The sequence below is a fragment of the Hoplias malabaricus genome, chromosome 11 (assembly GCF_029633855.1).
Source record: "Hoplias malabaricus isolate fHopMal1 chromosome 11, fHopMal1.hap1, whole genome shotgun sequence".
NCBI lineage: Eukaryota > Metazoa > Chordata > Actinopteri > Characiformes > Erythrinidae > Hoplias > Hoplias malabaricus.
The window spans coordinates 28,664,828-28,809,006 of NC_089810.1; the positions used below are offsets into that span (position 1 = coordinate 28,664,828).

Below are 144,179 nucleotides of genomic sequence, written 5' to 3' on the forward strand. Positions count from 1 at the left end.
CGTTCCCATTTAAGCCAGCACCATCATAAGTTAACTGGCAAAAAGAAGAAGCGCCATTAGTCGACAAAAGTTTAAACGTATCTAGGTCTTTCGTTGTTTTTTTTCCCTGTACATTCCGTCATACAGCTGTAAATTTTATTTGTAGATTTAGAAGTTCTTTCCCACATTTATATAACACGTATAATCAAGTAGTAGTGTTGTGAAAAATAATTTTATTACTTTGTGTTAGTGGACAAATATCCTTAAATGATGATTAGTTAAATTAGTATCTATAACTACATATTCATTGTGTGAAATCCTGTACCCTATATGCATTTATATGAATGACTAACCAGTATTTACATTATGAATTACTTACACATGTAGTTAAACATTTTTGCTTGATTCTGCACTACTAATTCATATGATAATTACTCCTAAAGACATATTATAAGCTAACTTCACTATATGGCATGATAACTTGATATTTACACACAGTTTTAATTCTTAACGTCTAACCTTGAACAGATGTGCACTCCAGAATTGTAACACACTGACATCATAGTGTTGGGCATGGAGGCGCTGATCTGTAGCTTCTGTTTGTGGCCTTGAAGTGTATTTCTAACTCCCTAAATTTTAGTCTCTAGGGAAAAAGTGCTGAGAAGAGAGGCCCATTGTCGGCCTGGCCAGATAATGAATGTCTTCAGGGTCACAACAGGCACCTGAATATTGCACGTGAAGAGCTGAGTACTAACACGTGAAATTATGCATATTAATATACGCTAATCAGCCAGAAACGCCTCACCACCAGGCTATACGTCATCATGGGTATAACTTTTTGAGTCAGATGATGGGAGGTCAGAGTTTCACTTGGGAGGGGTATCACACTGTTCTCAATGTGTAAATTCTCCTGGATCCAGTATTTTGGTAAATAAATACTTTGATTTGCTTTGAACTTCACTCGACTGGTGTCTGCGACTCTCTCGTAACGGACATGCCTCCCCTGAAGAGGGAGAGTGTATTTTGGACCTTTTTGTTATTTTCTCATGAGTTGGTAAATTTTAAATACTTTGAGAACGGTCCAAAGAAACATTTTTATCTTCAGTAGCTAATAAATATTAAAGCTAATATTACATATTCCTAGTTTAATTCAGATTCATATGTTTTTTCCTATGGTTTGCAAAACCACTCACTCTTAATGCTGGTTTGATTAAAAAGTGATTTCTCAAACATTTCATAATGTATTGGTGCTGTAAAATTTGCAGATTTAAAACGCAAAATAAAACAGTGCTCTTAAAGCATTATAGACTGCGACATTGGCATAGTAAACAGATTTTGCCCTGTATTTATTGGGAATGCTATCCACACATACTTATCGTGCACACACATACAGCACCCTATCTTAGCATACATGCACACTTGCATACAGAGCACACATTCACACACAGCAGCCTCTCAGACAATGTACACAGAGACTCACACCCCTATACCATAGCAACACCTTGGCAAAAACCTATCAACCAACACCTATGCCATTGCTACACATTAGCAAATTTACAGCTTATACTTGTTATGATAAATCATTGATGATAAATTCAATGATATTCAAATGAAATCTAAGGGTGAAAAAAAATTCTCTAAGGGTGTGGAAGATGACAGTGGAGATAATTCAAGGGAGGTGATGAAGATCATCGTCCACCAGGGTGCGGCCATTATATCTGATCCAGCCAGTGTGCTCATTGTGATCGAGGGGACAGAAGTCTTGAAGACATCAGATGTACCAAGGGCTTGTGTGTTGCTAATGAGTCTAATCTATACCCTAAATCTGAGCTATCCAAGAGAACTAAGGCATACCTTTGACGTTTTTCAAAAGTTACTCCTTGAACTGGATGGACTGAAAGCTAGCCCAAAAGTAATGTCTCTTAAACATAAGCTGCTGTCTTAAAAGATATGAAGAAGCGCACACAGTGCTCCCATACAGCACACACACACATTAAAACACAGCAGACACCCAGCGCGCACACAGAGCAGAGTCTCACACGGTCACACACTGAGACAGACACACACACACAGAGCACACACACACACACTCAAACACAGCATACATACACACTAAAACACAGCAGAGACACACTCGCAAAGCCCACACTTGCACACAGCACCAAACAAAAGCTACACTGTAAAAAATTTCCCCGTAATATTACAGTAAAATACTGGCAGCAGGGTTTCCAGCTATATACTGTAATTTTTACAGCTTCTGTACTGTATTTTAAATTACAGTTTCTTACTGTTGTATTAAAAAACATTAAAATACCGTGAATTTCAGTAAATACAGTAAAATACTGGCAGCAGGGTTTCCAGCTATATACTGTAATTTTTACAGCTTCTGTACTGTAATTTAAATTACAGTTTCTTACTGTTGTATTAAAGAACATTATAATACTGTTAACCTAAACAAATACAGTAAAATACTGGCAGCAGGGTTTCCAGCTCTTTACTGTAATTTTTACAGTTTTTATACTATACTCTGAATTACAGATTATTACCATTGTATTAAAAAATCTATTAAAATACCATGAAATTGACTGTCATATTAGTGTCTGTATACTGTATTCTGAATGATAGTTTTTTGCCAATGTAATAAAATACAATTTACACTGACATACAAATCAGATTTCTAAAAAATAGACTAAACTGAATAAAAACAAGTTCAGCATTAACAATGTTCAAATATACTATTTATTAAATAAAACAGCAACATAGTCACAACCTCAGAACAAAAACACTCAGTGAATTGTCTGAACAATCTGGCAATCAATCCCCTCTCATTTTCAAGCTAAAAAAAATCATATAGTATGATTAAAGGAGGACTTGTTTTTCTGGTAGAGGCCAGTAAAATTAAACTAAAATTTTCCAATAAAACCAAAATGCAAAAGCCTTTTAAACAGCCAAAACTGGTATAATTTCCATTATCTGCACACACTACCAGTGGGTGCATTAGTGAGAGTGTGTGGAAAACTGCTTGCCTAAATGAAGTCCCACTGAAAGTCCATGAGATTCTTTAGGAGTGTGGAGACACGCGGGTTGACTGTGAAAGATTTCTTGTTCACTATTCTACCAGTCTTCTTTGAGACCACCTTGCCCCGGCTAGTCTTTGTACCCCTCTCTGGGTTTATCCCAGTGAAGCGCCTGGAGACACAACAGAATAAAATTAACAATTGGTTGGTGACTTTCAGAGTGATTTGGGAAATGAAGCATGCACAAGAGCAAAAGGACAGATATAGGACACAAAACGTCTTACCTCTGAATGAACTCCAAAGTACAAGAGGCCTCCTCCTGGTACTGCAATTTGAACACGTAGTAAATTGCAAACATAGTTGCAAGCCCAGTCAAGAATGCAGGTAGGACGCCCTCACAAATGACATGACCCTCAAGACTAATCATCCAGCCTTGAATGACCAGCTCCGTTCCTTGCATAAAAAAACATTGTTTTAACCAAAAAGGACACACCACATTATTAAAGCACTCCTTTTGGATTTTGACTGCTAAACAGTGTGTGTGTGTGAGAGAAAGAGAGAGAGAGAGAGAGAGAGAGAGAGAGAGAGAGAGAGTTACACCAAATAGTCAACTATTCAACTTTACTGCTTATTGATGATGCTTTAAGTCACTAGTCACTGGTCATGAGAATATGATACTAACACAGGTGCCTCAAAAAAGAAAAGTCTTGAGAAGCATGGTGATTTCAGGGTCCATACCTCTGGTTTCCTGAAGGTTAATATGATCCAGGGTTTATGCCATGCTCTACTGTGTAGTCTGGCTTCATTATGATATTTTTAAGTTGAAGTTTAGAAGTCAGTTAGGGTAAGTGTGAGTGAATGAGTGAGTGAGTGAAGGTGAGAGTTAGTTAAGTGGATGAGTATGACTGCATGAGATTGAATGTGAGTGAGAATAAGTGTGTGTGTGTGAATGTAAGTAAGAGTTTATGACTGAGTGAGTCAGAATGTTCAAAAGTGACTTTTGCATTCCAAAAGATTATATTTTCTCTCCAATCACTTAATTTTATTGAAGTATTGATAACATTAATTTGTTGAATAAAAATAATACAGTAATATGCAAAAGTCTTCGGGAGTCAAGATACACAGATATATACATACCAAGAAGTATCAGACGAGGACTTGCAGGGAGTGTTAGAGTCCTCTCAACATCTGCTGCAGTGGCACTGGTCTGAAGAAAATGAAAAGATTCATATAAATTATATTAATAAATATTATTCAAGTATAACACAGAGATTAAACACAAATTGTAACAAAAGAAAACAAAAAGTAAACTCACATCTGCATGAAAAATGAGTCAATTTGTATTCTCTCGAAAGTGTGCCATAATTAGCTGTACAACACGGAATGGTTCCTCGACATCTTCAGTTTTAGAGAGGACAGCTTTTACATTTGCATCTTTAGATTTGGATTTAAAGTATTCTGTAATGGGTCCTCCACATTCTGCCATGGAAATCTCCAAAGCTCGCAACACATTAATGTCAGTGAGCAGCTGAAAGTGGCAGAAGAGGGACTTCTGATTAAAGAGGTAAGGCCACTGGCTCCTCAAGTCTTGGACTGAAGGTGGTGGTGCTGTATTTAGATGCTGACGCAGAAGACAGAATGTAGTCTCCATTAGATTTTTTACTTCAGATCTCTCTACTCCACCCATTCCCTCCTGACTATAAATCTCCTGTAATCTTTGACGTTTGGCCTCCACTGTTTCCTCTGTTTCTTCAGGCGGGAGTTGAGGCTGAAATCTCACACAACCATAAGTGTCAGTTGGCCCCATCTTCCGTCCAGTGTTTGATGCTGAGGCTCTATGGCGTGTGTAGTTACTCTCACGGTTCAGATTCTCAATACGTGTCTTGACTTGTATAAGCAGTGATGTATAACCTCCAGCCATTACTGAACCATCAGGAAACATGTCTGCAAAACTATTAGGATACTGCCTAATAATGTTTCTACAGACAGTGAGACACTGTGCTCGTGTAGGGCACAACTCAAACTTGCGCATCTCACTTCTCACATCTCACAAGTATTCTGACCATCTGACGGCTTTCTGGAGGTTTAGGTCTCTTACCAGAAGAAATTGCTGTTTGTATTTCTGGAGGCATTTTCTCCCATGGGACTTGAAATCTTTCGGGCCATGTCTTTGAAATATGTAATGGGCCAGTGTTTGGGCCACTGCTGTCTGTTTCTGAAGACAGAGATGTGGAGGGTGAGCTTGACTGTTCATATCCATGGGAAAGAAAATAATCTGAATGCAGTGATGGATTAGATGGAGGACATGCTGTTGGGCTGGAGGGTGGTGAAAGGCTTGATATCACTTCCATATTCAAAGTGAGGGTTTCTGTCTCTAAAAGGCAACAGAATGAATAAGAGAAGAGAAGGTAGTCCCAAGATTAATTTACATTTAATTTAAATGTTCTTTACTACAAATATATGTCATATTAGAATAGACAAATAGACATTGTTCATAAATGAAATGGTTGTCAAACCTGGCCCAGAAGTAGTTTTTATAGTATTTAATAAGTAAAGTATTTTTTGCTTTAACATACCCATTTAAACTCAAACAGCTTGTTAATGTGGTAATTAGTTAAATAATTTGTGGTTCAAGCAAGGGAATCTCTAAGATGTTCAAACCAGTGCTTACTCTTTGAATGGTGAAATGGTTATTTGCATTGAGGGAGAATGTGTTATATGTGGTTCTCTCTAGGACCGTTTTGAAAAAGGTTCTATATAGCACCAAAAAAAAAACGGTTCTTCTGCTGTTATACGTTTGACATAGAAACAATAGATGATAACTATTTGGTGCTATATAGAGACATTTTCAAAAGGTTCTATATGAAACCACATACAACACATTCCCCATCAACATGAAGAACCACTTTGTAATGCAAAGAACAATTTGAGCAAGAAATATTTCTATGTAGTTCTACGTAGTTCTATGTAGTATGTATGTGGTTCTACATAGAGCCATTCCCTTTATTAAAGAACAATTGAGGATTTATTTTAATTGAGCATCTTTTAAAGTGTAGTCCAGCACTGAAAACCACTGATCCACTCTTATGATATATTTCATGTCTACATTACCCAATTTGAAGGCCTCTAGTAGTTTTCTGAGTTGAATTACTGGCAAGAATTCACAAATATCTTCTTGTTGTACATATCGTAGGTCATCTTTATTTTCTACTCCACAATTCTGAAGTATAGAGATCAGCTGTCCACAAGTCTCCTCAGAAACATTGGGCAAAGTCTTGAGAATTATGGCCTTTATGTCTTCAATCAAGAGGGGCATCTTTGTACAAAGACAGAAAGGAATGGTGAAGAATTAGTAATGGCATGCCCCATACCATATACTCAGGCAAGGGGTAGTAATCTAGCAGATTCTTGTGATTAACACAGCACATTTTCCCTAGTGGTTTAAGACTGTAAGCACCCATGTCAGGAAGACAGACAGCCTGATGCTCCTCTGTAATAAAATGTATTTCTAAACCCTCATGAATGAGAATTACTTTAATTTTTCCCACTACAAGGCCTTCTTGTTCACCAATCAAGATGTACATGTTCTTTTTGTATTTTGTGCCCTTCACTGTAACTTCATGACCAATCTCTGTGTTGAGAGACTCAAAGTTGAGATGTGAAACTGCTTGTCTAATCTCATCATTATAGTCCCCTAAAAAAAACTCTGCACTTTTGACCACAGCAACATCTGCTGGAAAAAAATTTCCAGCATAAAGAAATGCCTGCAACAGCTGATGTCTCTCTGCTAGGGTTCCACAAAGATTCTTAAAGTTGTGCAATTTTCTGGCACATTGCTTAAAATACATATGTTTGCTCTCAAATCGTAGAGTCCATAGACGTATGAGAGGCCCAAAGTGAATGATCAGCTCAGGATAATGACTAAGGTAATGATGTTTGGGTTTGAGTGGTTGAGTAGGAAAGGCTTGCCATCGAGAATACAGATATTCCTCTATTAGAACTCCTAAATAGGCTACTTGACCAGTAAAAATAGTTGGTGCACATATGAGCTCAACAATCTCTCTTAGCTGAAAAACCAGCCTCCATATTTCACTATCACTTGGATTACTGATTTTGTCTCCGATTAAGACTGGCAGCATCCTGAGCAAACACCAGTTTTGTACAGCATGGCCAGATAGCTTTTCTCCCCCTGCACTAACCTCACTGGGTTTGTTGTTACCATCATTAACCAAGTATTTGAATTGATTTATTCGTTGATTCAATTCCCTATATGTGAATTGCTTGTCCACTGTTACAAGATAACGAATGTATAATGCCAAATCAGAAGATACAACCCCTTCAAAAAGGTCGTGACCAAGACATGGAGGTAACCCTGGCTGACAGACATGAAAATAGCTTAGTTGATTAAACACAGAATCAAATTTGACACCACCTAAAAGCTTAAAGCTAAAGGATCTTAAAGCTGCATCAGCACTCAGAGACTGGAGGTGATCTCTATGTAACTGCACTGTTCGCTTATTGCCTTTGAAAAGAGGATCTGCTTGAAAAGCTGCTCTGTCAATGGTACAATACCTACAGAAGTACTCACTCTTACTAAAATTTTCTATGAATCCTCCTATATTATGTGCACCTAGATTGTCCCCAACAATGGAACACAATATTCCCTTGCAAATCTGTCCATCAGGAAAAGTAACGCCACTCACCTCTAGATCTTTAAGATCTTCTATCAGGGGACCCAGGACTTTCTCTTGGCCAAAATGCTTGAAATCCTGCTCTCTGCAAAGTAGAACAAGCTGCAGTTGGTCAATGCTTGATCTATGATGTGGTACAATATCTGCAAGAGTAGCATACACACAAAGTATTTTGTGTTTCTTCTTCCCAGATCCCAGAGGGTTGGCTACTTCTAAGGCATCCTGATATAGGATCAATCCAAATGAAGCCTCTGCCTGAAAGATCACATTTTCTGACAAGTGTTTTCCATCCCAAACATCCTGAAGGATATCTTTAGCTTGGGATGATGTGTACACTTGTTTATGATGTTCCCTAACTGAGTCAATCTGAAATAGAGACTTGATAGTTTCTTTAATTGGGACATACTGTGCAAAACATTCTTTGCCTGCTTCATTCTGCCCCAGACAAATTGGAACTGGCTCAATGTAATTGAAATTATTTTTGAAAACTGTTTTCCTTCTCTGGTCAGTTTTCAGTGAGTGAGAATTGCAACTTCGAAAGAGATCTTCATTTTTTAATACATCAATTACGGCACTTATGTCTGTTTCATGAACCCCAAGTGTAGCCAGCTTGTCTTTCAGTTTGAAAAGTAAATGTGACTGGCTTATGTCATGTATTTCTTGCAGATGTTCAACAATTGTTTGTATAGTGGTAGATGGAAGCAGACATTTGGCCTGCAGTTTTAGATAAAACTGGGCTAGACATCTCAAGAATAGAGCTTCATCAATGATTTCGAGGCAGACCTCTTCAGCACTTTCCTCAACACGAGAAGGAGCACCTATCTGCATATCAGACTGATCTGCAACAAAGGAGCAGTCAGGGTTTACAATGCAGTTAACAAGGTTTTGTTCCCTATAATCTTTGTGCTTCCTAGATATGTGAGAAGTAAAGGTAGACACAACTGCAAACTTTCTGTCACACTGTTGAAATGGACAAGACACTTCTTTTCCCTCCCTAATGTGTGTTTTCAAATGAGCAAAAAAGCTCTTAAATTTTTCACACCTGATTTCACATAAATCAACATGACAAGTCAAGTCTAATATGGCAAATGGCCTAGATGTAATTCCAGACTTTTGTTTATGTCGATATGTGTGAGTTTTAAATGCCGAAAAATTTTGGAAGGTTCTTTTACAATCTGAAAAACCACACTTAAAGGCAACATTGGCAACATGCCTGTGAATTCGCATGTGCCGAACATGTGCAGCAACCGTGCTAGCTTCATGTCCACAAACCTGGCAAATCATTCTAAAATGCGGATATCATGCATCCAAATGAAAATTCCAATAATGCTTTATAAGTAGAAGACATAAACAATTATTACATTAAGATTAGTTTGGGTCACTATTAGCAGCATTTAATTATGTGGGTTAACATTTAAGACTAACTTATTCTACTTGTGCAATTAAAAAAAAATACTTCTTCTCTCAATGATTAATGACTCCCATACAGGGCCAAACAAAAGCAATTTATCAAAGTGAGCAACCCTTCTGGTTATGGTAAAATAAATGGTAAACAGGGGCTTTCAAAATAATGAGACATACTAGAGTGATCCTAAAAATGGCTTTGAGAAAATACTGTATTGTACTGTAATTTTAAAATCTGCCAACTCAGTTACAAAATCAGGAGTAGCATTAGCTTGCAAACTAGCCATCTAGTCAACTTGCACTATCAAGCTGCTAACAATGGCCAGGTTAAAACTATATGTAATTCCTTTACTAATATTTGGGACTTTTATGTTTATCAATGATAATTTTACCAGGCAGCAAAACAAAAATTCTCGTTATGGTTTACATATTACCTTCTTAATGATGAACCACAGGCGAATAAATACAGAGAAGCAGCTTTAAATGACAGTTGAGCAATTATTGAAAAAGAAATATTGTTCTAAGTTAACATATAACACGTGTTGATTTAGGTTACTAAACAAATATTAGCATTAGCAAACCAGCCAGCTCTCACATTCAAAGCTAGCTAAAACTTAATGGTGTAGTACTGGTTTTCTGAGTGAGACATCTAATCTATCAAGTAATGTGAAAGTCCACATACAACAACACAACAATTTAGCTGTTTGACTGAGGCAGCTTACCTTGTTACTGATAGCAGGGAAGAGTATCCTCAGGGCTTTTTACAACGGCAGAATTTGAGTGTGGGCGGAGCTGAAGGCGGCTTTGGGAAAATACTGTTCTGTACCATAAAATGATGTACTTGTTCTCAACATACGGTAATACTGTAAATAACAGCTTCCTTTTCACAGTATTACCGTATTTTACAAAAAACAGCATCTTACTGTTGTAATTTGCCTGTTTTTTTACAGGAATTTTTTACAGTGTAGATCCAGCATATTATTTTTTAGAGTGCAGAACATGATAGATGTCTTTGAAAACATCATTAATGTCTGCCACTCAAAGTGCCAAATATGAACATAACAACATTGCGCCAAATTGGTCTATGTAATGTAAATGTGACTAATATTATATGACGATAGAAAAAGTTAGCGAATTTCTAGCGCCTTAACATTAACGTTGATAGAGAAACGCTGAGTCTTGACAACGATTTCAAGAGTACACCTAACCTTAAGAATTCAAATTCAAAATGAGGTCGAGACTGAATTCGAGTACTACACCATTACTAGCTATGTAAATAGTCAATAACGATAGGAAAAGTTACGCACTGACCGATTTAATGCTTTTAAAAAGTTTAGATATTCATGTTTTTATTGTTTACATCTTATAAAATGAAACACGATGTGATTTTTTTTTAAATTGGGCTAACTTCATAAATTTGATAAATTTGTAACCAAAATTGCAAAAAATTTTTATGTAAAAGTACACATGAACATAAAATTAATAAGATTTTCAGTAAAATTACAACGAAAAAAGTTATGAACATAAAGCTTTAAATAACTAAAGGAATGTTTAATTACAGAAAGTTGTTGTAAGTTTACATTAATTTGTTTATCATTTACGAAAGCAGAAAAACTGTATAAATAATATTGTATATTTTCTGTATAAAAAGAGAAATACATGTAATGTGTAATTATCAACATATGTAAAATAACAGTTCTATTATTAATTTACAGATAATGTCTGTAATTTACAGAGTTATGTAAACAATCAGAAAAAAAAGAAAGCTACTTTAAAACATTACAGTTATTTTCTATAAAATTAAGACTTTTTTTATCTTAAACAATTTTTGGCTGCCTGGACAGCATTTTAAGGAGCTTATTAAATTAATTAATGTCCTGTATATATCATGGAATTTTGAGGAGACAAAGATGAGAATCAACAATTATATACCAAAATTAATTGCGTTTATTTTTGGTCAAAATGCTTATTTAACAAAAGTTATTCATTTTTCTCAGTAAGTGGAAAAAGAAAAATATTTTATTTTGTGGGAAAAAATAGAGGGCCAGGACTGTTTTACATCTTCATATAGCATACATGATACAGTATATTATATTATATTATATTGTATAATTTTCATAAGGGACAATAAATAAAGGTATACAATTTATGAGGTTCTAAATATGCTGCTAACATTTACAATATATGAGAATGAGGATCTCAAAGAGACTTGGAGGGTACTTTACCCATGAGGTGTTTCTTGGTATTCAGTTCTGGCTTAAACATAATTATGAAACACTTGGGAGCAAAAATACAAATAATCAAACCAAAGCTTGAGGCTAAAATCGCAAATATCTCTACAGCCACAGTGTACTTTCCAGGAGAGCTGACATAAGCTGGGATGAACGTGACCCAAACTGCGCAGAATATGAGCATACTGAATGTGATGAACTTGGCTTCATTGAAGTTATCAGGCAGCTTTCGAGCCAGAAAAGCCAGAACAAAACATAACAAAGCCAGGAGTCCTATATAACCCAGTACAGCCCAGAATCCTATAGTTGAACCTAATCCACATTCCAGAATGATCTTTTCTTTATAGTGCTTTAGGTTTTTGAAGGGAAAAGGAGGAGATATTGTTAACCAAAGCACACAAATAATGACCTGTATGAGAGTAAATGCAAGGACACTGTGTCTCTGCTGTGGAGGCCCAAACCACTTCATGACATTATTGCCTGGAAGTGTAGCTCTGAAGGCCATTAACACTACTATTGTTTTCCCCAGAACACAGGAGATGCAGAGGACGAAGGTGATGCCGAATGCTGTGTGACGAAGCATGCAGGACCACTCAGAGGGCTGACCAATGAAAGTAAGTGAACAGAGGAAACACAGAGCCAGTGAGAAGAGCAGCAGGAAGCTGAGTTCTGAGTTGTTGGCTCTGACCAGAGGAGAAGTCCTTTGTCTGTATAAAACTGCAGCTACACACACAGCTATGAATATCCCAGCCACAGAAAATGCTGTCAGAATCATGCTCAGTGTGTCACTCCAGGACAGGAACTCGACAGGTTTGGGGAGGCAGCTGTCTCGCTTGGCATTTGGCCAGAACTCAGGGGGGCACCTCATACAATTTAAAGCGTCTAAGATAGGAAAAAATATGTAAAACTGTACATTATTCAGAGCCTCAAAAATGAAGAAACATCACAATGTCTATCAATACCACTGCATAAAATAAGTGTAAGGAAGGATTATTTCAATATTTCCCCACAATAATAGGTTGGGCTAGTAAAATTTTCATTAAGCATTACGTGTTGTTATATCCAACCTGTCCTGTTACTAATCTCTCCTTCTGCACATGGTATACAGTCATAGCAGCAGGCTGGCCTTCCTTTCTGTACAGCCTTTCTAGTCCCAGGAGGACAACTCTCACTGCACACAGACACTGGCACCTGTGAAAAACAGCATACAAATGCAAACCATAGTCATAGAATGTGATAAACCTTTGAAGATCACAATAATATTCACAGATTAATGTTTTTCTAGCTGTAGTCAGTGAGTACAGTACCTCTGTCTGTCCTCCCACCCAGCTGATAGCTTTGTTAATACGGAACTCCTGTCCCATTGGTTTGGATGAGTCATAGTGGCCCACTGTCACAAAATCCATGGCCCCATCTTTTTGAACTTGCCAGTTTATGAGCTCGTAGACAGCCACAGGATCACCGTTGGAATCAAACATCACACGATTACCATTCGTTGTAGTGAAGTTCACTTTCTTGAGTTTGTCAAGTATCTGCAGAGACATCATTTTGATATTTGTATGTATTATCAAAGTATATATATATATATATATATATATATATATATATATATATATATATATATATATATATTATCTATAAAATTATATTATATATACTATGTACTATATTATCTAGAACAGTTGAATCAAATGTAATTAATTGCATTGTGTCATTATTGTAAAAAGATTACATATATTTAAAACAAAATTAAAAAGTCAGGGTAAATTAGGTAAATTATAAATTTAGCAGTTATACCTGCCATGGTGCGAAATGAATGCTCTTGCTACACAGTGTGTTATTACAGATAAGACCATGGATGGCATGTGCTATGGCGTATGTAGCTTTGTACACCATGTTAGTGATGCGTAGCTACGATGCGTCTGTGTACGTGTTCTGCAGCGCGCGGATGTCCTCGCTGCCGTTACATTCACGCACGACCTCCGAGGAACCCGTCAGACTACAGCTAAACGAGGTCTCCCAGAATTCCTTTAACAGCGGTGATTTGAGAGCTTGTGCTGGAGAAAGGTCTAGAAGAAACTCGCGGAGCCCTGGGATCACTGATCTGGGGATGCCAAACCCTATTGCCCCCGCGCACATGTTATAGCGCAGAAACTTCGTATTTATGATCCACGTCTCACTGCCAATCCACTGAAGAGGAGGCGGCGGATTTCTCACCAGTTCTTCTAATAAAACTTGCATTTCTCCTGAAGCAAGAAACGCTACTATTACTCGGGCTGTTGACCTGCGGATGACGTTCGCCACTCTCTCCACTTTACTGCGCGGCTGTGTTCTGTGAAAGGCCTCCGAGTACTCCACACAGATCCCCTCCTCCTGCGCAGCCTTTAGAAACGAGGACATTCCGTTATTCCCATAATCCGAGTCACTGCGCACTGCTCCAATCCATGTCCAGCCAAAAATTTTCACCATTTTCGCCAGCGCTGCCGCTTGGTGGTGATCGCTAGGCACGGTCCTGAGGAAAGTAGGGTACTGACTCTTATCGCTTAGACACGCACAGGTTGCGAAATGGCTGACCTGTCATTCAGTGTGAAAGCAGAAATACCTATTATTGTTAATAAAAGAAATAAATTGAAGAATGGCAGTTTGATATAACCGTCGATATTCACCTGTGGAATACAAAGGAGACCCAGTATTCTAGCCATGCTAACTGAGGGGGTGGAATTAGATTCCCCAACGACAGCAGTTACAGCAGATGCTGCAGAGTTTGGACACACATTTGTATCAGTGAAATATGGTTCCATGCCATTAGCAAACTGAAACGTAACTTTGATCGCCATGGGTACTGCCGCGCACGAGTCATATATCTGATAACCCAGCGTGATTCCCGGAAGCAGATCTGTCCTCTTGTTGATCTCGTGGACGGTGAACTCCATGGCACGAGCGTGGAGTACCTCTCTGAAGTCTATACTGTGTAGGACAGGAAATACATGACAAGATATTATTGAATTCTCAGGTGTCATAATATTCAATATCAGTTTACTGTATTACTTTAAATATATTCACTCCGCACTCACAGACAGACCTCCCAGAGCACTGTGGTTGTAGAGGCAGCCTGGTGTAAGTGTTCTGCTCTGATATCATGTAGGAATGGAGTGCGAAAATCCCTCCAACCACAAAGTCTCCATTCATACAAAGAGCTGGTAACTGAGGCTCAGTCCACAGTCTGCAGGTAACTGGGTTAGCTTTACATGCTGCAGGAATGAGCACAGTTATCCACAGAATTGATACCAACATAATCAGACTAAAAGAGAGCTGCTTGACATATTCAGAAATCCCCAGCTTACTCTCAAGGCCGTGGTGACTGTGTCAAAGTGCTTTAAATATACCTTGCTATGATATTAAGTCACATGGGTGTGAGCTGGGCATAGGAGGTGTAGCAGGTAGTGCCACAGTCACACAGCTCCAGGGACCCTGAGATTGTGGGTTTAGTCCCACTCCTGGTGACTGTCTGTGAGGATTTTGGTGTGTTCACCCTATGTCTGCGTGGGTTTCCTTCCACAGTCCAAAAGCATAAGTTGGTAGGTGGATTGGCAACTCAAAATTGTTTGTAGATGTCAATGTGTGTGTGTGTGTGTGTGTTGGCCTGTGAAGGACTGGCGCCCCCTCCAGGGTGTATTACTGCCTTGCGCCCAATGATTCCGGACCCACCACGACCCTGAACTGGATAAGCGGTTACAGATAATGGATGGATGGATGTTTTGTGTCCGCATACTGCATCTGTAGGGCTTAACTGCAGTTTTAAATGTTCATAAATATCAGAACACAAAGTATATTTATATTCATTTTAATCTCATTACAAATTTACATGTAGTTTGATATAAAAACCCAATTTCCATGAAAGTTGGAATGCAAAATTAAAATAGATTGCAACGCAGGGCAACTTCTTTAAACCATATATATAAATTGCTATTTTTACAGTGTTGAAACTCATTCATTCATCCATTGTCTGTAACTGCTTATCCGGTTCAGAGTCACAGAACCAGAACCTACTTGGAATTCAACAAGGCCTGAACTCACCATGGATGTGGAGGAAGTCCACACATATTCATATCTATGCACACTTTTTTATGTATAGTTAATCCAGCTACTAACGTGTTTTATGACTATGTGAAAAACATTGGAGTAACAGAAAAACACACAGCCATATTACCAAGAAGCTACTGTGGCAGCAATACTACTTTTGCGCCATGCTGCGCCAATATTGAAGCAGAAATGTTATTGTCTTTTGAAAAATACAATACTGTTCAAGTCTTATGCACCTAAGGTTATTATTATTTAAAATAATTAGTCTTCCCAATACATGTGCTGTTTGCATACAATTATTTACAGTTACAGTTAATACTAAAACATAAATTCTGTAAAATGTGCTTCCCTGCACAGCAAAATCGGTAGAGTTAAATATCTGGTGTTGGTGAAATATTTGAGTGTAGAGAGTCAATCTGACTAATGCCAGAGTCAATCCAGCACTGCACAGAGTCTCATCTGTTTGTTTCACCCCCAGTTTAAAAAAAGGCAGTGTCAAAATAGAGTGTTAAACTTGCTCTGTTTAAACTAACTCCGAGAGTGTTGACACAAATATTATTAAGATTTTGATTTACTCCCAGAGTGTTGACCACACCCTACAGCACATTTAATCCTACAGGAGGTGCGTCTCATTTCTTTTGCGTGTATCGTTAAGTTTATGTTTAAATATATGAATTTATGAATGCTTATGTGTTAATTGATTAAAATGTACTTTATTATGTAAGCTGTGTAGCGTATTATGAAATGAACAACAAAAAAAGCCCAGTTGGATAAAGGTTAGCAGAAGGCCATTTGCTGAACAGACGCGGCAAATGAAATTACCGGTCATATTTTGGAGCACGTAATTTAATAGAGATGTGTACGTAGAAGGAACGTAGAATGTAAGCGTGAAGGCAAGCTACGAAAAAAAAAACATTTATACGTAAGGTGCTTTATATGGCACGATTTTATTTTGCAGGGGGGAAGAAGCCATTAGCTATTTATCGTTACAAACAAGTGGACGAGGGAAGGTGGAGATCACCATTTTGTTCTTTTCAACTCGACAGCTAATTAACCCGTGGCTCAGGCTAATCTCATCAGTAAGTGCTGCATTCTGTTAAATTTCTGTAGAACTGCTTGGCGTATTTATGATTTACACATGTTTAAAATGAATTATTGTTGTGTGGTCTTGGAGTCGAATAACGGATGGGCGACTCATGAGATTATTTGACGAGTTTATGAACTTAAACATGCTATAGAGCTAAATAGGTTTTTTGTCTGAGTCTGTTTCACAATGTTCTACAATTAAGACCGAAATCTTTTAGAATAATTCGCCTGGTGGGTAAATATATTTAATATGACATACAATTATGGACCAAACCTTTTAGAATATTAAATGTGGCATAAAATTAAGTACAAAAACATTTAAAATAGTTTGTATAGATGGTATTTATATTAGATATTAGATATACAGGGACAATGCATTTTAGAGTAGTTAGATTAAAGAGTAAAAATTAAATATGGCACAACATTAAGGCCAAAAACCTAAAATAGCTCACTTAAAAAGGGTAAAACATTAAAATAGCATATAATTAAGGCCAAAATCTTTTAGAATAGTTTGCCTGGACACACATACATTACATCTGCACTGATAGCTAATTACTATTTTACCCAGCAAAAATGAATGCATATTTATGACTTGGAAACTTTTACAGCCAATTATTGACTATATCTGCAGGTCAATAAGTTTGTGTCTAGGTGAACAATTCTGGGAAATTTTCAACCCAATTTTATGTAATATCTCAAAATATGTAGTAAATGATGTTTTTTGATGATAAGGCAATGCGATTAATCTTTGGGAAATAATCATACTCATCCAGTCATTTATTGTCTGTAACTGCTTATCCAGTTCAGGCTCACAGTGTGGAGTCTACCCGGAATCACTGGGCACAAGGGAACCTTAATTTTACTACTTCTACTAATTAATACTTTTTTGTTTCTTAGATCTGGATGTCCAAATTGTCCGGCATGAATCCGCTTCTTCTGTAGTATCAGACACTCCACTTTCCCCACTGTCATCCAGTTCATCCGATTCGACTGTCATCCTTGAATCAACAAAGAGGAGGAGGGCAACAGAATTTATGGATTGGGATCAAGCAAGACAAGTATAATTCAGTATAATATGATTTTAATATTAAGTTTTAGTAAAAATGAATTAGAAGATCTAATATGGCATTGAATTATGTTTTGGAAGATGGTGGAAACTGTCCTTAAGGCTAATCCAAAGGGCGAAGAAATCTTCATGGAGTATGACAAGACTAAAACACTTACAGATGCAAAATGTAAACAGATGGTGAACATCCTGGTTTCAGATATGATTGAAACACATGGGTAAGACATTCAAGTGAATTTGAATTAGGGTCCACATACACTGAAAATGTTTAAAATATTTATTTTCCCTTTAAAGGAGGATTCCACCATCAAGTGCTCGAATTAATTATGCACTGGGAATTGTGACCCTGTTTCCGTGCCTCCAAGATCCATACTCTGATAATGGATATGTAAGTTAATGTTATTATTTTGCTGAATACCCAAACTGCTGTGTCACTAATTGGCATTTGTGTTTCTTAATAAAAAAAAATTGGTAGTGATTGGTTTGTGTCCAAAACAGGAACACTACTACGATCCTGTGGGTAACACGGGCTACCTAGCATGGAGGATTAAGACAGTTCAGCGCAACACCTCTGTTGCCTCTCAAAGGCAATCAAGGCCTACTTATCAGGACAGTCCAAAAAGCAGACGAGAAGCTCTGCCAAGTGGTGAACAACTCTTTGGTGACGAGTGCAGGGAGGCTTTATCTACAATGAGGCACACAACAGATGAGTCTGTGGTCAAAGAGAGAATGAGAGCAACTTTCCAGTATAGGCAGAAGATGGTTCATGATAAGGATTCATCAGTTTCAGTCCTGGATGTCTTCCCTCGTTTCCTTGACATTCCTGGATTGGTAAGAAATGTCATCTTAAATATTAGACAGGTCTCTACTCTTTAACTAACCTGTATATTTAACCATGTATGGAAATTGTATGTCTCCTCCTTCGAAGATTGACCAGGACTTTGCGATGATGTTTGGAGATGGGGTGTCCAGTAGGTTTTTTGCGAAGTGGCCTACATTTTTCAAGCCCAGAGTCATTAGTGACTGCAAGACCCTCAGCCCAAATCAGTATGTTGAGGGACTGCTGTTAGCAAGTGAACCCCGTCCTGAGGAAATATATGGTGAATGGGACTTTATTCCCCATATATTTCTAAAGATTTTTAAAAAGCATTTGTTAATTTAACACTGTTTGTTCTCTAGGATGGGACAGTGATATGTCAGCGATTCTCTTGCTTCTGCATCTACTGCCCCCAACCTCAAAAGGCCAGAAAAAAAACAGCTATGATTAGTTCAGCCCAGGCAGCCAACCATCTTGTGTGATACCTTCAAGTATGTAGTGTTTGACTTTTGTACATATTCATTGTTGTCTTTTGTGTCTTGTCATTTAGAAATCTTTGATTTATATTAAGAGTGGCACGGTGGTGCTGCAGATGGTTTCACTCTCACGGGTTCTCAAGGGTTCTGGAGGAGTGGGTCAAACCCTGCATCAGGTCACTTTGTGATGTGGTGTGTTCCTTGTGTCCTCCAGAGGCTATGGTTTCCCCCACAGTCTAAAAACACATGCTGATTAGTTGATGTATTGGCTATTGAACAGTATTCAAAAGGTGTGTGTGTGCTGCCCTGTGAATGGCTAGTGCCCTGTCCAGGGTGCATTCTTACTTTGTGCCCATTGATTCAAGATAGACTCTAGACCCATCATGACCTTGAGCTGGATGAACTGATAGATTAATGAAGGAATGATTCCAAGTATATTTAGGAGCAGTGGTTCTCAGTCCTGGTCCTGATGGGCCTTTGCCCTGCATGTTGTAATTTTCTCCTCACTCAATCACACCCACTTCAACCCTAGGGTTAGCTCTTTTGTTGCATCATGTGTTTGGAGCAGAGGAAACTCTAAAATGTTCAGGGTGGCCCAACAAACCAGAATTGAAAACCACTGCTTTAGAGGTTAGAACAGGAGATATAACTTCATTTTTACTTTTCTAATGCCATTTAGATTGCAATAGGTGGTCTAATGATGTAATGGTACTACGAGAAATGATCCTCAAAGATAGAATTTCTGTGTCATCTATTTTCACTGACTTTTAACATGTCCTCCATTTCTAACCTATAGGAAGGGGCCAGTCTTACTACCTTCCTTGGGAGAGCTGAAACAAAACAACCCTTCCTCCTCTGCATTGGTGAGCAAAAGAACAAAATCTTAAAGTTCTACATCATCATCGATCAGAAGGCTGTCCCATGCAAGGCTCAGACATCGGTGGCTGCTTTTGATGAGCTATTTAAAGCTCACTTCGTCTTCAGTCTGTCCTATGATGAAGCTCTGAGCAATTTCTATACATTTGTGCAAACCACAGTGTATAATATTGATGTTGGAAGTGCAAAGGAGAGCCCCCGTGTTAAGGAACTTAGAGCAAGATTTCTGCAGCACAATGTCTGAACTAAGTTTTTTATTATTTTTTTTATTTATTTATATATTTAAAAAATGTTCACGTGTTTTGTTTGTAAAGTGCACCACAAAAGTTGTTCACTTCTTTGTCAGCATTTAAAATTTCACCATGGCTTATATCCTGGCAGAAGTTTACGTTTGAAATGTGGCGAGCAAGGATGTTCTTTATCTTTTTGTACTTACAATGGCTTCAGAAAACACCTCAACAATATACATAGGTATGCCACAGTTCCCCATGTGGAACCTTGCCAGAATGTCACTATTCAAAATGAAGATGCAGTGCAAATAGCTTCAGCTTCTGTTGCCACTTTGGAAGAGTTTCCTGTTACTTCAGAGAGCTCTGGTATGTCCCAGCTGTCTTCTATGTGTGGTTCAATTGTTGCACATTTGCTAGCGTCTCTCTGAAAACACTGTCCAAACAATTGTTAGCTCAATGAAAGAAGTTGTTAGTGATGTTCACAGCCATGCACGAGAGGCAGTTTTTAAAACATGTTCTCCTGAAGAAAAGGATTCAGATATTTATAAAAAAAAAAAAAAAATCAGAGCACTGTTTTGATCAACTAGACAATCCTTTTTCAGCATTAAACACAGAGGCAAAGAGACAGAAACATTTTGATGAAAGGTGGGAATTAGTTAAACCTGAAAACATGTCCTTGGCATGAGAATGGATGTACGTAGAAATAAAACTACAGGTATATACAGCCAGTTCCCTGTAACAGACAAGTATATGTATGTGCCCATTCTCAAATCCATTTTCAAAAACAGTGAAATAAGAGAAAGTTTCTTGTAGGACATACTGAGTGAAAAGGGCATCTCACAAGAGGCACATGCTCTACAGCTTTTGCTTTATTATGATGATTTTGAAACAGCCAACCCTTTAGGTTTCAAGAAGGGTGTACACAAAATTGGTGTTGTCTATTTTACTTTGAAAAATTTTCCACCTAAATGTAACTCTGTGCTAATGAATGTACATCTTGCAGCTCTTTTCTACACTAACGATCTGAAGACATATGGTTTTGATGAAATATTGAAGCCTCTTATTGATGATCTAAAAATTTTGGAAACAAAAGGAATCCAACTTCCTTTTTTTGAAAAACCTTTGTTTGGCTCAGTAATTCAAATAACAGGAGATAACCTTGCTTTAAATGGCTTGTTAGGTTTTGTTGAATCCTTCAGTGGAACACATTTCTGTAGGTTTTGTTTGACATGCAAGGAAGAAGTACAGTCTGTATTTACTGAGGGTAATCCTGGTCTAATTTTTCGTTCAAAAGAACTTCACACTGAACATTGTATGGTACTAAATGAAAATCCTACTCTACATTCAGTATTTGGTGTTAAAAAGTGTTGGGCATTCAATTCTTTACAGTATTTTCATAGCTCTGACAACTATGCTGTTGACATTATGCATGATTTGTTAGAGGGTGTTGTACAGTATGAACTCAAGCTGCTTTTTCTATACTTTATTAAACAGGTTTATGTTTCTGTGAACACTCTGTCTGACAGATTACAGAGCTTTAATTATGGTTACACGGAACGCAAAAACAAACCAAGTTGCTTACAATTGGATGACAAGAGCAAACACCTCGGGTTGAATGCTGTCCAGTCATGGTGTGTTCTGCGCAATACTCCACTTATATTTGGAGATGTCATTGAAAGGGGTAACAGTCACTGGAATCTACTTCTCCTTTTGAAACAGATAGTCAACATAGTGTTCTCCCCAATTGTAACTGATGGAGTGATATGTTACTTGAAATGTTTGATCCATAATCACCATAATATGTTTAAATTACTGTATCCTGACAGGAAATTGATTCCAAAACACCACCTGATGATACACTATCCACGGTGTATTAAAAAACTTGGCCCTCTTATACATATATGGTGTATGCGTTTCGAGGCTAAACACTGTGTTTTCAAAAGGTCTGTAAAAAATTTCAAAAATCTCATAAAATCTTTAGTAAAGCAGCATCAACGTCAATTGGCATTTCAATTTGAGAACTACTGATTCAAGAGGTTTGAATTTGGTCCTACAAGAATGCAAACAGTCTCTAGCTTAGAGGGTGGCGAAGTACTTGGACAGACATTACATTTGGAGACATTTTCTGATGTTTCAACTACTAACTGGATCAGAAATCACGGTACTGAGTATGAAGTTGGTTTGTTTATTTGTACTGGATCCTATGATCTTCCAGAGTTAAAAAAAATCTGTAGTATAATAATACATGAAGAACATGCTTTCATACTAGCTGGTAGTGTTGACACACTGTACTTTGATGAGCACTTTAATGGATACTGTATTGAGGAGAGAGATGATGGCAGTTCTGTTATCTGTATAGACCAGCTTACTTATTTCAGACCCTTTGATAAGCAGTACTCAAATGAGAATGGTAACAGACCTTACATAGTGCCATATTGTTTTATTTTGAAAACGTGACTGACTGTGTTTTGAACATTTTATTTAAAGTGGTGCACATGTTCAGGAATAAATAAAAGAGAAAAACGTGACTGTAGTGTACAGTAGTATTTCATTCTATTTTTCAATTAGTTTTAATTTTTAAACTAAATTAATTGCACACTCTTAAAGCTTCAGTAGGCAAATCCCTGTGAATATGTAGGTAACTCCTGTAGAGTAAATAGTGACACCCTAAAAGAGTCAGTTTATTACATTGCACTCTGGTGTTGAGAAAATTTAACACTGAGTAGTGTTGAATATTATTACATTTTAATTCTCCAGAGAGTCAGAATTAACTATATTACAGTGTTAAAATGCCAACACTTTGAAATAGTGTTAAAATAACACCCCTGAGAGTGGACCCATATAGACACTTTTAAAGTGTTGAAATTAACTCTCATGGAGTTATTTTGTGTCTGTGGATTTTGCTGTGTGTTTTTATTATTTCTATGTTTTTGTACATGTTGTCTTGTTTAGTTTGTTTGGTGCAAAACCACACTGCACATCACCAACAGAACACTATACATGCAGTGAAGCATGGTGGTAGCAGCATTATGCTTGTGGGCTGTATTTTTTCAGAACTGGGGCTGTAACCAAGGTGGAGGAAGTTCTCCACAGTTTAAAAAACAATTTTGGCTCAGAATATTTAGGCCTCTGCTCAAAAAACTGAAGAGAAAGAGGAATTTTAACTTTCAGCATGACAATGACCTGAAGAATTTACATTTACATTTATGCATTTGGCAGACGCTTTTATCCAAAGTGACTTACAAAAGAGGATCTGACATTTGAACTACAGCACAAATTATACAAAATACCTTACATTAAGTGCAATATGCCAGGAAGTAATAAGTGCATTAAAGAAAGACATTCAGTGCAAAAGATACTCTCGGAAGAGCTGGGTTTTCAATGATTTCTTGAATGCAGAGAGGGTTTCTGTTGCTCTGATAGTGCTTGGAAGCTCGTTCCACCAGCGTGGTACCAGAGATGAGAATAGCCTCAACTGACCTGTACGGGGGGTTGGTCGTGTTAGTTGGCGCTCCTTTGAGGAACGGAGAGGGCGGGCGCTAACGTATGGTTTTAAGAGTCTATTGAGGTAGATGGGAGCAGAACCAGTGAATACTCTGAAGGCCATCATTAGTGATTTGAATTTGCAGCTAAGGGTAGCCAATGCAGCTCAATTAATAGGGGCGTGACAAGTGCTCTTTTTGGTTGGTTGAAGACCAGGCGTGCTGCCGCATTCTGGATCATCTGTAGCGGTCTCACAGCACAGGCCGGAAGACCTGTCAGGAGGGCGTTGCAATAGTCCAGACGGGAGATTACTAACGTCTGAACGAGGAGCTGTTTTGTATGTTGAGTTAGGTATGGCTTAATCTTCCTTATGTTGAATAGGGAGAAGCGGCACGATCGAGCTACAGCGGTAACGTGATCTGCGAAGGTCAGCTGGTCATCAACCATGACACCTAGGTTTCTTACAACCTTGGTGGGAGCCACTGATAGGGACTCTAGCTTGATGCTGATGTTGTGGAGAATAGCTTGCTTGGCTGGGAGGACCAGTAGTTCAGTTTTGGATAAATTCAATTGGAGGTGATGTTCCTTCATCCATGTAGATATGTCAGAGAGACAGTCAGAGATTCGAGTTGCCACTGAAGTGTCTCCTGGAGGAAAGGATAAATAGAGCTGTGTGTCATCTACATAGCAGTGATAGGAGAAGCCGTGCGAATGAATGATTGGGCCTAGAGAGGTTGTGTACAAGGCAAAGAGGAGGGGTCCCAGCACTGAGCCTTGGGGCACACCTGTGGTGAGGTTGTGTCGCGCTGATGTAAAAGAATACCACCACATCAACAAAACAATGGCATTTCGAAAGGCTTAATCAGAACCCAGATCTGAATCCAATTGGGGTGAACTGAAGATGGCTGTGCATAGAATAAGCCCTCGCCATCTGACAGATCTGGAGTTCTATTGCAAGTAAGAGTGGGCAAAGATTGCCATGTCAACATGTGCTATGCTGATAGATTCCTATCCAAATAGACTGAATGCTGTCATAAAATCAAAAGTTAATTTAACAAAAGGTTTTAATTTTAATTTTATCCCTAAATTATTTGTTTGTTTTCCTTTGAATTGTACAAATTATTGATCACCCTGAAGGTGGACAATGTCTTGAAATGATTCTTTTGTTCTTTTTTTTCAATGACTCATTAAGATGTTTGTTTATAAAAATATGGTTATGAATGGCCATTTTGGAACAGTTTGTCATTTAAAGAAATTGAATATATAACTTGATTGTGTAATGTTGTGGGAAAGAATAGAAATCCCCAGTTATTATTATTTATTTAATATTTAATGAAAGAAACAATAGGTTATCTGAAAAACATAATAAGGGTTAATAAACAACACATTATATATGTTCCCAAAATATGCTGCTAACTTTTACAATATGTATCACAATCTCAAAGAGATTTGGAAAGTACCTTACCCATGAGGTGTTTCTTGGTGTTCTGCTCTGGCCTAAACATGATTATGAAACACTTGGGAGCAAAAATACAAATAATCAAACCAAAGCTTGAGGCCAAAATCGCAAATATCTCTATAGCTACAGTAAACTTTCCAGGGGAGCTGACATAAGCTGGAATGAATGTGACCCAAACTGTGCAGAATATGAGCATACTGAATGTGATGAACTTGGCTTCATTGAAGTTATCAGGCAATGTTCGAGCCAGAAAAGCCAAAACAAAACACAAAACCGCCAGGAGTCCTATATAACCCAGCACAGCCCAGAATCCTATAGCTGAACCTAATCCACATTCCAGAATGATCCTCTCCTTGTAGTGTTTTAGATTTTTGAGTGGGAAAGGAGGGGATATTGTTAACCAAAGCACACAAATTATGACCTGTATGAGAGTAAAAGCAAGGACACTGAGTCTCTGCTGTGGAGGACCAAACCACTTCATGACATTATTGCCTGGAAGTGTAGCCCTGAAGGCCATTAACACCACTATAGTTTTCCCCAGAACACAGGAGATGCAGAGGACGAAGGTAATGCCGAATGCTGTGTGACGAAGCATGCAGGACCACTCAGAGGGCTGACCAATGAAAGTAAGTGAACAGAGGAAACACAGAGCCAGTGAGAAGAGAAGCAGGAAGCTCAGCTCTGAGTTGTTGGCCCTGACAATGGGAGAAGTCCTATGTCTATAGAAAACTGCAGCAACACACACAGCTATGAAGGCCCCAGCCACAGAGAATACTGTCAAGATGATGCTCAGATTGTCGTCCCAGGACAGGAACTCCACAGGTTTGGGGAGGCAGCTGTCCCTCTTAGCACTTGGCCAGAACTCAGGGGTGCACTGCATACAGTTCAACGAATCTAAGAAATTGAAAAAGCACAATCAGTATGAAATATTAAACAGAATGTCCCTCTGCTGCAAAAATAGTGCAAAAATAGTATGTGAGGGTGGTAAAATTTTTATTCAGCATTATGTGCTGTTGTAATCAACCTGTTCTGTTACTGATCTGTCCTTCTGCACATGGTATACAGTCATAGCAGCAGACTGGCCTTCCTATCTCTACAGCCTTCCTAGTGCCAGGAGGACACCTCTCACTGCACACAGACACTGGCACCTGTGAAAAACAACAGACAAATGCAAATCATAATAATATTATGCAATAAATAATTGAAACTTGGAAGCTATTCACAGCTGAATGTACTTGTTGTTCTTGTCAGTGACTACAGTACCTTTGTCTGTCCGCCCACCCAGCTGATAGAGTTGCTTATACTGAGCTCTTGTTCCTTTGGTTTGGAGGAGTCATAACGGCCCACTGTCACAAAATCCAAAGCCCCATCTTTTTGAACTTGCCAGTTTATGAGCTCATAGACAGCCACAGGATCACCGTTGGAATCAAACGTGACCTTTTGGCCATTTTTCGTAGTGAAGTTCACTCTCCTGAGCTGGTTGAGTATCTGCAGTGGCAGTCATCATTGTGATCTATTGTGTCTATGCATTACCATCCATCCATCCATTATCTGTAACCACTTATCCAATTTAGGGGCGCGGGGGGTCCAGAGCCTACCTGGAATCATCGGGCGCAAGGCGGGAATACACCCTGGAGGGGAGCCAGTCCTTCACAGGGCAACACAGACACACACACATTCACTCACACACACGGACACTTTCGAGTCACCAATCCACCTGCAACGTGTGTTTTTGGACTGTGGGAGGAAACTCACGCGGACACGGGGAGAACACACCAACTCCTCACAGACAGTCACCCGGAGCGGGAATCGAACCCACAACCTCCAGGCCCCTGGAGCTGTGTGACTGCGACACTACCTGCTGCGCCACCGTGCCGCCCTGTATGCATTACCAAAACATACTAATTTATTTTTAATAAAGAGTATTGAATCAATTGTATTTCATAGATACATCTCTGTATATGATATAGATTATTTTACTGATTACTACAGAAGATTCTGGTCTTTAAAATTATTAAGTCATGTTAATGTTTTTTAATGCTTTGTAATACCTGCCATGGTGAGAACTGAATGCTCTTGTCGCACTTCGTGTCATTACAGATAACACCGTGGATGGCGTGCGCTATGGCGTATGTAGCTTTGTACACCTTTATAGTGTTTCGCAGCTGCGAGGTGTCTGTGTATGGGTTCAGAATGGCATGGAGGTCCTCGGTGCCGTCACATTCTCGTGTGTCCTCCGTGGAACCCCTCAGGCTACAGCTGAACGAGCTCTCCCACAATTCCGTAAACAGCGGCGATGTTAGAGCTTTTGCTGGAGTGAGGTCTAAAATAAATTCATGGAGACCTGGAATCACTGCGGGTGGACCGCTGAAACCTATTGCTCCAGTGCACATGGTATAGTTAAAAAATTTTGCATTTATAATCCATGTCTCGCATCCAATCCACTGAAGAGGAGGCGGTGGATTTCTCACAAGTTCTTCTAATAAAACTTGCATTTCGCCTGAAGCCAGAAACGCCACTATTACCCTAGATGTTGATGAGCGGATGACGTTCGCCACTCTTTCTATTTTGCTGCGCGGATCTGTCCTGTAAAAGGCCTCCGAATACTCCACACAGATCCCCTCCTCCTGCGCAGCCTTTAGAAACGAGGCCATTCCGTAATTCCCATAATCCGAGTCACTGCGCACTGCTCCAATCCATGTCCAGCCAAAATACTTCACCATTCTCGCTAGCGCAGCCGCTTGGTGCTGGTCACTTGGCACGGTCCTAAAGAAGGCAGGGTACTGACGCTTATCGCTCAAACACGCACAACTTGCGAAATGGCTGACCTGAAATTCAGTGTAGAAAATGAAACAACCTTTATCTGTGAACGTTTTGCGCAATCTTCAATTGTCGCTAATGTCATCCAAGTAAACAAGGAACGTCCCTGGACGTCCAAAATCCATCTTAATAAGTTAGTTAAGTGGTGACCATTCGATAACGTCAGTGGACGTCCAAAATGCGTTTTATATAAGTAATTTATTTCGGGACCAATTAATAACGTCAATGGACGTCCAAAATACGTCTAATAATCTTCTTTTCAATGTCTCTGTTTGGACGTCTTTTCAACTTTAATTTTCAACCTTAAGAGTACGTTGATTAGACGGCAGTCATTATGTTATTTCAACGGATAAATGTTTACTGGGATAAATCATGGACATTACATAGGACATGGAAATGAAAGCTACTGCTTGCGAGCATATTGCATTCATACATAAAATATAGCTTTAGAAGTTTATTTTTCTTCAATGTCGCATGGTATAGTATATTCACCTGTGGAATACCAAAGAGACTGAGTATTCTGGCCATGCTAATTGAGGGGGTGGAATCAGACTCTCCAACGAGCACCGGTACAGCAGAAACTGCAGATTTTGGACATACATTTGAATCATTGATAAATGGCTCCATGCCACTAGCAAACTGAAATGCAATTTTGATCGCCATTGGGACGGCCGCGCACGAGTCGTATATCTCGTAGCCCAAAGTGATTCCCGGCAGTAGATCCGTGCTGTTGTTGATCTCGCGGATGGTGAACTCCATGGCACGAGCGTAGCGGAGCTCCCTGAAATCCATTCTGTATAAGACAGCAATATACATTTAGACAATATTTTATCTGCAGGGGTCACAATAATAATTTCAATATAATTTGCCCCTAGGTCCATGTGTCTTGCCCTGTATTCATTCCGCACTCACAGACAGACCTCCCCGAGCACTGTGATGGTAGTGGGATCCTGGTGTAGGTGTTCTGTTCTGAGCTCATATAGGTATGAATGGAGAAAATCCCTCCAATGACAAAGTCTCCATTCATATAAAGGCCAGGCAAATGAGGCTCAGTCCACAGCCTGCAGGAGACCGTGTCAGCTTTACACACTACAGGACTGAGTCCAGTTATCCACAGCACTGATACAAACATCATCAGACTTAAAGTGAGCAGCATCTTATATTCACATATGTTCCCAGCTCTCTTTGAAAGCCATGAGGACTGTCTTACTGTTCTTTATATATCCACCTTACCATAATGTCCAAGTCACAGGGGTGTGAGCTGGGCAAAGGAGGCGTGATTTTTGTACTGAATATTAATCCCAGTGGCTTTGACTCATTATAGTGTCTGTCCCCATACTGCAACCTGTAGTAAAATGTATGGCAATATCAGAGCAGAACTCTACATATTTGCATTCATTTTCATTCATTTAGATTTTAAGCTTACTTTTAAACATCACCAAAAATTAGGTGTGTATATTACTAAAACAGCACTTCAGAAATGTATAACATTTTTTTCAGTTTGACTCATTATGTCTGAATTCATTTACATTCACTGAACGAGCTCACGTCCACTGGTGGCACGGTTTTGCTAAATATAGTGGTACACTGTTGTGTACAAGAAGAGCTACAAAACCTGCACTATCATCTGTCATTTTTGAGAGGATTACAAAAGAACAAAACTCTGGTTTAAAAATGTTGGCGCATACTTTTGCTTCAAGGTTATGTTAGTGTTATGATGAGGGCTGTCGTGGTTAAAGAATTTCCTGTGTTTTGTATTCATTGTTACACTGCGCTGTGTATGTGTATGTTTTCTCCCCCCCCCCCCTCCCCTCTGTAAAATTCTAGGTTCTGCAGTCTGTTCCAGTCCGTGTGTTTGTTCACCAGTCTAGAGTCCATTCCATATTCCAGTTAATGTATTTGTTCATTGTCCTGTGTCCAGTCCAACATCCAGTCTCTGAGTTCTGTCTGTCACCATTTTCTCTACGTCATCTCGGCAGGAATCATAAATATGTCAGTGTGTACGCTGCTATTCGGCTGTGTTTTGTGCTCTGTGTTTTGCGTTGTGTATATTGAATTCTGTGTGTTTGCCTGGTTTTGACTTTGTGACATTCTACTTTGACTACGAGTTTGTTTATGCCCCTTTTAGTTACTAACGTTAGATGTGTCATTTGTAAATATTCTAAACACTGTGTGTATATCTCATCAGAGTAGGGTTGGCTGCCGTTTGTTTTGGGAGTGGGTTTTGTGCATGTTTTTGTCTATACATAGGGAGTAAGGTAAGGTATTGTCTTTTGTTTCCTTTTGTTTTCACTTAGGTAAGTTAGAGCTGCTTGCGGGTCAGTTAGGAGGGGTGTTTGTTATTTTTGTCGGCATAAGGCCATCCTGAAGTTCACTGGTGTTTGTGTCATTGTAAATGTCATCTATACAATATATATTCTATTCATTATACATTCTGTTTTTCCATTTGTGTCTTTTTTGTCCACCTTCACATCTCAGTTAGTTATTCCTTTTCCATACACTAATCCCAACACACACCTCATTCTGTTACGGCTCAACCCTAGACTGGGTCGTAACATCATTCATTCATTATCTGTAACCCTTATCAATTTCAGGGTCACGGTCCAGAGCCTACCTGGAATCATTGGGCACAAGGCAGGAACACACCCTGGAGGGGGGCGCCAGTCCTTCACAGGGCAGATATGTGATTTTACTGTCCCAAATTGCTTAATTCATCCTGATAAGATTGCTTCGCTCCTTGCTATCACTGGAACTTCATGAATTAACAGTGCCAGTGGGGCTATATAGTCCTAGTCACCAGGGAGGCCAGTGTGGATTTATGGTTGTAGATGGTTATGAGTAAGGTAGGACTAAAGCTAACTTGGGGGTGAGTCTAGAATGACAGACTTCATTGTTTGAACCTTCTGGAGGTGTTGTGGGCTTAATTCAGTGAAACACTGAGGAGGGAACGTGCCTACCTAATGACCCTTGTGAAGAGCTAGTGATGCAGTGGGTGATTTAGATGTGATGGACTCAATGAGTAACCATAGTTGTTAAGAGTAGCTGGTTGCTGATCAGATCATAAAAGGCCACAGCAACTTTAGTGGGTAGGTATAGGAAATGTTGCTGATTGGATCATAAACAGCCACAGCAACCTTAGGGTCTAGCCGTAACAAAGATTCCTTGCGTACCGTAAGTATCTGTAATTTTCCTCAAGTACATGGTTTGTGTACTTTGTCCACCACTGATATCATATGTATGGGTGGCACAGCGACGCAGCAGGTAGTGTTACAGTCACATTACTCCATGGACCTGGAGGTTGTGGGTTCAAGTCTGGCTTCTGTGTGAGGAGTTTGGTGTGTTCTCCTCATGTCCGGGTGGTTTTGAATTTGAAATTAGAGGTATTTTCAATCAAGTATGAGTGGGCACACTGTTTTATCTAAAGAACAGGGAGCTATCCATGTCTGATCTTCAAAACAAAGTATTTTGGAAGAGATTTTAAAAACACAGAATCTTAAAAAACAGTTGCTGAGGCTGGAAAAGGTTACAAAACCATGTCTAAAACTTTTGGACTCTGACAAGTTGTGAACTAATGGAGTAAATTCAAGACATGGCACACATTCAGGTAGAAAGGCACTGCTCTTCAAAAGGATCATTGCTGCCCATCTGCAGCTTGCTGAAGATCACTTGGACTGGCCAGAAGGCTACAGGAACAATGTTTTGTGGATGGATCAGACCAAATTTTTGGTTTAAATGAGAAGTTTTATGTTTAGAGAAAGGAAAACACTGCATTCCAGCTAATCCTCACACCATGTGTAAAATATGGTGGTGGTATTGTCATGATTTAGGCATGTTGTGCTGCATCTGGTCCTGACGTCGTTGATGGAACAATACATTTTGTATTATACCAGCAAATTCTAAAGGAAATTATTAGGACATCTGTCTGTGAGCTGAATCTCAAGAGAATGTGCATCATGGAAGAGGACAACGACCCTGAGCATACAAGTCATTTTACCGAAGAATGGTTAAAGAACAATAATGTTAATACATAAACAATACGTAAAGTGAGGTCAAAAACCAGAAATATTCCAAAACCCAAATATCATGTACATGTAAAAAAAAAAGTACATGTTCAAAAGACAAAAACTGTAACCTGTTTAGAAAACAGATGACTCAGAATTACAGAAATAGCTTGAACTATACTCTGCAACTATGTAGACAAAACAGAGTTATAAGGAACACCAAGTAATATTTTTACATTAAAATTACTGCTTCAAAATCATTGTGATGCTTCACTGACCTGTAATATGGACAATAGAGCCTCTGTCATAACTCTTGGCTCAGCACTGCAGAAACTGCACTATGAAACTTTTGGAGAAGGAAACCACCCCCCCTCCCTACCAATTTCTGTACAGTGCTGTAAAAGTTAATTGCACTAGGGGGAGCCCCAGATCCCCCAAATCTTACCTAATGTTTGAGTAAAAACTGTTATTCACAAGTGTCCTGTTCCACTGTGGAAGTTTATACTTGTGCTCATGTCTGTGTCACTCTGCAAATACACCACCAGATCACTAGGGCTGAATTTCAAACATATTCTTTGTTAATATTTAGTTTTAATATTGAAGATTTCATACTTTTGGACTTTTGAACCATGTTTGTCCGTGCTCAGACCAATCAGTCTTTATAGTCTGTGTAGACGCAAGGAGTTATATTTCAGTAGATGTGTGCATCAGGCTGCGCACAGGGAGAACACACCAAATTCCTCACAGACCACACAGATCCAAAGTGGGACTTGAACCCACAAACTCCATGTCTCTGGAGCTGTGTGACTTATAGACTTATAGTAATTTGGAAAAGTAATTTTTGAGTTTAAATTTTAAATACTGAAGTTGATGTATATGTAATGGAAATAATGAATGGGCCAATTTTGAATCAGCAGATGGTTTATTGACCTTTTGGGGGGAAAAGCAGACAGCTTGTATTTGCACTGTACTATTGGCTAGTTAGAAATACAATACAGTTTTTGTGTGAAACAGCAGAGAGTCATATTATTTAATAATGAACATAATCAGCAATAAATTATCTCAGAAAGACATTCCGGAGTAAAACGCATTAACCTTCCTCCTGTGTTAGCTTTCTGTTACCATCCCTTATGTTTATGGGTCAGTTTTGACCTGTGTCTTAAATCAGCCATAAGACCTCCTAAAAACTATTAATTATCAACCAGTTTGTTTCTTACCTCTTGTTTACCTTGTTAGGCTTTCTAATCCATGAAAGGATTGGTTTTAATTTTTCATTGTTGCACACTGTAAACTGGAGATGTTTATTCTGCAAAACACAAACTAAACTGACTGGGCCTTACAGGTCTGGACATGTCTGTCTCGCCTTGTTTTGTGAAACAGACAAAGATAGAAGCCCCTAACTGAAGCTCAAGTGGTTGTAGGAAGAGCTAGCTGTTGGTGTATAGTGTGTTTATGATTCCAGATTTAGCACTTGTTTTTGTTTTCGGATTTAAAATTATACCTGGGTAAAAATTGACCTTAACAACAGAAAAGCCATAATTTTAATCAGAGAATTTTATAATTTAGTAGGAAAAGAAAATATTATTATTTTGTTGAAATAGAAGTTCCTGACAAAGTCAAAAAGTCTTGATGCAATAAACTAATTTAGGGAGTAACTGCATGCATTTAAAACCTAAAAAAACATGTCGGTCAAGACCCTAACACAAGAGGAAGGTTAAAGTCGCACTGTTATGAGAATAATTATAACTGGGGGAACAATTTTTTTCAAAATTTGATTTTGATACCTCAGAAAAAATAAATCCATTTTTAAATATATTTCAATGTAAGATATTATTATAATGCCAGTAAAGTACTAAAGTGTGCTATCAGGAAAGTAAAGTACTTAAAGATTAAATATTTAAATTTTACAGAATAAAAATTCACCTTGATTCAAAAACATAATGGGGAAGCTGATATATATATATATATATATATATATATACACATACTCTGCCAAAATCACCTTATGTTGAATAAGTTGCTAATGTATGCTACTCTTTGTGACAATATGCAAGAGGGTCTCAAACAGACTTGGAGGGTATTTTACCCATGAGGTGTTTCTTGGTGTTCTGCTCTGGCCTAAACATGATTATTAAACACTTGGGAGCAAAGATACAAATAATCAAACCAAAGCTTGAAGCCAATATAGCAAATATTTCTACAGCCACAGTGAACTTTCCAGGAGAGCTGACATAAGCTGGAATGAATGTAACCCATACTGCACAAAATATGAGCATACTGAATGTGATGAACTTAGCTTCATTGAAGTTATCAGGCAGCTTTCGAGCCAGAAAAGCCAAAACAAAACACAAAAAAGCCAAGAGTCCTATATAACCCAGCACAGCCCAGAATCCCATAGCTGATCCTAAGCCACATTCCATAATTATTCTCTCCTTGTACTGCTTTAGGTTTTTGAAAGGGAAAGGAGGAGACATTGTTAACCAAAACAAACAAATTATGACCTGTATGAGAGTGAAGAAAAGGACACTGAGCCTCTGCTGTGGAGGCCCAAACCACTTCATGACATTACTGCCTGGAAGTGTAGCCCTGAAGGCCATTAACACCACTATTGTTTTCCCCAGAACACAGGAGATGCAGAGGACGAGTGTAATGCCGAATGCTGTGTGGCGAAGCATGCAGGACCATTCAGAGGGCTGACCAATGAAAGTAAGTGAACAGAGGAAACACAGAGCAAGTGAGAAGAGCAGCAGGAAGCTGAGCTCTGAGTTGTTGGCTCTGACAATGGGGGATGTCCTATGTCTATAGAAGACTGCAGCCACAAAGAGAGATATGAAGGCCCCAGCCACAGAGAACACTGTCAGAATAATGCTCAGAGTGTCATCCCAGGACAGGAACTCCACAGGCTTGGGGAGGCAAATGATTTGCTTGGCATTTGGCCAAAATTCGGGAGGGCACTGTATACAGTTCAATGAGTCTAAGAGGTTGAAAAAGTATAATCACAACCAAGTATTAGAAAGAATCTTAATAGAAAAAAAAAGGTGAGGTTAATATATCCAACCTGTTCTGTTACTGATCTCTCCTTCTGCACATGGTATACAATTATAGCAGCAGACTGGCCTTCCTTTCTGTACAGCCTTCCTAGTCCCAGGAGGACAACTGTCACTGCAAACAGACATTGGCACCTGAAAAAGACAGTAGACAAATGCAGATCATCATAGTATGTGGAAAATGTTTTGAATATCATGATACTATAAGCAAATGATTATTTTTTTTGCTCTAGTCAATGAGTACAGTACCTCTGTCTGTCCCCCCACCCAGCTGATAGCTTTGTTAATACTGAACTCTTGTCCCTTTGGTTTGGAGGAGTCATAGTGGCCCACTGTCATAAAATCCAAGGCCCCATCATTTTTAACTTGCCAGTTTATGAGCTCATAGACAGCCACAGGGTCACCATTGGAATCAAAGGTGACATGATAACCATTTTTTGTGGTGAAGTTCACCTTCTTAAGCTGGTCAAGTATCTGCAGCGTAAGAAATAATATATATCATAATATTAATGTATTATTTCTTTTCATTGAGTAAGTGGAACATCACTGTTTCCTCTGTGTATGCTATATAGGCTGGGTGCTTATACACATTCATACATATCGTGGTGATTTTAATAAAACCAATCATGGTGGTGTTTTAAATCTAGCAGATTAACACCTGCCATGGTGCGAACTGAATGCTCTTGTCGCACTGCGTGTCATTACAGATAACACCGTGGATGGCATGTGCTATGGCGTATGTAGCTTTGTACACCATGTTATTGATACGCAGCTGTGACGTGTCTGTGTACGGGTTCTGCAGCGCGCGGATGTCCTCGCTGCCGTCACATTCCCGCATGCTTTCAGAGGTACCAGTCAGGCTACAGCTGAACGAGCTCTCCCAGAATTCCTTTAACAGCGTCGATTTAAGAGCTTGAGCTGGAGAGAGGTCGAGAAGAAACTCGCGGAGACCTGGGATCACTGACGTGGGGATGCCGAAGCCTATCGCCCCAGCGCACATTTTAAAGCGCAACAATTGTGTGTTTATGATCCATGTCTCGCTGCCAATCCACTGAAGAGGAGGCAACGGATTTCTAACCAATTCTTCCAATAAAGGTTGCAAATCACCCGAGGCCATAAACGCTACTATTACTCGGGCTGTTGATGAGCGGATGACGTTCGCCACTCTCTCCACTTTACTGTGCGGCTGGGTTCTGTAGTAGGCCTCCGAGTACTCCACACAGATCCCCTCTTCCTGCGCAGCCTTTAGAAACGAGGACATTCCGTTATTCCCATAATCCGAGTCACTACGCACTGCCCCAATCCATGTCCAGCCAAATTTTTTCACCATTTTCGCTAACGCGGCCGCTTGGTGGTGGTCACTTGGCACGGTCCGGAAAAAAGTAGGGTACTGACGCTTATCGCTCAAACACGCACAGGTTGCGAAATGACTGACCTAATATTCAGTGTAGAAAAAGAAACAATAATTATTTGTGAAAGCTTTATGAATTCTTCCGTTCTTACTAAACACAACAAAAAATAGGTGTAACGTTCCTTTCTGACGAGTAATATAACGTCACAGTTGAAATGTTAGATATTAAGTCATAGCGTACAATATTCACCTGTGGAATACCAATGAGACCGAGTATTCTGGCCATGCTAATTGAAGGGGTGGAATTAGACTCCCCTACGAGAGCAGGCACAGCAGCGACTGTAGATTTTGAACACACATTTGTATAATTGAAATATTCGTCCATGCCATTAGCAAACTGAAATGCAACCTTGACCGTCATGGGCACAGCCGCGCAGGAGTCGTATATCTGGTAGCCCAGCGTGATTCCCGGGAGCAGATCTGTTCTGTTGTTGATCTCGAGGATGCTGAACTCCATGGCACGAGCGTAGCTCAACTCTCTGAAATCCATGCTGTATTAAACAGACAGTAGACATTTAAACAATATATTATTTACATGTGCCAAAATTATGTGTCGCTTGTTTGTAAATCCATGTTTCTCGCTCTATATTCTCTACGAGCTCACAGACAGACCTCCCAGAGCACGGTGGTTGTAGTGGCAGCCTGATATACGTATTCTGCTCTGATTTCATGTAGGCATGAATGGCGAAAATGCCTCCAACCACAAAGTCTCCATTCGATTTAAGAACAGGTAACTGAGGCTCATTCCACAGCTTACAGGTGTCAGCGTTACCTTTACACACTGCAGGACTGAGCCAAGTTATCCACAGCATTGATACAAACATCATCAAACTTGAAGTGAGGTACATTGCATATTCACAAGTTCCCAGTTTTCTCTGAAGTTCGACTGTTTTACAGTGCTTTAAATATACACTTTACCATGATGTCCAAGTCTTAAGGGTGTGAGCTGGGCAAAGGAGGCGTAATGTTATACTGAATATCAATCCCAGTGGCTTTGACTGTTTGTTGCTCATCTCCTTATAGGAAAAGAGGTGTCAGACTGAAATTACTGTAGGCTTCTTCCTGCAAAGACATCATAACATAAAATATTATCAGTATGACTGAATTCCTGTTATTTTAGATGATCATTATATTAACTGATATATATATATATATATATATATATTTATTTGTGTTTCATGTTACATTTTGTTGTGTAATATACTTGTGTGGTTTACAGTGATAAAGAACAACAAATTTGTTCAGACAAAAAAAAAAAAAAAAAAAAAAAAAAAAAAAAAAAGATTTATTTATTACATAAGCCGGTTACAATTTAAGACACTTAAGTCCTTAGTATGGAGTACCAAACCTGCCAAAATGACAAAAGTGGAATTAAAGAAAGAAAAAAGAAAGGAGGAATGTAAAAAACCAAACAAACAAATAAATGAACTTATTTATAATTTAATGTCCAATTTGTATATTTCTGCATATTTTTGTAATTTTTTGCATATATTACTCAGTATTTTTTCTGTATTTACTATTTTTTTATTAATTTCTACATATTTTTCTCTGTATTTATATTTTTAATTTATTTAATTGTTTTAATATCTTTTTGTTGTTACTTCTTTTCGTTTTTATGTATTAATTTTACTAATTTTAAATATTATTTTAATGTATATAATTTTAAAATAAAAATATGCATAAATATACAAATTATAAATGATATTTTTTACATTCCTCATTCCTTTTTCTCTTTTAATTCCACTTTTATTTAGTTATTTTTCATTTTGGCAGGTTTGGTTCTCCACACTTAGCGTGTGAACACTATAACATCTCTATTTTTTGAGTGCACATCAGATCTATATGTGCACAAGTGTGTCTGCAACAACTGAACATCCATTATTAACAGCTCAATTAAAATGACACACAGCCTATTGATCACTGCTCTCAGAACACATGACCTTTCATACGTGGAAGTTTTATTCGGATAAGAGTCGGGACCAGTATAATCTTCACTATACTTTCTATCATTTTTAATAATGTGAAAGTTATTTTCAGACATGCCCTGGAAACATTAAATATCGGTATAAATATTGTTTTGAAGGGCACGATGGGAAGGGAAAAAAAAACACTCTTCTTCGGGCAACTCGAGTGATAAAAGAAGTCCATAAAGCAATATATTAATAAATTGTGTTTCATATTTCTGATGTAAATTAATTTAAATAAACGTAATTCTAATTATACTTCACTCTCCCAATCTTGGTTGCCAATATATTTCTCAACAAATAAAAATGTTATTATTATCGTAATAATGTGTATACATCATAATGAGTGTTTTTTATTTATTTATTCATCTTTTATCAAAATGTGGGCAGCTTGCATCGCAATTGTAAATCGCCATTTACTGTTAATGCAAAAGTGAATAAACCGGTGTTTTGCAAAATATATGAAATGTCTGTGAACTAAAACCGATAATTTAACGTGAAACAATTTACAGTGAAATTCTTTACCTTTATACCAAATACCAAAAATTAATATGAACAAATGTAAATTAAAACGAAGTGTTTATTTTTTATTCCTGCTTGTGGAAGTTTTTAACGCTACTAGCGCCATATTCTGCTGGTAGATTAAAGATGAGCATACTTGACCCATTTCAAGATTTAATTCAAGATATGGTCCAGGGGGCAACATATGCTGAGATTTCTATGCACGCTGGAGACATGGGTGTCTGGAGGTGGTGTTAAGGCTAATATATATGTAGGGACTCTCTTTGTTAGGAGTAACCGCTGCCACCACCTTTGATAAGCCAGGAAGGTCTGGACACAAAATTTGATTATAACCCCAACAATTACGCACAAACAGATGAGGTCCGATTAATATGAAACAATCTTTTATTTTGCACAACACCATAAAATACCTCCCTATATTTGACCTAATCCTCCTCTACAGCTACTCCAGGAAGTCATCAAAAGTGGACCAAAACTACACTCCGTCTAGTGATCACCACAACTGTAATCCACCCCAAAAGTGATATCAATCCACACACATCGTTGTAAACCCTTCTTTTCTATAAAAGAAAACTACACACAGCAAAGATAAATAATTTAGACCGCCCACTTCACTTGACTCCTTCCCCTTCAACAGCTTTAAAGAGTTAAGTCAAAATACTACTACTAGTTATATAAGGAAGTAACGAGTATTCAGGTTATAAAAAGGGAAATCCCACGCCAAACATTAAAGAACACTATAAAACTACACTCTTATGTAATAATTAAAAGTACGTAAGAAGTTGTGAAAATCTGAGAGTCAGTATTAATAATTAGTGCCCTAAATACACCACAAAACGGGCAACACACAGTTTATCATCATCAGCATGGACTCAATAAAAATAGTCTGACCAGGAACGGACTGACCTGGCTCAATTTGGAAGGTCCCCAGACAAAGCCTGCGTAGGTTCCACTCCTAGCAGCGATTCAAAGTTCTTCCCTTGATCTGTATGAATACTCTTAGGTGTACCCCATCTAAGGATAAACTGTTCAACCATAGCCCTAGCTACGGTATCAGCCTCTTGATTCTTCAAGGCAAATGCTTCACACCATTTACTAAAGTAATCTGCAATCACCAAAATGTACCTATTCTCCCGAGAAGTAGTAGGCAAAGGACCCACAATATCCATGCCTACCTTCTCGAAAGGATAGGTAGCTTGAATAAAATGAAGAGGGGCACGTGGCTCAGGCCCACTGGACTTGCACAGAGTTCACATTCCTTACACCACTCTGTGATGTCATGACTCCACCCTGGCCAAAAGAGCCTAGTTCTTATTTCTCCCTTAATTTATTAGGGCCCAAATGACCCCCCGTTTTCGTGTTATGCAGATATCTCAACAAATCCGGAACTAACACTCTTGGGACCACTACTCGTTCACATGGACCAACACCATGGAGACCCCGTTGGGAGCTCTTCAAAATGCCCCCCTTCACAATAAGGGTACTCCACATATTCCAATACCCTCACAACTGAGGATCTTGCTTCATCTCCAAAGGCGTCTTATTTTGCTCGATCAATACTTTCAGTCTTTGCAGGGTCTCGTCTTTGTCCTGTTCCACTTTCCAGTCCCAATTTGTAACCTCACATTCATCACTCTGGTGGACATAGTCCACTTCAATGGCTTGGTCCCCCTCTGCGACTAGCTCACTTCTCAGAACCCTGGAGAGAGCATCCGCATTACAGTGGGAAGTTCCAGGACGGTGGACAATATCATAATCGAAAGACGCCAGCTGCTCCAACCACCTTGCAATTTGACCCTCGGGACATTCAAAACTGTGGAGCCACCACAGGGAACTGTGATCTGTTCTCAAAACGAAGTTTTTCCCCATCAAATAGTGCCTGAACTGTTATAAAAAGTTACAACAGCAAGGAGCTCCTTCTTTGTAGTAGCATAATTCCTTTCCGTTCGGCTCAAAGAACAGATTGCATATGCTATGACACATTCCTTCCCCTCTAATTTCTGCGACAAGACTCCTCTGATGCCTACATCTGTATCCAGTATGAAAGTTTTCTCAGGATCTGGAAAAGCCAAAAAAGGTGCCGTTGTCAGCCGTCTCTTAAGCTCATCAAAAGCCTCTTGACATTCATCTGTCCACCTCATCTTGGCTCCTTTTTCAGTAAGTCTGTGTAAGGGCCTTGCCACTTTAGCAAAGTCCTTAACAAAGCGCCTGTAATAAGAAGCCAAACCCAAAAAGCTCCTAACCTCAGTCTGGCTCTGTGGAACTGCCCACTCTTGAACAGCAACCACTTTCTCTGGATCGGTCTGAACACCATCCTTAGAGATCAGATGTCCCAGGTACTTAACCTGCCTGTCAAACAACTGACACTTACTGGGTTTGACCTTAAGATTGGCTTGGTTCAACTTCCCCAAGACAACCTGTAGACGATGAAGGTGTTCCTCAAAAGACCTGCCAAAAACTATGATATCATCCAGATAAATAAGACAGGAAGTCCACTGTAAGTCAGCTAAAACAAGCTCCATGTACAAAGTACTGGGTGCATTTGTCAAAGGGAAGAACATTAAATTGGTATAGTCCTGTTCTCGTCACAAATGCAGCCTTTTCTTTATCCTTCTCCTCCACTTCCATCTGCCAATAGCCACTGGCCAGATCTAAAGTGGAAAACCACTGAGCAGAAGTAAGGGAGTCTAGAGCATCGTCTATCCATGGTAAAGCATAAGCATCTTTAACATTAACTTCATTCAACTTCCTGTAATCCACACAGAAGCGCAGGGACCCATCCTTCTTTTTCACCAGAACAACCGGTGCTGCCCAGGGACTATAAGAGGGACTAATGACACCACTTGCGAGCATATTTTGAACTTCTCTGCTCATCTCTTCTTGGAAGTGGATTGGCACTCTCCTGGGTGGCATCTTAATTGGTGGGGCCTCCCCGGTGCTGATCGGATGTGGACAAAGACGGGTTCTCCCAAGATCATGGGGACCCATACTAAAAACAGACAGATTTGCCCTTACAAGTGCTTTAACTGCCTCTAATTGCTCCCTGTTTAATCCTTTATTTAACAACCCCAACTGACCACATAGATCATCTAGTTGGTTATCTGGAAGCGCAACAGAATCATCAACTAACTGACAAAGCTCAACATCAGAGGTAAAAACCCCCAAGGACATAGCGGCTCTCAACTCAATCGGTTCTATAGATACATTCATTACTCGACTGGGACTTCCCCTTGAATAACCTGCCCCACAGAACGAGCAATGAGAAGATCATGTCTCTCTACAAGCACCGCACTGGGTTCCACCAACCCACAAACCTCACCCCTCGGAATCCCTGGGACCAAACCCGACACAACCACCTCAGAACGGGGGGGAAGGACTACATTTTCTTTCACTACCAACTTTCTAACACCTCCTTTTTCAAATACCCCGGTCATAGGTAAACACTTGCCTAAAAGTGAACAAGTATGATTTTTCAAATCAATAACAGCCCCAAATTTAGACAAGAAATCAGTGCCCAACAAAACAGCCTGACTAATGTCTCTACAAACCAAAAAAACATGTTTAACCCGCAAATCATCAAACCCACAGGAACTTTCCCAAGTCCCAAGAATGTCCAGCAATTCCCCCGTTTGCAGCCCGCACATTTCCCCGATAAACTTGGAATTCCACAGTGGCATTAACCCGTAAGTTGAACAAAAAAGCACTACTTATAAGAGATACTTGTGCTCCTGTGTCTATAAGGCATCTAGCCGGCTGTTCTAATATCCTCCCATGGATATAAAATCCCATACCAGCACTTTCTAAACATAACAGGGGCTGACTGGATAAGCCCAGGCGGGTGGATGAACAGCCCACAACACCCACCCGTTCTAGTTTTCCGACACCCTTGCTGTAACACAATCTCTGCTTATATGACCAAGCTCACCACAACGCCAACGAGAAGGATCTGGGTCACCTCTAGACCTAAATCCCCCACTCTCTCCTCAAAATCCAGATGAGTGTGCCCTATCTTTCTTTAACTTTTGAACTTCCTGAGTCAAGTGATCAATAGCTTGCAAAACCTTGTTAAGAACAGCTGCATCTTCCTTCTCACAAGCGGCTTGTATGCCTCGTACCTTAAGATATCTAGATGCGGAATCCTCCCTTTCCAAATCCCGTAACACTTCCAACTCGGTGGCCAAAGTGATAGCTCTTCAGTTTGGCTGCTCTCAGCTGCACCCTTATATCACCCTGGGCCACCTGATTAATAAAGTGGTCCTTAGCCAACATATCTACAACCTTTACTTCTACTCCAGGGTAAGCCTTCTGCGCTACCCTCCTTATTTTATTTCCACATTCGCAAGCTGACTCCTGACTCCCACACCTACAACTCTGAAAATGTAGCCTCTCAACCTCCTCATTAGCAGGGGGAGTCAAATATTACTCTAAATGCACCTTCAACTGTGTATACTCAGTTCTAGCCTCAGCTGGCAAGCCCGAAAAACTTCCCGAGCCTTTCCTGTCAATAACAAAGTCATAAATTTCACCCTTAAATTATCATCCCAAGGATTTAATTCAGAAGCCAATTCAAACTGTCCCAGCCACTTCTAAAAAGTCTCAAAAGATAGATCCCACCGCTGCCGCCAAAATGTAGGGACTCTCTTTGTTAGGAGTAGCCTCTGCCACCACCTTTGATAAGCCAGGAAGATCTGGACACAAAATTTGATTATAACCCCAACAATTACGCACAAACAGATGAGGTCCGATTAATATGAAACAATCTTTTATTTTGCACAACACCATAAAATACCTCCCTATATTTGACCTAATCCTCCTCTACAGCTACTCCAGGAAGTCATCAAAAGTGGACCAAAACTACACTCCGTCTAGTGATCACCACAACTGTAATCCACCCCAAAAGTGATATCAATCCACACACATCGTTGTAAACCCTTCTTTTCTATAAAAGAAAACTACACACAGCAAAGATAAATAGTTTAGACCGCCCACTTCACTTGACTCCTTCCCCTTCAACAGCTTTAAAGAGTTAAGTCAAAATACTACTACTAGTTATATAAGGAAGTAACGAGTCTTCAGGTTATAAAAAGGGAAATCCCACGCCAAACATTAAAGAACACTATAAAACTACACTCTTATGTAATAATTAAAAGTACGTAAGAAGTTGTGAAAATCTGAGAGTCAGTATTAATAATTAGTGCCCTAAATACACCACAAAACGGGCAACACACAGTTTATCATCATCAGCATGGACTCAATAAAAATAGTCTGACCAGGAACAGACTGACCCGGCTCAATTTGGAAGGTCCCCAGACAAAGCCTGCGTAGGTTCCATTCCTAGCAGCGCCCGATGAACTCCACCACGCCCGACGAACTCCTCCGCGCCCGATGCTCCTCTGCCCACCGGAAAATATCACAGTCCAGGGCCGTTCACCCTTTTACCTCCGCTCCCCACAATCAACAACGGCCGCAACAGGTCCCCAGTCCGACGCGCGCACACACACCAGGCCCCGACCTCCTCCTCTCTCCTGTCTCAACCTGGCAGCCTCTCAAAACGCAATCGCGACCCGGAAGTCCCCTCTCAGAGGTCGCTCCCCCCCTTAAAAGTGTCTAACCCCACCCCTTTTCTTCATCATTCTTACATATATAAGTAACCCAGCTAGCAAAATTGTATCGGCCCACACTCGGGCCGAATCACGCACGCCGGAACAAAACCACTCGGCCCGATGCCGGCACGCGGAGTCGGCATTGTCTCGGCCGTAGCGTGGGCCGATAGTTCTGGCCCCAGTCTGGGAAACTCTCGGCCGAGTGTTGTGGCTGAGGCGCGGCTTAAATGACTCGGCCCTAGTCCGGCAAGTCATAACTAAATCGCGATAACCGGACCACGGTCGAGTCAGAAGCACGCCATTAGTGCCAGACTCTGCCCAAATCTGGCTCATTATCGGTTTTAATAGTTTATTTCTATACGCCACACACACACACACCTCCCTTCCCTTCCCTCAGAAAAGGGTACAATCAGGTTTATGGTGAAATTATTGCTTTATTAAATAATTTACACTCTCAGAAAAAAAAGAAAAAGGTACATTATTGGTCACTAAAAGGTACAAGTGTTTAAAAGTCCAGTTTTGTTACTTAAAGGTACATTGTATTCTCTTCTCAGGTGGGAGACACGTTTGTAGTATTTCATTATGGAAATGTCATATAACAAAAAACATAAAAGTCCTGGAGATGAAACAGGGTGTATGAAATCAACACATTTTAAAATCTACAATTATAATATAATAATGTTCCCTCATTAAATGTACAAATATGTACAATTGAGGGTACCACCACAATGACAACATATGAAAACCTTTAAACAATGGAAACATACAGCAATTGCAATGTATACAAATAGTACATAAAATCAATACATAGAAAATATATTTGTAACTGGCATTGAAATTTGAATTTGGCAGTGTCATGATTTCCTAAATCCAATTAACATTCAAATACTGTTTTTTAAAAAAACAATTGGTTTTACACCCTACACTGTAAACCCAAATTTGGTTTAAATTAACTTTTTGAGTAGTCTTTAATTATTATTTCAAGTTTTGCTCAAAACATTTGCCATTACTAAATCAAATTAGTTGTTTGAATTATTTAGTTGAAATAATGCAGTGCAATGATCAAGATAAGTAGAGATTACTTAGTATGTTAAGTTTTGTGAGCAAGGGGCGGGGCTTGTTCCATTTTTTTTTCTCCAGGCAACAGAAAGTTCTGTGAAGAGCCGTTACTGTCTTTTCTTTAAAAAGAGCCTGCTCATTGCTGTGACTGAAAGCTGTGGGCTTGTGAAAGCAACATTACTTCAATTGAAAAGGTTTGTATGCAAATATATTGTCTGATAAAATTCATTGCCCCTAAGACCACAAGAAGTCACAACAAGTTAGCTAAGATTTGAAGTTATCTAGCGATAGCTAGCTTTGTTTCAACAAGCTAAGGTTAAGATCCTGTTTTGTTTGTATTCTCTCGGTTAACAATTTAGCAATAATCTAGCTAGCATTCATTTTACTTTATTTTTACGCATTAACTAGGTATAACGTTAGTTAGCTAATATACAAAGGTTGTTTTTTTCGGCTCAAAATTTTAGCATATGTGTCTGCATGTGCTGGCTAATGCCTACCGTTCTGATTAAAAATTGGGATTGAGTTTACACACGAGTGATATGTTTAATTAAATCAGTAAATTCGCGATTTTCTTTTCAAATGTATGCTTAATTAGACAGTCATTAATTGTGCTGTCACGGTAAGAGAAATTTATCCCCGCATTTTATCGCGAAAGCCCCCACCGCTGCTCTTGGCCGTGTCTCGGGGCTGACGCGACGCGCCGCGTTCCCGCCCGAGCCTCGTGTTTCGGAGCCGCTGAGCCTCATGTTTTGGCCGGCCACATTATAACTTTAATGCTTTTATCTTTACAGTTGTAATCATTAGCGGAGTTTGGTTAATTTTATGCAATGGGTTTAGTATAATTGTAATTGTTTAAGTGTTCTCATTCTGTTTTTGAGGTTCATTTGAAGATGCAGTGGAAGTGTAAGTATTGTGAATTTATATGTGAGAAAAGGGGTTACCTTTTAAAGCATTATAGATTAAAACATGGGGCCTACAGTAGAACTGTGCCTTTTCCTTGCTTACACCAAGAATGTTTGTGTACATTTAATTCCATCAATGCACTTAAGGTCCACTTGTCTAAAATTCACAAGAAAGGACCGGATGCACAACTGTGTGAAACAGCTCAAGTAGCTCACTGTCAGTTATGTGATTTTTCTTCACCCTGCACAGAAGCAGATTTTTTCAGTCACTTGCGCAGCACACATTTAAAAGTTAATCACAAAGTCCCATGTCCATATAAAGGATGTAACTTTAATACTACTGTGTACTCCACATTTAATGCACATATAAGTAAAGAGCACAGAACAGACAACTGGAGGATGTTCAAACCGGAAATAGTCATTGCTAATTTAACTAAGGAAACAGCCCAAGATGAACATATGGTTTCAAATGACACCCCTGATTTAGTGGACAGTGAGGATTCCAGCAGTGAAGAGCCTCATGATCTAAAGAAACAGCTGGAGCACAACCTAGCAGCTCTTTTTTTAAAGATGCAAACGATCCTTCATATTCCAGAAAGGTCTGTACAAGAAATCGTACAACAGCTTTTACAGATATGTGAACTCTCCCAGCCATTGCTGCATAATTCAGTCAAGGACATTCTGAAACATCACACAAGTGTAGATGATTCAACTCTAAGACAGTTAGTTCGAGTTGTCTCGGAGAACAATGTCATAACAAGATTTTGTGGCAAGGATGGCTCTTTATCAACTATTAAAAGGAGAGCAGCATATGTGAGCAGAAATTTTACAGTGGTTACACCGGTGGAGTATGTTATAGATAGAGGAAAAAAATGTACAGCTGTATACGTTCCTCTAAATGCAATGCTACAGAGCATGTTAAACAGGGCAGACATTTTGGACAAAGCTCTTCCAGTACAAAACCATGTGCCGCATGAGTACAATACATATAGAGATGGTTCATACTGTAAAGAAAATTCCCTCCTTAAAGGGGAGGAGTTCAAAATCTCTATTGGACTTTACACAGATGACTTTGAAGTGTCCAACCCTTTAGGAACATCAAAAAAGAAACACAAAATGAGTGCAGTGTATTGGGTGATAGCAAATGTGCCATCAAAATATAGGTCCACACTCCACTCGATTCAGCTTGCTCTTTTATGTAAAGCATCTGATGTAAAAGAGCATGGCTATGCTAAAATTTTCCATCCTCTCATTCAAGATCTAGTCTATTTGGAGCAACATGGTCTATATGTTGAGAAGTTAGGAGCATCTATCAAAGGCACAGTGTTATATGCAACAGCGTCAGGCCGTGAATCTCATTTGTCAGTCCTCCTCTCCTCCGAGACCTATCTCATCGCTGAGTCCGGCAAATGACATCACTATTTCTGAAAGTCACATGATTGATAGCCAACATGGCGGAAAACGCAGTGTACGAATCTCTGGCTGTAGCAAGTGGAAATAGTTGTAAATAAACTTAATGTTTTTGCATTTTATACGATTCTGTAATATATTATGATGTACACAAAATTTAAGTCACATATATTCCTGGATGTATAGTATATGGTTGGTCAGTGAAATATTTGCCTAGCTAATAATGATGTTAGTCTCAGCATCTCCACTAAATTTGATTGGGATATAAACGATATGTTTATGTTCTAATATGAACGAGTCGGTGAATTAAAATAAAGGCTAATTGTTGTGATTTCTAACAATCTCAACACTTTCTCTACATTTTTAGGCATCCTTTTTAAGAATTTCGTTCTTATTGCATTTACTTAAAAAAAAAAGTTTGTATTTTTAATGACACCTTATAAAAGCACATTTTCAAAAGTAAAGTACACTGGAAACAAAGTATTTATTTATTTGTATTCCAAAATAATTGAATAATTATTAACAACAATGCAAAAAGTTAAAAATTAAGAAAAAGCACACATTCAGCTTTTTTAAATTTACAAATTCTACAGTTAAAACAAATTTAAATAGGAAAACAATGTAATAAAAGCAAATATTCTGTTTATTATAAAAACAAACTACAGAATACAAAGAATATAAATAATGAAATAAAACAAATCTGTACAGAGAAAATAAATGGCACGCAATAACAGGTTTTTACTAATAAAACAAACTGTGCCATCACACACACACACAAAAAAAAACAATACTATGTAACAGCAAAATGCAAACAGCAAAACAATATAATAAAAGCAAGCAGTTTTTTAAAATCCAACAAAAACTAGAGAATGAAAAAAGCAATCAATTTGACTCATTCAAAAGCTACACGTGAAAAAACATTTTCAGCTTCATATCTGCTGAATCCTTCCAATTTTCTCAGCAGAAGGATGGTGATCTTAAAGTGAGATAAATTATTGATTAGACAGGACAATGCAATGTTAATAAACAACATTTTTTAAATATAATTTCTTACCTCTGGAGTCATGACTTCTAAAACGAACGAGGTACTCTTCAGACTTGCTCTGTTGCATTTTATCACCTCAAATGTCCTCTCTATGATGGCTTCAGTCTATGAGAAATTTAAAAATTTATTTATACACTATTGGACATAAATATGAACAGACAGTAAAATGATGCTTGTGACATTAATTTTTTTTACTTATAATCAAGACTTGACCTGAGCACCATTTAATTTGTCTTTGAAAGAATGGTGAGCCATACACCAATTATAAAAGATCAGATTATTATATTAGGACATTGGTTCCCAATTCTGGAACAGAGAGCCTGCACATTTTAATTATTTCTTGCTGTAACTCACCTACCACTGGTCACCAGTCTTATCCAAAAAGGGCCAGTGTGGCTGCAGGTTTTAATGCTTATCAAGCAGGAGTTCAGCTGATTATATTTGTTTAATCACCTGGTTTCGGTCTTCAAAGTATTGAAAAGGTTTGTTTCTGCTTAGCTGTAATTAAACCTGTAGCATCTGTTTGTGGATAAGACTGTTGACCTCTGAATAAAACAATTGGTTTGATCAGGTGTCAGTTGCATCAGAGCAGGACACTCTGAATTGCAGAGTAGGGAGTACTCCGGGACAAGGAATGGAAACCACTGGTTTCAAACTGTTCAACACATCTAGCCTATTTATTTTCACAGGTGACATGCTTTATGATCATAGTATAACCGTAAAACGAAACCTGACCTTTGTGTTTAACCCATCTGTGGACACACACACACACACACTTTTGAGGGTTAGGTGCCTTGCTCTAGGACACTTCAGCCATGGATGGTCCTGCCCGTTGTGGGGATTGAACCAGCAACCTTCCAGCACCAAGGCCATGACTGCCTGTTTATTTATAAATAAACCATATCTTAAATTTGTTCACCTGTTCTTCATCAAAAACTGATATGCTTCCGTCTCTAATTTGCTTCATCTTTGGGTGAAATGTGGGGTTCTCATGAAGGAACATCCTGTTGGACCTCAATATTCCGTGTTGTAAATTCCTTTGTAGTGTCTACAAGCAGAAATAGAGGCTAATAACTGTTTTAAAAATGAAACAAGTAAAAAGTTGCTTTCTCCAATATAATATGAATATACCTAAAACAGTAAAGAAAAAGGGAGGAAAAAAGCTAGCCTAAAATAAAGTGTCCACAAATAGGTATATTCACAAATTAAAATGCTCTTTACAAGAATTTCTTCATCCGTTACATGGTTGATGACTGATCCTTCTCTTATGGCTGCGTATGTCCTGGAGGCACAAAAAAAGTTTACATTTTTTTAAATTCATGTATTTTATACAAATAATCTAAGAAAACATTTAACATAATAAATTAAACCTTTTATATAGATAGGGCTCTGGGCGGTGACAACCACAGCTAAATGGCACGTCTTCTTGCAATGTTTCCACTCCAGCACAGTCGGCATGCAGCTGAGCCCCACAATACTGACACTGGACCCAATTCACTGACTGCACTTCTGAATACATTGATCTAAAAAAAAAACCAAAACACCACAGGTTTTAGACCATATATTTCAATGTTAAATTGGTAAATTGTTTATGCAAAAGATAATTTTCTATTACTTTTTTCCTATCCTTTGGTACACACAGGCATATATGTCCAGTGCAAGACAGTGGTAGTGGTGTGTAGATTTTCGTTCTTGCTCCGTCTCTACTGGTGGTAGAGGTTCCTAGTGAGAATATTTTTTTTCATTATGGTCAGTGTAATACTGCAGTGAAACAGTACATGTAGCAAAGCAAGAATTCATAGCAATGATTTTTTTAAAAGAAATAAGACTCTATAATTCTATATCTATATATAATTTATATTCCATGATATCAACCAATAAAGAAATATAACCAAACAGGAACTGAAATCAACAGAAGTATCAGTATACTGGATCATTACACTGAATTATTAAAATTGGATTGTTTAATATTGTTTAATCTTTAATATCAATCTACTGTAACCAATCTTGAAACGTAACCTGGCTGCACACATGTTCTCCGACCCGGAAGACAGGTTGCAAGTGTCCTCTCAAAAGAGCTTTAGCATCATCTGTCCAGTGGGCAAATCTCTTTCCATAGCTTAAAAAAAAGATCATATATGTTTTCAATAATCAAGTAAATTGCTGGGGAAAATAAAAAGAAAAGAAGAATATATGATCTTACCCTTCTATCTCAAAGTTCTCCATTATCATCACACACCACCATTTACGTAGCATTGGCATGTCATGCTAAATAAAATAACTTAAATTATTATTATTTATAAGAAAAATATTATATATATTATAAAAATATAAATAAATAAAATCTACTCACAACAGTGAAGTCGAAAGAGCCATCCAGTACAACATAAAGTGCATACTTGAAAAAGGAGAAAGACAGATACACAATCATTTAATATACACATGACAGAAAAGCAATAAATAAATACATAAAAATAAGATAAAATAAACAGATAAGTTTCAAAATTGTCACCATTAACATGAAGATGCCACAATCATTTCCCCAGTGCTGAATTGGAAGGTCCTTTTAATAGAAAAACATTCTGTTAGAAACAACTTAATATTAACATAAAGGTGGGAAAGAGTTGTGTTTTATTCGGTTTTTTTTTACCTGCAAATCCCACCCCGTTTTCTCCTCCCACTGTCCTGGGTTCAGCATCTGAGCCAGATTACTGTCATTTCAAAGAAAACAATAGTTTTAAGCAAAGAAATATCATCAACCCACCTCAGCTGACAATGAACCACACATAAAATTTAACATCAAACAGAACATGAAATTGCAACCCAAATATTCCATGCTGTTACACACTTGGTCTTGGAACGAGACCGGTAAATACTTGAACGGCATGCAATGTTTGCTGTAAGCTATAACCTCAACATTGTTTGGAACATCAGATCACCAAATCCACGAGATTCAGTTCTTTTTGTGAACATGGGATCTAGAAAAAGAATTTCCCTCTTGGCTGGCTTCAAAACCTATGAGTGGATATGAAGTCTGCATTCTCAGTAAACATCTTACACACAAAAATGCTCACTACATCCCATGTCATAGATACAGTTAGCAAAGCAACATTTCCTATAACAGTCCAATACCAGACTGAAAACAAAGAAAAAGTACAATGCAAATGATTAAATTAATTTACCGATAAAATGTAGTGTCCTGATGTCCACAGTGGGATGACAAGGGCCTCTTTCAACTGAGCATCATACTTAGAAATACAGATATTATTCACATAATAATCACACGATAACACTGAATATTGCGAAAATAGGTTTAGGGTTAGAGTGCAAACACTTACTGGGAGATGGTCAAGCGGATCAGCATTGCAAGGAGGTAACCACGTTGGCACAACATAGATATTTGCAATGAAAATATTCCTTCCCTATAAATTATTTTTATTAATACCTACATTAATACAATACAACCACAATCAGCAAAATTACAAAGAAAATTCCTAGCTGTGTGATTATTACCTGTGCTCTGGCAATTCCATCAATGATACTAAGGCAGGCATTTCCTACCTACAAACAAACAGCAAGAAACAGATAAATACCCTGTCCAGCCACTTGCACCGAAGTGTACTTAATGAAGTGTCGGTTCTGTGTAAATAAATCAACACACATGCAGCCTAACCTGATTCAGATACATTACATGTATAGGTTTAATTATACAATATGTTTAATGGTTTAAAAATATTTAATCACCGTTGCTTCCATGTCTTGGGGCAAGCCCAAAGTCCAAAAGTCCTCCCGGACAAGGCAAATATTTCCTTTTTTTACAATAAGCTCTTGTCTTGGCTTTTGTTCATCTAGGACATAAGAAAGCTGTAAAAACAACATCATATTAAACATATATTGCATATCACTATTTTTGTACTTAAACATATGATTTATTTTGGACTATAAATTTCCTTATACCAGTTTCTCCTGGTCAGAGTGAAAAGTCAACGACCAAAAAGCCCGAGAAGGTTTGATGTTCTGAAACTTTGTGCGGGCTTCACACTGCATCCCACAGGTTTCATATTCTGCATATGACAAGTGACAAAGAGTGACATGAGAAAAAAAAACTAAAATATTTTGGACAATACATTTGTTATTTAAAAGCAAAAAATGTTCTACCATCATCACACGAAGACACAAGTGTTTGGGGCTGCATGGGTTCTGGGGATCCTTGTTCCACTGACATCACACCTGACTGCTGTGTATGTGTAGATGCTTGGGAGGTTTGAACAGAAAGCACGTTAATTTGTGCACGCACGCACAGAGTATAAAAATAGGAACCAGGATGTATATAATTAACATAAACACACTTACCTAAAACTGCTTGCCCAAGCTCATTCAGAGTTATATTGTTAATACGCTGGTCCATTAGTCCTCTCTTCAGCTGTGTCTCCAAAAGGCGGAAGTTCACTGATGTATTGCGATGGTGAATAATATTTCTCATTAAAAATACATGTGTTGAGGGGGACATGTTGTTCAGAAAATAATTATTTTTTCGCATACTTCCAAACAATTGTTCTGCTATCTGACTGTTGAGTGAACCTTGGAGTTCTGGGACAAGATTGATTCTCCTTAAGATGTCCCTCTGATCCTTTGTGTTTGATTCATGAAGCTTATCGTAAAGCACATAATGACTGCTAGCCCCAGTGATGGGATGGCCACTACCATCTGAATTGGGAGACCTTTCAACAAGCCAAGAGAGGGACACTTCAAGTTTTCCTTTCTGTGCTGCAGAAATGTTTTCAGGTGTAGGCTCAGCCAACCGTCCTTCATGGGGTTTGAACGGTATGATGGCTGGAAATCTCAAGTTGGCATGTGTGGCCAAACCACGAGCAAAATCATAGACTGACACATTTGGTATGTGTTTCCATGATAGGAGAAGATCAGTGAAGTCTCTAGGACTTTCTGCCCTTAAGTTGAATTTCAAACTATACACAACACCATGTGGACATGCAATGACACACCATCCACCTGTTAAAAAAAATGAATATAAGGAAGAGAAGAACAAAAATGATGGACAGGCAAAATAACTTTTCTGAAATTTGCTTACCAGAGGCACCCCAGATTTTCTGAAAGACCTTGTCATAGGTGTGCCTGTTCTTCATCTCCTGTTGCAATCTTACAATTAGGTCATCACGTGACCCTCTTGGGTCTATGTGGCATGCCTTGCATAGTTTGCGCACTGTGCCTACCTAGAGAAATACACACACACACACATTCACTTCATAGCCCTACAATAGCCCTACATCTAAATATTTTGTTAGACCCAACAGTGCTACTGTGTCTGATCCACTCAGTCCAACACACAGTAACACTCCACAATCACCATCCATGTCACTGCAGTGCTAAGGTCCACCAGGGGTTGGAACAGGTTGAATGAGGTTTACAAAATATGCAGATCAACAGATGGACTACAGTCTGTAATTGCATAACTACATAGTGGTCCTGTACATTCAGTGGAGCTGAGAAAATAACAACTGTAGAAATAAAGTGCATTCATCACATTTCATTTTGCATTTACACTACTCATGTTTTAGTTATACCTTTTGTTTTTTAAGCTCATCCATAAGACGTTCCTCTGTTATCATGAACAGTTCTGCCTCTGGACTCTCTCGAACAGGCAAGACTTTTTCATACTCTGTGTTAAGCACACAGTCTCCTTTTCTGGTGTGTCTGCCAATCCATGGTGCCCAATATTCATAAGATGGATGAACAGCCCAGGGATTTTTTGCACGACCTAATAAATCAATAACAAAAATAATGACAAGAAGGTGTCACTGTGCATAGGTATTCAAACCAACTGTCAAAGCTTTTTGAAAGCATTTTATAAATGTAATGTATTATTAATAATATTATATAATTATTAAAATAACAATTCATAAACTTACTGGGGACAAATCCACGAGCAATCATTTCAAAATTGACTGAGTTCCAAAATTCTTCAATGTTGACCTCTCCTTTGAAGTTTTTAGGAGGCTCTTTTATGTCACTCACTGTCAAACAAAAAGCACTTTTAGGCTTGTTTTCCAGACAGGGATTAAATGCAGTCCTTGACTCTACAAGGTTCTGAATGTCCCCATTAAAAGATACCAGCCCTTAAAGCAACATATTACTAACAAGGAAGCCTAACCACTCTCACAATAGATCTAATATGGTAAAATATCCAAAACTGTTTATTTAAAAGTTGAAAAAAAAAAAACCCAAGCAGGGACAAGTTCGAGATGGGACCCTGGGATGAGGAGGGTTAGCAACTCTCTAGGACTCTGGGATGAGGTTATTTAGCAGCTAGGACTCTGGGATGAGGTGGACTAGCCACTAGGTCTCTGGGATGAGGTCATTTAGCAACTAGGTCTCTGGGATGAGGTGGGCTAGCCACTAGGTCTCTGGGATGAGGTAATTTAGCAACTAGGTCTCTGGGATGAGGTGGGCTAGCCACTAGGTCTCTGGGATGAGGTCATTTAGCAACTAGGTCTCTGGGATGAGGTGGGCTAGCCACTAGGTCTCTGGGATGAGGTGGGCTAGCCACTAGGTCTCTGGGATGAGGTAATTTAGCAACTAGGTCTCTGGGATGAGGTGGACTAGCCACTAGGTCTCTGGGATGAGGTAATTTAGCAACTAGGTCTCTGGGATGAGGTGGACTAGCCACTAGGTCTCTGGGATGAGGTCATTTAGCAACTAGGTCTCTGGGATGAGGTAATTTAGCAACTAGGTCTCTGGGATGAGGTGGACTAGCCACTAGGTCTCTGGGATGAGGTCATTTAGCAACTAGGTCTCTGGGATGAGGTGGGCTAACAACTTGGTCTCTGGGATGAGGTCATTTAGCAACTAGGTCTCTGGGATGAGGTGGGCTAGCCACTAGGTCTCTGGGATGAGGTCATTTAGCAACTAGGTCTCTGGGATGAGGTGGGCTAACAACTTGCTCTCTGGGATTAAGTATGGGCTGAGATGCTCTAAAAGGAAGAACTTACCCGCCATGCTGAAGACTCCTTTTTTGTGTAGATCCATAATAACAACAGCAGGGTAGTAGCCACAATTAATACAGGAGTATGTATAATCATGACTTGTGAGCGCCTCAAAATGGCAATATGCATGTAGAATGGTGTCTCTTGATGGAAATTTAACACCCCGAAGTCCCTCCAGTGAATTTATGGTTCTTGAGACTGCAGTATGGTTCTGTAGATGACATTTTTGTTTTAAAAAAAAAAAAAAAAACGTATGACAACATTTAATACTCAACCACTTAAGTGTACCATTCAATGTGTTATTTTACCTGAAGGTTCTGCCTCAGAAAAATGCAGAGTTCCAAGGTAAGCACAACATGATCATCAAAATTATGGAGTCCTGCTTTCCACTCTTGATAACGGTACACCATCTGACACAGAGTGCATTGTTTGAAGTAAGTTGACACATCTAAGGAAGAAATAATAATAATAAGTGTTACTGAATAAAAATTTAAAATTACCTGAGGTATTAATCAAAGGCTTAAACTTACTGTCAATAATGCCACCTATACCCACAATCCGGGCTTTGTTTGTTATCATCACTGGATTATCCAAAGCAGGATGACTCGAACAGAAAGTGCAATTGGTCTCTGTTGGAAGAAGTTTTGTTGGGTAATTAAATGGTGCTCTGGGAGCTGTCACGTCTTCTGGGAGTCTGGAGGGAATTTTTTTCTGAGTACAAATATACTGTACTACACGTTCCAAGTGGTCTGTTACAGGGTAGATCGGCTGGGTAGTGGGCTGGTGTGTCACAGCAGCATGTGAATCTGTCTCAAATAAGTGTTTCTGAGTTTGGAATAAGTGCCATTTTGCTATACTTTTGTGCACACAAGACATTCTTGCCTTAGCACAAGGACAATGCCATGAGTTCTTCTTTGTCTTGTAGGTCACCATAATTCTGCCAAGACGACTGAAGTGCTTCTTCACTGGCTCATAAATAGATAGACATATTGCTTGGGATGAACCACTGAGTGTTACTTCTACAGACAGAGGTACATGGGCTGACATGGCTGCTTTCTGTCTTTTTATGCACAGAATCTTCTTTGATACACCAAATAGCTTATGATGCACCATTTCATCTAGAACACCCTCTTGAAGGAACTCTTCACTTATGGTGTGAGAACAATAGTCAAGTGAACGAATATGTTCACAGTGGCTGAAGGCACATCCACTCCGTAGTGCTAGAAGCTGGTACTGAAAACATTCTTCTAATTCACATCCAGTAAAGTGTTTTTTGCCCCATGTCTTTCTCTGTACATGAACAGGTATAGAAAAACCATGCCTGCTTCTTTGAACAGCACACACACCATTGGTCGCATCCACACAAACGCTTTTCAAATGTGATGTGCTGGTTATATCTGGTTTTTCTTCTGAATGTTTTCTGGAAATGTGACCAGGCAAATTCTTCTCATGTACAATTGTAGTGCAGTGAGGACACTTTACTCTTTGGGGTGATGTCGTTTGAGCCTTTTTCGGAGAAGGAAGTGACAGAGAAGTGGATGATGTAGAGGAAAGTGCAGGAGTAGATGATAAAATCTCAGAAGCACCAACTGTTAAAGTATGTGCTTGGGGTGTGGTTGACTTTAAATGAGGTGGTGCTTCCTTTAAGGAATTTGAAGTGAATATAGCAGATATGAAAGGTACTTCTGCAGGTGAAGGTGTGTGCGCCACAGATGAAGTAACTTGACAAGCCTGAAGATGGGTTTCCATATTATCTCTCCTCAAAATGGTTTTTGAGCACAGAGGGCAGTGATAGTGTCCTTCTGATCTGCAATTCTGATGACATCTGTGAATTCGATATTCTGTGAAAAATGTGAAAAATAAATAAAAAATAAAACACATGAATCAACATGAACTTTGTGCTGCCAAAAAAATAAAAATAGCAGGGTTACATTACCTTTAAACTGTATTGCATTTTTCCAGTGAATTTCAATGTGTTTCTTAACTCTTGCCAAGTTGGTAGGCTTAAACAACTTCACAGGGCACAAAGGACAATGAAACATTTTGCAGCATGTTGTGCATCTGTTTAAAGATGGGTCTGAACCACAAAGCCAGACTGAAGAGTGCATCTATGTAAAAATGAAAAAAAAACATACATTAATAATTGCATCAATGAAAGTTTTGTAGACAGTTATACACTGATCAACCATCATATTGTGACCAACTCCTTGTTTCTACACTCACTGTCTATTCTCTCAGCTCCACTGTCCACAGGAGCATTTTGTAGTTATAAAATTACAGACTCAAGTCCATCTATTGCTCTGTTGTATACATTGTTTTTGGTTGATCTGTGTATGCATTTGCCTTGGACCAGGACAGTATATGCACATATAACAACAGACATAGACATACAGACACAACGACAGATAGATGAATGTATAAATAAATAATGATATATATATATATATAAAGATTGTACAAAATGCTACATAATGGCAAAAAAATATTGTGTTAAAACACATTGCGTAACTAAGAACCAAACACATTTAGCCAACTGGCTAATCTACTTCATGCCAAACCAAAAATGCTTTATTAATATATTAATACGTCAGGCTATATATATATATATATATATATATATATATATATATATATATATATATATATATATATATATATATATAGCCTGACGTGACAAACAGCGTCTAATGATTGTCGTACCTAGCTAAATTAGCAAGGTAGATGCAGAGCTAACGTGAGTTCATTAATTCGGAAAAACAAAAAGTTATCCCAGCGACCCAATATCTTCGTTAATTAAACAAAGACATCTCGTAACGTACCGTCAAAAACTCCAAATCTGTCCGTCTAAAATTTTGACACATACAAACACGCTCCCACACAAACGGCGTTTCAATTCTGGGTCTACTGGCAAAACCACCCCATGACACTAGATGGCGATAATGGAAACGGCGCCACCTCTTCTCTGGCGCCTCAGATAGGTACCACAGGAGAGGTAGCCTCAGGAGTGAGATCTGCGCCCAGACCCTTCTCGTTATATGTGGCTGCTGATAACTTGGCTGCTCATTCACTTGCAGGATTTTTCGAGAGCTTTGCAGTGGACAGGTTCTGCAGGTTCTGCATGGCAACAAGGAGCAAGATTCAAGACAAGGAGGTATGTTCAGGCGTCTTTGAACCCCGAATTAAAGACACTCACAACCGGCATGTGCAGGAGGTACGGCAGGATCCTATTATGTCTAAAGAGTATGGTGTGAAAGGAGGCTGTGTATTGACCGACAGTCTGCAGCACTTTCATGTTGTTCATGGTTACCCCCCTGATATACTGCATGACCTTTTTGAAGGTATTGTTCCTGTTGAGTTATCACTCTGCCTATCAGACATGATTTCCAAAAAATATTTCACTTTAGAGGCCCTAAACCATGCTATCAAAACGTTTCCATATGAGTTTAATGACAGAACTGACCAGCCTCAAACTATTGCTCAAGGCTTTTCTACCAAAGGAACAATAGGTGGAAATGGCCATGAGAACTGGGCTCTAATTAGATTGCTGCCACTTCTCATTGGCCATAAAGTACCTGAAGGAGACAATGCATGGGATATTTTGTTGCTCCTGAAAGACATAGTTGAGTTGGCTGTGGCAACAAGACACACTAAAGAGTCCATAAATTTTCTTGATTGCAAAATATCAGAACATAGACAATTGTTGCAAAGTACGTTTCCTGATTTCAAATTACGTCCAAAACACCATTTCATTGAGCATTATCCTGAGATGATTAAGGCATTTGGTCCACTTTCAGATGTCTGGACAATGCGCTTCGAGGGAAAGCATAAATTTTTCAAACAAGTAATTCGTAATGCTTGCAACTTTAGAAATGTAGCTCATACACTAGCTGTAAAGCATCAGAAAATGATGGCTTACCATTTAGACGCAAGTTCATTTTTCAAACCCTCAGTTGAAATGAACAAGGTTACTACAGCATTGATCACGTCTTACCCTGAGAATGTCCAACAAATATTCTGCCAGAGAGTGCCTCAACATACAGCAGTCTTTGTCGCATCATCTGTCTCTGTAGATGGAATAAAATATTGCCCAGGCATGATTCTCTCTGTTGGTTCATGCTCTGGACTTCCAAATTTTAAGCAAATCAAACAGATTGTTAACACAGAGGTCCTGTTTGTCTGCAAGGTGATGACTGTATGGTACCATGAGCATCTCAGATCTTTTGAACTCTGTGAAGGCATTAACCCCTCCCTGTGTGTAGTACAATTGAAAGAGTTGAATGATGTTTTCCCTCTTCCAGCATACAGATTTGGAGACAATTTAATAGTGACACTCAGACGTTACATTCTGTGTTAAAAGGTCACAAGATTGATTGCTGCAATCCAAGCAACACAGGATTTTATAAATAGGTTTAATGGTCACATTTAGCAGCTTTCATCAATTAAGCAACCAACTTGTTAATCCTGTTAGAAGCCTGGTGATACCCTATCCAGTGATGGAATCAACAGTGGAGCTAAGAAAAAAGACTGTGAGTGTAGAAACTTGGTGGTCATTATGTTATGATTAATCTGTGTATAACCCCTACATAAATGTATATACATTTTCATTACAATAGACCTTATGTAGGATTATGTCAATTGTGATGACAAGCTTATGTAGGTAACATGTAGCCTTATGAACAGGAACCTAAGTTAAAATATTACCCATATTTCTAAAAAGCTAATTGATGATTATTGCTTTTATTTCCAAGATGACAGCACACCAGAAGATGACCTTGAGGGTCATTCTCACAGAGGCAGATATAAGAAAGGTCACCCTCAGTGCGAGGCCTGCTACAGTGGAGGATTTGATATGTACACTGAAAGAATCACTTGGACTTAATTACAACTACAGCCTTCAGTACAAGGATCCTGAATTTAATTACGAGCTATGTAATCTGACAGATATTGGAGATCTTCCTGAAAAACCAACAATCAAAGTCATCCCTGTACTTGAACTGGTACCTGTCTCAACGTCTGATGAAATCTTGAGTGACACACACAGTCCAGCAGATACAGAGGTCCTCTCACTCTCACCTCTTGAGCGACAGACACCTTGGCCAGAAGTTTTTGAAATCCCAACATTTTCTGTTGATGTAGAGTATAGACTTAGGCAGGCAAGTCTAATATACATTAGGGATGGAACACACTTAAAAGTATCAAAAGAGCTAAAGCATGAGATTCTGGAAAGACTGGCAGAGAGCATGTATAGTCACACAGCATACCCAAATAATGCTCAATTTGAAAGTGTCGCAGCAGCACTAATAAGCAAGCACCCCTGTCTCCAAGAACGAGGCTCGTCAAGTCGCTGTAGTGGTTGGAAAAACAGTCTGAAATATAAAATGGCTAATTACAGAACAAAGCGTAGAAGATCAGGATGCCTTGACGTTACAGTAAATGCAGGTAAACGGGGATTGCATTCAGCAGAAGGAGAACCAGCTAACAAAAATATCAAGAAGGCCAAGAAAGGTGAGCTCAACTACTTGCCTAACTTTCCAGAGGGGCTTGATCAGTCAGTCCTCGAGGGTGCCCGCAAATACTTAGTTGATGAAATTCAAAAGAGAACACCAGATGGACCACTTGTAAAACAGAAGATGGATGTGACATTTGCATTGAGGAGGAAAGAGGTTGTTGAATCCAAACCCGCCATAAGCAAGATGGTGGAACGTTGGCCCGCTCTCTTCACAGAAGATCAGGTATGTTCAAGAGGGATATGCCAATGTTTTAGTCTATCTTTCTGTTATAATTTGATGATAATTATGATGCCTCTGGATACACCTTTGTCATCTTCAATTATTGTTTTGCTCATTTATAATTCAAGGACAATGTGAGTCTTTATGGTGAACAGGTGTAGTTGGTTTTGAATGGAACAAGACATTGGTACCACTAGCCTCAGTATTGTTTAGACTTGAAAAGTATAATTGTTTTCTCTATTTTTCAGGTATACATGGAGTTCAATAGGATTGTAGGCAGGAACCTTAAGCAGGACTTCTACGAAAGCATTGATCGGCACAGTCTTCGTCTTATTGAGATATTTCAATCTAAGAGAGGGAACATCGGGCAGCTGTTGACGCACCTATCACAACAGACCAAGGTTGTTCCATATCCATTATACTTATACAATCAAAATCATGCTTGATTGATTCAGCTTTCTTATAGACAGTTAAATTCTTGTCATTGTCATTTTTCTCTCCAAAAGACTAAAGAGCCAACTGATATTCGGACTCTGGTGCTTAGAGGGCTTCCTATTATCCTTGGTGACCACCCCACAGACTTCTATAAAGCATGCTTTGTAAGTAACCTCTATTAAAAAGGACCATAACGGCATAATTTTGAATATTCACCATTATTTTTGTTTGATAAAAACTGAAAGCATAGTTTAATATAATCAAAGAATAAGATGTAATTTCAATCTGTCCATCCAGTTAGTTTATGTAGGATTTTGCAAGGTTTCAAGTCTCCCGATCTTCCAGCATCCAATTACACTGAGGTTGGATAAGTGTTCTTTTGTGAGCTCAAACCATTAAAAACAGACACTTTTACTTCATTGAAACACTTTTTTCTGACCACTTATGTGTAATCTGCTTGTGTAATGTACTCCGGCAGTAATGTCCATTTCCCTCATGTATCTGACTCTCCTGAGAGTAGACTTTTTGCTTAACATATGATAGTTAATTAATTATTTTGCTCTTATGCTTTTAGGATGACTCTGACGAATCATTCCATCAACTTGACATTGGGATCCTGCTTGTTGAACAAGAAGGTGCTGTGCTCTCATCTTCCCTCCATCTCAGTCCAGCCTCACTGAAGATCGTCATTGAAGGAGAAGTTGTTATGGACAACATCCAGGATCTCCCTAAAGCTGTGTGCATTCTTTTTGGACTTACTTACGCACTTCATCTCAACTATCCCAAGTCTATGAAGAACACATTTCACTTCATTCAACAGGTTTTTCTAACATTGGGTCACAGTGAACTGAAAGCCCGATTACAAACACTGAAAAACCAGCTTACACTCTGAAGAAATGCTGTTAATTTAACCATATAATACACCATATGATGAATACATAGACCCCAGTAGCCCTTCCAAAAATGTGCTTGTTTGTGGAAACCTAGATTACAAACCCTGAGAAATGCGGTTTATTTTACAGAGAAAGCATGTCCCCTCTTTTTATTTATTTATTTATTTTATTTAAAAAAAAATTTTTTTGCCCTACCCAAAAAAATGTGTGTATTCATCATATTATTGTCTTCTATTTGACTATAAGTAGCCATTCCAAAATTTTCCTTGTTTTATATTTACAATACATATGGCTTATTTTGAATTATGTCACAAAATATTTCATAAAAAATGGCTGTCTAGCCATTGTATTCTACAGATTTTTCAAGGGTTCTTGAAAGAAAATGGTTCTATAATATTTTTTTATATTATATATATATATATATATAAGGTCTTTATTATAAGCTGTTATTATAACAATACCAGAACCATCTTTAGTGCTATAGAGCGCTATAAATGTTTATACATCTACAGCACATATGCCATCATGTTGAAAAATAATTTCATCACTCTATATAAATGGTAGAATACTTCTATATAGAACCATTTCCTAAAGAATTCGTGAAGAACCATTTTTGTAGATTTAGAAGTGTATCCGCATGACAGTGCTCAGTTGTGTTCAGATAATAACATGGAGTTCATCAGTCAATTTGAAATTTTAAATGCTTGTATCAAGTTTTAAAACATTTGTGTCCAATGTTTTACAAGCATACAGCAGAATTTTTTGAAAATATTCATTCTCAAAGTTAGACTTGTCAAGAAAGCAGTTTAAATGTCTGTTTTTGACTTGTCATTTGGTTGACTTGTTTGTTATTGCTGCAGTAAAACTTTTGAAATGTTACTTCGAAGGGTTTTTACATTAAAATACAATATTGAAATGTATCGTTTAATTTCTTCCTTTTTTTAGTTTTGATAACCAATGTGTAATTCATGATATCTCTATTAAATAAGTCTTTAAATTACAACAAAACAATTATATAAACTAATAATTTTAAGTAGAAATAATTAATACTTTTTTGTAGGTTAAACTTAAAAATAATTACTTTATACAACATAAAATGGAGACAATATTTATGTAAACTAAATATTTCAAGTAAATGCTACTAATGTAAACTTTGTTCATGTGCTTCATCAAATTAAAATGTTAAGTTAATACAACTTAACTTTTTTAGTTTCACCTTGTGTAAAAACTTAATTAATTTAAGGCAACGAGTTTCCACGCAATTTTCTAGTAAACTCAACTAATTCGGGTTTACAGTGTAAGAACTGCCATTTAAATTCAGACTTTTCTTTAAAAATATACTATGCTAAGGCTATATAACAATAGTACACAATTGACCCTTATTCATGGCACACATCAGTTTGATCAACAGTTTGCATGCCTCTGCTGTGTTGTCACGCTTTGTCAATACCTCACTGCCCTCAACAATGATGGAAATATCAGCCATATCCTCATCTCTAGAAGCCTGGACAACAGGGATCTTCAGGATGTGCAGTGTAGTGAAAGAACACTCAAGTGTAGTCACCTCAGTTGAACCTCCTTGTTGAATTCCAGCTCTAAAATTAAACATATAGAGATTATGTACATGTTCTGTTCTCTTCGATATATTTTCTATAAAAATATTGAATGAAAAACTAAACTGCTTATGCATGCAGATTCATTAACTACAGAACTTCAAATGTAAAAGATTATCAGGTTATATTACAAACGATTATGCTACAACTGATGCTAAAGATCTCATCTAAACTTGAATTAACCTCCTATCTGCTTTTCTCCCTGCCCACCTGCATTATTCACTGCCCCACTAGTTTTCTTACTGCAGTCCATCTTTACATAATTTCATAAAGAAAATGAATTAGTTCATGTTCATAGTTAATTTTGAAAAATTTAACTAACTTCACAGCTCCAAATATAAACTATGCCCCAATCATGTTGAAATGCAGTAGCAACAAATGTGCTTAAAATAAGCAACAAACCTTTTCATCTAGATTATCAAGAATGGCCTGCACATCTCCTCCAAAGGCTGCCATTCTATTCCTGTACAGTTTAAGGAGTTTTGGCACATGTGTCCAGTGCACCATGCAACTGACTCTTCAGGTTGATGGCAGTTATTCTACGAAACTCACTGCATATCTAGAGAGAGAGAGAAGAGTAAACAATAGAGAATACAGATTATCCGTCATTATGTACAGAGGCTGTACATTTCTAGACAAACACTGGTTCAGTTGATAATAGTTATGCAGGGATCCAGACTAAAACCATCCCGTCATCCCAAGGCCAAAAAATAGCCCTCTTTTGGGACGCTTTCATGACAAGTGTTGTGTGCGATAATACTTGTTGCCTTTAAATAACATTACTGTGGTTGGACAATGCTGTACGCTTCTTGGTTAATAAGTAAATAAGTAAAAAATAAATAAATAAATAAATAAATAATCCAAACAGCTGATGACTTCGCATTATAAGAGTTTTGGAACTGTTTGGGGGAAAAAAGTTAAGTAGCATTTTAGACAAGTAAACCAGATTGGTTCACACTAGGTTTTGCAGTGTGAAACAATCCTACAAAAACTATAAAAAGAAAAATATGCTGAAATGGGCCAGAGTCACAAGTACAGCAAATAAACACACTACTCACCTGACTCTCCAAGAACAGTGCTGGCCATCATTCTCAATCCAGACCAACCAAAGCTTCCTGCTTAACAACCTCCTTCCGCCGTAAAAAAAAAAAAAGGTTCGCTCCAACTCATGTTTGGACCCTTTTTATCCATCTCAGCCCTCATTGCCTTTCTCTCTTCATCCAAGGAATCCTCACTCAGCCCTGCAGGGTTATATCGCAAACATCTTTGTAATCACAAAGCTCACATTTGAAGGTAGAACTTTGGTGACATGTAGATGCTTTACTATGACATTTTGAAGATGACATCTCAAGGAACCAGCTGTTTTAAAGGAACACACACAATTGGAGTGATAACAGGGCCAGCGTGTACCATGGAATCCGTGGCGTACTCTGTGGTGCTTCAACCAAACATCCGGGTCTTGGCTTGTGAAAGAGCAGATTTTCCACTTCATCTAATGTATCCCTTATTCCCTTAAAAAAAAAACAGTGTTTAAAAAAAACAATATCAGTGTTAGTATTGTCATTGTACACAAGTATAGTTTGTAAATGCAATTACAGAACCACAAACTATGTAACGTTATTTAATGTGTTTGTAATTTGTCTGAACACTATTTAAGCCTATTCCTAATGTGGAAACGTAATGAGAAACGTTTTTTCCAAACTGATTCATGTCTGTGCATCTGTTGAACCGATTCAGACAATACGGCTATTTTTGTATCTTTTACGGCTTAATCTTGTAATAACATCCTGCTGCCTTCATATAAATGATATCAGACTAAATGAGCGTTGTTGTAGACAGCTTCCTGAATTTTCCGTTCTACCTTAAACAGCTCAGCAAATACTGAGGAGGCTCAATATAACGTTACCTACTCCAGTATATAAGGTGGAACAAAAAAAAGCCAGCCAACAAGATGCCAACTTAACATTTTCAAAATAGAACTTAAAAGAAATCGCTCAGGCTTGTTACACAGCCTGTTTGAGTCTGTTACATTGGGCATTTGATTAAATGAAACAAACGGCTCATAATCAAACTTTCCATGGCTACCGTCGAGGTGGCAAAGTTAGCTAATATAACAATGCCAGGGCAATTTCCCTCACATATTCATGGCTTTTAGATGTGTTAAAACTAGAAACGTAACTTTAAAATGCTTTGTGAACTAGTTATTTACCTCAATCTTGAACTTCTCCAAACTTCGAGCCACAACAAAGAGAAGTCAACCGTCCTTCGCGCGTATTCCCGAACCTCCCACTGAGCATGCGCAGGTTTATCTTGATCAGTAACTTTTCCAAACAAATTTTCTCAACACATTTTTTTTATGTTGTGCCTACAGGTTGATCAGAACAATACATTTCGAGTTAGATGAACTATCACACAATTGAGTTCTATTCCCAACACTCTATTTCAAGTTTAATCAACTAAATTTGAAGATTTTTTACAGTGCATTAATCACTAGCCCAAAATCACTGCTACTGCCTAATAAAGGATTAGTGTATGTGGAATTATATTTAAATTATGGAATTATTATTTAAAACATTACATTACACCAAAAACCAGCCCTGAGATTGAGAATGTATTTTAACCTACTTAGCTACCCAGCAAACACACAACTTCCACACAACGTTGTATTTTAGGAGTGGTTATGTTGGTGGCCACGTTACTTAACAGGCACTCTCTTACTATGTTGTTAATATGTTGCACTAAGGTTGGTGGCAATAAAACCCTGCATCTACTTTCTATCAACCTATTGATAAAGGTTGCAGTTATGAACTATGTGGGTTGGTGCCAACATAACCAATGAAGTACGTTATGACAACTGCGCGAATCAGATTCTACTGGTCCCGCTGCAACCTTGTGTCCACCTTTCTGCAACCTGCTCCTAGAGGGCACGAGAGAAATTCAATTTTTTGTCAGTTGGCGAAGAACCGTTGCTGCGTAGAAGTCTCACAGGATTTCAGGTGAGTGATTTATAAATTATGACTATAAAATATAAATTTTAGAACATTTTCGAATGTATATTTTGTATACTATATACGTACTACCATAGTCCCCATTTACAGACAATTCTGGGTAGATAGGTCAGTATTCTTGCTTAGTTTATCAGCATTGTTTGTACAATTGATGTTAGCTAGTTAGCTAATGTTACTGAACAGAACGTATAACTAATAAGTTATACTAATATACTAATATTTAAAACTATAATTTTAAAGAGCATTCGAGTCCCACACCTCTTCCAATAGTCGCCTGCCTTTTTCGTTGGTCCTGAAGTTATTTTGACGTTTTAAACGAGTATTAGTGTGGCAAAAGGGTGTTGTGAGTCGACTCTTCTGATTCTAAAACTCCTATGACTACAATAGACAAAATACTTTTGTCTTTTTGCCATCGTACTGTATAGCTACAACTGAGGGAAATGTTGATAGAGGTGTGTGTCTGAACAAAAGAGAGTTTGAGTGACTGCGAGTGCCATGAATGGGTTAATTGGCAAATGCTAACGCATCTCACTGTAAGTTCAGTCAGACGCATTTCACATAAATGTCTTGGTATGTCTACCTTTTAACTGCCCAAACAATAAATTGTAGGCAATTTCACTTGCTGTTGTGTTATGTGGATACTATGAGGTAGCTGGACTTAATGTGTGCATTTCTTTTTTCCGTTTTCCTGTCGTCCACATGTTGAAATACATTTATCATCTCGTAATTAATAATTGCGTATAGGTCTAACCTACCATTTAGAAGTTTAGAATAATAATACAAAAGTTTTTAATCCATATTCTCAATAATGTAAAACCCATTTACTTTAGTTAAAATGTTTAAAACGTTTCTATTCTACACTTAAATACTACTAATGTGCAAATTTACAGGTCTCGGGTAATTAGGACACTATCAAGGATGCTCTAAACAAAAATGAATTATTCAGAATAATGAACTCATGCATTAACTCATTATACATCAATGTATATTTATTTATCAATTTATTGTTCAAAGAATTTTTAAAATATGTAATCAAATATGTAAAAATACTGTAAATGAATAGTTTGTAATATTTATTTTCCCAATGCGATATTTATTAATGTACAGTGACATGCCAAATGTCATGGAGTAGCGTTATGTAAATTGATTTTCAAGTGTTACCTCAGAGGATGACTTGGCAATGCCCGTACCTGTATACATTGTGAGGTGTTATCCTGTGAGTGAGGTTGAACATTGGCCAGCATGCTAATGTCAAGGCGACATATATTATCAGAGTTTGGAAAAGGCAAGAGAGCATGTGTCAGACAGATGGCATGTTCCACTTCCAAAGTTGAGTGGGCATTTAACATTCCTCTATCTACAGTATAACATGTGCAAGGAATACATAATCGAAGACTTTACCAAGACAAGCGATCACAGGTCAGTGCAATGTTCTTTAGCTTCAGCAGGATATGGGAGCACAAGGTCCACCAGTCCATGTCTTCATGGGGTCTGGGTCACATACACACTGTACAATCAGTCCAAAACAACCGATTCATTGGACCAAGCCACATGTTGCCAGTCTTCTAGCGTCCTTTTAGCAACCTTCTGAGCCCATGTAATGTGGTGTTTGGTTTCATGGTTTGAACAGAGGCACTCTGGTAGGTCTTCTTGTGGGTGGACACTGTGCTATAAACTGTGGGTGGTAATGCCTTCTATGATGTATTCCCTGTACAATGGATTGAGTAATATTAAATGGCCACAAAACTTTGAAAATGTTATGTCCCATCTGTCTGGCACCCACTATCACGTCGTTCAAACAGTCTTTTAAGGTAACATCACTTAATAATCAATTCACAAACTGCTATTCTACGACATTTGGCATGTCAGAGTAAATTATATTTTAAATTATTTAATGACCCAGTCACTCCTACACTCTTATTTTACAGCAATATAATAATGGATTTGTGATAACAGTTGATGAGTTTCTGACTTTAAATTGGACCTCTTAATATTTAAGGATGGTTAAAAGAGGATGGAGCAGGAAAGACTACCTCAAAAGATGGAGATCAGCCAGGAGAATTCTTGGAGGATTAGGGGTCTCAGAAAACAAAACAGAAAAAAATATGATAACAATTTCTTCTCTCATATCTGAGGCAAGCAGCCAGGAGCCTATTGTAGGGACAATTTGCAGTCCTTACTTGTCTGAGGAATACAGCCAGGAAGACAATGAGACTGACTGCAATTATTCCTTATTTGAGGCAAACAGCGAAGATGCCACTGTTGAGATTGGCTGCAGTGTTGCATGTAACACATGTACATATAATGCAACAACTCCCTCTCAGTCAAGTCTGAGGAAAAAGGAGCTGAAACAAGATATACAGAAACAGCTTGCATGCTGGGTGAATGATAACAGTGCTTCACATAGGGCTGTTGATGATCTTTTGAAAATCCTTAGCTCTGTTGGTTTAACAGTACCTTTAACCACCCGCACACTTCTGAAGACAGCTAGATCTGTAGAAACAACAATTAAATCTGGAATGCAGTATGTACATTTTCAGTTAAGACACCAACTGTCAAGACTAATGGAACGCTATTCACAGGACAAAATAGCATCATTAGAGTATTTGGAGCTTTCCCTAAATATTGATGGGCTGCCACTATTTAAGAGCTCAGCAACTTGCTTGTGGCCAGTGCTATGCGCAGTGCATTTAGATCCATTATTTGTCTTCCCTCTCACTCTAACCTCAGGAAACCATAGACCAACAGACTTGTCCTTTCTTGAAGATGCCATTTCTGATCTAAAAGATGTACTACAAAATGGTTTTGACATAGGAGGAAAGAATATCAAAATCAAAATAAAATGTGTTGTCTGTGATGCACCTGCACGTGCAATGGTTAAAAACACCAAGCAATACTCTGCTTACTATGGGTGTGATAGATGTCACCAGAGAGGCACCTGGCAGAATACTGTGACATACCAACAAATAGATCACTTATTTCTCAGAACAGATAGGACATTCCGTACACAGAGCCAAGCTGAACACCATCATGGTGGTACACCATTTTGTGAACTACCAATTGACATGGTAAAAGCTTTTCCAATTGATTATATGCACCAGACTTGTCTTGGTGTCATGAAAAAATTACTACTCATCTGGACAAGAGGAGAAAGAGGACGAAGCAGGGAGACAATGATGTCTGCAGGACAGGTTGAAATTGTTAGTACTAGGCTCATAGATCTCCAGAAAAACATTCCCACATGTTTTGCCCGAAGACCCAGGAGTCTGAAACACCTAGACAGATGGAAGGCAACTGAACTTAGACAGTTTATGCTATATACAGGTAAAGTTGTTTTGCCTGGTGTACTTAGACAAGACCTATATGAGCATTTTCTTTGTTTCAGTGTTGCACTGTGCATTTTGTTAAGTCCTGACCACGTGAAACAATATGGGATGTATGCACAAAGTCTTTTGGAGTACTTTGTAGCTGAAGGCAGGGACCTATATGGATCTCAGTTTTTAATATACAATGTGCATTCTTTGCTACATATAGCAACTGATGGAATCATTCATGATTCTCTGGATAACTGTTCTGGATTTCCTTTTGAGAACTACATGCAGACACTGAAGAAAATGGTTAGATCCCCTAAAAACCCACTAGTGCAGATTGCAAAAAGAATTTGGGAGAGTGAGACAGGAATGGCATTACAAACCAAAAAAAGAGGAGAAACATTCACTTGTCACACACCAGATAATGCTTTTCTGTCAGTGGATGGACAGTGTTGTGAAATTGTTGATGACACAAAGAATGGATATTTGTGCCGCATTTATAGCCAACCAATGCCAATGTTTGTGGAGCCATGTGATTCAACATTCATTGGAGCATATACATTTCACTGTGGAGACATGACCATAAGGATGGTGCCAAAAAATAAAATCATGAAAAGGGCAATCAAAATTCACCGAGGAAATCATATTTTGTACCTTACCCTTCTTCATAAGGAGTGAATGAATGAACTGCATTCAGTAACTAGCCGTCCCAGCAATAACAAGAACTATGTATATATGTAAATGAACAAACAAGGAATAAATAATGAATTCAATAATTGTAAAATGGAATTGTGAAATTTCGTGGCCAAGAAAAAAGTCAGGTACCTCATATTTACATTTGCTTGTCATTCAGCATCAATAATACAGCACAGGTCTTCGACTCCAAATCCTGAATCAGTTTACTGCTCCTGAATTCTAAAATGACTAGACTAAACACTGGTAGGCAGCGCAAAACATAAATAATTATTTAAAATTCAGGACTAGAAACTGGATTCAAGGTTAAGTTGATGACGTGCAATAGAATATCAGATTCCAACTTATATATGTTTTTTTATATGTTAACAGTATGTATTCAGTTCTTGAATTTGTACAAGAGCGAAGTGTGGCTGTTGTCCCGGATTCCTGGGTGGAGAGAACATCTGAAGTAAGATTTTTATTTTAATGTAATGCATGTAATTCCTATACCATTATTATGTGATTGGTACACAGTTTTTTGTAGTTTTTATAACAAAACCTATGACAATTGACCTATCCATACTGGTTTGTACACAGGTATGAACTTTACAGTATGCTGACAAAACCTCATTTCAGTTAAAATACTGTTAGAGTTTAGAGCTTACAGTTTAAAACACTAAGGTAGTTAACAATTTATACACTGAATTAGGAAAACCTACCTTGTGTCTATACTCATCATCCAGTTTATCAGCTCCACTGAAAACACCAGAACACTTTGTAGTTCTACATTTAGACTGCAGTCATCTGTTTCTCTGCGTACTTTCTTATCCTGATTTCACCCTGTTTTTCATTGGTCAGAACCACTACAGGATGCACAGAGCAGGCATGAATTGGGTGGTGGATCATTCTCAGCGCTGCAGTGACACTGACGTGTTGGTGATGTGTTAGTGTGTGTTGTGCTGGCACAAGAGGTCAGACACAGCTGCTGAATTTTTAAAGCCCTCAGGGTCACTGCTGTACTCAGAATAGTCCATCAACCAAAAATTTCCAGCCAACAGTGTCCTGTGTGCTGCATCCTGTGTCCACTGATGGACTAGAGGAAAACCTATACAAACTCTGCAGCACCAGATCAGCTACTGTCTTTGACTTTACATCTACATGGTGGACTAACAAGTTAGGAGTGTCTATTAGAGTGGACAGTGAGTGTGCATAGGTTTTAAAAGCTCTGATGTGTGAAGCACTGATGTGTCGGATCCACTCACACCACCACAATGTCAGTGTCACTGCAGCACTGAGAATGATCCAACACCCAAATCATACCCTCTGTGGGGGTTCTGTATGGGTCCTGTCCATTGAATAACAGGGGGAACTACAAAGTGCTCCTGTATGGTCAGTGGAGCTAATAAAAGAACAGTGAATGTAGATTTAAGGTAGGTAGTCCCTGATCCTAGGATCATTCAATATATAACACTAATATGAAATTAACAATACTCCTTACATTTTTAGACATGTGTATTGCAATTTACTATTTTGTTAAATTGGATTTTTGTCACCAGTCTGTAAAGCTTGTCCAGTGTTTCAAGAGTAGTATTGAAAGTATGTAACATGATCTTACTTGCTAGTAAACTTGAAATGCTAGTAAATTTTATGGCTTCCTGTTCTGGCTTTAGAGTAGCCCTTACATGCACATTTTGATGTTTTCCTTAAACACACTCACTTGAATGACGTAGAAAATCGCTGCTTAATTAAATCTAGAAAGCAGCAAATATGAGAGTTTGCAAAACAAAGGTTGAGGCCCATCAAAGTAATTCAACTTCACTTATATGTTTAGGGACACTTTTGCTACTGGCCACCTAAAAATAAACAAAAATTGATTCAACGTGGATCTTTGCCCGACAAAGCGTTGTGGAAAAAACTTGAAGTCAGAGTTTTTAAATCATCAGGTGTGTATCAATTTCTGAAGGCTCATTGTAATCATTATTGTTAATTGTTTAGAAGCAAATATTTTAACTCTTGGGCACCAATTCTTTGCAAAGTTGATTATAAAACAGCTCATCAGCTAATGAGGAAGGCAGAGAACACTTCTTGTTTAGAGGAGTCAGATGGGAGTGGGAAGAAGCTAAGGGAAAAGAGGCCACCATCTCGCTATTTGTGTTATACCTCTGCCAGTGAGGATGGTAAATATTTAATATGATGCATGTATTTTAAAGGGCAATGTGTCTTAATATATTAAGAATTTGGTGTTCAATATATCAGTAAATATTACTTAACTGTGTGCTGCAGATGATAGTTTCCAACCTACCAAGGGTCCTAAAGTTCAAGCTAGATCTCCACCTAGATTGTCTGACTTTCTTGCACAAACAAGATGTGCTCTCTACCAAGGTAAGGCATTATTTATTTGATCAATATTAAAACTGTTGTATGTCTGAATGCATTCATGTATATGTAATGTTTATATTGCCTGTGTTAGATATGGAAAGAGGGTTGGATATGGCAAGAGAACCAGCAAGTTTGCCGAATTGTGAGTTATTTTCTTTTTATAACAAACAGCCACATGCACATATACATACAAACAATAATAGAAGGGAAAATCTGGCATGTTTAAATAAATGAAATAATGTAGACATTATTATGTTACTTATAGGGTCCGAGATTCCTGTGGTTGTGGGTAGAGAACTGGAAATGGCCCAAAGTGAGTTACAGAGAATACATTTTGTTTTATTTTCTGTGATGCAGGTTTGGTATTGGTTTTCATGTATGGAAAATGTACATTGTTATTTATTTATTTATTTTATTATTATTATTGTTTCGTGTACCCTTTCTAGTTTACTTGACTAGTTTTAAGGCTTTATTGTGACTTTTATATTTGTCAGTGAAGAATCTTAATATAATATTGGAAGCCAAAATGCTGATTTGATTGAAGCATTACATCTTACTACTTCTTACATGCTTTATGATTGTACAATAGTACAACAAAGTTTGACCACTGCATTTAACTCATTCATGGCAGTGAACACACTCTCATACTAGGGATTAGGGGCAGTAAACACACATACATACACACACAGAGCAGCATTAGTTAGAATAATTAAGAGTGGGCATTGATTGGAATGATTTAGAACATGCATGAATGACAAGAAATGCAGGCTGCTGATATCTGAAAAACAAAAAAATTGTTTGTTTGTACTTTTAAACATTATAGCAAATACTGTGGAAATGTCTCTGTTGCATTTCAACAGTTGCTGAATTGTGACTATGAGAAGCATTAGCCCTCAGACAGTGATGTTTGTTTATATGGAAAACAACCAGTAAAATAATAATTTACTACACAGCCTTTGCCTGTTGGAATTTTAACAGAATATTAAGAATATAAATGTTTTCTGCAATTATTTTAGGACCACCCATTCAACCAGAGTGCCCTCCTCAAAGAGACAGTAAGTTTCTTTGTAAGTGTTCATTAATGTTATTGATAATGTTTGGAAATTATATTGACAAAATTCTGTTTCATAGATTTTCAAATGCATGTCCTCATGAAACTTGACCAGCTACTGCAGAAGCAGGAGGAACAAAGCCTTCTCCTTAAACAGCTGATTAATGCTAGAAGTGAGGTGCCAATGGATATGGAGTTTGTCACTGTGGATGATATGGAGGGTTTTAATAAGATTGAAATTAAGCTGAAAGATGAAGAAGAAGAAAGAAAAATGGTGACAAGCTCAATTAATCCAATGATATAAAATAAATTCATAATTACAAATCCAATTTAAATGCAGCATAGACAACTACACAGTTAAAATTGATGGTTTTATAAGGATTCTTTATTAAGGGAAATGGTGTGAACCCTGAACACTCGAAGAACCTTTTGCATGATTAAATGGTTCTTTGCATCATGAAGGAGTTCTTCAGACTGATGGAGAATGTGCTATAGATGGTTCTTTTCAGAAAAGTAATCTTCTATTGTTATGATGTTAAGCTTGTAACAATAGAACCATTTTTGGTGCCATACAGAACTCTTCTCTTAAAGGCACTATACAGAAACCGTCTATAGCACATTTTCAATCAATCTGAAGAAACCCTTCATGATGCAAAGAACCATTTAATTGTTAATCTGTAAAAGGTTTTTTTTTGACTTATCAATGTAAATATAAAACCATTTTCATTACTAAATAACCATTTCAAACTTACCTCTAACACACGCTGTCAATCCTCTCATACACACCATCAAACTCTGACACACCATCAAACCCTTTTATACACACCATTGAACTTCTCACACACACCATCAAACGCTCTCACACTCACCATTAAACTTTCTCTCACACACACCATCAAACCCTCTCATACGCACCATCAATCCATTGTTTATAAGTTGAAATATTTCCAATAAATAGGAAAATTAAAACTGTAAACTATACAATTCTCTTCATAGGTCAGGTACCTTGCCACCTTAGGGGGGCATTCCCTTGGAGATTCAGTAAGACGTACAATGCGCACAATTGCATCCTCAAGAATATGGGCTTCATTTAGTCTGAAAGGAAGGAAAGGGAAAATCTCACTTCAGAATCTAACCATTTACAGAGTAATAATGAGTGAGTGTATTTCTCTGTACTTGCGAGCTTAGATGTTTATGGAAAAAAATCAATGTTGATTGGGTTTAAAAATGTATGCTTCATCTATGCAGAAGCAGTGATGAGAAGCCAACCAGGATCAAACGCAGCAGACATTGAGGCTCACATATCTGAAACTCTGAAGCATGCACCAGGGATTGCACGACGAAAAGGGAATGTAAGTAAAAATCTAGTGAAACATGCAGTGTGTAAGATTTAGGGGAGTAATTAGCAGAAATGCAATATAAAACCATATGCTTATTAGAGTATAATCACCTGTAACTACAAATCTGTGTGCTAGAAGCATTATGAGAAGCATCATTAGGTATTAGAAGTAGGGATGCACCGATTTTTATTTTTTCAACATTTGTTTGACAGTAAAACATACTTTAAGGAGGCAAAAACACTGCACAGCTTGCATGAGGTCATTGTACCAGTCAGATGTCAGTCACTTCTACTGTTAACCTTTCATACTTCCAGTCCCATATACTCAAATCCTCACCTAGGATCGTTTCTGGAATTGGTTGGGCAAGAAGCTCATAGTTGGTTTACTTTCACATACAAAAACTCCATCTGAACCTTGGATTGATTTCGTAATTTCATACATCACTTTTCTGTAGGTTTGCAAATTGACAGGAAGCTTCATGCTGATTTCCATTATTTTTTGTTGGATATAAACACTCAGGGGCTTTTGGGATGCATGGCATTTCACAGTGCATGACCACGTGCAAACAAGGAGCCGCTCTCCAAAGCAATAAAAAATTAGATAAAAGTTTTTTAGATGGTTATGTTCAAGAGTCACAGAACATGAATTCAGTGATCATTTTCATAGATGATGATGTTTGGCCATGCAGGTGCTGCAGCTCGAGACATGCGTTTTCTGCCTTGCTCTCAGTACATGCACCAAACTTATATCTTATATCTGTGCAGTAGAAAAAAAAACGAAAGAATGAGCCCCACTAAAAACTTGGATAGGTGCAGAGAAGATGGGGATGCACCAGAAGGGAGGGATTTTCCAATTCACTGCTACATGTCACTAAATCTTACACAGTGCTCCTTATATGGCAATTGTAGCACAATTATAGGGATACAAGCAATGTTCATCACTTTTGAATTGTCTCATTTCCTCCCCTCCACAGCCTTTGGCGAACTCAGACCCAGTGGAATCTGAATCACCATCTTATAATTTCTTTACTTCTACATGAACATTTTCCAACCTCACTGTTCCTTAGAATTCATCAGACTGTTTTTGTTGTGTGAATAAATGAACTTTGTTCTGACTGACTCCTGTTTATTGTGCTCTGTGTTTAAAATTTGTTCTTAACTTCAATGTGAGTGGATGGAGCTTAACTGTTGTAAAGAGTGTATGTTTGTGTTTGTGTGTAATGTGTATAAACGTGCATACTCTTTTTGTAAAATTATTTTTGATTAAACTGCATTCTGAATTTTATTGTGATTGTCTGATATTTATTATGTTTGTGTAATGCTTGTAGTTATGTTTTGCATCATTGCAATTTTGGAAACAAAACTATGACAAGTACATTATCATGTAATTATGCTGAAATATGAAAACAAAATGGATGACATAATTTAATCTATGATATCTCGTTTTTTAAGTATCTCTGTTCTGGCCACAGTAATGTCCGTATTTTGTAACAGACTAAAAATGATTGATGATGTGGATCAGGAAAAATGCACTGACAATGTTACTATGAGAAATATAGAACAGTATTTGCATAATGTGATGTAACTTTATGTCTACTTTGTGACTATAAATGAGTAATTACATTTTAGGTTGTCAGAATGTTGCAGAATACAGGAAAGGGGCCTTCTGGAATGTTGCAAATCTGTTGCTGAATGGTAGTGTAATGTTGCACAAAAACGTTGTGACAACCCTATAAAGTGTTTCATTTTGACTTTCTGACAATATTTACACAACGTTCCAAATGACTAATATAGTGGTTTTTACCACGTTGTGAATACGTAGCTGTGTTTGCTGGGTAGTACCTTAATGTGTTTAAGCAGTTTTATTTATTATTTTATTTCTTATACTGAGGTATGCAGTTGTGTGACACAAAAACCCACACAAATGCTCACATTGTCTTGTAAAATACACCATCAAACCACATAATTACTCAAATTAAAATAACTCATGTATGAGCGATTGTCATGTCATTTCAATGTTTTCTATGTCAGAGGAAAAAAAAGAGCTAGCTAAACCGGTCAGCTTTAAAGTTTGTCATTTGAAAAACAAACGATTCAATATTAGGTATGTAACGTATATCCATCCATCCATCCATCCATTATCAGTTTATAAAATAACATACGTAACATTAACAATGTTAACTACATTTGGGCGATAGCAAAATACTTATGTATCCGAAAATATAAGGTTAAATTGAAATACTTACGGGATGAAGCTGTTCCCTGAGGCCGGTGAGAGCTGCTTGCGCGCCGCGGTCACAGAAAAGAGCGCGAATCTTCATCGTCTTCTTCTTCTGTGTTTTTACAGCGGTTCGCTTCTGCCACCTTCCGTTTTCTCATTCAGAGTTCTTTCATTTTAAAGCTGTCATCTTCAAAAACTTAAATAACAATTTCCTCCCTTCCGCACGGCACCGTCTCCTTATTAACCCTATTTATCATAATCATTTCTGTCGTTCGTGTCCCAGTCATTACATCAATATTCTAATATTCTGCAGCCTCAAATTGTGCCGCATTCACGCCGAGCCTCAGCTAGCCGAGAGTGCCAACGTGCAGCCGGACTTGGTCCATATACAGGGTCGAGCCTGAGCCAGAAACGGCCCAGATCTACCTTGCTAGCTGGGAAGTTTGTGAAACCGCAGCAAAACGGTGATGTTTATGTGACACGTATATTTTTTATCTTCCTGTATGAAGAAACAATATATTTCCGATTCTAATATTCCCTGTGTTGTGTTTTGATAAGTTAGAAGAAGAGAAAAAAAAATAGTTCGTTTTTACGATACTTATTCTAACAAATTTTATGAGTAGGTCCTTTCAGTCGTAATAACTCTGATATCATTAAAAAAACAAAAGAAAAACACCCAATTCAAGATAAAAAGGAACATATCGAATTTATTTACTACTTTTAAACATATCAACATATCAGAAATTTCCCTTGTGTCTATGTCAGTAGTTAAAATTCTCAGTCCAACAATGTAACTTTAAAACTTCATAGACAGTAAGTACCAGTGGCGGATGCTGGTCTTTCAAGGAGGGGAAGCTCAATTTCGGCCTACATCATAAAATGTGTCGGTTTATATATACGTAAATTCTACCCTCCGTTCCTTTTTAAGAAAATGATCTGTGACCCTGTCTTACCAACAAGGCGTCTTTGGGACTTGACTAGTGTCCTCTCAATGGCCAGCAGAGCTAGGCTGCTTAAACGGCCTTTACCCATGTGAAGTGTGTCCGCCTGTGAGTGCTTTGTGACGGTGGAGGGGCTCAGCAGCTCACAAGCAGCTACAAAAAACCCCACCAGAAATAGAAGGTCGATTTTTCGCTAGTCGTTTTTAACAAAGAAAATGCCGCTAAGAGGATTAAGAAAGTCTCCGGTTCAACTCAGAACAGAATGAAAATGTACTGCTCCCATGGATCTTTACACCAAAGGATCGCTGATTCGCTCATTTTGCTGTCAATCAAAAAGGGATTCAGCCTCAGACACATCATCCAATCATCATGCAGAAGCTGAGCATCCGGGCCAGCCGAGGTCAGCCCACTGCCCCATAGACCCCCAGAGAGGCTGAGCGTCCGATGGGCGGGACAAAGCCCAGCATTTATCCAATGACTCGTCTGGTTTTGCTGCACTTCGCTGCTTCGCTATTAAACTCTGTAGACGCTCAGCGTCCACACTGTTTAAAGCACTGTGAAGCTGCGGGAATGATTGAGAGGAAAGCTGTATTTACCAGTGATAAGAAGCTGAATCTGAACAAATATTTATGTACACTGGGACCCTAAACTGGATAAGCGGTTACAGATAATTAATGAATGAATAATATTTATGTATAATTAGAACTTCTACATATCACCAAATTTTCTAAACCAACAAAAGAGTAGGAGGAGAAAGAAAAGAAAAAAAATGTTTTAATTTTCCCAAAGGCAACATCTGGTCCTGTTGATAACATACAAAATAGGGAAATGGGACTTTTTTCTTTGCAGGACTAGAAATGGAAAACTATTTAACGAAAGTTACACGGACCAAGAGTCCTCAGATTTGAGGATGCTGATTGGCTAAATTTGTCAAAATGTATGTTATATACTTTGGCTTTCATTTCAGAAAATGTTGAAGTCCACTGCGCCATAATGCTTTATGTGCTTATTTATGAGCTTCTTTAGCTTGATATCCACATACTAGGAAAACCAGGAGAGCCAATAGCATTCTACACCAGAGCCCAGTAAACAAGGAATGTCCCTGGATTTTCAAAAAGGTCTAAAAGTAGTCGTCCGTCAAGGACATATTTTAAACGCCAGTGGACGTCCAAAATGAATTGAAAACAAGTCAGTTATTTCAGGACCAATTGACAACATCAATGGACGTGCAAAATGCTTTGAAAACAGGTCAGTTATTTCGGGACCAATTGATAACTTCAATGGACATCCGAAATGCGTTGAAAACAAGTCAGTTATTTCAGGACAAACTGATGCGTTTAAAACAAGTAAGTTATTTCGGGACCAATCATTGGACGTCCAAAATGCATTGAAAAAAGTCAGTTATTCGCGACCAACTGATAAGGTCAGTGGACGTCCGAAATGCATTTAAAACAAGTCAGTTAATGTCAGTGGGCATCCAAAATGTGTCTGTTATTTTGGGACCAATTAATAATGTCAGTGGACATCCGTAATGCATTTTAAACAAGTCAGTTAAGAGAGAGAGAGAGAGAGAGAGAGAGAGAGAATGTGTGTGTGTTTGAGAGAGAGAGAGAGCCCCTCCCCTTCAGATAGCGGTTATTCTGAGTTTGAATACTGCGCCAAAATAAATTTCAGTGGAAGATTTTTCAACGGTTGAAAAGTGATATTTAATCTTAATAAAACTTTAGTTTCACCCGTTCTGGTAAAGTATAAGTATTTAAAGAGCTCTACCAAAGCAACAGCTATGCTAGGTTAGCATCTCAGTGGACAACAAGTGAAGGAGTAGAGGAGGATAATAGTTTTAAAAAAAAATCTAAATAATATTACATTATTAACAGTAATATTTTTGACATTTATTTCAGCAGGTCTGGGATGCAGTTACATAACAGCCACCTTGCTAACAATGCGAATTTTAGCCAAATATCAAAAGAAGTGCTGGGCTGGAAAGTAAAATCATACAATACCATTTCCGCAGGCTACATTTGTGCTTTTCCAAATATGTGAAAATCATCAGATGAACAGTAATTTTATCTGAAGTTGTGCGTAAAATATTGATGTATTGTACCGTTACTTTTACTTAGAAAATCAACAATACATATAATTTTAGCAGGTGCACCAAAACATTTACATATGATACAATATTTTGTTAGACGGACAATTTTTTTCCCACACAGGTATCCAACTAACATGGAGTATGTTCATGTTCCCAAAGATTTAACTGTGAAATATGAATGTTCTGGGGAACACTAATGCAAGTATGTATTTTATTATATTGTAGAATTAGTAATAATATTTTAAAACTTATAAGCGGTGAACAGAATATTAATGAAAGCATACATGTTTTGAGTCAATACTGTTCATCCTCCAGCACACCTTGCATATGTCACTCAAGCAAAAGCAAGAAAATGTACCACTTTTCAATGTTGCAGAGATCTGAAGGTTTCAGTAATTTTATCACTCAAGGAAGTCAACAAATGCATCAACAGCATTGTTCATCTATTGCGTTCTGCTTTGTTTTTACAGTTGTCTGAAGAGGTTGATGGAATCCATACTCTAACAGTGAACAAAATTCACCAGTTCAGCGATGGATTTACAGCTATACACATCGCCACATTGACATTGAGATGAGAGAGGACTTCAAAGAAGCTTGCAGGTTATTATTTGACCTAAATTTGCATTTATTAATTATTTATTAATAATTATTGCATCAATGTGGCTTCTGTACTTTCATTCATTCATGTATTCATTCATTGTCTTTAACTGCTTGTCCAGTTCAAGGTTGTGGTGGGTACAAAATATTTACATACTACCTGGAGTCACTCTGCGCAAGGTGGGAACACACCTTAGACAGGGCACTAGTCCTTCACAGAGCACCACACACCCACACATTCACTCACGCACTCACACTATGGACACTTTTGAGTAGCCAATCCACCTGCCAATGTGTGTTTGGATCATGAGAGGAAACCAGGAGCACACAGAGGAAACCCATGCAGACACAGTTAGATGTGAGATGGCGGCGCGAGCGCGAACACGTGTACAGCGGCCGCTCCGGAACCAAGCGGGCTTTTGTTTAGTTAAATACGTTTTAAAAAGTTTTTTTTTTTTCATTTTTATTTATAATATATGGACGCAGGAACACGTCCAGTACATATATATCATCGCCAGACACTGCTTCAATATATATACAGGTAATATACAATATCAGCGATGACCTCCAGGAGACGCTGCGGAACCTCCACTTGCTACGGAGGCCAGGCCCTGAAGCCTCGACGTTTCCTGATGCCGGTGGACGGGGAAGGAGATGACATAAGCGGTGTGAGAGGAGACAGAAGCGCGGCAACAAAGGGGGATCCATGCTAGGCTAAGAGCTAACCCGAGCTGGCAGGCTATCCCTTCTCTCTTTCTCTCCAATGTCTGCTCGCTGGAAAATAAACTGGACTATATCAAACTTCAGCAAACTGCACGGCTAGTTTGCAGAGTCCACCCATGGAATGTTGCATATACACCGTGATATATATATATTTTTATATATATTTATATATTGTGTTTGTAGCGTTGACCTTATTCAAACTCTTATGATTACTGATATTTGACTAATGATAGTAATTAAAGTTTTATAATTGGCTTAAGTAATTAAAACGTTAATAATTAATTTGAGAAATGAATAATGGCCAAGCTAAGTGAGTTCTTCAGGATCTTCAGACTTTTAATGAACAGACTCCACACACTGTGATTTCAAATAATGGAAATATTTATTAACAAAAAGAAGAAGAATATTTACTTAACATAGCATAATCTTGAAACCTCACGGCATCAACGCAGGTGAAGCCGATTCGAATTGGAAGATAAGCTAGGCGATCTGGCTTGTGACTAATGTGTTGCGAACTGAGGTTTAATTAACGTATAAATTTATCAAGAGACTTAATTAAATTTTCAGCTCTGGAAGTGCGTAGGTTTAGCTTACTTTGAGGTCCTGGGAGTGATGGCGTCTCGCTTGGTTCCGCAGTTCTCCCGTGGACGTTTCCAGGATCAGCGTGGAGTGGTTTCCTCGTCGGTCGAGTCGCCTCGGGCGTACTCGGAGCGTAATGACGCAGGTGGCAGGATCCTTTGGCTCAATGTCCTGAGTAGGAGGGTCCACTATGTGGACAAAGAGACGAAAGCTTCACTGGTTCCTGCAGATCCAGAACTGAAAATCGATTCAATAGGCTTACGACTTTCTACGACTAATTATTCTACGACTTTCTTCTATCTCGGCGGTGTTTCTTACTCTGGCCACGAATAAGTTCACCTGCTTTGATCAGTCGTGAGATTAAACTTAGATTGGGCGATAAAACATAAACACAATTAAAAAGAAAAGAAGGTATTCAAATCACTCTACGTTGTTTGTAAATTCTTTCACACTAGCTAACTCAAGACGTCTCCTGGGGGCTGAGTGAGGTCCTTTTAAAGTCTTTGTTCGTTGGCGTGGAGAAGAGAAAAACGTCTCGCTTGGAGAGGTTGGAACATAGAGAGATAGCATAAGATAGAGCGCGTAGGAGCGCGTGAAGTAAGAGCAGAAGTTCAGAGAGGAAGTCAAGAGTGAAAGTCAAGAGAGTTTCAGCAGTAAGAGCAAGTTAAGCGAAGAAGTAAGGAGCGTAAGAGGAAGGAGTGTAAGAGAAGTCGACACTCTCTTTTCAAAGGTAGCGCGGTCACGCCCTATTGGGAGGTGTCCTTCCTTTGATTGGATCCGGGGTCTGAGGCTCACGTGACTTGCTTCACGAGAGAGAAAAGGGGGAAGAGAGGAATCAGAGAGATTCAAAAAGAAGAAGAGAGAAAATTCGTGTATACCGAAATTTCTTATACATGTTTGTGACATATCACAATGAGTGTCCTGGATTATTAATATCAAACATCTACGTATATAAGTATCTTGGGTACGTTATGATTACGTCCCACTACAATATCATGCTAGAAGATATTAATTCGTTTTCTTAGTTAGAGACAGAAACTTTTTTTCATGATTGAAAACAGTAATACACATCACTTTATTGGTTGATAGATGTTCATCTGAAGACACAAAGAGTGACATTCATACATATCGCGTACACATATTTACCAGAATTTGATTATTCCCATTATGTATCCCGGCGACCTCGGGCGAGACGTAGTTTCGCCCATGTCCACTTGGGGTCGCTGTTGGTCCATGCTGTTCGTCCTGTGCGGATGGTAACCGGGAGGTCAACCCGAGTTCAGTCAGTTTGACCATCTGGGCTGTCTGTTTAGTAGACCTGAGATAACGTTGTTCACCTAGCGGATGATCTCACCTGGTCCACTAACACCAGTAACATCAGAAAGAAAGCCAAGCAATGCCTTTACTTCCTGCAAAGGCTGAAGAAGGTTCATCTCCCACCTCCTATCCTTACCACTTTTTGCAGAGGAGTCATCGAGAGCATCATGACCAGCTGCATCACTGTCTGGTTTGGGAACTGCACTGTGGCAGTTCGCAAGTCCCTCCAGTGGATCATGAAGACAGCTGAGAAGATTATCGGTGTGTCTCTTCCCTCCATCACAGACATCCATACCACTCGCTGCACCCGCAAAGCACTCAACATTGTGGGAGATCACACACACCCTTCACACACACTATTCAACCTACTGCCGTCTGGAAAAAGGTATTGAAGCATTCGAGCCCTCAAATTCAAACTCCATAACAGATTCTTCCCACATGCTATCAGACTCTTAAACACCTAGAGACTGAGACTGGACTGAAGAAGCACACACACACACACACACACACACACTTCACAAAACACTGGTTTGTTGGACTGAATATGATATACGGAAAATGAGTGTACTGTTTACACATATCCGGTTTACAGCATGGTTACATCCAGTTACCGTTTACAGCCCCCCCGCCCCATACTTATGGTTTTGCACTGTCTTGTATTGTATTGTAATGTATTGTATTGCATGGATATTGATTTGTATTTTCTTAACCATATCTTTTGCACTTTAATGTGTATGCACTGTTTTATGTTTGCACTAGCTTTGCACTAGTTGCACTTTAATGTCTATGCACTGTTTTATGTTTGCACTAGCTTTGCACTAGTTGCACTTTAATGTTGTGTATTGTTTTATGTTTTGTGTCTTTTGCACTTTAATTTGTGTGCACTATTTTATGTTTGCACTAGCATTGCACTAGTTGCACTTTAATGTGTATGCACTGTTTTATGTTTGCACTAGCTTTGCACTAGTTGCACTTTAATGTTGTGTATTGTTTTATGTTATGTGTCTTTTGCACTTTAATTTGTGTGCACTATTTTATGTTTGCACTAGCTTTGCACTAGTTGCACTTTAATGTCTATGCACTGTTTTATGTTTGCACTAGTTGCACTTTAATGTTGTGTATTGTTTTATGTTTTATGTCTTTTGCACTTTAATGTGTGTGCACTGTTTTATGTTTGCACTAACTTTTCACTTGTTGCACTTTAATGTTGTATTGTTTTATGTAGCACCTTGGTCCTGGAGGAACGCTATTTCGTTTCACTGTGTACTGTAAACATTGTATAGTGCTGAAATGACAATAAACTTCTTGAACTTGAACTTGAACTTGAGAACACCAAACTCCCGAGGGGGGCCCAACGTAAATTAATAGTTAATAGGTATGGGATCATTTTTAAAGCATTTTCCTTGAAGGTGTATAGGCATTTACTTCAAGAATAAACTTGTTTTGCTTGACTTACAACTCTGACCCCCTCACTAAGCATGATAAATTAAACTATTGCCACACCATAATAAGTATTATGTCTTAGTGGCGTGCCAAGTCTATTTCTGTTTTTCTGTAGGGTGAACCTACAACATTATATATGATAATTCAGCTGAAAGATCAGGACTGGGAAACTGGTGTTTCCAGAGGAAGCAAGAGTGAGTTGAGGTTTGCTGTCATAGTGCAGTAGATGAGGCCATCTTCACAAACTCCTGTATGTATCATGCCTTCAAAATTGAATACTTGCACACCATGACATTTCTCCAGAGATGCATTTTAAACATGGAGTTGCAGAGTGTGACTCGAGTGATCAGCCTCCTGTACTAAACCTTTCATGCCTCCACTGAACCAAAGCACACAATTCCTGCATAGAAAGTTTACCTTTGCCAAACACAAACAACACATTGGCCTGTGCGGGGACAGTATAACCTGTGGTATATGACTGCCAGTGCACTATTTTCAAGTTTCATTCTTACAGAAGATGTGTACTGAAAACACAAGCAATAATTTTCCTTCCACTGACATATTTTTAATGTAATTAAATGTATTGGTTTAAACAGATAAAAAAGGTAAAATTTAATGTATATTTTAAAATGTCATGTTTTGCGTATTTCCTCTTCATGTGGATTTTTATTAATTTAAAAATTGCTATATTTTTGATTTTGCCTTTTTTACTTAAGTACTTATTTTGCACACTGTTGATTATGGAAGCTTATAAGAATTAAAATTAAAATGCAAATGTAATAGGCAAAATGGCAATAAAATCCTAAGTGTGAATTTAAATTTCCCTTTCGGACATACAAGTTTGATCTCAAAATTAAAATTCAATAATTCCATTTACATTTGCAATTTCATAGACTTCTATTGACATTTAATTTTTTTAATTGATACTATAATGTGCATGTATACAACTAAATAAACAGCATAGAAAGTCATTATGAATATTTGTGTGAATAATTCTGGTACACTTTAGTCACCACAGGGTCCAAAATGGTTTGTCACTGGGGTGGTATATATAAAGCTAATGTTAATGATACATTTTAGTCCCTTATGGTTTCAAGTATATTAACTAGTACAAAAACATGGTTACATGAAAGAACTTACACTGAAAGGTATTGTATTGTACCTAAAAGGGGTACAGCCCCAGTGACTTTGTACTTTGTTAAAATCTGTACTCCATTTTCTTAGTATGTCAATTTTTGTTTAATTTACATGTGTAATCAAATACAAAATATTAAATTTTTTATATTTTCATTAAATATATATATTTTAAATACATTTATACATGTAATTCTGTGCCATTTCTGAGTCACATATTTTGGGCTAATTACAAAAATTTGCAAATATATTTATAATATTTTGCTTTTACCTATGGGTGTAATGTTTGCTTTTACCTATGGGTGTAATGTTTTTTCCAACCGGGATTGTGAACTGACAGGTACAATTAAATACTAATAGAGGTGTTACATAATGGAAACTATTAGAGAAATAATGATTAAACTATTAGGAACCATTAAGTGCTAATGGGTTACATGAAAGAAACTATTAGATCCAATCTGAACCATTAAATTCTTAATGGAACCTACTGTACTTTGAAAGTACATTTGTAATGTGACTCTGTTAGTCGTCTTTTCAAAGTTTATGCTTGGATGTCTTTTCAACTTTAATTCAATGTTTATTGAATGACATTTAGGTACGTGATTTCAACATTGAAATAACGGCTTTAAAAGGACGTCTTTAATGTGGCTTTGTTAGTCATCTTTTCAACATCAGTGTTTGGACATCTTTTCAACTTTCATTTTCAACCTTAAAAAAACAATGATTGAACGACATTTAGGTATGTGAGATCAACGTTGAAATAATGGTTTTAAAAGGACGTCTTTAATGTGACGTTGTTAGTCGTCTTTTCAACGTCTGTGTTTGGACGTCTTTTCAACTTTCATTTTCAACCTTAAAAGACGCTGATTGAACGACATTTAGGTACATGATTTCAAAGTTGAAATAAGAAAACATTGATTAGATGACAGTCAAGTATATTGAATCAATGGCTAAATGTTTACTGGGAGTCCTCAGATTGGTCAGACGTGTTCGCTGATCTCTGAATAGTGCCCTCCCCTGGCCCTACAGATGCCCAAATTAGTTTTGAGTGAGACATTTGGTGCAAAAGTGAAAGTGGTGTTAAGTGTGAACAAAAAACACAGCATTTGAGATTCATAGCTGCAGATTCGAGCAGGTGTAGTCATTGACTTGTGTTTGTGCAAGGCAAATATCCTCTTAAAAAACATTAAAAAAAAAATACAGGTGTGCAAGTCACATTGCACAGATTCATATATTGATTTGCGAATGTGCAACTTTTGTGCATGTTTTATATGAATGTATGAATGTGTTTTGCACCATATTCACCTTTGCAACTGTAGCAAAAACTGTGAGCCTATCAGTCCACTTACCAACATGTGTCTCTTCAGGTTTGCAGCTCCTGAAGAGATTTTCTCTTTGACTTCAAATTTGCTGATACACATGTGTGACTATTTTCTACAACTACAAATTTCACTGTCACAGGTGCTCAGGGGTTTTGAACCAAATATACCTCCATACCAAATCCCCCTATGACTATATGAATACATGAAAAAAACAAGTGGAAAAGGGGTGGATGTGGGAGCAGGCACATGTAAGACCAGTGGTGTTAGAGGGTTTGTAGCCAAATCGGCCACATCCCTGCTTGCACAGTTCGGCATCAGGTGCCGGAAACTAAGGGCAGCTGTGAGAGAGTTATCAGAAACAGCTGAAGAGTCTAGTCAGTGATTGTGGATAAGGAGAGCATAGATTACTTGGGGAAATGCACGAGGGGCTGTTGGAATTGTTGGTGATGTAGCATGTAAAGTTCACATGGAACTGGTGTCAATGAGCATGCATTAATGGTGCCAATGAGGCTAGGTATATATTGTTTATAGTCACCAGAGAGGACAGTGCGAATTTACAGTTGTTGATGGTAAAGCGTAAGGTAGGACCATAAAGCTGGCTTGGAGGGGGGTGGGTCTGGGATGCCAGTTGAGTTGAGCCTTCTGGGGGTGTTGTGGGCTTAATTCAATGAAACACTAACGAGAGGAGGTGCCTGCATGATGACCCCTGTGAAGAGCTAGCAATACAGTGACTGGTTTGGGTACTCATGGGCTGGGCTTAATGAGTAAATGTAGTTGTTTAGGATGCAGTCTCTGATTGGATCATAAAAAGGCCACAGCAAACGTAGTGTTGAAGTGTAGGATTCAGGTAGGAAGGAAGTGTGGTTGGCCCTATGTGAATCTCTAATGGTTTGGCATAAGATATTTTACATCTTATCTTGTGTATGAATATAATTAATAGTGTTCAAACACTAAAGTATAATTGGAGCATGATTCTGAGGGCTACAACATTCCACAATGCACTTGTAATTTGCACTAAATGTATCTCACTACATGCACAAAATGTGGACAAGGATGCATTGCAAGTATCTTTTTTTACTAAGCAAGACGCAGTATAAGTGTCAAACTCACTTATGACTCTTAGGGCTTTTAAGGGAACTACATCGTGATTCACTATGTAGCAAAATACTATTAAGGGATTAGACAGCTATTGTGGTCAAAGCCAGAGTGCCATTATCATGCAATATTGGAACTCCTCGAACATCTCTAAGCCAATCACATTGCGGGTCAAACCTAACCATAGTGTAATAGGTGGTTTGCAGATTACCCTGTGTCACTGCAGGAACTGCAGATGGAGGAAGTGATTTCATACACAGGGGTCTCAATGAGACTATAATAAATCCTGTGGGGTTCCATTATTCATGGTCAGTCATTTCAATTGATTAAATAACAAACAGATTATATCAAATCCCAGGTTCGATCTCCTCTAAGGTACCCTCAGCTCTCCATCCTCTGTAGCCAGATCTGGGAAATTCAAGAGACACCGACACCAGGTTAGTAGAGTTAGTAATCAAGAGTTCCACTTTATTGAAGAAAAGTACAGAATATATATGTGTCCTATATCTACTATCTAACTGACAGGGAAAGGGTGAGGGCATGGATTGATAAGGGGAGGCATATTCTAGTCTAATGGTCTGTGAAAGAAAAGAGAAGCAAGCTGAGTAAAATTACAGAATAGTGCAAACTACAGTACAAACCTTTATTCGCCAGTATACCTACATGTACCTGCCACCCCATTTAATGTGGATAAGGAAAGCTGGCTTGATCGTGCTGTCTGTGAGGAAAGAGTATTGTATGTTGCTCAGTATTGTGAGTGCTGTGGGTGTTCTCTGGTGGTAGAATTAAAACCTAAAATTATATTTTGTAGTGGAAATAGTATGCACACGTTGCGGTGGCATAAGCACTACATAGCTGAGTCAATGATAATTAATTATTATTTAATTTATAATTAATTATTTAATTCATTTTGCTAAGCTCCATGTTTGGGAGTCATTATATAATATGTAGTGTCTTTACCTGTCCAGTCTCAGCTTGGACATGTAGATCATCATGTTAGATGACTTTACATTATATAGCAGTATTAGCTAGAATAAATCATTATTAATGAATTATGCTCATTGACCCGCCATAGTAGTGATGTGTCGGTCGCGAACGAACCGGTTCAAAGAGCCAGCTCTTGTAAGTGAACGATGAGAACCGGTTCCAGTCTAAGACCGAGCCATTTTTTTCTAAGGCTTGTCATTCAACCAGTCAGAGAACAACAAGCAAAGCTGAGACACTTGGTTTTCCTGAATGCCAATCTGCCTTCCAAAAAATAGTTGAAGAAAATGTTAAATCAGTTAAATGTTTGTTGACAGTTGTGGTTGTTTTAATCACTACCGTTGAATGCTCCTGTTTTGCACTTTGCAGAATACAGTGGAACCTCTACTTACGAACTTGATCCGTTCCGTGACCCGGTTCGTAAGTAGAAAAGCTCGTTTCTCAAGTAAATTTTCCCCATTTAAAATAATGGAAAAGCATTCTTTTTTTCCAGCCCACCCGAAAGTCACCCTTTTGCACTGATATATGTTTACAAAACTCTCTAATTAATAAAAAAATACATGTAGCGTTACTAAAAATAAAAAAAGAAATACAGTAGTAACAGTAATAAACGACTGGCTGGAGGAGTAACACAGGCACTGTCTGTATGACGGGAGGTGGGGGCTGGTTGGAATAACGGAGAGTAGGCGAGTGAATGTGGGGAGATGAAGCATAGATACGGCTTAACTTAGCACAAATTTCGATGTCTGCCATTTACACTAATGCTAACTTGCTAAAGCTACTATTTGCTTATCTTAAAATCTCGAGGGTCAAGAAAACGAGAGAAAACGGGTCAAGTTTGTGCGCGCTGTGAGACTCGCCTATTGGGGTCAGTGGCCATTTCCAGCCGCCGGCTCGGCAGAGGCTCGGGTTTGTTTCTAGAGTCACGGTTCGTTGGTGGAGGCAAAAAATATTCAAATGCCTGGTTCGTATCTTGGAAAGTTCGTTAGTATAGGCGTTCGTAAGTAGAGGTTCCACTGTATTTGTTTATTTTATTAATCAGTAATGGATGATTATTTAATTTAATAAGCTATTTTGTAATACCTACCATTTGGGTTCCATTGGCTAAATTTCAGAGTACAAGTGATATTTTATTAAGTTATTTCCAGTTATATAAAATCCAGTTATTTATACAATTGAATGTGTGAGTGCAATCAGTAAGTTATTACAAGACAACCATAAAAACAATTGGCCATTGCAACACTATTTATTATTTTTAATATTGAACAATAATATTTTGTCCACATAGTCATGTAGGTAATATTGTTCTGTACCAGTGGAAATAAGTGGTAAAACAAAAAGCCATTTAGGAGCCAAAAGAGCCGGCTCCCCAAAAAGAGCCGAAATTCCCATCACTACGCCATAGGTTCTTGGCTCTGAAATTGAATCTGAACTAGAAGGAATAATTCCGTACAAGAAAACTGCACACACAAATAACCAAGGATTGGCTTTATCACACAACTGGTTTAATAATAATATCAAATAATGAATATTGATTATACATTCATATAATGAAATGGATTACTGCGATACATGAGGGAACAGGGAGATTAATATATGAGGAAATTTATCTATAAAAATTACCCTAGATTCTAGAAAGGCTATTGTTTATCTCAGCAAGCATTCAGCACCAACCTCCTGAGTAATGAAAAAAATGAAACCATGTGACCTTACATATACCGGGAGATACTGGAGACTGGACATAGCTGGGATCATGTTGCTGACGCGCAGTGCTTTCCGGTGCGGGCTTTCCACCGCGGGCCTTGTAGCGTTGCAGTTGTGGGTGTTTCTTTTCTCCCCCATTTCAGACACTGTGACCCCTCCGTCGGAGCTGGTGACATTCTGAAGTTCTCTTCTCCATCATCTCTGATCTGCCGTGTTGTGAGAGAAATGTCCAAGCAGGTCTCTCCTGGGCCTCATCTCAGAAGGTCATTCTGAGGGTGTGTGTGGCTGTCTTCTCCGTAGCTGGTCCGGAAGCTGTTGTCATCACTTTGAGGGTCTGAGGTCTCCTTCATGCTCTGGGTTGCATTGAATTTTTGCTGGAGTTAAACTATAGCTTTTCTTAAACTATAGATTTCTACAAGAGATAAAATTAAAATAGAACATCTGTTCTATCTGGACAATGCTTGAGGGGCCCAAGACTGTTTAAGAAAGCCATGAGAGTCTGATGCCTGCAGAGGCACCTGCAGAGTCATTTCAAACCAGAGTCATTCCTCTCTTTAGCCTTGAAAAAGGCTAAAAGAGAAAAAGTGTGAAGTGAAGCGAAGGTATGGGGAAAGAAGAAGATGAAGTGGGGAAAAAGCTTTTTTCATTTGGTGCCACTGGGTTTTTTAACCAGAATTTAGAAAACCCGCCTTGAAGACCTGATTGGAGCCTCTCTTGCTCCTGATTGGCTGTTTCCTGTATGTAGTGACATCACATAAAATTTATGACCCTTGACAAGACAAAGGCTTGCAGACCATCCCTTTTTGAATGAATGTCCCAGAATTCTGAATCATACTTTGCAATATAAAAGATTATTTGTTAACACAAAGTAATATCATTAAGACAACCATGTTTAACATAATTATTAACCAAATACACACATAGTATGTGGCTACCTTGGTCTACATAAGTTCATATAAAAAAGAAATGACTTTAAACACATGTAAATTAATCCCACCCATTTTGATTGTCCAAATGGAATTAATTTCAAACAGTTGCACCCATAGGCAACTTGTTGTTTTAAACCAATGGGAATTAAGGTTTAATTCTATAGTTTGAGAAGTTCTTTATTAAGCAGTTTTATACAGAGCATAAACTGATCCTCAGGAGTGTCTCCCAAAAGTTTTTTCTCTTGACCCTGTGTGGCCTTGGGTCATAAAAAAGGTCCCTGGAGAGTGGTTTACGAGCCTGCTCTGTGTTATCTGAAATTCCCATCTGGGCTTGTGTGGCTTGGAGATGTCTCTTAAACCAGCTAATGTTTGGGTATTTAAAATCAAATCTCAGAAAGTCAAATTTCTTATTAGAAATTACAGTTTTTCTCAATTGCCAAGACACATTTCCTGAAACCAGGCATCCATTTCTCCAAACTGTAAACACGAAGGCCAATTCACACACTAAATTCACAAAACCTCTGACTCTTCCTGCAAAACCAAACTATTGCCTCAAAACTGTTCAAGCAGTGCTCAAAACCAAACAATGTTGTCAAATCAGGCCTCAAGTCAATCAAAATGATAAACAGCAATGAACAGTCATTACACACAACACTGAAAAAAGGAAAACACAGTGATCAGATCATGAAGCTGTAGAAATAATCTTTATTGTCCACAAAGGAAAATGCAGTTTCAAAACAAAACTCTTGTTTAACAAAAATTTGTAATTATGTAGTGTGGAAAAAAAAACATACAAAAAAAAAAAATACATTACAACAGAAGTGCATACAGTATCTACTCTACTGCAGCATCATGTCGACGTGCTGGGTCAGGACACAGGATTTTATCTACATCACAGGCCACATTCTTCCTTGTCAGGCATCTTGGGAAATAACTCCTAGTATGCCTGATCCATGCTAGGCATGCATTACAGGCCAGTTCCATGGCCTGCAAGAGATTTTCCCTGGTGTAGGGTTGCCAGGCATACCCCTTCCAACACCATGAAGAGAAGAACTCTTCTGTTGGGTTGAGGAAAGGGGAGTATGGTGGAAGAAAAACATCATGGGGATGACGTAGCTTACAGAACTAGACTGAGAGACCATTTAAAGGCCTTTACAGGTGGTCTGAGTTAATTAGTTGATTAGAGTGTGGCATCAGGTGTCTTCAGTATTGAACCTTTTCGCTATATTCTAATTTTCTGAGATACTAAATTTGGGGTTTTCATTATTTGTCAGTTATAATCATCAACTTAAAAGAAATAAACACTTGACATATATCAGTCTGTGTGTAATGAATGAGTATAATATACAAGTTTCACTTTTTGAATGGAATTACTGAAATATATCCACTTTTTCATATTCTAATTTTATGACATGCACATGTACATATGGGGGGCATGGTGGCAACGCAGGTAATGTCAAAGTCACACAGCTCCAGGGACCTGGGTTCAAGTCCTGCTCCGAGTGACTGTGAGGAGTTTGATGTGTTCTCCCTGTGTCCTTGTGGGTTTCCTCCCACGATACAAAAACACATGTTGGTAGGTGGATTAGGACTCAAAATTGTCCAGGTGTCAGTATGTGATTGTGTGTCACATTGTGGAAGACTGGTGCCCCCTCCTATAAGGGATAAAAAAAACAAGATATATGTGCTAAAGCATACTGCAGTCTCTTACAGAGTGAGTCTCAAAGAAACTTAGAGGGCACTTTACACATGAGGTGTATCTTGCTATCCTGCTCTGGCCTAAACACGATTATGAAAAATGATGCGTAATGTTCTGGGAAAGAGTAGATATACCCAGTTCCCATTATTTGTTTAATATTTAATGAAATAAACAATAGGTTATCTGAAAAACATAATAATAATTAATAAACAACACATTATATATGTTCCTAAAATATGCTGCTAACTTTTACAATATATATCACGATCTCAAAGAGATTTGGAGGGTACCTTACCCATGAGGTGCTTCTTGGTATTCTGCTCTGGCCTAAACACAATTATAAAACACTTGGGAGCAAAAATACAAATAATCAAACCAAAGCTTGAAGCCAAAATAGCAAATATCTCTACTGCCACAGTCAGTTTGCCAGGAGAGCTTATATAAGCTGGGATGAAAGTAGCCCAAACTGCACAGAATATGAGCATACTGAATGTAATGAACTTGGCTTCATTAAAGTTATCAGGCAGCTTTCGAGCCAGAAAAGCCAAAACAAAACACAATAGAGCCAGGAATCCTATATAACCCAGCACAGCCCAGAATGCTACTGCTGAACCTAATCCACATTCCAGAATTATCCTCTCCTTGTAGTGCTTTAGGTTATTGAAGGGGAAAGGGGGAGATAATGTTAACCAAAGCACACAAATTACGGTCTGAATAAGAGTGAATGTAAAGACACTGAGTCTCTGCTGTGGAGGCCCAAACCACTTCATGACATTACTGCCTGGAAGTGTAGCCCTGAAGGCCATTAATACCACTATTGTTTTCCCCAGAACACAGGAGATGCAGAGAACAAAGGTGATGCCAAACGCTGTGTGCCGAAGCATGCAAGACCACTCAGAGGGTCTCCCAATGAATGTAAGTGAACATAGGAAACACAGAGTCAGTGAGAAGAGCAGCAGGAAGCTCAGCTCTGAGTTGTTGGCTCTGACAATAGGAGAAGTCCTATGTCTGTAGAAGACAACAGCCACACACACTGCAATAAAGGCCCCAGCCACAGAGAACACTGTCAGAATAATGCTCAGAGTGTCACCCCAGGACAGGAACTCCACAGGCTTAGGCGAGCAGGTGTCTCTCTTGGCATTGGGCCAGAACTCAGGAGGGCATGGCATACAGTTCAAAGCATCTATAAGAATGAAAAGCACATTCAGGACCAAATATTATACAGAAATTCGAAAGAATGAAACAAGAAAGCATGGCTTTCTTTCACAATAACTACCACTGCATCTAAAAAGGTGTCAGGAGGAGCAAATGTTTTCAAAATTTCCCTGGACTGAAAATCATAGTATAGGGTGAGGTTGGTAAAATATTAATTTAGCATTATTTGCTGTAGCCAACCTGTTCTGTTACTGATCTCTCCTTCTGCACATGGTATACAGTCATAGCAGCAGACTGGCCTTCCTTTCTGTACAGCCTTCCTAGTGCCAGGAGGACAACTCTCACTGCACACAGACACTGGCACCTGTGAAAGAAAATAAATGAAAAAGAATATATGGTAATCATTTGAATATCACAATGTCATTCACAGGTGATTTTTGCTTTGCTCATGTCAGTGAATACCTCAATCTGTCCCCCCATCCAGCTGATTGCTCTGTTAGCATTGAACTCCTGTCCCTTTGGTTTAGATGAGTCGTACTCGCCCACAGTCACAAAATCCAAAGCCCCATCTTTTTGAACTTGCCAGTTAATGAGCTCATAGATGGGCAGACCATCACCGTTGGCATCAAATGTGACCCGATTACCATTTTTCGTGGTGAAATTCACTCTCTTGAGCTGGTCGAGTATCTACAGTGGGAAATATCATTATGATGTGTTTTTTGTATGCAGAACACATTCATTCATTGTTCAGGACAGTTGTTAAATCGGTCGTAAATAGATTCATGTTTATGGTATTTAAATACAAGTAAAGCTGTCACGAGTATTCATGGTGTTTTAAATCTAGATTTATACCTGCCATGGTGCGAACTGAATGCTCTTGTCGCACTGCGTGTCATTACAGATAACACCGTGGATGGCATGCGCTATGGCGTATGTAGCTTTGTACACCATGTTAGTGATACGCAGCTGTGACGTGTCTGTGTACGGGTTCTGCAGCGCGCGGATGTCCTCGCTGCCGTTACATACCCGCGCGCCCTTCGAGGAACCCGTCAGGCTACAGCTGAACGAGGTCTCCCAGAATTCCGTTAACAGTGGTGACTTTAGAACTTGTGCTGGAGAGAGGTCTAGAAGATATTCACGGAGCCCTGGGATCACTGACTTGGGGATGCCGAATCCTATAGCCCCAGCGCACATGTTATAGCGTAGAAACTTTGTATTCATGATCAATGTGTCGCTGCAAATCCACTGAAGAGGAGGCGGTGGATTTCTCACCAGTTCTTCTAATAAAACTTCCATTTCGCCCGCGTTCATAAACGCTACTATTACTCTGGCTGTTGATGAGCGGATGACGTTCGCCACTCTCTCCACTTTACTGCGCGGATCTGTCCTGTAAAAGGCCTCCGAGTACTCCACGCAGATCCCCTCCTCCTGCGCAGCCTTTAGAAACGAGGCCATTCCGTAATTCCCATAATCCGAGTCACTGCGCACTGCCCCAATCCATGTCCAGCCAAAATACTTCACGATTCTGGCCAGCGCTGCCGCTTGGTGGTGGTCACTTGGCACGGTCCTGAGAAAGGCAGGGAACTGACGCTTATCACTCAAACACGCACAGGTTGCGAAATGGCTGACCTGTTATTTAATATAGATAAACATAACATTTGTTCTTGAACGCTTCATGAATTCATCAGTCACTAATAAACCAAAAAACAACACGATCATATCATAGAATATTAGACAATTTCACATTAGACAATATTCACCTGTGGAATTCCAAGCAGACCTAGAAATCTGGCCATGCTGACTGAGGGAGTAGAATTAGTATCTCCTAGAATAGCGGGTACAGCTGCGGTTGCAGAATTTGGACACCCATATTTGTCGTTGAAAACTTGTTCCCTGCCATTAGCAAACTGAAACGTAACTTTGATCGCCATGGGTACTGCCGCGCACGAGTCATATATCTGGTAGCCCAGCGTGATTCCCGGCAGCAGATCTGTTCTCTTGTTGATCTCGTTGATGGTGAACTCCATGGTACGAGCGTTGAGTAGGTCTCTGATATCCATACTGTGTGAGACAGAAAATACATGACAAGATAATATTGCATTTACAGGTGTCATCATATTCAAAATCATTCGTCTGTCTACGTCTACGTCTTAAACTATATTCACGCTGCACTCACAGACAGACCTCCCAGAGCACTGTGGTTGTAGTGGCAGCTTTGTGTAGGAGTTCTGCTCTGATCTCATGTAGGAATGAATGGCGAAAATTCCTCCAACCTCCAAATCTCCATTCTTATAAAGAATGGGTAGTTGAGGCTCAGTCCACAGCCTGCATGTGACCGAGTTAACGTTACACGCTGCAGGACAGATCCCTGTCCACAGCATTGATATAAACATCATCAGATTTAATGAGAGCTGCATTTCATACTCACAATCAGTACTCTCTGAAAGTCATGGACTGTCTTACAGTGCTTTAAATATCCACCTTATCATTATGTCCAAGTCACAGGGGTGGGACAAAGCACAAGAGTCATGGTTTTGTACAGAATGTTAATCACAGTAGTATTAACTGTTAATTATTTTCTTTATGCCAAATATACAGGTGAAACAGCGCCAACGGTATTCCTCTTGATGTGCAGACAATTAAAAACAATACAATCAATTCACATTGATTGTTATTCATTCATTAATTTATTAACTAATTTGTTCGTTCATTCGTTCATTTATCGTCTGTAAGTGCTTATCCAGTTCAGGGTCGAGGTGGGTAAGGAACCTACCGGTAATCGATGGGTGCAATGCGGGAAAACACCACGGAGGGGGCGTCAGTTCTTCACAGGGCGACATGCACTCACACTTTTGGACACTTTTGAGTAGCCAGTCCACCGACCTTATATATATATATATATATATATACATATATACACATAAATAAATACACACACACACACACACACACACACACACACACATATATATATATATACAGCACAGTGGCACAACAGGTAGTGTTGCAGTCACACACCTCAAGGGACCTGTGAGGAGTTTAGTGTGTTCTCCCTGTGTCTGCGTGGGTTTCCTCGTGCTCCGGTTTCCTGCCTTGCACCCAATGATTCCAGGTAGGCTCTGGACCTATCGCAATCCTGAACTGGATAATTGGTTACAGATAATGAATGGATGAATATTCACATTGTACATTTAGACCACCCTGTGGATTTAAGTGGTGGGATGGATCAACCACCAATCCGCACAGAAAAAATATGTGTCACCAAATAATAGACTTCTGAAGTGATATCATCCAGCAGACATCAGTACTATTATTCTATAAACTGAGTGGACAGTGGTAATCAAAAACAAACTAAAAGAAACTATGTGAAATTAATTTAACCATATTAAGTTGTTGAAATTATAGCTCTTAGTTGGGTTAATATATTTTTTCAATGTTTGGAATAATATCCACTCATTAATGAAAAAAAAAATTAATCTGCTTTTTATTATATAAAATTATATGAAATTATATTTTTGTGTGGATGTTATGTAATATTAATAATCATTTTCAAGTTACAAGCACTTCCTTTGTATGCATGTTTGTTTGTGTGTTTTCTCACTGAGGAATCCGTACGTTTTGTGAGAATCTTAGCCATAACATGAGAAGCAAATATTATTTATCCAGCTACTGTAGGTAAAGGCAAGGGATTGTGGGTAACTGCAGTTATTTGTTTACCTTCTGAAACTCCATGTCTTTTAAGATGGAACTATGTGTTTCAGTTTGTGCATGACTGAAAAGCATCTAGTCTAAATTCACTGTTTGAATTATCACAGAAACTCATGTAGTTTGGTAGCACTTTCTCTCTGTTAACTTTCATACAGTTAGTGCTCTGCTGAATTTAGGGTTGGTTTCTACTTAAAAAAAATGTGAAACAGCTAAAATTATTATTCATATTACCTACCTATGGAGCAGGAATAAAGCAAAATCCTCACCCCTTTTCATGATTTTGCACATTTGAAGGTCTCTGTCATTTGTCTTTCCTGAGGCAAGAGACAGAAAGCCTAGCATTACTGCACAGTCTTACTGCACAACTTTTTTTTTTTTAACTGGTTTATTGATACTGAGGCTTCATAAACACGTTAGACAGAGGCTAGCAAATGGTGATGAAATATCTTCTAAGTTTTATAAAAAGCGTTTTCTTGATTACGATCATAGATGATCACTTTAACTCCTGAGACCAAAAAATATTTATTAATATTAGTTTAAACTTGAACTTTACTCATGCTAGCAGGCAAGTAATATGAGGTGAATGTAATGTATTGGAATACAGGTTTCTAAGTGTTAGTTCTTTATTCAAATCAAGACTCTAGTAAATAATTTCATGATTTAATGTGTTGCAGCGTCTCAATTTTGTTTTTCCTTTTAAAAATAGACAAAACTAGTTAGCTTGCTAACATATCTTCGCCATTTTGTTTATATACATTCTAAAGTTATTAGAGAAATTCAGAATGTAGTTATTTTAATATAAACCCACTTTGTCAGTCAGTTATCTCATGTTTTTGAAAACCACAAAGTACCCAGCCATTATTTATAAAAAAAATTCAGATAATCTTAGCATTCCAAGTTAAACTAAGGTCATTTAGTATGTTAAACATACTTAATATATTTTCAAAATGGTATGTATTAAAGAATATATTATCTCTGAATTTGTGTAATTGTGTGATTCCCGGAAGGCTCCCGCAGTGACCCTGAACTGGATAGAATTACAGACAATGAGTAAATTAATTATCTCAGGTTGATCATAATGATGAGGCAGTGCTAATCCTTCATGTTAACTTTTATAGTTTTTTGTGAGAGTCTCAAAGAGACTTTGAGGGCATTTTACCCATGAGGTGCTTCTTGGTATTCAGCTCTGGCCTAAACACAATTATGAAACACTTGGGAGCAAAGATACAAATAATCAAACCAAAGCTTGAAGCCAAAATAGCAAATATCTCCACAGCCACAGTGAACTTTCCAGGAGAGCTGACATAAGCTGGGATGAAGGTCACCCAAACTGTACAGAATATGAGCATACTGAATGTGATGAACTTGGCTTCATTGAAGTTATCAGGCAGTTTTCTGGCCAGAAAAGCCAAAACAAAACACAATAGAGCCAGGAATCCTATATAACCCAGAACAGCCCAGAATCCTACAGCTGATCCTAATCCACATTCCAGAATGATCCTCTCCTTGTAGTGCTTTAGATTTTTGAAGGGGAATGGAGGGGATATTGTTAACCAAAGCACACAAATAATGACCTGTATGAGAGTGAAGAAAAGAACACTGAGTCTCTGCTGTGGAGGCCCAAACCACTTCATGACATTACTGCCTGGAAGTGTAGCCCTGAAGGCCATTAATACCACTATTGTTTTCCCCAGAACACAGGAGATGCAGAGAACGAAGCTGATCCCAAATGCTGTGTGCCGAAGCATGCAGGACCACTCAGAGGGCTGACCAATGAAAGTAAGTGAACAGAGGAAACACAGAGCCAGTGAGAAAAGCAGCAGGAAGCTCAGCTCTGAGTTGTTGGCTCTGACAATGGGAGATGTCCTATGTCTATAGAAGATGATAGCCACACACACAGCAATGAAGGCCCCAGACACAGAGAATAATGTGAGTATAATGCTCAAAGTATCACCCCAGGACAGGAACTCCACAGGTTTGGAGAGACAGCTATCTCGCTTGGCATTGGGCCAGAACTCAGGAGGGCACGGCATACAGTTCAAAGAATCTAAGAGATTAAAAAAGAATAGAGGACCAAATATTTTCAGCAGTTCTATACATTGGGAATTACAGTAATAGGTTAGGCTGGTAAAAGCTTCATTAAGCATTGTGTGCTGTGATATCCAACCTGTTCGGTTACTGATCTCTCCTTCTGCGCATGGTATACAGTCATAGCAGCAGACTGGCCTTCCTTTCTGTACAGCCTTCCTAGTGCCAGGAGGACAACTGTCAGTGCACATAGACACAGGCAGCTGAAAAAAAACAAATGCAAATCATAATCATAGAATTATATAAATATTTGCATGTCTCAGATCAATTTACAGTCATATTTCTTGCTCTTGTCAATGATTACAATACCTCTGTTTGTCCCCCCACCCAACTGATATTTGTGCTTATGCTGAACTCTTGTCCCATTGGTTTGGAAGAGTCAAAGAGGCCCACTGTCACAAAATCCAAGGTCCCATCTTTTTGAACTTGCCAGTTTATGAGCTCATAGACAGCCACAGGGTCACCGTTGGCATCAAACATGACTTGAACTCCATTCCTTGTGGTGAAGTTTATTCTCCTGAGCTGGTCAAGTACCTGCAGTGGGAGATATTATTGAAAAATCATACACATTGTTTTGTTTATAATTTTGGAATCGTGGGTAATTAATTGATGCATATTTGTCTGTATAAATGTGTATAATGTAGTATGATGTAGACGCATATCAATATTAATACAATAGCATCAAGATAATTTACACTAAACAGAAATCATGGTGATATTTGAAAGAAGATTAATAGGAGATTAATCTAGGACATTAATACCTGCCATGGTGCGAATTGAATGCTCTTGTCGCACTGCGTGTCATTACAGATAACACCGTGGATGGCATGTGCTATGGCGTATGTAGCTTTGTATACCATGTTAGTGATGCGCAGCTGTGACGTGTCTGTGTACGGGTTCTGCAGCGAGCGGATGTCCTCGTTGCCGTCACATTCCCTCATGCTTTCAGAGAAACCAGTCAGGCTACAGCTGAACGAGCTCTCCCAGAATTCCTTTAACAGCGGTGACTTAAGAGCTTGTGCTACAGTGAGGTTTAGAAGAAACTCACCGAGACCTGGGATCTCTGAGCGGGGAACACCGAACCCTATCGCCCCAGCGCACATGTTAAAGCGCAGATGCTTTGCATTTATGATCCATGTCTCACTGCCAATCCACTGAAGTGGAGGCGGTGGATTTCTCACCAGTTCTTCTAATAAAACCTCAATTTCGCCTGAGGCCATAAACGCTACTATTACTCGGGCTGTTGATGAGCGAATGACATTCGCCACTCTCTCCACTTTACTGCGCGGATCTGTTCTGTAAAACGCCTCTGAGTACTCGACACAGATCCCCTCCTCCTGCGCAGCCTTTAGAAACGAGGCCATTCCGTAATTCCCATAATCCGAGTCACTGCGCACTGCCCCAATCCATGTCCAGCCAAAATGCTTCACCATTCTGGCCAGCGCTGCCGCTTGGTGGTGGTCACTTGGCACAGTCCTGAAGAAGGAAGGGAACTGACGCTTATCGCTCAAACACGCGCAGGTTGTGAAATGGCTGACCTGTGGCACAACGAAGTAAATTATATATATATATATATATATATATATATATATATATATATAGACAAATGCAATCTACCAACCTGTGGAATTCCAAAGAGACCTAGTATTCTGGCCATGCTAATTGAAGGAGTAGAATCAGACTCTCCAGCAAGAACAGGCACAGCAGCAGCTGCAGGTTTTGGACACACATGTGTATTATTGACAAATGGTTCCATGCCACTGGCAAGCTGAAGTGCAATTTGGATCGCCATGGGCACTGCTGCGCACGAGTCGTATATCTGGTAGCCCAGCGTGATTCCAGGCAGCAGATCTGTGCTATTGTTAATCTCTTGGAGGGTGAACTCCATGGCACGAGCATAGCGCAGGTCCCTAAATTCCATACTGTATAAGACAGACAACACGCAGTTAGAAGGTATTTTCTTGGCACGTGCCATAGCCATTTGCCGTTCACTACATTCACTCACACACAGACCTCCCAGAGCACTTTGGGTGTAGTGGCATCTTGGTGTATGTGTTCGGTTCTGATTGCATATAATTGTGAATGGAGAAAATCCCTCCAATGATAAAGTCCCCATTCATATAAAGGCCCGGCAGCTGAGGCTCAGCCCACACACTGCAAGTGACCGCGTCAGCTTTACACACTGCAGGACGGAAACCAGGAATCCACAGCACCGATACAAACATCATCAGTCTTGAAACGATATACATTGCATGCTCGGAACTTCCCAGCTCTCTCTAAAGGTCATGATGGCCAACATCCCTTTAAATATCTACGATACAATGCTGTGTTAGTCGCAGGGGTGTGAGCTGGGCAAAGGGGGCGTGATTTATTTATTTTTTTTACTTAAAGTGCAATTGATGACATTTTGTTTATTCCATAATGTCAACATGAATAAAAGATAAAACACAATATTTAAAATACTGATTAACTAAAAACGAGTTATATCTTGATCAAATTAGAGCTCTTGATAAAATAAAAAACTAACTGCACCACCCCTTCTTAAGACTGAAGCTTTTAATAAACGTAAACATATGTAAGATCGACACAATGGAAATATATTCATATATAGATGTTAAATGAAGTAAAAAAATACCTTGTATTTTTGGGTAGTGTCCTGCCAAACTAGCAAGAGCACTGTTTTTTTTTTTATTATTATTTTCTTATGACGTATATTCAGATGACATATAATTTAATGTCCATATATTCATATATCCGTATTAAGTGTGTGCTGCGTGTAGGTATGACTTATTGTTCTGAATTTATACGTATATAGGGATTTTTGTCTCCATGAGAATGGGATGTTAGGTTAAGCTTCTTTCCTGGAAGTAGCAGGATTGGATGTTCCTACAATTTATCTTTCTCAGGAAATAATGTAAACAAGAGCTATACCATTACCTTATAAGGATAGATAGAAAAAATCCTATATAAGTGAGGAGTGTAGGACTGAAGAGAGAGAGATTAAATGTGACCAGATTATCAAGATGCTGTTCTTTTGTGAAATAAAAATGTATTTAAAACTCTACACAGTGTCTGGCAGAGAATCTTCATCACCCACACCACAACATCCCAGAATAAATGCACAACACTTACAATATCTGTGAGGTTTTTCGTGTGCACTTTATGTTATAATTAATTCGAGGGAACAAATTGGTGATTTGGGCTCAAGTTTTCTCTAATTCGTATGCACAAAATAAATAATTAATAATTGGCCTTCTGCCAAAACTCTTATATAGTGCGTGCCCTGGTAATGACTGTAGTCACCGTATGAAGTAAAATGAACTTCTATATAGACAAAAGATATCAGTCCCGTGTGAATTATACTGTGTACATATGAAATATGAAGGAAGGGTAAGGAAGTGTTGAAGTAAACGGCTTGTATCATCATTTTTTCAGCTGAGTACTAGAAGCTCGTAGCTGTCATTTAAACACAGCGACCCCAAAATATAATAATTATTTGCACTGGATCGGATTCCAAAGCCTAAATTTCCATCCTGTTTGTAACTTAGGAGCCATTAATATTTAATATAATTCCTTTTAAGTTTTGTTAGGCTCCTATCTGTGCGTCAGCTCTCTAGGCAGGGACATTAAGCATTTCAACTCCTGCATTTTTATATAATCAAAGAACAATATGTAGGATTACATTCATTCATTCATTCATTCATTATCTGTAACCTCTTATCCAGTTCAGGGTCGCGGTGGGTCCAGAGCCTACCTGGAATCATTGGGCGCAAGGCGGGAATACACCCTGGAGGGGGCGCCAGTCCTTCACAGGGCAACACACACACATTCACTCACACACTACCAACGTGTGTTTTTGGACTGTGGGAGGAAACCGGAGCACCCGGAGGAAACCCACGCAGACACAGGAAGAACACTGTAGGATTACAGTTAGGTTCCAATTTAAACAAAACAAATATCAAATAAACAAAAACAAGCAAATGTATAAATGAAAAATATTGTTCGTAATTCACTGACACTGACACACATCACAATAAAGAGACAGGAAAGACATTAGACTGTTTATGACAAAGCCCTTGTATGAAAATTATACTTAAGGAAAAGATTTGCAAGTTTAGTGTGCAAAATATCACTGATCTGCACAGAACTCTGACCTCAAGATTGAACACTTAAAAATGGGAAGGCCTTTGTGTGAGATCTTATTGAGAAACATCTGTGCCCAACATATTTTGCATATGACTGAATAAAAGAAAAACCCTGGAAGATCTGGGTTTTTCCCCAAAAAGAACTACCATGTCAAACAGTAAACAAAGCTATATTGTATCCCCTGGTATTTAGAATGTAATATGTACTCAATTCATAGGCTCCATATTTTGTATCGCTGTATTTTCATAATAAAAAATTGATATATTTACAGGTTTTCCAAAAACATAGTAGGCAATGGTGAGTTTTTCCCATAGATAAAACATTCTCATGAACAAATAGAAGAATGGGAGAAGAATGAGTTGAGAAGAGAAAAACACATTTCCTATGTTTATTTATTTATTTATTTATTTTTAATTAATTTTATTACTTTAGTCATTTTACTTATTTGATATGAATGGACAAGAGGTGAGTGGCTAAAAGTCGAAGGATGTGCTTCATTTCTTTAATTTCTGATCAAAATGGAATTTCACGGAATATATATATATATATTACAAAATTTTTAAACCATAATTGTCAAGCTCTTACAGAGACTTGGAGTGTACTTTACCCATAACATGTTTCTTGGTGTTCTGCTCTGGTTTAAACACGATTATGAAACACTTGGGAGCAAAAATGCAAACAATTAAACCAAAGCTTGAAGCTAAAATCGCAAATATCTCCACAGCCACAGTGAACTTTCCAGGAGAGCTGACATAAGCTGGGATGAATGTCACCCAAACAGCACAGAATATGAGCATACTAAATGTGATGTACTTGGCTTCATTGAAGTTATCAGGCAGCTTCCGAGCCAGAAAAGCCAAAACAAAACACAATAGAGCCAGGAGTCCTATATAACCCAGTACAACCCAGAATCCTATAGCTGAACCTAATCCACATTCCAGAATAATCCTTTCTTTGTAGTGTTTTAGGTTTTTGAAGGGGAATGGAGGGGATATTGTTAACCAAAGCACACAGATAATTACTTGAATGAGAGTGAAAGCAAGGACACTGAGTCTCTGCTGTGGAGGACCAAACCACTTCATGACATTACTGCCTGGAAGTGTAGCCCTGAAGGCCATTAACACCACTATAGTTTTCCCCAGAACACAGGAGATACAGAGGACGAAGGTGATGCCGAACGCTGTGTGACGAAGCATGCAGGACCACTCAGAGGGCTGACCAATGAAAGTAAGTGAACAGAGGAAACACAGAGTCAGTGAGAAGAGCAGCAGGAAGCTCAGCTCTGAGTTGTTGGCCCTGACAATAGGAGAAGCCCTATGTCTGTAGAAGACTGCAGACACACACACAGCTGTGAAGGCCCCAGCCACAGAGAATACTGTCAGAATAATGCTCAGAGTGTCACCCCAGGACAGGAACTCCACAGGCTTAGGCAAGCAGGTGTCTCTCTTGGTATTGGGCCAGAACTCAGGAGGGCATGGCATACAGTTCAAAGCATCTATCAGATTGAAAAAGCATATTCAGGACCAAATATTAGACAGAAATTCAAAGGAATGAAAAAAGAAAGCATGGCTTTCTATCACAATAACTACCACTGCCTCTAAAAAGATGTCATGAGGACCCAATGTTTCCAAAATTTCCCTGGACTGAAAATCATAGTATAGGGTGAGGTTGGTAAAATATTAATTCAGCATTATTTGCTGTAGCCAACCTGTTCTGTTACTAATCTCTCCTTCTGCGCATGGTATACAATCATAGCAGCAGACTGGCCTTCCTTTCTGTACAGCCTTCCTAGTCCCAGGACGACAACTCTCACTGCATACAGACACTGGAACCTGTGAAAGAAAATAAATGAAAGAGTATGTGGTAATCATTTGAATATCTTAATGTCATTCACGGGTAATTTTTGCTTTGCTCATGTCAGTGAATACCTCGATCTGTCCCCCCATCCAGCTGATCGCTCTGTTAGTACTGAACTCCTGTCCCTTTGGTTTGGAGGAGTCGTATTCGCCCACAGTCACAAAATCCAAAGCCCCATCTTTTTGAACTTGCCAGTTTATGAGTTCATAGACAGCCACAGGATCACCGTTGGTATCAAATGTGACCCGATTACCATTTTCTGTGGTGAAATTCACTCTCTTGAGCTGGTCGAGTATCTGCAGTGGGAAATACCATTAAGATGTATTTTTCGTATGCAGAACATTATTCAGGACAGTTGTTAAATCGGTCGTAAATAGATTCATGTCTATGATATTTGAATACAAGTAAAGCTGTCACGAGTACTCATGGTGTTTTAAATCTAGTTTTTTACCTGCCATGGTGCGAACTGAATGCTCTTGTCGCACTGCGTGTCATTACAGATAACACCGTGGATGGCATGCGCTATGGCGTATGTAGCTTTGTACACCATGTTAGTGATACGCAGCTGTGACGTGTCTGTGTACGGGTTCTGCAGCTCGTGGATGTTCTCGCTGCCGTTACATACCCGCGCGCCCTTCGAGGAACCCGTCAGGCTACAGCTGAACGAGCTCTCCCAGAATTCCTTTAACAGCGGCGATCTGAGAGCTTGTGCTGGAGAGAGGTCTAGAAGATATTCACGGAGCCCTGGGATCACTGACTTGGGGATGCCGAATCCTATAGCCCCAGCGCACATGTTATAGCGTAGAAACTTTGTATTTATGATCAACGTTTCGCTGCAAATCCACTGAAGAGGACTTGGTGGATTTCTCACCAGTTCTTCTAATAAAACTTCCATTTCGCCCGAGGCCATAAAAGCTACTATTACTCGGGCTGTTGACCTGCGGATGACGTTCGCCACTCTCTCTATTTTACTGCGCGGATCTGTCCTGTAAAAGGCCTCCGAGTACTCCACACAGATACCCTCCTCCTGCGCAGCCTTTAGGAACGAGGCAATTCCGTAATTCCCATAGTCTGAGTCACTGCGCACTACCCCGATCCATATCCAGCCAAAATGCTTCACGATTCTGGCCAGCGCTGCCGCTTGGTGGTGGTCACTTGGCACGGTCCTGAAGAAGGAAGGGAACTGACGCTTATCGCTCAAACACGCACAGGTTGCGAAATGGCTGACCTGTAAACATAAAAATTGTTCTTGAACGCTTCATGAATTCATCAGTCACTATTAAACCAAAAAACAACACGGTCATATTTTAGGATATCAGACAATTTCACATTAGACAATATTCACCTGTGGAATTCCAAGCAGACCTAGTAATCTGGCCATGCTGACTGAGGGAGTAGAATTAGTATCTCCTAGAAGAGCAGGTACAGCTGCGGTTGCAGAATTTGGACACCCATATTTGTCGTTGAAATCTTGTTCCCTGCCATTAGAAAACTGAAATGCAACTTTGATCGCCATGGGTACTGCCGCGCACGAGTCATATATCTGGTAGCCCAGCGTGATTCCCGGCAGCAGATCTGTTCTCTTGTTGATCTCGTTGATGGTGAACTCCATGGTACGAGCGTTGAGTAGGTCTCTGATATCCATACTGTGTGAGACAGAAAATACATGACAAGATAATATTGCATTTACAGGTGTCATCATATTCAAAATCATTCGTCTGTCTACGTCTACGTCTTAAACTATATTCACGCTGCACTCACAGACAGACCTCCCAGAGCACTGTGGTTGTAGTGGCAGCTTTGTGTAGGAGTTCTGCTCTGATCTCATGTAGGAATGAATGGCGAAAATTCCTCCAACCTCCAAATCTCCAATCTTATAAAGAACGGGTAGTTGAGGCTCAGTCCACAGCCTGCATGTGACCGAGTTAACGTTACACGCTGCAGGACAGATCCCTGTTATCCACAGCATTGATGCAAACATCATCAGATTTAATGAGAGCTGCATTTCATACTCACAATCAGTACACTCTGAAAATCATGGACTGTCTTACAGTGCTTTAAATATTCACCTTATCATTATATCCAAGTCACAGGGGTGGGACAAAGCACGAGTCATGCTTTTTTACAGAATGTTAATGACAGTAGTATTAACTGTTAAATATTGTCAAACATATAGGTGAAGCAGCGCCAACTGTAGGCCTCTTGATGCACAGACAATTTCAGAAAATATAATCAGTTCACATTCAGTCATTCATTTGTTCATTCATTTGTTTATTCATTCATGCATCTTCTGTAAGGGGGTTGCCATGTTCACAGGGTGACACACACTCACACATTCCCACTCTTGGACACTTTTGAGTGGCCAGTCCATCGACCTTGTGTTTTAGACCATAGGAGGAAACACACGCAGACACAGAGATTATTGTTATTCAAGTTGATTATATATATATATAATCTGGGTGCTCCGGTTTCCTCCCACGGTCCAAAAACACATGTTGGTAGGTGGATTGTTAACTCAAAAGTGTGCATAGGTGTGAGTGAATGTGTGTGTTGCCCTGTGAAGGATTGGCACCTCCTCCAGGGTGTTTTCCTGCCTTGCGCCCAATGATTCCAGGTAGGCTCTGGACCCACCGAGACCCTAAACTGGATAATTGGTTACAGATAATGAATGAAGGAATTGGTTTAAACTTGATAAGTGTTAATTATTTTTTTCAGCTCAAGACTCTAGTAAATAGTTTCATGATTTAATATGTTGCAACATCTCAATTTTTTTAAACAGGCAAAACTAGCTAGCTTGCTAACATATCTTCACCATTTTGTTTATGTACATTCTATAGTTATTAGAGAAATTCAGAATGTAGTTATCTTAATTTAAACATACTTTTTTAGTCAGTTATCTCATGTTTTTGAAAACCACAAAGTACCCAGCCATTATTTTTAAAATTTGTCAGATAATCTTAGTATTCCAAGTTAAGCTAAGGTATTAAAGAGTATATTATCTCTGAATTTGTGTAATTGTGTGATTCCTTGAAGGCTCCCACAGTGACCCTGAACTGGATAGAATTACAGACAATGAGTAAATTAATTATCTCAGGTTGATCATAATGATGAGGCAATAAAAAAAGGCAAATATATCATAAAGGTGCTAATCCTTCATGTTAATTTTTATAGTTTGTGTGAGAGTCTCAAAGAGATTTTGAAGGCACTTTACCCATAAGGTGCTTCTTGGTATTCTGCTCTGGCCTAAACACGATTATGAAACACTTGGGAGCAAAGATACAAATAATCAAACCAAAGCTTGAAGCTAAAATCGCAAATATCTCAACAGCCACAGTGAACTTTCCAGGAAGTACTTTCACTGAAGTAATCAGGCAGTTTTCTGGCCAGAAAAGCCAAAACAAAACACAATAGAGCCAGGAGTCCTATATAACCTAGCACAGCCCAGAATCCTATAGCTGAATCTAATCCACATTCCAGAATGATCCTCTCATTGTAGTGCTTTAGATTTTTGAAGGGGAAAGGAGGGGATATTGTTAAGTAAAAGCACACAAATAATGACCTGTATGAGAGTAAAAGCAAGTATACAGAGTATCTGCTGTGGAGGCCCAAACCACTTCATGACATTACTGCCTGTAAGTGTAGCCCTGAAGGCCATTAACACCACTGTAGTGGCTATTAATAAATATCACTTTATTAATATATACAAATATTCATTATTAACAGGGAAACTATATTGGGTTTATTTAATTTCAAGAAATGTGGTTATGATTGTCCTTATTGTTATTGTTATTAATTGAGAGTAATATTAATAAGATTAATATTACTTGATTTAACTAGTTGCCCCCTTTTTGTGAGTTCTTCAGATTTTCAGTGCTTACACAAATGAATTTATAAACACACACGATCAGTTAAAAAAATCACTCATTACCACTATCATTTCAAGAACTTTTAGATTAATACAGGTGAAACCCATCATAAAGCTTGAATTCTAATGAAGTTATAGTGGCCTCAGGTATATATGTGACTAAATGTAACCTAATTTTAATGTAAATTAATGGGACTTAATTGATGTTGTTAAATTGACACGGTTTAGACGCCAACATCTGAAAATTACACTTGGCGTACTGTTCATTGAACCTCAGGCCTCGGTCGGCTAGCGATGAAAGGTATGCCTTCTGCACCACGTAGATAGCAGCTGATCTGGTCACTCCTTCAAGCTTATGCCTTAGAAAGAGAAGGGACTCAGGAGCACCCTCACGAGTTGCCACGAGCTGCCATTCCAGGGGGCCGTTGTCAGCGGGGATGGCGTTGAAAAACCTGAGTGACATTTGCATTGACTATGGGCTGGGTCCAGAGCGGGCCTCAGGTCTAGTTCAGAAATGGTCTTTTGCCTGATGTGTCCGTTCTGCCTGATGTATATACTAATTTGTAGCTGTGGTTCCCTATTCATGGTCACAAAAAAGGGGTTTCATGTGCTTTAATCCCGGTTGGCAAAGTTTAACTTTTATAGCAATAAACAAAAACATATAACATAACTCGTTGCAACTTAACTAATGCGACACTCAGCTGGGTAGTTTATCTTTCAGTCTCTAAATCAGGAAAGGCGCCCCTTTTCCTGGTTAGTTAGGATGGAAAGAATATGCAGAGCCTCTTCAGTTAGCATTTAACATGCTACACAGGGTACCTGGTGAGGTGTTCCGAGTTCGGCGTTGGTAGGCACTTCTCTGCGTTTCTCAAGTGTAGTGGAGTATGGATCCAGATCAAGAAATGAAAAATTAAGACTCTGACTCTCCATTCTGTTTTATATAAAAGGAGATGGGACCTGCATTCCACAGAGTGTGCGCACTCCCACCCACACACAAACTCATGCACACACCTATATCTGATAATGAAGGCTAAGCAGAACACTTTTCAGTGACCCCCAGGATGACACTGAGGGGTCCTCTTCAAACTTTATGATGACCAGACGACTAAGACCCCCTTCTTCTTCTGACACTAAGTGGTACCCTCCAATTGTATGACCCCATTAAGCCTAAAAGATCAATCAGAGCCTTGGAGACCGGGATTAAAGAACCCAGCGTTTACTACCTACAGCGTCAAACTGGCGAACAGCAATCTTATCGCAAAATCAACAGATGGCCCAGGACTTCCTGATGGTGACCTCGCCACGCAGTTCAAACCAAACAAACAGCATGGACCAACAGTGCCCCCAAGTGGACATTTGCTAAATCAATTTTCGCCCTCTCTCCCTCTAACAAAGGATCATCTCGGAAGCATATGTTTCTGCTGAAACTAAGCATGTATTATGCAAAGTGTTATTAATGTTATCTTCTGTTATTCTCAGGTGACTGTCTACTAACTAACCGAGTGATGTGAATTTTAATCATGAGGAAAAATTCCTGTCTCATTTTAGAAAAATGAATTAATGTCACGCCCTCGTCCTGTCAAGTCTGTTGTCCCCTCCGTGGACGACGTCGCAGGTCCCCCTGCCTCTGTGGACGACGTCGCAGGTCCCCCTGTCTCCGTGGACGTTGTCGCAGGTCCCCCTGTCTCCGTGGACGTCGTCGCAGGTTCCCCTGCCTCCGTGGACGTCGTCGCAGGGTCCCCTGCCTCCGTGGACGACGTCGCAGGTCCCCCTGCCTCCTATCTCCGTGATGGCAGCACCCGCCGCTCCTGTCTCCGTGAGCGAGGCTCCCTCAGCCGCTCCTGTCTTAGTGACTATGGCTTCGGCCGTTTCGGCACCTGTGACTGTGGCCCCGGCCGCTCCTGGTCGTGTCCGAGGGACGGCCCCAAGGACTTCGGGGCCGATCCCCAGAACTGTGCCCAGGCTGGTTCCTCAGACTACCCCACAGACATTTGCCAGTCCTGGTCACCCCCCAGTTATGTTGGTTCCCCTGTCTGTTCCTGTCCTGGTCCCTGTCTCTGTCCTCGTCCCTGTACCTGTGTCTGCTTTTGTCTCTGTCCCTGTCCCTGTCACTGTGTTTGTGTCTGTTCCTGTAAAGTCTTGGTCCCTGTTCCCCTGCCTAGTCCTGTCCAGGCCCCTTTTCAACCCTCTGTCCGGTCTTTTGTCCAGTCCCAGCACCCAGCCTCTGTCCAGTCACATACCCCTGTCCAAATGTCTGTCTCTGGTTCTGTCCTGTCCTCAGTTATGTCTCCTGTTTCATCACCAGTCCTTGCTCCTGTACAGTCCCAGCACCCAGTCCTGTCATCTCTCATGTTCAGTCCCCTGTTAGTCATGTCCAGTCCCCGTATCCGTCCAGTGTTCAGTCACCTGTCTTGTCTCCACTCCAATCCCCTGTTCTGTCACCTGTCCATGTCCAGTCTTCTGTCCCCAAACCTGTTCAGTCCCCTGTCTTGTCACAGTTTCTGTCCAATGTGCAACACCAGTGTCCTGTCAAGTCTCATGTGTCCACTACCGTCCTGTCCAGTCTGTTACAGTCCCTTGTTCAGTCTCTTGTTGCCCCCCTTTGTCAGTCACCTGTTATGTCCCATGTCCTGCCTCAGATATTCAGTCCTGTCGTGTCCCCAGCTCCTGTGTCTGTTCCCGTCCTGTCCTGAGTCCTGTCTCCCATGGTTCCTTGTCTTAGTCTGTTTTGTTTTCCTTGCCCTCTCCTGTGCCAGCTCCTGGGGGGTTTAGGTGTACGCGACCCGGGAGTTGCGCGTTCGGGGGGGGGGGCATTTGTCACGCCCTCGTCCTGTCAAGTCTGTTGTCCCTGCCATGTGCTTTATCTGCACATGGCTTTGTTTGTTATTATTCTAGTCCCGTCTTTGTCCCGCCTCCTCGTCTGTCATTTGTTAACCTGTCCCCTCGTTATCTGTCCAGGTGTGTCTCGTTTGTGTCAAGCATTTAAGCCCTCTTGTCTCACGTCCTGTTTGTCGAACATTTTACCTTTGTTCTATGTCAAGTCGGTCATGTTTTCTGTCTGTCTCCGAAGTTTCCCCCGTCGTCGTTTCATTTCTTTTGTCGTCTTTTCGCTTTGTTGTCCGTCTGTCCCATTTACCCTGTTTATTTCTTAGTGTCCAGTTTAGCTTGTTTACCTTCTGTCAAAGGTCTCTTTGTTTTGTTATTTTCCTTGAATAAACGTTTACTGTGTTTTAGCAAATGCGTCCGCCCTCAGTCAGTCCGCTCCGTGTTCCTGACAATTAATCCCTAACATCTAGAATAGTTGATAATGTACTCGATATAATATATATATATATATATATATATATATATATATATATATATTTGATAAAAATACTCCAGTATACTCATTATGCTATATTCAAGTATGTATGAAATATTTTTATTCATTAAGGTCATGTATTCGCCCAGAAAATGTGATCTTTTTCTTTCTCTGGAACTGGAGAGGGTCACATGGACACCCGAAACCCAGGAACCAATCAGAGGATGGAGACCTCCCAAGTGGGCGTGACCGCGCCACCTATGAAAAGGGGAGTCGCGTTCCCTTACGCTCTCTTCTTGCACTCTCATTTTTCACTTTTTACTTACTCTCGTTTTCACTCCTTCTTACACTCTCCCTTATGCTCTTTACGCTCTTTCTTTTTCTCGCTACGCTGACAAAGCCGACTGTTCCAAAGACTCTTAAAATAAGACAGACCTTCATGCGAACTAGCAGGGGACGCCTTGTGTCAGTTAGCATTGCAATACAGAAACTAAAAGAGTAAACGGTCGATTAATTGTCAGTAATTTTTTTTCATTTGTTTGTAACAACAACATTTCATTCTTTGTAGCCCAATCCAAGTTTAATTTTGTGACTGATCAAAGCAGGTGAAACTTATTTTGGCCAGAATAAGGGCCACCACTGAAATTGAGCGAACATCGTAAAACTAGTATTAGTTAATTAATTCGGAATATATAGCTTCTGAAGATCGGAGGAAACAGAGCGCTTCCTTGCAATGTCCTCCCTCACTCCGGGAAAACCAGCCAGGCCAGCAGCTCTCTGTGAAGGGAATCCCTGACTGACGTCACACCATCTAAAGGACACGGAAAGTGGCTGACTCATCCTGGAGGGAATCCCCTCACTAACCAGCCTACCTCCAGCTGTGACAAGTCAAGCACCGGAAGAACAGATTGAAAATCTGCTGGACCCATCGGCTCGGTTCTGAGTTGCACCAAAGGGTAAGCAAATTCCTCATTTTCAGAAGCTGATGACGAATTAAGTCTCTTGATAAATTTATACACTAATTAAATCATTTAGCAACACATTATTCACAAGTCAAATAGCCTAGCCAATTATTAAATTCGAACTGGTTTCACCTGCATTGATTCCGTGAGATTGTGATGATTGTGCTATGTTTATCAACCTATTATCATCCCTTCTAATAAAGTATTTCCATTATTTGAAATAATACAGTGTGTGGAGTTTGTTCCTTAAGAGTCTGAAAATCCTGAGAACTCATCCCTAGCGTTGACAGTATTTCAATCTCTGATAAATTATTAATATTTTTGTAATTTAATTCAGTAATAATAATAATTATTATAAGTGATAATCACCATTAAACATAACCAACTCAAATACTGTTACTATGCTACACAAGCGTGTCTCAAAAATGCATGAGTGTCTCAGAAGGTTCTAAATTGTCAAAAGGATCTAACAAAAGGAATTCCAAAATATCTTAAAACAAAAGCCAACTCCAAAACTCCAAAAGAAACAACATTCATTCATTCATTCATTCATTATCTGTAACCACTTATCCAGTTCAGGGTCGCCGTGGGTCCAGAGCCTACCTGGAATCATTGGGCGCAAGGTAGGTATGCACCCTGGAGGGGGCGCCAGTCCTTCACAGGGCAACACAGACACACACACACATTCACTCACACACTCATACCTATGGACACTTTTGACACTTTTTTAATCCACTTACCAACGTGTGTTTTTGGACTGTGGGAGGAAACCGGAGCACCGGGAAGAAACCCACGCGGACATGGGGAGAACACACCAACTCCTCACAGACAGACACCCGGAGCGGGAATCGAACCCACTTCTTGAACCCACTTCAGGTGACCCTGCACTAATGACAAGGGAACAAGATACGGGGGAAGTATTCCCATAACTAAACTGTCCACCGAGGAGCTGATTTCTTGTTGCATATCAAACAATAACATATTCACAAGTTGGATGTGGGCAATGTAGAGTTGTACTACAGAGAGAAGAGAATTCACTGTTTGAATAGTTTTGTCTAGCATGACACTGTGAGCGTTGAGCACCACAATGGTGCCTTGTAGGGTTTGTCCAATTGGCTGGAAGTGTTGTTGCTGCGCATTTAATTGGTTTTAATGGTGGGCATTTTGGCCTGTAATTCGCACATTTGTCGTCGGACTGTAGTGAAGTTAACAGCATTGACGGCAGATGTCCCAAGGCTCAATAGGGATCCCACGGCTGCTGCAGCCATTAGCAATACCCCAATAAAGTCTTTAGGTTGCTTACTGGGATGGGCCAGTTCAGACTGCGTTACAGTGAATTTCTGCAGCTGGTGGAGCATGTGTGTTACGTCAGCTTCTGCATGACTTATAGCTTCCCTGGTCCACCTGGCTCTGTTTAGTCCAGTCTGTTGGGTGGTCACATGAAGATTCTTTTTACACGCTTCAGCAGGGTCTAATTGGACAAATACCCTCTGGGTATGTAGACGACAGTTAGTGATTAGCAGTCCTGGTTGGTCCTTCAATGTGATTCCTGATTCAGGGCCAGATTCAACCACTTCAGGGAGTGTATACGCTCCTAGGGAGGCTCCTAAGTAGTTTGAAGATGTTTCTGCAAATATTCCATATACTGATGGGTAATAGCTACTACTATGTTAGCTTCCCCTGGCTGATATAACATCATGCGGTGTTGCATGTATGGCCATCAGCAGCTTGATGTCCCAGTCCCGTTGATTAGCTGCTACATATATTTTCAGTATATTAATGACAGACCTACCTGACCTGAACTCTGAGGGTGGTAGCTAATATGTAAGCTGACTTTTACCCCTAGAAGTTGCCAGAGCTGCTGCATAATCTCGGCTGTGAAATGTGTCCCTCTGTCCGAGTCAACATGACTGGGTAGGTTGATCTGTGAGAAGATGTTATTCATCACTAGGTATGCCATGGTTAGTGCTGTGTCATTTGGTGCAGGGAGACATTCTACCCATTTTGTGACTGTAATGGTCCAAACCAGTTTACCTGGAGGTTCTACCAAGGGAATGATAATCCTCTCTTCTGCAAAGGGGCTCTATGGAGTGGATTTGATGGCTGAAATTGGCAACATACCCGACAGCCTTTAATGTAATCAACCACATCTTTTACCATGTGGGGCCAATATGCCAACTGCTGGAGCACATGATGTGTTGCTTTGACCCCTTTGTGTCCTGCAGATGGGGAATCATGGGCATGCATCAGCATCACCCTCCGTAGCACTGAGGAACCATGAACGCAGGTGAAGTGTGAGAGTCAGTGGCATGAACCAGCAAGCCTTTGACAACCTGGAGAGGCACTTTGGCATTGTATAATTGTCTTTAAGTGCTGGTATGGTGTCAAATCTTGAACAGAAATGGGACATGTAGATGGGTCAGAAACATGCATAAGTGTTTTGGAAATGGACGGGTCACAAGCCTGAAGAGCAACTATGTTGGCGTCTGAAAAAGTAGGGTTAATGGAGACGATGGTACTTTTAGCATTACCAGGCATCACTATCGCTGCCGCTTGAGACCAGGTAGTAGCTAGGACATTGGTATCGGGTGGGTTTGGATAAAGGGAGAGATCGAATGTCCAAGATGTGCCTTCGCAGGCCCCTTGTTTGGCAAGCTACCTGCTTGGTCATTGAGTTCTTTGTCATCTCCTGCATATGTAGTGATTAGGTCTATGTATGTGTTAGGGTCAAAATAATGGTGGTTAGTCACTGTGGGAGTGAGAATTTCAGGAATTTGAGGCACTTGGGCAGGAATATTTCCCTCACATTGCCTACAGGAGGTGAGTCCTATGCCCAGGGTACTTTTCTGATTTTGTGCATAGCATACCTCCATGTCAAAACTCTGGAGAGCCATTAGCCAGGAGGCTACACATGCGTTAGTTACAGCACCCTCTCTGATCTAAGAAGATGCACAGTTCTTTAAGGTTTGTTGGTGCTGCAAGTCCTGCTACACCTTGCATTCGACTCATTAAATTTCTCATAAGAGTCTAAAGGGATTTTGTATTGTCAGATGAATCTCAGGGTGCGCCTGGGTGAGTGGGAATGCGCACTGAATGAATGACAGTGAGACCACAGTCCATTGAGTCCAAAAGACTTCTGATATTTACTGAGCACACCGCTGAGTCTCTCGCGTTCCTCTTGTTCTTGGAGATCATCGGCTTCCTTCAGCACCTGTTTGATTTGGGTCATGAAGTCAGAATCGGATTGTTCGTTTGGATTGTGGGTACTTATAGTACTCTCTTCCTTTTTGGGTAAGGGAAATGGTTCTGAGGAAGATCCCGGGGAAAGGACCATGAGCGTTATTTGATTATCCTCTGCTAAGTCTATTCTACAAATGGCTTCTTTGCCTACATTAAGGGCTGAAAAAAGAGCTATGGCTTGTGTTGGGTGAGTAAAGACTACCTTTGGTTCGGGGTTTTTGAGAATCAGTGAAATGGGCATTGGTCCTATAATGGGAATTCACAGCTCAAAGTCATGGAATCTAGTACTGACTTGCCAACCTAATGGAGATGCGTATGGAATTGTTATAGGCTGAGGCGGTAAGTGGATCGGGCTTGCGTTTCTACTAAAGGTGTGGCTTCTATGGTAAGACCTAATTCAAAGAACTGAGGTGATTGTTGGAAGAGTGCATGAACGTGACCTAAATATTGGCCAGGGCGTATGACCAAGGGAATTGTTGCATTCACATTTTTTGCGGGTACCACCACGTTTCCTTGGCTGACCACTTGGCACACTTCTGGAATATTTTGTCCTGACTCTAGGTTATTGGATTTGAGGACATGGTGTCTGCTGAATTCTCAATTTGGGACCAAAGCACATTGTTGAGGTTGTCCACATGGACATCCAGGAGCACCAGTAAATCGCTACTAATGTATGCGTTGTGCGGCAAGTTAGGGACTACCAGGAAGTAATGGGTGAGTGCCCGTTGGTTCCACTGGATACAATATAAAGCACAAATACTGTCTGTGGGAGCGGTTACCTTTGGTGTTGGGTTGAACAGAATGTTTGATTCTGTGACATGCAGCGCATCAAACAGTGTCCGGCTTATAGCAGATTTGTCTACCCAGAGAGTCAGTACCACATTGTTAACCTGATAATTTTGCAATTAGGCCCAGTGTATCTACCATCAGTGTAGTGAACACGTATAGAAAGGTTTACCATTGTTCTAAAGTGGCGCACGGGAGCCAACAGGTAGTTGCAAGCTTGTGAGTGGTAACTACGGGCTCAATTTCCTCCTACTCAGTGAGGGGTGTTGGACTGGACAGACCTTCTATTGATCTGTGTGGTGTTTCAAGGCGGTAACACGAAGCTTTCCTGTGGAGAGGAGGAGATATGGGCAGGGGTTTGCGCACCTGGGCTCAAATCTTTGATCGTTTAAAGTCAATTAGTAGTTCAAATTGATTAAGGAGGTCTTTACCAATGAGGAAAGGGGTCGTTTCAAGAGGGGACACCTGAACTGGATGTTCTAAGGTCATTGGTCCAAAGGCTAAGTGTATTAGTACCATTGACTGGATTGTGAGGCCTGTATGGGAATACGGCTGAATTTTAAGAGCACAGTTTTGGAGCTGTAACTCACGATTTTCATGTCATGCTAGGGCTGTCAGAACAATGGGAGTGACAGTAGTGTGACGTCAGATGCTGTGTCCAGTAAAGCATCACGCCTTTATTTTCCTTCCACTATGGTGGATAGGTAGAATTTCCATGTGACCCCTTTTCAGTTAAATGTCCCATGAATTTTTGGACAGCTGTATCACCTTCAATTACTGACAGGTCTTTTATAGTTAGGCCCTCCCTTGTATCTAATTGGACGACCAAAACAGCATTGGAAGGCACTTGTGAGTCACCCCCTGAACCATTTGTTTCTCTGCGTAAGACGGAGTCAAAGAGGGATCACGAAGTATACCGGATCTTTGTGGATCAGGATGGGTGGCTCAGTATCAGTATCAGTATTAATGTTTAAGACTAGGGGAGTTTCAGACCATTTAATCATATTTTGTTGGGATTTCAAAAAACCTTTGAGAGCAAAGTCTCATAGTTTTCTGCTAGACAGGGTGCAGGGGCATGCAGAAACTCCCAAATGGTGATTAGTATTGGGGCGGAGATTTTGGATAAATAGTGATTTGAAATCTTCCTCCATCCCTGGGTCATTTCTAGGTCAGAAATACGCATGCCTAAGTTTGTTATAATATTGTTGATGGGATTCTAGACGTTGTTGTTTTATATTTACAGCTACAGCCAGTCCTGTCTGTGACAGTTGGTTGGAGAATTCTTCCTCTAGGGTATGGCAAAGCACATCATATTGTGCTTTCACATAATATGGCTGGTGTTCCTTGAAATTACTGACCTCTCGGCTTGAGGGCAGCTTAATCACATTCAATTTGTCATCCACTGAGGTTCCTGGGAACTGTTGTAGATAGAAATCAATATCTTTCAGATACAAAAAATATCATTAGAACCATATGCTTGGGATCAAAATGGACTATAATGTGCAAACTTTTATCAAGGTCCCTGTCTGAGGGACCCTGGACATCTGGGAACAGTGGGGGCCAGGCACTGGTTTGCAGTGAGGGGTAAGGTGTGGCAAAGGGCTGAGTTCTGTCATCTCCTGCTGGAGCTTAGTTCTGCCTCAACCCTTACCTGCTGTTGCAGTGAAATGCCCAGCTGGCGCTCACGGGATTTGAGCTGTGCTACAGCTAATGCTTCAGCTTAATGCTTACCCTTAAGGATGTCATTTAGATGATCATCTGCCAACTTCATTGTCATGTGTTCGTGATCTGCTGGGGATGAGCTTTGCAATGATGCTGCAAATCTAGGCATCATATCACTGGTGAGTTTAGTTAAGACAGAGAATGCCTAGTCACATATACAATCCCCAGAAGTTTCTGGAGGAGAAGTCCCTTCTGCCATGTTTAGCTATAGACTAATAATCTAATGTAACCTGACTCTGTTTAACCAGTTTAAATCCCACTGACTCTTTTGAATTGGCCTGCCTATAACACCTATTTTCCTAATAATGAATGATTATTTGTCTGGTGATTAAGACTTGCAGTGCCAACTACAATGCCAGCTTTGAATGTTAGGGGGCATAGACAGTTTGACTGCAATGAATGACCATAAACACCAAGCGGTGCTGGTGGATATTCAACTTGAAGTGTTATTTGTTCGTTAATTAAAAATTACTCGCTTGACCAAAAGGGAGTGGTTAACTTCTACCTGCAAGCAAGTCTGGAAATAAAAACTGTTATGGCACGATTTGGCCACAAGGGAGAGCAAACCAGGTGGTTCACTTCCACCTGGAAGCAAGTCTGCAATTAAAACCTGTTAAGGCAATATTTGGCCACGGATGGGAGCTATGTACTACCTATAGCAGCACTTAAGATTAGACAGCATAACAAGAATTCACTTATAATAGCATAACACAAGGGGGAGCAAGAGAGAGACACTACTTATAGTAGCACTTAAGACTACATCTCAACTCATCTTATGTCGTCTCATCATCTTTACCACTAGTCCATTTCAGGGTCACAGTGGCAACAGGGCATGCAAAGAAGCCAGACTTCTCTGTCCCTTGCAACATCCACCAATTCCTCCTGGGGGATCCCCAGGTGTTTCCATACCAGCCGAGAGATATAATCCCTCCAATGTGTCCTGGGTCTACCACAGGGCCTCATTCCAGTTGGACGTGCCTGGTATACCTCCAGTGGGAAGCGTCCAGGAGACATCCTCATCAGATGCCCAAACCAGCTCAACTGACTCCTCTCAACGCGAAGGAGCAGTGACTCTACTAGCTCCTTCCTAGTCCTACTTCGAGCTCCTCCCTAGTCACTGAGCTCCTGACCCGATCACGGAGAGTACGCCCAGCAACCCATCGGAGAAAGCTCATTTCGGTCGCTTGTATCCGCAATCTTGTTCTTTCGATCAGTACCCAGAGTTCATAACCATAGGTGAGAGTGGGGACATAGACTGACCAGTAAATTGAGAGCTTTGCTTTATGACTCAGCTCTCTCTTCACCACAATGGTGCAGTACAGTGGCTGCATTAATGCAGATGCTGCATATAACCTACGGTCAATCTCACTATCCCTCTTTCCATCACTTATGAACAAGAACCTGAGATACTTGAACTCCTTCACTTGGGGTAGGTTCTCACCCCCTACCTGAAGGAATCATGCTATCTGTTACCAGGAGATAACCATGGCCTCAGACTTGGAGATGCTGATCTGCATACTGACTGCTTCACACTCAACTGCAAATGGCTCAAGTGAACGCTGGAGGTCTCCATGCGAAGAAGCCAGAAGAAAAAATGTGCAAAAAGCAGAGATGCAAGGATACGAACACAACTCAAACTCTGCGAGTAAAAGGACCATACGGCTTGCCAGAGTGACCTTGGCCTTGTGGGAACATGGTCATATGCCAAATCTACAAAGCATGTGTAGAATGGAGTAGCAAATTCCCACACCCCCTCAATCATCTGTGAAAAAGTAAAGAGTTGGTCCATTGTTCCACGGCCAGGAAGAAATCCGCATTGTTCCTCCAAAAGGTTTGACTATCGGACAGATTCTCATTTCCAGCACCTTGGCATAGACTTTCCCAGGGAGGGTGAGAAGTGTAATGCCACGATAATTGGCACACATTGTATGGTCCCCTTTTTTAAAAATAGGAACCACCACCCCTGTTTGCCAATCCAAAAAACACAGTTCCCGAGGTCCATGCGATATTGTATAGGCGTGTCAGACAGCCCCACAGTACTGCCTTCAGTAAATATGGGTGAATCTCATCCACTTCTGGAGCTTTGCCACTGCGAAACATTTTCACCACCTCAGTGACTTCAGCCAAGGAGATGGAATTTGAAACCCCAGACACTTCTGGCCCTACCTCCTGCACAGTCATTCTCCATGGCCTCTCCAAACTCTTCCCATGCTCTGGATTTTGCTTAAGCAACTGCAGCCTTTTTCGCCTGCCGGTACGCATCTGTAGAATCGGAATTTCACAGAGCTAGCCAAGCCCGATAAGCCTCCTTTCCCTGCTTGACAGCTTCCCTCACCCCCGGTGCCCTTTAATGGGTTCTTGGGTTGCCACCATAACAGGCACCGACAAGCTTTTGACCACAGCCACACGCAGCCGCCTCCATGATGGAAGTCTGAAACAGGGTCCATTCAGACTCCATTCCCCCTTCCTCCTCCAAAATATGTGAGAAGTTCTCTCTGCGGTGAGAGTTAAAATCCATGACACGACCATAAAGTCAATCATTGACCTTTGGCCCAGGGTGCTCTGGTACCAAGTACATGACATTATGTTCAAATATGGTGTTTGTTATGGACAAACCATGACTAGCACAGAGGTCCAACAACATCACACCACTCGGGTTCAGATCAGGCAGGTTGTTCCTCCCAATCACTCCTCTCCAGGTTTCCCAGTTACTGCCAACGTGAGCATTGAAGTCCTACAGCAAAACAATAGTCAGTGCAAGGAATCCTCTCTAGAACTCCACTCTTGGGACTTGTGAGTATCCCCACACCCACCCGGCACCTCTCACCATGTGCAACTCCTGAGTAGGAGAGAGACCAACCCCTATCGAGGAGTTTGGTTCCAGAGCCCACACTGTGTGTAGAGGTGAGCCTAACTATATCTAGCTGGCATCTCTCAACCACACCAGCTCTGGCTGCCTCCCCCCCCAGTGAAATTATGTTCCACGTACCAAGAACCAGTTTCTGCTGACAAGTTCCAAAATGCCAGGGGCCCCTTCGCCCCCGCTCTATGCCCGATGGGCATTGCACAGCACCCCTACTCTGGATCTTTTGGGTGGTGAGCCCACATAATCCTCCCACGCTGCCATTTCGCGCTGAGCCTGTCTGGGTTACGTGGGCTGCCCAGCCACGAGGTGCTCGCCGTCATACATTACCCACAGGCCTGGCTTCAGGGGTAGGTCCCAGCACCAGGCTGCGCAAATATGTATGATATACCAAACATCAACAAGACTTAAAAACATGATAAAATAACAGAAAAATTGTGTTTTGTGTCCAAAACAGAGTTAGTCAAATCAGTACGCCCGAGCTGAGATTGTTTGTTTATAAAAACATTTAACAGCTCTTTCTCCAGCCTCATGTTGGGCGCCAATAATATTAATAATAATAATAATAATAATATGTAGTGGATATTAATAAAGATTACATTATTAATATATACTAATATTTATTATTAATGTGGAAACTATATTGAGTTTATTCAATTTCAAAAATTGTGGTTATGATTGTTTTTATTGTTAATATTATTAATTACCCTTTTGAGAGTAATATTAATAAAAATAACATTACTTGATTTAACTAGTTGTCACCTTTTTGTGAGTTCTTCGGATTTTCAGAGCTTACACAAATTAATTTACAAACACACACGTCCAGTTAAAATCACAATGGATGGTTTATTAAATTCAAACAAATCACTCATTACCACATTATCATTTCAAGACCAATTAGATTAACGCAGAGGAAACCCATCTATAAATCATGAATTCTAATGAAGTTATAGAGGCCTTGTGTATATATATATATATATATATATATATATATATATATATATATATATAAATGTATATATAGCGGAAATAGTTGTGCACACATTGCGGTCGCATAAGCACTACATTTTATTAATAATTAATTATTTAATTCATTCTGCTAATCTCCATGTTTGAAAGCCATTAAATAATATGTAGTCTCTTTACCTGTTTTAATTTCAGCTACAAAGGCCATCTTCACATATTATACAGCAGAATTAGCTAGAATTAGTTATTATTAATGAATTATGCTCATTGACCCACCGTGGGTTCTTGACTCTGAAATTGAATCTGAACTAGAAGTCATAATTCCATACAAGAAAGGTGCACACACAAACAAATAACCAAGGATTGGCTTTATCACACAACTGGTTTATTAATTGTAATATCAAATAATGAATATTAATTAGACATTCATATAATGAAATGGATTACAGCGATATATGAGGGAACAGGGAGATTAATATATGAGGGAATTTCTCTATGATAATTATTACCCTAAATTCTAAAGAAGGCTATTGTTAATCCCAGCAAGAATTTCAATACCAACCCATGAGCCATGAGAGACATGAGACCATGTGACCTTACGTATCCGGAGATGGACAGAGAGCATGTCGCTGATGGTACCTTCTGGCACGACTTCCTGGAGAATTGCAGACGCAGGCCTTGTAGGTAGCAGCCGCGGGCGTTTCTTTTCTCTCCCTGTTCAAACACGGCAATGGACGGGATAGCTGGGAGCATGTCGCTGAGACGCGGAGCTTTCCTGCGTGGGCCTTGTAGCGTTGCAGACGCGGGCGTTCCTTTTCTCTGGAAATATTTAGACACAGCCGTCGGAGCTGGTGGCGTTCTGAAGGTCTCTGTGGGGATTCTCCATCATCATTCATCTGCCGCCTTCTGAAAGAGAGACACGCCCATGCAGGTCTCTTCTGAGGGTGCGTGCAGCCTTCTCCGTCGCTGGTCCGGAGGCGTTATCGTCCTTTTGAGGGTCAGAGGTCTAATCTCCTCCAATGCTCTGGATGTGGCATTGAATTTTTGCTGGAGTTAAATCATAGCCCTTCTAACTATAGTTTTCTATTAGAGATAATAATTAAAATAGAAAAATCTGTTCTTTCTGGACCATGAGAGAGCCTGCGCCTGCAGCAACGTCTGCAGAGCAGGGAAGCTCTCTGACTACCCCATCTGAGAAACATTGTCTGCTGGATGAAGAAGAGAGACGTTCTTCAGAAAAACGTCTTTCTCTCCAAAATTCTCAAAGAGTGTGTCTCAGAGGAGTGTTAAAAGAGTGAGCTCTAAGTGTGGTGTGTGACTGGCTTTTACTAGAGTTTAGAAAACCCTACTTTACTACTGATTGGATAAGATTGGAGCCTCTCTTGCTCTTGATTGGCTGTTCCTGTACCTTGGTAGTGACATCACATACAATTTATGACCCTTGAACAGACATAAGGCTTGAAGACCATTCCTTTGAATGAATGTCCAAGACTTTGAATCATACTTTTGCAATATAAAAGATTAGATGTTAACACAAAGTAATATCATTAAGACAACCATGTTCTACATAATTATTAACCAACTACACACATAGTATGTGGCTACCTTGGCTCTACATACATTCAAATAAAATAAAAATGACTTTAAACACATGTAACTTAATCCCACCCATTTTGATTGTCTAAATGGAATTAATTTCAAACAGTGGTGCCCATATACAACTTGTTTTCCATGTAAGAACTTTGGGATGTTTGAATCTTTTAGAGTCAACAATCTTTAAAAAGGTGTAAGAGGACATGGAATAAAGGTGGTTCTGTGTGTCTCTCTGCATTTTGCAAAGATTCTTTTCTTGACCCAGAAGGTCCTGGGATCATAAAAAAGGGTCCTTGGAGAGGTTTACGAGCCTGTTCTCTGTTATCTGAAATGTCATCTGGCTTGTGTGGAGGAGATGTCTCTGAGACAAACTAAAGTTTGGGTATTTAATATAAAACACTCAGAAAGTCAAATATTATATTAGGAATTAATACACATTCATCATATCATACTACAATATATATATATATACAACATCTGAAAATTAGACTTGGTGTACTGTTCGTGGGACCTCAGGCCACAGTCGGCTAGCGATGATAACAGTTCTGCTCGTCTGCAATGAAAGGAGTGCCGTCGGCACCACGTAGGTAGCAGCTGATCCGATCACTCCTTCACGCTCGTGACTTAGATGGAGGGGGACTCGGGAGCACCCTCACCAGTTGCTGTCTTGGGCGGAGCTGTTCAGGAAGGCCGTTGTCAGTGGTGATGGGGTTAAAAAACCTGAGTGACATCTACATTGACTATGGACTATGTCTCAGAAGGCTCTAAACTTGTCGAAAGGCTCTAACAAAAAGAACTCAAAAATATCTTAAAACAAAACCCAAAACTCCAAAAGAAACAACAAAACCAAAAACAAATAAAAGACCTTTTCCAAACAATCAACTAAGCTCGAGCCTTGGCATCAGCCATTTCTTCCTATTTTGTGCCTTGCTTTATACCAGATTGGTACTCTCCCTTCTGGGCTTTAGCGCGGTCTCTGGTTGGCTCTTGCGCTCAGGGGCATTTTCATATCACTTGACTAATGCTCATCTAAGTCAGCTATCACCATGCGTTTATAATACTTAATTCCTGTTAGGTAAAAGTATATAAGTGCCTTAATATCGTTAGATTTGTCAGGGATAAGCAATTATACACGTTGTTATAACATAGGTCATATACATTAATATGATAGTAAAGAATCAGTTTCCCTGGGTACTTATCAGATTAAAACAATGCATACAAACATATAAATATAGGCACACTTAGATTAGACGAGACAATTTATATTTCTGTAGATTTATCAATGTAAGACACACGAAATTACATTTTGTGGATATAAAAAAAGACATTCAGGATGATACACGTCACTAAGTTCTATATGTGTGCTTTTTGGAGAAGTGGGAAATGCATGTGACCAGGCCTTAGGGTTTCGATTTCCTAATGATTATTCAACGGCCATTAGCTATTGATGAATGACTGATTAAGTCATGTGGGGTGCAAAAGGCTTTTGGCCGTTACCACAGGTGGCCATTGACCAAATATGTTGGCTAGAGTCTGTGTGTGTGCATGTGTGTGTGTGTGTGATGTCCCAACAGAAAATAAAATAATTAATTCACTTGAATGGGCGGCACGGTGGCGCAGCAGGTAGTGTCTCAGTCACACAGCTCCAGGGGCCTGGAGGTTGTGGGTTTGATTCCCACTCCGGGAGACTGTCTGTGAGGAGCTGGTGTGTTCTCCCCATGTCCGCATGGGTTTCCTCTGGGGGCTCCGGTTTCCTCCCACAGTCCAAAAACACACGTTGGTAGGTGGATTGGCGACCGTGGTTCCGTAGGTGTGAGTGTGTGTGTCTGTGTTGCCCTTTGGTGGACTGGCGCCCCCTCCGGGGTGTGTTCCTGCCTTGTGCCCAGTGATTCAGGGGGGGCTCTGGACCCTGAACTGGATAAGTGGTTACAGATAATTAATGAATGATAATTCACTTGAGATCCCGTAGGAGCCAGCTGCCTTTCACCAAAACTCTTATAAAGTGCGTGCCCTGGTAATGACTGTAGTCACTGTATGAAGTAAAATAAACCTCTATATAGACAAAAGATATCAGTTCCATGTTAATTATACTGTGTACATATGAAATATGAAGTGAGTGTAAGGAGGTGTTGAAGTAAACAACTCATAGTTGTCATTTAAACACAGCAACCCCAAAATAGAATAATTATTTGTACTGGATCAGATTCCAAAGCCAAAACTTAGAAGCCATTAATATTTAATATAATTCCTGTAAAGTTCGGTTAGGCTCTGTGCATCTGTGCATCAGCCTCCCTAGGCAGGGACATTAAGTTTTTCAACTTCTGCATTGTTAAATAATCAAAGAACAATATGTAGGCTTACAGTTAGAATCGAATTATTTTAATTTCGTATTTTAATATTAAAATTGATATATGTAAAGGTTTTCCAAAAACATAGTAGGCAATGGTGAGTTCTTCCAATAGATAAAACATTCTCAAGAACAAATATGAGAGAAGCATGAGTTTATTGTTTTCTTTTTACTTTAGTCATTTTATTCATGAATTATGAATGGACCACACGTGAAGGCCAAAAGTCAAAGGTTATGTTACATTTATTCATTTCTAATCAAAATGGAATTTCAAGGAAGATATTTATTTAACACAATTTTTAAACCATTACAGAGACTTGGAAGGTACTTTACTCATGAGGTGTTTCTTGGTATTCTGTTCTGGCTTAAACAAGATTATGAAACACTTGGGAGCAAAAATGCAAACTATTAAACCAAAGCTTGAAGCCAAAATTGCGAATATCTCTACAGCCACAGTGAACTTTCCAGGAGAACTGATATAAGCTGGAATAAATGTGACCCAAACTGCACAGAATATGAGCATGCTGAATGTGATGTACTTGGCTTCATTGAAGTTATCAGGCAGCTTCCGAGCCAGAAAAGCCAAAACAAAACATAGAAGAGCCAGGAATCCTATATAACCCAGCACTGCCCAGAATCCTACAGCTGAACCTAATCCACATTCCAGAATGATTCTCTCCTTGTAGTGCTTTAGGTTTTTGAAGGGGAAAGGAGGGGATATTGTTAACCAAAGCACACAAATAATGACCTGAATGAAAGTGAAGGCAAAGACACTGAGTCTCTGCTGTGGAGGCCCAAACCACTTCATGACATTACTGCCTGGAAGTGTAGCCCTGAAGGCCATTAACACCACTATTGTTTTCCCCAGAACACAGGAGATACAGAGGACGAAGGTGATGCCGAATGCTGTGTGGCGAAGCATGCAGGACCACTCAGAGGGCTGACCAATGAATGTAAGTGAACAGAGGAAACACAGAGCCAGTGAGAAGAGCAGCAGGAAGCTCAGCTCTGAGTTGTTGGCTCAGAAATTGGGAGTTTTCCGATTTCTGTAGAAAACTGCAGCTACACATACAGTTATGAAGGCCCCAGCCGCAGAGAATGCTGTCAAGACAATGCTCAGATTGTCCCCCCAGGACAAGAACTCCACAGGTTTGGGGAAGCAGCTGTCTCTATTGGCATTAGGCCAGAGCTCAGGAGGGCACGGTATACAGTTCAAAGAATCTAAGAGATTGAAAAGCATATACAGAACCAAATATCAGAGATATTTCATTCAAAAGAATGAAAAATGAGGAAATTATACTGTCTACAGAAAAACCACTACATGTAAAACACTCAGTCAGGAGAAACAAGTATTTTCAAGATTTCCCTAGATTGAACATTCAGCATTATGTGTAGCCTACCTGTTCTGTTACTGATCTCTCCTTCTGCGCATGGTATACAGTCATAGCAGCAGACTGGCCTTCCTTTCTGTACAGCCTTCCTAGTGCCAGGAGGACAACTCTCACTGCACACAGACACTGGCACCTGTGAAAGACAGTAGACAGATGCAAAACATTGTCAGATGAAAAACATTTGAAGATAACATTTACATACACACTTAGTAATTATGGTTTTACAAGGTTTCTGTAATAAAGAAATGGTTCTATATAGGACACTGGACACTCAAAGAACATTTGGCATGATTAAAGTGTTCTTCAGATTGGAGAATATGCTATTGATGGTTCCATATAACTTTTAGAAAAGCGATATGGCACCAAATTAGGTTCTTCTTGATATTGTACTAAAAGAAGACTCTTTTTTGTTCCTAAACATTATACATAATCATCTCTAGCATATTCTCCATTAATCTGAAGAACCATTTCACAATGCAACAAACCCTTCAATCAAGCAAAAGGTTCTTCAAATGTTCATGGTTCTATATAAAACCATTATCTTTACACACAAACCCTTGTAGCATCATTATCTATAACTGTAGCTTAATGTATACCTCTGTCTGTCCCCCCACCCAGCGGATTGCTCTGCTCATACTGAACTCTTGTCCCTTTGGTTTGGAGGAGTCGTATTGGCCCACTGCCACAAAATCCAAAGCCCCATCTTTTTGAACTTGCCAGTTTATGAGTTCATAGACAGCCACAGGGTCACCGTTGGGATCAAACGTGACCTGATAACCATTCTTCATGGTGAAATTCACTCTCTTGAGCTGATCGAGTATCTGTAGTGGCAAAGCAATTATAAATCTTAATCTATTATTAAACGCCATACTATGATACTGATTGATTATGAATGCATTTGAATGCAGAAATGTGCTTTAACTAATTAATAGAATTATTATTTAAATTACAATGCAAGCTAGGTGTAAATTTCAAATATTTATTTATTTATTTATTTTATTTTTTTATCTTTTTTCTTCTTTTGTATACCTGCCATGGTGCGACCTGAATGCTCTTGTCGCACTGCCTGTCATTACAGATAACACCGTGGATGGCATGCGCTATGGCATATGTAGCTTTGTACACCATGTTAGTGATACGCAGCTGTGACGTGTCTGTGTACGCGTTCTGCAGCGCGCGGATGTCCTCGCTGCCGTCACATACCCGCGCGCCCTGAGAGACCCCCGTCAGGCTACAGCTGAACGAGCTCTCCCAGAATTCCGTTAACAGTGGTGATTTGAGAGCTTGTGCTGGAGAGAGGTCTAAGAGAAACTCCCGGAGCCCTGGGATCACTGAGCGGGGAAAACCGAACCCTATTGCCCCAGCGCACATGTTAAAGCGCAGAAACTCTGGATCGATTATCCATGTCTCACTGCCAATCCACTGAAGAGGAGGCGGTGGATTTCTCACCAGTTCTTCTAATAAAACTCGCATTTCGCCCGAGGCCAAAAACGCTACGATTACCCTCGCAGTTGATCTGCGGATGACATTTGAAACTCGCTCCACTTTACTGTGCGGATCTGTTCTGTAAAAGGCCTCCGAGTACTCCACACAGATATCCTCCTCCTGCGCAGCCTTTAGAAACGAGGCCATTCCGTTATTCCCATAATCTGAGTCACTGCGCACTGCTCCAATCCATGTCCAGCCAAAATGTTTCACCATTCTGACCAGCGCTGCCGCTTGGTGGTGGTCACTTGGCACGGTCCTGAGGAAGGAAGGGTACTGACGCTTATCGCTCAAACACGCGCAGGTTGCAGAGTTGCTAACCTGTTATTCAAAATATAGAATTAAACAACCAATGTTGATGAAAGCTTTAGAACTTTGTTTCATTTATAACCCTTAGAGCTAGGGCACAATTTAGAACATTAGAGTGCTACGTGTGGCCTTATCTTTCTTCCACTAATAATTTAACACCAGAATTTTATTCTAGACCGTATAGAAGCCTACAGTATTCACCTGTGGAATTCCGAAGAGACTGAGTATTCTGGCCATGCTGATGGAGGGTGTGGAAGCAGACTCTCCTACGAGAGCAGGTACAGCAGCAGCTGAAAATTTTGGACATGCATTTTTATCATTAAAAAATGGTTCCATGCCACTAGCAAACTGAAATGCAATCTTTGTCGACATAGGCACTGCTGCGCACGAGTCATATATCTGGTAGCCCAACATGATTCCCGGCAGGAGATCTGTGCTGTTGTTGATCTCGTGAATAGTGAACTCCATTGCGCGAGCATAGCTCAGCTCCCTGAAATCCATACTGTGCAGAAATAGTTAAACAATGCAGAAAGAGTTTTAAAAAACTATTTAAACAAGTTTTAGTACAATATTTGCAGAAACAGGTGTACCACATTCCTCACACCGACCTCCCAGAGCACCTTGGTTGCAGTGGCAGCCTGGTGAAGGTGTTCTGTCCTAATCTCACAAAGTAATGAATGGAGAAAATCCCACCAACCACGAAGTCTCCATTTAAATAAAGACCAGGAGACTGAGGTTCAGCCCAGAGCCTGCAGGTGACCGGATTAGCTTTACACGCTGAAGGACTGGGCCCAGGCATCCACAGCATTGATAAAAATACCATAAGACCTAAAGTGAGCTGCATGGCATCACAAATAAATATTCTGAAGGCCTAAGTAGCTGCTTTAAATAGTGACTTTATTTGCCCTGGTAATAACTGGGGTGAACTGGGCACAGGGGTGTTGTCTTGAATATTAATTGCAGTGACGGGCAAAGATTATATTTTCCCCTGTGCTTAACTGTGGAGCTGTGCTGAAATAATTGGGTTTCATCTTCTCCAGGAAATATGTTTAGTTCCCTTGATTTATTCCAAATTTGCATTTGAGTTGCATTCCCGGTTAAGTGCTGCTTTTTACAATTTGTCACATTTTAACCACCTTATTTCCCACTAAATAATAAATACCATTAATAAATAATTTTCCTATTATTTGCCTGTTTTTACAATGCAGTGTTCTATTCCTTTTTGTGCAAGAGCTGTTACCATTTAGAAGTGTTGCAAAAAATTCCAATATTTTTATGTTGCTTGAATGGAGGATGGGGCCGCACGGTGGCACAGCAGGTAGTGTCGCAGTCACACAGCTCCACGGTCCTGGAGTGGTGGGTTTCAATCCCATTCCGTGTCTGTTAGGAGTTTGATGTGTTCCCCCCATATACGCATGGGTTTCCTCTGGGTTCTCTGGTTTCCTCCCACGGTCCAAAATCTATGTGGAATTTAACTGGTTTATGAACCGGTATTTGAAAATGTGTGTCAACCCCACAACCCCACCCCTTGAGTAGTAGCCATTTACATTCCTTCCAATTAGAAGGCAGCGCAGCTACACTTTGAGTTGTGTTTTTGCACACGAACTTGGTTCCAGTCAGTATACCTATGAACCTACTGAAAATATTCATTCATTCATTATCTGTAACCGCTTATCCAGTTCAGGGTCGTGGTGGGCCCAGAGCCTACCTGGAATCATTGGGTGCAAGGCAGGAACACACCCTGGAGGGGGCACCAGTCCTTCACAGGGCAACACACACTCACACCTAAGGACACTTTTGAGTCACAAATCCACTTACCAACGTGTGTTTTTGGACTGTGGGAGGAAACCGGAGCACCTGGAGGAAACCCACGCGGACACGGGGAGAACACACCAACAGTCATCTGGAGCAGGAATCAAACCCACAACCCCCAGGTCCCTGGAGCTGTGTGACTGCGACACTACCTGCTGCGCCACCGTCCTGCCTACTGAAAATATACAGGCACTTTACCAATAGCAGGATATGAGACATGTTTATATTTCAACCTACTGCCACAAAATAGTATACAAATATTTGTAAATTATTCTATCATTTTGTGTATTTATATATTTATGTTTTCTAATAGTCTTCTGGCCCCGACACGGGAGGTGAGGCTAACAGGGGCGCACCACGGGGGGATCCAGGGTTGAAGAAATCTCTCAAGAGTAGGCCCATCAGTCCCTCTAAACCCTCTACAGCTCCAGCACGTGTCCTGCGAGCAGCACAAGCCCCTGCCTCCATGGACGTCGTCGCAGGGCCCCTTGCCTCCGTGGACGTCGCCGCAGGGCCCAAGCTTCCAAGGATGTCACTGCAGTCTCTCCTAACTCCCAGGACTATCTTTCAAGCATCTATGCATTTCAGGAGGACTTTTATAGGCGATACCGCGCTGCTGCTCATGTCCCCGAGAAGGCAGCTAACATGGCCATTGCTTCAGTGAAAGATATTGCTCTGGCAGAGGAAGCACTGACCTGTCCTACTCCTCCTGTCATTTTCCAGGTCATGTTTGTCAAATCTCTCCTTAGAGGAGAAGCGTTACAGTGGGCAGAACAGTTAATTAAGGAAAAGGCCCAGTATCCTACCATGGAGACTTTCTTGGAACTCATAAAGGAAAGATTCTCCGCTCCGGATCCAGCAAGGACGGCGATCCCAGCCACTCCTGTTCCTGAAAAGGTGGCTTCCTCCGCCGCACCTGTCCCTGAGAAGGCAGCTTCCAAGGCCACTCCTGTCCCCGTGAAGGCGGCACCCACCGCTCCTGTCCCCGTGAAGGCGGCAACCGCCGCTCCTGTCCCCGTGAAGGCGGCACCCGCCGCTCCTTTCTCTGTGAAGGCGGCTTCCTCGGCCACACCTATCCCAGCAAAGGCAGCTTCCTCAGTCGCTCCTGTCCCCAAGAAGGCGGCTTCCTCAGTCGCTCCTGTCCCCGAGAAGGCGGCTTCCTCTGCCTCTCCTGTCCACGAGAAGGCGGCTTCCTCGGCCGCTCCTGTCCCCGAGAAGGCGGCTTCCTCGGCCGCTCCTGTCCCCGAGAAGGTGGCTTCCTCGGCCGCTCCTGTCCCCGAGAAGGCGGCTTCCTCGGCCGCTCCAGTACCCTAGAAAGCGGCCTCCTCGGTCGCTCCTGTCCCCGAGAAGGCGGCTTCCTCGGCCGCTCCTTTACCCTAGAAAGCGGCCTCCTCGGTCGCTCCTTTCCCCGAGAAGGCGGCTTCCATGGCCGCTCCTTTCTGGCTTCACAGAATTCCAGTAAGACAAGATTTGACATGAAATGTAAAAACAAAATATAAAACCCTCAAGTGAGCAAGCCAGGGGTGACAGTGGCAAGGAAAAACTCCCCCAGCTGAGAAAGAAACCTTGGGAGGAACCAAGGCTCACAAGGGGTGAGCCATCCTCCTCTGGTCAATCTACTGGTGATAATAGTTAGTAGTCCGTGAGAACTTCAGTGTAGGGGCAGCTTCAAGGCACTTGGTTGCAGGAGCGTGGGCAGCTGATATGAAGCGTGGAGGAGGATCTCGACAGTCATCCATCAGTGTCCAGACAGACAGGTGGGCAGTCGTTTACTCGGAAAGATGTAAAGGGATGGAATTAGTTTTGAACTGTTTTGTGTTTGTAAAGTAGAAAATGTAAAGAATATTTCCAGAGTGTGGCTAATGACTCCGGCAAATCTGACTATGACAGCTTTAACTAAAAGGAGAGAACCAGAAGGACACACAGACACGGGAGCATCCTGAAACACTGGCATCCCTCCGCTCCACCGTCAACAAACCTGAGTGATCGCGAGAAGCGGCGAAGATCATTCCAGAGTGGGGGCTTTATAAGAAAAGGCTCTTCCCCCAGCTGAGGCCTTCTGAATTCTGGGAACAATTAAAAATCCAGTAGTCTGTGATCTGAGTGAACGTGGAGGCTCATAATAGGAAATTGTATCTTGAAGTTATTCAAGCCCATGTAGAGCTTTATATGTTAATAACAAAATTTTGTAGTCAATGCGGAATTTAACAGGCAGCCAATGAAGAGATGATAGAACTGGGCTAATATGTTCAAATTTTCTAGTTTTAGTGAGGACCCTGGCTGCAGCATTTTGAACTAGTTGAAGTTTTCTTAAATTGCTGCTGGTGCATCCTGACAGTAGTGCGTTACAGTAGTCAAGCCTTGAAGTAATAAAGGCATGTACTAATGTTTCTGCATCCTGAAGGGATAAGACATTTCTAATCTTAGCAATATTGCGAAGATGTAAAAAAGCTGTCCTAGTGATACTGCCTATGTGTTGATCAAATGATAAATCCGGGTCAATTATGACACCAAGATTTTTTGCTGCTGAACCAGGTTTAACTGGAAAGTCAGCGAGATTTAAAATTATATCTGACAATTTATTTCTTGCCACTTTTGGACCCAAAAGCGGGACCTCTGTTTTGTTGCTGTTTAGAAGGAGGAAGTTACGCAACATCCAGCCTTTCACGTCTTTTACACAGTCCTCTATTTTCTTTAATTTGTGTTTGTCATCGGGCTTGGCTGAAATATACAATTGCGTGTCGTCTGCGTAACAGTGAAAGTTAATGTCATGGTTTCTTATAACTGTGCCTAGCGGTAACATGTATAATGTAAACAACAATGGTCCTAAAATAGAGCCTTGTGGAATTCCAAATCTTACTTTAGAATAATTTGAATTTAGATTGTTTACTTTTACGAATTGGTAACGTTCCGTTAAGTAAGATTTAAACCATAATAGGGCTGTCCCTGTGATTCCAACCATGTTTTCTAACCTTTCTATGAGAATATTGTGGTCTATTGTATCGAAGGCTGCGCTTAGGTCAAGAAGCACCAGCAGGGATACGTGGCCTTGATCAGAGGCAAGAAGAAGATCATTTGTTATCTTGACTAGATCTGTCTCTGTACTATGATGTTGCCTGAATCTAGTTGTTGGGCCACGGATTTTTCTAAGATCTTGGACAGAAATGGAAAATTTGAAATAGGCCTGTAATTAGACAGTGTACTAGCATCAAGATTTGGTTTCTTGATCATAGGTTTAATAACTGCTAGTTTAAAAGCTTTAGATACATGGCCCAGGCTAAGGGATGAGTTTACTATAGTTAAAAAAGGATCGATAATAGCTGGTAGTACTTCTTTGAGCAATTTTTTGGGAATTGCATCAAGTGTGCAAGTTGTACAGAGAAGCTGTTTGTCTTCTCTGTAGCTTCCACTTTATATTCCAATTCTAAATCCATTCATTCATTCATTCATTATCTGTAACCGCTTATCCAATTCAGGGTCGTGGTAATTCTAAATCCAATAAAGGAAATCTTTTCAGCATGTAAATCTAAACCCATGTGTGTGTAGCACTACTCCAGGCAATAATGAAGGCATGGGATGACATACATGCAAATAAGTGCCAGGGATGGATCAGCCATACAAGGTTTGTTTATTTCTCCATCACTTGGCCATAGAGAATAATACAGCCAATGTGCATGGCTTCCTCTGGCTTGACCAGGATCAAAGGCAGAATGCAGAGTGCCATCCGTGACATGATTGTATCATTCATGTTTCACCTATGTACTGCAAATGGTGGGACAAAAACTATTTTACCAACACTTTTTTACACTCTTTTACAATTTTACCAAAATGAGAACTTTCCAGGAGAGCTGACATAAGCTGGGATGAATGTCACCCAAACTGCACAGAATATGAGCATACTGAATGTGATGAACTTGACTTCATTAAAGTTATCAGGCAGCTTCCGAGCCAGAAAAGCCAAAACAACCTAATCCACATTCCAGGATGATCCTCTCCTTGTAGTGCTTTAGGTTTTTGAAGGGGAAAGGAGGGGATATTTTTAACCACAGCACACAAATAATAACCTGTATGAGAGTAAAAGCAAGGACACTGAGCCTCTGCTGTGGAGGCCCAAACCACTTCATGACATTACTGCCTGGAAGTGTAGCCCTGAAGGCCATTAACACCACAGTTGTTTTCCCCAGAACACAGGAGATGCAGAGGACGAAGGTGATGCCGAATGCTGTGTGGCGAAGCATGCAGGACCACTCAGAGTGTCTCCCAATGAATGTAAGTGAACAGAGGAAACACAGAGTCAATGAGAAGAGCAGCAGGAAGCTCAGCTCTGAGTTGTTGGCTCTGACAATGGGAGAAGTCCTGTGTCTGTAGAAGACTGTAGCCACAGACACAGCAATAAAGGCCCCAGTGATGGAGAATACAGTCAGGATGATGCTTAGAGTGTCGTCCCATGATAGAAACTCCACAGGCTTTGGCAAGCAGCTGTCTCTTTGTGCACTGGGCCAGAACTCTGGAGGGCAGTGGATACAGTCCAAGGAATCTAAGATGTCAGTAGAGAGGGAAGTCAGAGCTTTGTAACATAATTAACCCAACAACAGGATTGTCTAATCTAATTGTCAAATGGCTGGTTTCTTTGGGGTTATATTTCCCAAAAAATCAGGAACAAATTGTATTTAAAACATGGACTATGCAGCCCTATTGGGATTAGATATGACACCCTATACCAAGGCTTTATATTAAAAACCCTAGAGTGCAATAAAATCAAGAATATGGGTTATTCAGAACAAAGGTCTCACATGCAAAATGTCACCCAGGGAAGGTGTTGTCATAATTGAAATGAATTAAATAAAATGCATTGTATTGCCGTGAACAATGTATAGTTATATACGTTGTCAGATTTTGGTGGGAATTGGATAATTGGATTGTTTCCTAAACAAGATATGTAAAGAAGGGTGTAGTTTAATTTTGAGAAAAATTGCAGTTAAAGAAATACAATAAAGGCATCCAATTTTTGTTTGGAGTTTCAGGGCCATAATCCATGGCCATGTCTTCCTTTCCTCCTCCCTTTGTCACACTGGCAAAGTACAAACAGAAATGCCACTGCTTACTTTTTTTAAAGTGAATCTATCTTAGTATGACTCTCAAATGCAATGTGTTTTCATAAAGCTAAAATAGAATAATAATAAAATAAAATAAAAAATAATAATAATAAAAAAACTACCAATAATAAAAAGGACAATTAACAAGACACATGTAAAAACAATAAGATGATGAAAAAGGGGGGAAATGAAAAAGAGCATGCTCATTCATTATCTGTAACCACTTATCCAAGTCAGGGTCGCGGTGGGTCCAGAGCCTACCTGGAATCATTAGGCACAAGGCGGGAATACACCCTGGAGGGGGCGCCAAACACACGCCACCTACCTACGTGTGTTTTAGGACTGTGGGAGGAAACCGGAGCACCCGGAGGAAACCCACGCGGACACAGGGGGAACACACCAACTCCTCACAGACAGTCAGCCGGAGCGAGAATCGAACCCACAACCTCCAGGCCCCTGGAGCTGTGTGACTGCGACACTACCTGCTGCACCACCGTGCCACCCCAAGAGCATGCTCAGAAATAGCTAAAACAATAAATGCCCACCTCGGCCCACTATACTCTTGATGGTTATTTGCCAATCTTAAACTTTTATTTATTTACATATTTATTTTTATTTTACCTTGGTTACATTGTTTCTTTTCTCATACTTTTAAATTCACTAGTGGTAAATTCACACTATTGTTAAATTAACACTGAGAGGGTTACTTACGTTTGAGCACACACTTTGTTAATTTAACAGTAATAGTGTTTATAAACACTGACAAATGTGCTATGTGGGACAAATTATAGTTCAAATAGGTGCAAATCAAAGGAGGCGTTCATGCCCACAATGACCTTAAGTATCTTTATCATTCTGACAGAGGACAAGGATACAAAGGGAAGGTAAAATCTTCATTCAGCATTATGTTTTGTAGTAATCAAACCTGTTCTGTTACTGATCTCTCCTTCTGCACATGGTATACAATCATAGCAGCAGACTGGCTTTCCTTTCTGTACAGCCTTCCTAGTGCCAGGAGGACAACTCTCACTGCACACAGACACTGGCACCTACAAAAGATACAAGAAAAGATTCATATGCCACTTTTTATGTTTTATTTGCTAAATTCATCAAATGATCAAAGCTCAAATATCTTAAATTTGAAAGCAATGTGGTCTGGTTGTATAGCATTCAAGGGCATGTATATTTGAATAACTGGGAGCATTGTACTGTAGTTCTGTGTGTCCCCCCATCCAGCTGATCTTTCTGCTCATACTGAACTCTTGTCCCTTTGGTTTGGACGAGTCGTAGCGGCCCACAGTCACAAAATCCAAACCACCAACTTTCTTGACCTGCCAGTTTATAAGCTCATAGACGGCTACAGGGTCACCACTGGAATCAAATGTGACTCTATAGCCATTCTTTGTAGTGAAGTTCACTTTCTTGATTTGGTTGCGTATCTGCAGCAGGACACAATTTGATTAAATATATTAATATGTACTGCTTAATCATGAGCAGTAACATTGCTATATGCATATCTTTATATGGAGTATAATACCTGCCATGGTGCGACCTGAATACTCTTGTCGCACTGCGTGTCATTACAGATAACACCGTGGATGGCATGCGCTATGGCGTATGTAGCTTTGTACACCATGTTAGTGATACGCAGCTGTGACGTGTCTGTGTACGGGTTCTGCAGCGCGCGGGTTTCCTCGCTGCCGTCACATTCCCGCGAGCCCTCGGTAACCCGTCAGACTACAGCTGAACGAGCTCTCCCAGAATTCCTTTAACAGCGGCGATCTGAGGGCTTGTGCTGGAGAGAGGTCTAAAAGAAACTCCCGGAGCCCTGTGATCACTGACTTGGGGATGCCGAATCCAATAGCCCCAGCGCACATGTTATACCTCAGAAAATCTGGGTCTGTGATCCATGTTTCGCTACCAATCCACTGAAGAGGACGCGGCGGATTTTTTGCCAATTCCTCCAAGAGAAACCTCATGTCGCCTGAGGCCATAAAAACTACTATAACTCAGGCTGTTGACCTGCGGATGAAGTTCGCCACTCTCTCCAGTTTACTGCGCGGCTGGGTTCTGTAGTAGGCCTCCGAGTACTCCACACAGATCCCCTCCTCCTGCGCAGCCTTTAGAAACGAGGCCATTCTGTAATTCCCATAATCCGAGTCACTGCGCACTGCTCCAATCCATGTCCAGCCAAAACACTTCACCATTCTGGCCAGCGCTGCCGCTTGGTGGTGGTCACTCGGTATTGTCCTGAAGAAAGCAGGGTACTGACGCTTATCGCTTAAACACACGCAGGTGGTGTAGGGACTCACCTGGTCGTTTAGAGAAAGAAATCATTATTTTTCCTAATTTTTTTTTTTCTGTATGCACACTGGTATGTTACATAAACATCTATTTTAATGTTAACTGTATTCCAAATCTACAGACACATTGCCATTATGACAAATTTTTCTACAGTATTCACCTGTGGAATTCCAAAAAGACCAAGTATCCTGGCCATGCTAATAGTGGGGGTGGAAGCAGAATCTCCTACAAGTGCAGGTACAACCTATAGATTTTACGCAGGAACTGGTATAATTTACAAATGTCTCCCCGCCACTAGCAAACTGAAATCCCACTTTGATCGCCATAGGAACGGCAGAGCAGGAGTCATGTATCTCGTATCCTAACGTGATTCCTGGCAGAAGATCTGTGCTGTTGTTGATCTCGTGGAAGGTGAACTGCATGGCACGAGCGAAGCGTAGCTCCCGGAAATCCATACTGTTTAAACAAACAAACAAACAAATAAATAAAAAAATAACAAACAATAATTGAAATAGCTTTAGAGTAAATCATAGCATTAGTTTCATATTTTACAAATCAGTAAAACAAATGAGCACAATAAAGATAAACTCTAACTTCTTTATAATTCAAAAGAAACGTCTTGTTGGGTATTCATTCAGATATTCAGACAGACCTCCCAGAGCATTGTGGTTGTAGTGGTTGTCTTGTGTAGGTGTTCTGCTCTGATCTTGTGTAGAAATGAATAGAAAACACCGCTCCAATAACAAAGTCTCCGTTCATAAATATACCAGGTGTCTGGGGCTCAGCCCACAGCCTGCAGCTGACTGGGTCAGATGTGCAGGCTGCAGGACTGAAGGTAGTTATCCCCAGCATTGAAGCAAATGGCATCAGAATTGACATAAGCTGCATGGCATACACAGCAGTGTCCAGACCTGTAAGAGTAGAATAACAGGCATATAAATAACCGCCTTTCTATACTGACAAGTGGGTTTAAAATGGGCAAAAGGGGCATGGTCTAGTATAAACAAAATGGAATGACGACATGTTTGTAGTCTATAATAGTGTGTCCCTGAAGACAACATATGACCTCTGGTAGACATCATGAACCTCAGAAAATATTCACCATGCTCATGTAAATATTTTATACTGCATTTACATGTGATAAAAGCTACACCATGTTTTGTAAATAAAGTAAAACCTTATTACAGTAATAAAGTAATAATAAAAAAAAGACATATTCATACATTTATACATTCATATTCTTCAACCTTTTCATCCTGATCAGAGTTATGGTGAATTAATTTCACACTGACATTCACTACCCAATGTGCTTTTTGGAATGTGGAAAAAAAACCAGAAAGACAGGAGAAAACTTTTGCAGACATAAGAAGAACACAAAACATCTTACAGACACTGACCTAAGTGTCAAACCCAGGACCCCAGGACCTTGGAGTTGTGTGGCAGCAACATTACCCCAGTGTGAACCAGAGTGTGGACCTTGATTAACTCTTACCGTGTAATAAATTGAAGACGTTTGTCGTTAACTTTTCCATCCCTCAGATTTTGAAATGATTCTCTGGGATTTATTTTAGATGACTGTGCTTACAAACCGATTTCCAAAAAAGTTGTAACACTAAACAAATTGTGAATAAAAACTGAATGCAATGATGTGGAGGTGCCAACATCTAATATTATATTCAGAATAGAACACAAATCACAGATCAACAGTTTAAACTGAGAGAATGTATCATTTTAAGGGAAAAATATGTTGTTTCAAAATTTCATGGCGTCAACAAATCCCCAAAAAGTTGAGACAAGGCCATTTTTTTACCACTGTGTGGCATCCTCGCTTCTTCTTATGACACTCAGACAGCTAGGGACAGAGGAGACCAATTTCTCAAGTTTAGAAATAGGAATGCTCTCCCAATCATGTCTAATACAGGCCTCTAACTGTTCAATCATCTCGGGCCTTCTTTGTCGCACCTTCCTCTTTAAGATGCGTACCCGGATCCTTCTCCTACATAGCCATGACGTTTTGATTGCTGCAGAATGTGGTCTGGCATTATCTTGTTGAAAAATGCAGGGTCTTCCCTGAAAGATATGACGTCTAGATGGGAGCATATGTTGTTCTAGAACCTGAACATAGTTCTCTGCATTAATGGTGCATTTCCAGACATGCAAGCTGCCCATGCCACAAGCACTCATGCAACCCCATACCATCAGTGATGCAGGCTTCTGAACGGAGTGTTGATAACAACTTGGGTTATCCTTGTCCTCTCTGATCTGGATGACATGGTGTCCCAGTGTT

The 144,179-nt window shown here is 39.8% G+C and overlaps 8 protein-coding genes, 1 long non-coding RNA gene and 3 pseudogenes across 17 annotated transcripts; 2 read left to right on the plus strand and 10 right to left on the minus strand.

The window, feature by feature from the left end:
- Window positions 1–11,218: 11,218 nt before the first annotated feature.
- LOC136709456 (extracellular calcium-sensing receptor-like) lies at window positions 11,219–14,478 on the minus strand (annotated as a pseudogene).
- A 10,400-nt stretch (window positions 14,479–24,878) lies between these two features.
- On the minus strand, window positions 24,879–28,712 carry LOC136709527 (extracellular calcium-sensing receptor-like). Its single transcript, XM_066684830.1, has 6 exons — window positions 28,639–28,712; window positions 28,211–28,511; window positions 26,950–27,726; window positions 26,162–26,386; window positions 25,923–26,046; window positions 24,879–25,792 (listed from the first exon to the last, which is right to left on the minus strand). Exons 1-6 carry the CDS (start codon window positions 28,695–28,697, stop codon window positions 24,879–24,881), a joined length of 2,400 nt encoding a protein of 799 aa, XP_066540927.1. The 5' UTR covers window positions 28,698–28,712.
- Window positions 28,713–33,779: 5,067 nt separating this feature from the next.
- On the minus strand, window positions 33,780–36,989 carry LOC136709526 (extracellular calcium-sensing receptor-like). The gene is made up of 6 exons (XM_066684829.1): window positions 36,790–36,989; window positions 36,368–36,668; window positions 35,425–36,201; window positions 35,016–35,240; window positions 34,778–34,901; window positions 33,780–34,693 (listed from the first exon to the last, which is right to left on the minus strand). Exons 1-6 carry the CDS (start codon window positions 36,987–36,989, stop codon window positions 33,780–33,782), a joined length of 2,541 nt encoding a protein of 846 aa, XP_066540926.1.
- An 8,486-nt stretch (window positions 36,990–45,475) lies between these two features.
- Window positions 45,476–63,090, plus strand: LOC136710094 (sterile alpha motif domain-containing protein 3-like). 4 transcript variants are annotated; one of them, XM_066685733.1, is made up of 6 exons: window positions 45,476–45,519; window positions 58,758–58,834; window positions 60,432–61,415; window positions 61,661–61,813; window positions 61,919–62,011; window positions 62,422–63,090. In XM_066685733.1, the coding sequence occupies exons 2-6, from the start codon at window positions 58,802–58,804 to the stop codon at window positions 62,737–62,739; spliced, it is 1,581 nt and encodes a 526-aa protein (XP_066541830.1). In that variant the 5' UTR covers window positions 45,476–45,519; window positions 58,758–58,801; the 3' UTR covers window positions 62,740–63,090. The 4 variants fall into 4 exon arrangements, with proteins under 4 accessions (XP_066541830.1, XP_066541827.1, XP_066541831.1 ...); XM_066685730.1 differs by having other exon boundaries at window positions 45,482–45,519; window positions 58,758–60,209; XM_066685734.1 differs by lacking the exon at window positions 45,476–45,519 and adding an exon at window positions 56,607–56,714.
- Window positions 48,344–54,736, minus strand: LOC136710093 (uncharacterized). The gene is made up of 22 exons (XM_066685729.1): window positions 54,610–54,736; window positions 54,265–54,458; window positions 53,772–53,913; window positions 53,036–53,692; window positions 52,841–52,936; window positions 52,640–52,746; window positions 52,427–52,546; window positions 52,196–52,243; window positions 52,021–52,104; window positions 51,865–51,930; window positions 51,594–51,697; window positions 51,333–51,393; window positions 51,195–51,245; window positions 51,036–51,080; window positions 50,886–50,950; window positions 50,702–50,801; window positions 50,298–50,404; window positions 50,053–50,205; window positions 49,904–49,964; window positions 49,602–49,730; window positions 48,692–48,787; window positions 48,344–48,613 (listed from the first exon to the last, which is right to left on the minus strand). The coding sequence occupies exons 1-22, from the start codon at window positions 54,632–54,634 to the stop codon at window positions 48,530–48,532; spliced, it is 2,595 nt and encodes an 864-aa protein (XP_066541826.1). The 5' UTR covers window positions 54,635–54,736; the 3' UTR covers window positions 48,344–48,529.
- On the minus strand, window positions 55,721–58,689 carry LOC136710095 (uncharacterized). Its single transcript, XR_010804568.1, has 5 exons — window positions 58,503–58,689; window positions 57,620–57,791; window positions 56,214–57,524; window positions 55,992–56,131; window positions 55,721–55,894 (listed from the first exon to the last, which is right to left on the minus strand). It is a non-coding gene; the product is annotated as an uncharacterized lncRNA (long non-coding RNA).
- A 3,951-nt stretch (window positions 63,091–67,041) lies between the features above and the next one.
- LOC136710044 (uncharacterized) lies at window positions 67,042–77,525 on the plus strand. Of its 3 annotated transcripts, none has more exons than XM_066685661.1 (12): window positions 67,042–67,349; window positions 71,738–71,816; window positions 73,179–73,290; window positions 73,384–73,524; window positions 73,631–73,729; window positions 73,818–73,868; window positions 73,992–74,039; window positions 74,743–74,781; window positions 74,858–75,051; window positions 75,774–75,933; window positions 76,026–76,129; window positions 77,091–77,525. In XM_066685661.1, the coding sequence occupies exons 1-12, from the start codon at window positions 67,189–67,191 to the stop codon at window positions 77,154–77,156; spliced, it is 1,254 nt and encodes a 417-aa protein (XP_066541758.1). In that variant the 5' UTR covers window positions 67,042–67,188; the 3' UTR covers window positions 77,157–77,525. The 3 variants fall into 3 exon arrangements, with proteins under 3 accessions (XP_066541758.1, XP_066541759.1, XP_066541760.1); XM_066685662.1 differs by having other exon boundaries at window positions 74,858–74,955; XM_066685663.1 differs by lacking the exon at window positions 67,042–67,349 and having other exon boundaries at window positions 71,773–71,816; window positions 72,206–73,290.
- Window positions 77,526–94,977: 17,452 nt separating this feature from the next.
- On the minus strand, window positions 94,978–98,432 carry LOC136709381 (extracellular calcium-sensing receptor-like). 2 transcript variants are annotated; one of them, XM_066684554.1, is made up of 6 exons: window positions 98,236–98,432; window positions 97,812–98,112; window positions 96,904–97,680; window positions 96,514–96,738; window positions 96,292–96,415; window positions 94,978–96,079 (listed from the first exon to the last, which is right to left on the minus strand). In XM_066684554.1, the coding sequence occupies exons 1-6, from the start codon at window positions 98,430–98,432 to the stop codon at window positions 95,166–95,168; spliced, it is 2,538 nt and encodes an 845-aa protein (XP_066540651.1). In that variant the 3' UTR covers window positions 94,978–95,165. The 2 variants fall into 2 exon arrangements, with proteins under 2 accessions (XP_066540651.1, XP_066540652.1); XM_066684555.1 differs by having other exon boundaries at window positions 98,224–98,309.
- A 2,460-nt stretch (window positions 98,433–100,892) lies between these two features.
- Window positions 100,893–104,054, minus strand: LOC136709485 (extracellular calcium-sensing receptor-like). 3 transcript variants are annotated; one of them, XM_066684755.1, is made up of 6 exons: window positions 103,861–104,054; window positions 103,469–103,769; window positions 102,609–103,385; window positions 102,157–102,381; window positions 101,927–102,050; window positions 100,893–101,806 (listed from the first exon to the last, which is right to left on the minus strand). In XM_066684755.1, the coding sequence occupies exons 1-6, from the start codon at window positions 103,965–103,967 to the stop codon at window positions 100,893–100,895; spliced, it is 2,448 nt and encodes an 815-aa protein (XP_066540852.1). In that variant the 5' UTR covers window positions 103,968–104,054. The 3 variants fall into 3 exon arrangements, with proteins under 3 accessions (XP_066540852.1, XP_066540853.1, XP_066540854.1); XM_066684756.1 differs by having other exon boundaries at window positions 103,855–103,970; XM_066684757.1 differs by having other exon boundaries at window positions 103,469–103,757; window positions 103,855–103,958.
- Window positions 104,055–106,351: 2,297 nt separating this feature from the next.
- Window positions 106,352–109,819, minus strand: LOC136709929 (extracellular calcium-sensing receptor-like). Its single transcript, XM_066685518.1, has 6 exons — window positions 109,620–109,819; window positions 109,196–109,496; window positions 108,302–109,078; window positions 107,922–108,146; window positions 107,702–107,825; window positions 106,352–107,488 (listed from the first exon to the last, which is right to left on the minus strand). Exons 1-6 carry the CDS (start codon window positions 109,817–109,819, stop codon window positions 106,575–106,577), a joined length of 2,541 nt encoding a protein of 846 aa, XP_066541615.1. The 3' UTR covers window positions 106,352–106,574.
- Window positions 109,820–129,802: 19,983 nt separating this feature from the next.
- LOC136709571 (extracellular calcium-sensing receptor-like) lies at window positions 129,803–133,488 on the minus strand (annotated as a pseudogene).
- Window positions 133,489–138,312: 4,824 nt separating this feature from the next.
- LOC136709323 (extracellular calcium-sensing receptor-like) lies at window positions 138,313–142,744 on the minus strand (annotated as a pseudogene).
- Window positions 142,745–144,179: the final 1,435 nt, after the last annotated feature.

Coding starts and splice junctions, on each gene's coding strand:
- LOC136709485 (XM_066684756.1), bottom strand. CDS start 103,967: ATGAATGGGGACTTTATCATTGGAGGGATTTTCTCCATTCACAATTAT. Junction 103,386..103,468: donor GTCTCTTTGGAATTCCACAG/GTTGGTAGATTG, acceptor GTTGTGCCACAG/GTCAGCCATTTCACAACCTG. Junction 101,807..101,926: donor AGAGATCAGTAACCGAACAG/GTTGGATATCAC, acceptor TTAATCTCTTAG/ATTCTTTGAACTGTATGCCG.
- LOC136709929 (XM_066685518.1), bottom strand. CDS start 109,819: ATGCTGTGGATAACAGGGATCTGTCCTGCAGCGTGTAACGTTAACTCG. Junction 109,079..109,195: donor GTCTGCTTGGAATTCCACAG/GTGAATATTGTC, acceptor TTATGTTTACAG/GTCAGCCATTTCGCAACCTG. Junction 107,489..107,701: donor AGAGATTAGTAACAGAACAG/GTTGGCTACAGC, acceptor TCAATCTGATAG/ATGCTTTGAACTGTATGCCA.
- LOC136710094 (XM_066685730.1), top strand. CDS start 60,096: ATGGTCACATTTAGCAGCTTTCATCAATTAAGCAACCAACTTGTTAAT. Junction 60,210..60,431: donor TGGAGCTAAGAAAAAAGACT/GTGAGTGTAGAA, acceptor TTTATTTCCAAG/ATGACAGCACACCAGAAGAT. Junction 61,416..61,660: donor CTCTCTTCACAGAAGATCAG/GTATGTTCAAGA, acceptor TCTATTTTTCAG/GTATACATGGAGTTCAATAG.
- LOC136709527 (XM_066684830.1), bottom strand. CDS start 28,697: ATGAGCTCAGAACAGAACACCTACACCAGGATCCCACTACCATCACAG. Junction 28,512..28,638: donor CCATCACAGTGCTCGGGGAG/GTCTGTCTGTGA, acceptor TGTCTTATACAG/AATGGATTTCAGGGAGCTCC. Junction 25,793..25,922: donor ACAGATCAGTAACAGAACAG/GTTGATTACAAC, acceptor TCAATTTCTTAG/ATTCGTTGAACTGTATGCAG.
- LOC136710093 (XM_066685729.1), bottom strand. CDS start 54,634: ATGATTGCTCGTGGATTTGTCCCCA. Junction 52,937..53,035: donor GCTTGGGCAAGCAGTTTTAG/GTAAGTGTGTTT, acceptor AAACCTCCCAAG/CATCTACACATACACAGCAG. Junction 49,731..49,903: donor TAACGGATGAAGAAATTCTT/GTAAAGAGCATT, acceptor TTCTGCTTGTAG/ACACTACAAAGGAATTTACA.
- LOC136709381 (XM_066684554.1), bottom strand. CDS start 98,432: ATGCTGTGGACAGGGATCTGTCCTGCAGCGTGTAACGTTAACTCGGTC. Junction 98,113..98,235: donor CAACCACAGTGCTCTGGGAG/GTCTGTCTGTGA, acceptor TGTCTCACACAG/TATGGATATCAGAGACCTAC. Junction 96,080..96,291: donor AGAGATCAGTAACAGAACAG/GTTGGCTACAGC, acceptor TCATTCTTATAG/ATGCTTTGAACTGTATGCCA.
- LOC136709526 (XM_066684829.1), bottom strand. CDS start 36,989: ATGCTGTGGATAACTTGGCTCAGTCCTGCAGTGTGTAAAGGTAACGCT. Junction 36,669..36,789: donor CAACCACCGTGCTCTGGGAG/GTCTGTCTGTGA, acceptor TGTTTAATACAG/CATGGATTTCAGAGAGTTGA. Junction 34,902..35,015: donor GGGTGGGGGGACAGACAGAG/GTACTGTACTCA, acceptor TGTCTTTTTCAG/GTGCCAATGTCTGTTTGCAG.
- LOC136710044 (XM_066685661.1), top strand. CDS start 67,189: ATGAAGTACGTTATGACAACTGCGCGAATCAGATTCTACTGGTCCCGC. Junction 73,291..73,383: donor CAGAGTTTTTAAATCATCAG/GTGTGTATCAAT, acceptor TTCTTTGCAAAG/TTGATTATAAAACAGCTCAT. Junction 75,052..75,773: donor AAGAAGAAGAAAGAAAAATG/GTGACAAGCTCA, acceptor TTCTCTTCATAG/GTCAGGTACCTTGCCACCTT.